Source organism: Microplitis demolitor, chromosome 5 (assembly GCF_026212275.2).
Source record: "Microplitis demolitor isolate Queensland-Clemson2020A chromosome 5, iyMicDemo2.1a, whole genome shotgun sequence".
In the NCBI taxonomy this organism is placed as follows: Eukaryota; Metazoa; Arthropoda; class Insecta; order Hymenoptera; family Braconidae; genus Microplitis; species Microplitis demolitor.
In genome coordinates, this window is record NC_068549.1 from 6,074,240 (window position 1) to 6,218,418 (window position 144,179).

Here is a 144,179-nt window from a genome sequence, read left to right on the forward strand (position 1 = left end):
AAAATAATTTATTGCAATTAAACAACAACAATTTTCCAATTCATACAATAGATTTTTTTTTCACATGCATGAATATAAAGAAGTGGGGGCAAGATGGGACCGTCAGAAATTTGATTTATTAAATGTTTTTTTATTAGAAAAAATTTAATTAACGATTTTTTAATTGTAATCAATATTTAATAGTATCAGTATTTGGGGTAAAATGAGATATTTAAAAATTAGTTTTTTTTATATATATGTGTAGTAAAAATATGACGTCAATTAAAATTTGATTTTTTAATTATTCTTAATTAATAATTTTTGAATTTTTTTTTAACAAATAAATGACAAAAAAAAAAACTAAAAATATGCACATGTAGAAAATTTAAAAAACTTCAGATGCAATTTTTTCAAATATTTTTTTTTTTTAATTTATCGTTAAAAAACAACCAAAAATTATTAGACGTCAGATAACTTATGAGATAAATATAGCAGATGAGAAAAATTTTAAATTACAAATAAACGAGTTAAACAACTAAAAATATAAATATAAAAAAATGCACATACTGATTTTTAAATTCTATATATGTGCATTTTTTTTACTTTGTTCGATTTACATTCAATTCACATATTTAAAATTTTTTTAAATTGACAATTGTCAATTACATTCATACTCATGACCAGTATCATAAAATTTTTGGGCCCCATTAAGTTTCAAAAATATTTTTTTAAAATCTAAACTAATTAAAAAAAAAAAACAAGTTCTTGTTTACTTGTCGCATCGTGCCTCGAACACTTCCATGTGTATTAAAATTTAAAAAAATACTCAAGGAATTGGAAAATTGCAACAATTTTTATTAGTAAAAAAAAAAAAAAAAAAAAAGAAAAATTGACTAGACCATGACTTATCGACTAGAAAAAAATGGTAAAAAACAAAACTATATTAATAATTAAATTATTAACTTTAAACTTATGATGGCAATTAATGGCACCAAAAAATACTAAAAATAAAATAATCATAATAATAATAATAGTAAGTAGTAGCAGTGACGATTATGTCAGACTTGTAAAGTAAGTCTTATATATATAAGTAAAATGAAAGAACAAAAGAAATAATCACGTAAAGACCTTATGAATAAATAATAAACAAACACTAAAAGTCTCGGTATGTTGTGATAATAATAATAAATAAAAAAAAAAAAGAAAAAGAAACGAAAGCACATAAAGTGTCTTACAAGGTACGGATATCGATCGTAATCGCGTGTTACATATATATATATTATCTTTTTGTTATAAAACCAGCAGTGACGTACTGACGGTACTGTAAGTTATATTAAAAATAAAAAATATTGTATATACTTATTACGGACAGATGTTTAAAAATATTTTTTTTTATTTATTTATTTAATTAATTAATTAAAATAATTCAACGAAATTCATTTACGAGAAGGGTAAATCCTCTTCTGGCGACTCGTCATGATATTCCTCGTGGTCGGACGTATGTCACAAAACGTCATTCGCTTGACGTGAAGTTAAACCGAGGCTCGGTGATAATTGATCTTCGTCAACACTTGGATTTTTTGGATCTTCGTCTTTCCATTTGTCCATGGATCGGCGTCTTGCGTTCATAAAGAAATTACCGACGGTCGTGGGTTCGAGACCCAACTGCCGCGCGATTGTCACTTGCATTTCTTTTGATGGCCTTTTTGTTTCCTGTAAATTATTTTATTTATGTATTATTATTCCATAACTTATATTGATTTTATATGAGAAAATAAAGTGGGGCAGAAATTTTTTTAAGAAAAAAAATTCGAATTCTTTATCATTCTGAAGTCAACCGACGTCTAATAATTTTTGGATTACTTTTCAAAGCAATAAATTACAAAAAAAAAAATTTTGAAAAATTGCACCGATAGTTTTTTAAATTTTCTACACGTGCATATTTTTAGTTTTTTTTTTTTGTCATTTATTTGTTGAAAAAAAAAAATCCGAAAATTACTAATTGTCTGCGGACTTCAGAATCATTATTTTTTTTATATAAAGTCTGGAAAAATATGGGGCAAGTTAGTCATTACGAGCGCAACTATTTTAGAATTTTGACAAAAAAATTTTTTTTTTTTTCCTTCCATTTAATCCGTCAGCTTTTCCTGATTTGTATTAAAAAAAAAAACTTTCATAATAAACGCGAAAATAAATTTGTTTAAATTTCGAAAGGTTCGTACTATTTGTAGTGACCAACTTATCCTGTATTTTTCTAAAAGACTAGATAAACATTTACAAAAAAAAAATTTCCTTGAGAAATTTATTTATTTTTTGTTGTTTTTTTACGGGGAATATTAATAATAATAATAGTAATTGTTATTATAATTATAATTATTATGATTATATTTATAAATAAAATGGATAGTGTCGTCATTGTTGAAGGGAGGACATTTCATTGGAACAATGCAGACATACAATTGCCAGCTGAAATGTTGGGTGTAGGTAAAAGCTACTCGCGAAATTATTCAACGACCGATCGATACTTGGACTTGTGCTCGACGTACTCAATTCACCTATCGAAAGCTTTGTTCTATTATTTTTTATAAATATTTTTTTTTTTATTTTTATTTATTACTTTTTTTTACCATCGGTATTTTAGATATAAATAAAAAAAAATTATATGAATGCAACAGATTTTTTTTTTTTTTTTTTTTTTTTTTATTTAGTAGAAGGACAGTAAGATGATATAAGAATAAGTATTTTTATTTAACGTTACTGTTAGTTAGTACTTGAGGGTAAAATTTAAACGGTGGCATTCATAGTTAGAGTTTATATTGATTTAAATGATATTATTTATAATAACTATAGTCTTGAAATTTATAAATGTTAGTTGGGTTTTCAATTGTCATGTATTTTTAATTTATCATTTTGTTTTTATTACACGTTAGTGTGGGATAATGCTTGGGTTTATAAATTATAGTGGCATAAATTAAACTGTAGTTTCAATTGGTAATGATGTTTAGATTTTTGTGACGGATAATAATTAGTTTATGTGATTTTTAATTTTTTGAGGCGTTAACGCAAAATTTAATGTTGAGTATAAAATTTAAAAAAAGTATAGGAATTGACAGAATAATAAAAAGAATTAATTAATGCATTTCAAATAATTTTTGAATGATCAAGTCACCAAAAAGTTCGACATGTAGAATTTCGAAATTTGAGACAGATTAGAACTTCAAGCTGAAGTTTTTTTGAATCTTTAGAATTTAAAAAGTGAAAGAAGTAGATTTGAAACTTTATGTGCAGTAGACGAATTTTTATTTAAATGAGAACGTTTTTGAAACATAATTTTGAAGATATTGACTACATTTTTCCCTTGTTCGGAAACAGTTTAAGTAGTCGATATATATCTTCAAAACTGTGAGTTCGAAAAAGTTCTCATTTGACTAAAAATTCGCCCATTGCACATAAAGTTCCAAATTTATCTTTTCCTTTACTTTACATTTCTAAAGGTTCAAAAAAACTTCAACTTGGAGTTTTTAAAATATCTTTCCAAATATTGTGTTATTCGAAAAATTATAAGATACCTTTTTTGTAGCGCTTTAAATTTTCTACAAAAAAGTTATCTTATACTTTTTTTGAAAACTTGATAGTTATTGAGATATTTTAAACTCTAAATTCTAAGACTTAGATGTAGAAATTTTGAGTCTCAAATTTTCTAAATCTTTCAAATGATGGTAAATAGTAACCTAATTAATAAATACGTGATTTCAAAAATACATTTACAGTTATGCCTTGATAATGTAGAGGTTAGAGTCGACGGTTCAATTCCCGCTCGCGGTAATTTTTTCTAAAATTCGTTCAAATTTCAAATAAAACTGTCAACTGCCAAAAAGTTACTTCGTAAAAACTGTCTCGTACATTAATAATTTTTTGAATTCCACTAGACAAAAATGATTAATTTTAAATTTATATTCATAATAAATTTATAGTTACATATTTTAAAAATATCTAAATAACTTTAACTGTAGAATTTATTCAACTAAATTATTTATTTAACAAAATCTACTTCAAATAATCCAATAATTGTTAATGCATAATGTTGACCAAGTGAATCAATTAATAATGAACTTTTATGGAACTTGTCTAATAACAGATTCATGTTATATATGTTTATAATTTATAAATTAACTTTTCTGACCTCTTTTATCGATTATTATCGTTATCATGGATTAATTTACTTCTCTGTTATTATTGATTCCATCTAATAACTGAGTTATATTAAAGATAAATGTTTCATTACAGTTTTGAATACTTGTTCTCCATAAATTTGTTATAAAACAGAATATAATGTCTTAGAAAATAATGAATAGTTAAAAACGAAGCATTCAAATATTCAATTTGAATAATTTGTTCAATTATTATAACATCAAATGTCGGTGTTACTTTTGGAAATACGCGACTGTCTTGATAGAAATCTTTGGAATAGTCCAAAAAAAAAAATGCGGTTTTTATAAAGAAGAAATATATTACTAAAGATTCAGTCAGATTTTACGAATCAAAAAATAAATTATATATATATATATATATATATATATATATATATATATATATATATATATATATATAGATCGTAAAATACACAATAGTCTCTTATCAGTATCACCAAAAAATCAAAAAATTCATTAAATCATCAGAAAATTTTGAGTTCGCGGTGTGATGTAATTTGGTGTGAAATTTTTCAACGCTGTCGGTGTGAAAGACCCAACGCACGGTGTTAAAATTTGGCCGTTTAAATTATAAAGATCACACCACCAATGGTGTGAAAATTACTTTGATAGATAAGACACACGACTAAACTAACACCCGCAGTGGTGAAAATTTTAACACCAAATCACTGACACCACACTGCGGAATTAAAATTTTTTAGTGAATGAGTTTCGTGGTAATCACACTGAATGGTGTAAAAGATAACACTCACACCGTGTTAAAAATACACCGCTTAATATTTCACACCTAGGACACCGTGTAAAGTCCTTGGACCATTTTAACACAAAAAATTTTTAATAGTATATATATAAAAATCATGAAATGAACTTCATTCACTTTCATTCTTGATTATTCGCGATTTTATTTGGACATTCAAGGTAAAAGACCTAGTACATGATCAGGGAACTAATATTCGATCACTCTATGTATTTGTATATCTATACTTGGTAGAATTCAGTAAATATATATATATATATATATATATATATATATATATATATATATATATATACAAATAAATGAGTGCTCGGGTACTAGTTCCCCATCGGGTATTGGATCTCTTACCTTATTTAAAAAATAAATGAATAAAATTAATTGAAAAAATAAATTTAAATACTTTATTAACAAGATAATAAAGTAAACACTAAATAATGATAAAATTATTTATCAATTTATATGAATGAGCTTAATGTAAAGACCGATGATATTATTAAATAATTATTCAAATTTATAAAATCGTCAGTTAAATATACACTAAATAAAATGAATTAAAAAATAAGTTGATTGCTTGCATGCACGAATAATCCACTTGAGCATTGTTTAGGAGTGTGCAACAGGTGAATGGAATTTCGAGACTTGCGCAAGATAAAAAAACTTTTTAAATCAATAAACTTTTTTTTATTATTCTGTCTTTCCTATCGGTTAATTAAACTTGAATAAATTTAATTATAACAGTCATGTGATAGTTGTAATTATAAATAATAATAATTAATAAAGAAAAATATATATATATATATATATATATATATATATATATGTATGTTTATATATACATATATTATTTACCTTAAAAATAGCCTGTAGAGTACGGCGCTGAAGGTCTGTGAAAACCAACCGCGGTTTCTTGGGTGCGGGCTGCTGATGTTCGGCCTGACTCGACATCTCGTCTTTCCTCTTGCATGCTGTAATTAATAAATTTATATATTACAGTAACAATTTATATGATAAATAAATATTTATAAAAGAAAATAAAAATATCCAAGTTGTGATCTTTACAAAATTACACTTAATTTATTCAATTGATAATTTTTTATCTAATTTACAAAGTTCGCTAAGATAGAGCACATTTTTATTTTTTTATTCAAATGACGTTCGTAAATTTTTTTTTTCTCGAATTTCGGGATGTCCTAAGACTATAGAATTTTTTTACCAAACGTCAGAGAAATATATTTAATTTTTAGCAAAAAGGATTCAGTAAAAGAGTTAATTTTTTTTTTTTTTTGAAAACTAAATAAAATTTTGAGTTTTTCAAAATTTCCTGGACTACTCGATTGTGCCCCATCTTCTTCCCGATATTTTTGGTTGCCAAAAAAACCCATTTTTTTTCATAAATTTTTTTTTTCTTACAATTAAATTCCAACATCTTATTCATATATTTATATATGTATATATATAAATATGAGATTTGAATTGCTGAAAAAATTCTGCGTTCAATGAGTACCAACATCGATATATTACTAAAAATTTATTATTAATTAACGTAATTGTTGATTAATTAATATGATAATTATTATAAATTTATATATTCAAATATATTGATGTGGGTACTCAAACTAAAGGGAATTTCGTCTACTCCAATTAAATCCGTCTTACGTAATTACTTATTATCACCACAATAATTACGTCACAGATCTATTAATTACTAGTATAATTATATTATTTATAATTTCCGATATCCTCTCAATTAAATTGATAGCATCAAATTTTCAGATAATAAACGATATTACTGCCAAATAAGCAATTTATCAATCAAATTTCATTTTGTCAGCCAATATTTCCACTTCCGTTAGTAATAAAAATAAAACGAAACGTTACAAAATTTACGACCGATTTATTAAACAAGAATTTATTGGACCCCCCCCCTCCCCTCCCCCACCCTAATAGATAAAAAAAATTTCAAATGCCCGAAGAAAAAAAAAATTTACAGCAATTATATTTTCGGAGTCAAAAAAATGATGAAAAAATAAATTATCGCAAATTACATATAAAACATACAAATATATATATATATATATATATATATATATATATAGATATATTCTAATTGAAAGTATACTCACTTCCTCGTTGTGGAATCTGTGCAGCTGAAAACAAAAAGAAAAGCTAAATTAATTTTATTATTTCTGACGATAATTTATTTGAATAATGAAAATAAATAAATAAATTAGTAATAATTAAATATATTGACATCGGGCATTATTTGCATTAATAAATACAGATACACATTTAGAACATAAACATTTACATTAATTATAAATAATTAGGTTGCATAAATTAATTCCCAACTTGAAACTACAGTCATTAACATTTCACTAATAATGTAAGGGGCTGCTAGCTGAAATAGTTTTTTTTATGTTTCTGTTGGGTTTTTATTTAAATGTTAATGTTTAATGTTTATTTGTTTTTGTTGTGTATGAAATATGTATATTTTTTTTCATGCACAGAAAGGAAAAGTTTTCTTCACGTAAAAAATTTTCACTCTCCCCAAGAAAATTTTTTGCATCATAAATTAAAAAAAAAAAAAAACATTTCTTGAGATGAGATAAATTTTTCCTGCTCTAAGAAATCCTTTTTTTCTATGTATTACTTATTCTAAAATTTTTTTTTCTCCAATTAAAAGTAAAATTTCGATTTATTTATTTATTTTTTTTTTTTTTTTCGATATCAAGTTCAATTTTTATCTGGCCGTCTATATTGTGTACAATATTCTCTATACGTAAATTGAGTGTCACACTGATTCACATTGTACGACGATTAGTGACTATAAAGCTTTTTATTATACTTTTTTTTCATTTATTCGTAACATAGATTCATTTCAATAAAATCGCTTGATAGTAAAAGAAAAAAAATCCGTACGCCATTTATCCGTTTTTATATTTGAAAAAAAAAAAAAAAAAAAAAAAAAAAATTACTTTTTTAAAATAAAAAATATAAAATTTATGAGATGTTACAAAGAGATAATCGCAACTGACGCGATCGATTTATTAAATGTCTTTAACTATAAATTTAAAATAAAAAACGAGTAACGTTTTTTTTTTATATATGAGAATTTAAAATTGGATTTTATTAAAATAAAATTTTAAAAGTAAGTTAAAGAAGGCGAGTAGAAAAAGATATCGAGCTTGTGGTATCACAAATTCTATATTGTATGGTACTTTGTTTAGAATAACTCAAAAACAATAGCGCGGTTTGTTGTCACGGGTTTCTACGGCGTCACGTGCTCACCATAACTATATATGGCTTCGTATATATTTTTTTTTAACTTTGTTTTACTTTACTTGTAAACCGTATGATTACAAAGTCAGATGTTATTCTGATGGAAAAAGAATAGTAATGGTTAAAAAATATAAGAATAAAAAAAAACTTCAAACATTTAAAAATAAATCTCTATATGCATGATAGTTTTTTTTTATTTGTAATACATTTTTTTAGATTACTTTAATTTTAAAAAATCTGCATTTATCTAATGGAATTTATAACAAAATCAAATAATACAAAATTTTGATTTTCAACTTTGACTTTTGCGACATTTCGTATGCAGAAGAAAAAAATATTTCTTGGCTCGATAAAAATTTTGAATTATAAAATGAAAACGAAAATTTCTTGCGGACGAAAAAGTTTCGTGAAGAAATTTTCTTCGTCCTATGAAAATTTCCTGAAGTTATCAGACAATTAAAAATTTTTAAATTTTTTTTTCAACAAATCGTTTGCCAGAAAAAAAAATGCACATATAGAAAATTTAAAAAACTATACGTGCAATTTTTTCAAATATTTTTTTTTTAATCATTTTTCGTTCCAAAAATAAATCCAAATTTATCAGACATCAGATAACTTCAGTATCATTTCAATTCATAATGCAGAAAATTTATTGGAGCAAGTAAAAATTTTCTTGGGGCGAGTAAAAATTTTTTTCATCAAGAAATACATTTTTTCTGTGTATGAATACCAAATTTTGACAAAACAAAAAAAGCTAAACCATTATATCTACCAAATATATAGAAAACATAAATCACCGAATTTTTGACGGCCATTTTACTCCGCGTCCATTATCGTTTTTTTATTTATTTAAAAATGACCTGTAATTTTTTTTAAAAAACCGAAAAAACTTAAACAAATATAAGTATCAATGCTATCGTTAATTACAAGTACAATTACAATTTATATAAAACGATATTTGTACATTAATAGTTGAACTCACCCTAACCTACTTTCTAGATTTAACTAAAAATTTAAAATATTTATCCGACTGCCTTCACTGACATTTAAAATCCTTCAATTTGATCCTCATATAATTTAAATAATAAATAACTATCTCAATTAAAAATTTAATAACTAAATTACTCCATAATAATATTATCGAAATATGATTTTAATTTTAACCACTTTAGTCTATCAACATAAATGTTAAATGTTGATATTTAATACATATTAATTATTTCAATTCTCTCACTATATAAATATTTAAATCTGTTTAATTACTTGTATTGTATCGAGTTTAAAAGTGTTAGTAAAATATTACTTGAGTTTTAAATGAGTAATCATATATATAGTGAAGTATATATGTAGTGAGATTTAATGATTGTTTATATTATTGTTTACATGCTTGTCATTACATAGGTATCGTCTAAAAGGTAAAGGGTTTCGTCTAATGGGACAGTTCTACCTGCATTACTGCCATATTTAATCGCTTATTAATATTATTATTTAAGTATTAACTATTAATATTATTATATATCATATCAAGGGTTTTAAATATGCGAGGTTTGTCTGCCAAGGTGTTTTATGTTTTTTTTTTTTTAATAATTATTATTACCAAAATTTAACCCTTAACGGTCACATGGAGTCCCAAAGGCCCAGACAATTTTAAACTCAAAATATCTCAACAGCTATCGCTTTTTTTTTAAAATGTCAAGATAACTTTTTTGTAGAGAATTTAAAGCGCTACAAAAAAGGTATTGTACAATTTTTTTGATAATTCAATATTTACGGAGATATTTTTAAAAAACCAACACTTTTTTATTTATAACAGGAAATTTTCCGGTTGATGTAAAAATATTAATTCATGTTTTTACAGCTGATCGAAAATTCTTGAGTTTTATAGAACCCTTGTTATCATCATAATTCACAATGGAAATGTGACAGTTGAGGGTTAATATTTTATTTATCGTACCAAGATGCTCACGTTCAATCAGCATTTTATTTGAAATTTTTTGTTCTAAAAATAAATATCTATTACATATATTTACTTTTAGTAAAAAAAAAAAAAAATATTTCTATCCTGTAACGATATTTTTGCTTGCACTATAATAATGATAAGTTCAAATATTTAGATCGCAAAAAAAATTTAACTTGAATCAAGAATGTTTTTTGCTTCAAAATTGACTTTTTGTTCCAAGTTATTCTGGTTTTTCAATTCGAAAACATGTTTGCTTTCATAAAAAACGATGAACTTCTTGGAGAACTATTTAAGAATTTAAATCTCAGTTTAAGAAAATTTATTCTCTAATCAAAAGTTATAACCCGCTCGGTATTGTATCATCTTTCTGACATTTATGACGAGCGGGGATGATTTGGACGAAATTATATAATTTTCTAACTAATAGCACTATATTATTGTCCCAAGTATTTCATTCTCTTGATTCAAGGCAGCACTATCATACTAATACGTACTATCTAGCTTCAATTAAAACAATGACTCAAAGTTACTCAATACTTATGTTCAAATTTAGTTTTTAAAAAACACTGACTTAAGACGGGATCGAACTCGCGTTTTTTGATTTACAACTCTTGTCTACGATCCACTCGGCTGATATACATCCGAGATACTAGAATATCTCTCTAAACTTGAATTAGTGAAAATAAGTTAATATTCACTAATTCAAAGTGCAAATCGAACCACTAATTCCAAAAAGTGGTTCGATTGGCTCCGAATAAGTGAATATTCACTTATTCATGTTTGGAGAGTGAAATTTGAACTATAAATACTTCGAAAACGGTATCGAGCTCTCTATTGTCCATGGTTGGAACAGTAAAATGGGGGTATTTGAAAACCAAGAGACTGACTTTCTTGAACTGAGTTCTTACCACTCTTGTTTTAAGTCGGTAATACAGTTGGAACAAGAATTTGAATTTCAATCAAATAAATTTTTACTTAAATCAATTTTCAAAAAATTTTTCTTCATACCAAAATTATTGGGTCAAGTAATTCTTCTTGATTCAAGTGACTTTTTTTGTGTATAAATATTTTAAAAACCCGTATTGTTTATAAAATATATCGTAGATCGGAAAGATTTATCGTTACAGGATATTCAAAAAATGTTTAATTTAGATGGGCCAGTTGATTTACGGCCATGCGTCTACTTGTTTTTAGCCCGGTGGCGTTTTATTGAGAAAAAAAAATAGTCTCTCCGGCCGTATATGCATGTCATCCCCCCCTCTTTTTGCTTTTAATCTCTCAACCGATTCCCAGTTTTCTTGTTCATTTATATATTTGTTTATATATTATAATTGATTTTTCCAACGTCTCATCCAGACAACAGCACAGCCGATGATTATTAACTCGTCGATGTATTTCAAATTTACTTAACCATAATTTTCCTTATTTTTTACTTCATTATTATTATAATTAGTCTATTAAATCTACTTAAAAAAAAAAAAAGAAAAAAAAAGTAAAGTAGATTGGAAAAATTATTTTTCTCACTGAAATTTTTTGGATGGCGATCGACAAACGAGGATGAGATCGATCTGAAAACTCGAGTTTTACACACACTTATATATTAATAATAACAAATTAATGTGATTGGTTTAAAAAAAAAAAATATTGTTTTTTTTTTTTTTATTTTCAAAATTTATTTTTCAAAAATAAAAAAATTATGAGAAATGATTTTTCTTGGGGTGTATATAAGCATGAAGGAGGTGGTTCGTACGACGACACGGAATTTATTCTTAGTTCGTTATTGATTTTCGAGAGCCGATGGCGAATCGAATGTGGGTCGACGTGGCGAGTTTCCACGAGAGGCAAGAAAAAGATAGAAGTACTAGTGATATAGACTGAGAAAGAACGAGTGAGAGAGATAGTCATATAGATATAGTTTAAGAGAGTGAATAAAAAGAGACAGAGAAAGAAAGAGAGAGAAAATAATGAGAGTAAGAGAGAGAGAAAGTGAGAAAGAGAATACATCAATGACGATATATAAAATCAAGTTGCTCTTGATAAAAGGTAGAGCCAAAGGTATACAAGGTGTTATGTATATATACATATATAGATATATATATATTTATTATATCTCTTTCTCTAGTCTCCTATCCGCTCTTTCTCTCTTTCCTCACGTTGGATGTTAACGCGAATGTTCACAAAGCGAACGACCCGGACGAATTTTCGGTTGGCTGCCTCCCTCAGGAGGCGCGAAAAAGAGGTGCCGACTGAGGACGCAAGAGTTCGCATGAAATACATCGACATTTTTTTTGTTCCTAATTTTTTTTAAAAAAACTCTTTGTCAGTACTCTGTCTGTCGAAACACATGACGTTAATCGTTGGTCTATTGGCCAATTTAAATATATAAAATATTTTTATAAATTTAAACGGGGACGATTAATCCTGGAACCTGGTGATACTGTTACTAGTCCGGATGCTCTGTAAAATTTACCGGATATGAAATCCTTGAAGTGAGTGTCGATTACAAGGGGGAAGTTTTATATGGTTTCTCCAGGGTTAATCGCACCATATGCGAGCCAGGACGATGACCCGGACATTTATTAATTTTTTTTAATTTTATTGATAATTTAGAAGACAGACAGAGGAGTCGAGCTCTTGCCCGGATGATCGGCTCGTTTTTTTTTTTAAATTATTTATTATTTTTTTTTATTTATAAGAACGTTCTGATTATTAGACTTGTTAATTATTTCCATGGAAATATATGAAATTTTTTTATTAATTAATTGCTTTTTTTTTGTAATTAAACTAATTATTTATTGACTTCGAAGTGATTTTAATAAACAGCATAAATAATTATATGATCCTGAAGTTAACAGGCAATTAAAAAAAAAAAACTAAAAATATGCACATGTAGAAAATTTCAAAAACTATATGTGCAATTTTTTAAAATATTTTTTTTTTATAATTTATCGTTTTGAAAAAAATCCAAAAATTATTAGACGTCGGCTAACTTCCGTATCATATAACTTTCGATAAAAAAATTAATCGTTTAATTGAAATTTTTTTCGAGTATTGAGAGTAAAATAAATTTATTGTTGTATAATTAATTTCATGTTTATATATTTCTATATTTTTAATGAACAATAATGATAATAATAACAATAGAACGTTCTTAATAATAAAATAGCCCGATAACTATGGACAGTTTCCGTTATCCGAGTTTCCAATTGTTTTGAATTTAGAGTGTCCCTTAGTATTAAAACGGTCCGGAGCTTAATCATTACTATAATAATTATTTTAATTATTCGTTAAAAATTTACACTGAGAAAAAAAATTTTATTTACAAAAAAAAAAAAATTATTCTTTTAAGCTAGTCAAATTTTTTTATTATTTAAAATTATATATATTTAATATATCCAAGTTTTTATACATTAAGAAAAATTCGTAATTTTTTTGAAATCTCCAAAAAAATTTTGATACAAAATTTAAAAAAAAAAAAATTGATTCGAATTAGTGCTAAAAAAAAAATAAGTCGAAAATTTTTGATAAAAAAATTTTTCAGCTAAAGAAAATAAAATTTTTTTTTTCAGTGTATGGCCTTATGATCGTTTACACAAAACATTAAAATTTAATAAAATATCAAAGATTTACAAAAATTTATCATCGGCAATAAAATTAAAAAAAAAAAAAGTAATAAAACTTCTCAATAAAATGCCTCCGTATTGATAATTAAAAATTATCAAAATACTCAATCAAAATTTAATAATCTCGATTTATTTATTTATTTATATATTTATATATTATTTTTACTTAAACGCATATATGAATCTAAAGGCTGTATGTAAGTAAAGCAGCAGCAAATAACTTTAATTACGTATATGCGAGTAAATTATACTAGTATACGAGCCATATACAAGGAATTTTTACAATGAACGTGCAGTAGGAATTAAAACGTCGCCGATTCGATTATAATTTTAATTAAAATTCATATATCGAAATTTAAATTTTTCTACAATGATTGGATTGGAGTTAAATTTTTTTTTTAAATTTAAAATTGTGATAATTACAAGTGCAGATGAATCAAGACCGAGGCCTGCAGTCATGATACATTTATAACAACAAGTAATAAAACAATTCAAAATATAAATATATAACAAGAGCATAATTAATATATCCGATTATAATACAGCGTACGTCTGTACTATACTTAGATATTTTTAATTATGTCTTAATTATCAACCCAATCATTTATTTCAACTTAATATCATAATAATAACAAATAGAAAATAAGCTGACACTCGATGCACTCGAATTAATAATTATCGAATCAACAAATCTGTTGAATTAATCGAATCTGCGGCGTTTCGTCGATTATCAGGTCTCTATATTTCAATATCGAAATAAATTATAATTAAAAATTGACTGACTAAATTATTGTTGATTATTGAGTAATTTTTTGTCTTATGACATTTGACCCAATTAATTTGTAATTTTATTGAATTGATGATAAATAGATGTGATTAATTGATAAGTTATTTTTACAAGACCTGAATCGACGGCGATTGGAAATTTAAATAATTTGATATACTGAGTAATTATATATTTAAGTAAATAATAAAGAGCAAAGAGAAATATTTAAGGTTTTATGAAAAATATATGGATGAGCGGGGGGAAAGCCACGAATTACATATATATATATATATATAGAGAACTCGGGGGTAAAGACACTGGGGCATAATACGGAATTTTGGAAAAAAAAAATTTTTTTCATTTGAAAATTCGAGTTTTAAAGATCTAGGGTATAATGGGGCAAGTCGGTCACTCTGACTCCAATTTTTTTTTGTTGGTTCGAGATCTGTTTCTAAATTGGGGAAAACCGAAATAATAATTCGGGATCAAATAAACCACAAAAAAATTTTCTTTACTCTAAAGTTTTGAAAATTAAAGGCGACTAATAATTTAATCAATCAATTATCAAATATTCATTTTTAAAAAGTTACATCTCATAAAAATTTCACAAAAAAAAATTTTTTTTTATTTTTAACACAAAAATTTTTATATTTTTTTGTTAATTCAAAACTTTTTTTTTGGCTCATTTTACCCCAGCTTATTTATTCCCGTTCCCCAATAAACGAAAAAGAATCTCAAAGAACTAACAGCAAAAAAATCGCACTACCAAGTGCCCAAGATACCCCAGCCTACACATAAATAAACATTTCAACAAAAAAAAATATTTTTTCTTCCAAAATAGTGTCTCATTTTCCCCCTACCGCTCTCTAAATATATAAATATATAATATATAAAATATATATAAATATATGCATAATTCAGCAAGAAAGCTGCGCTCGGGATTTGTTATTTAAAAATATATATATATTACCAGTCACAAATATATATAACGAATCAACATAATATGTACTTATTATATAATATGTATATATATAATAAAATTGTGTGGTAACGTCGTTAGATCGATCCATCCATCAGTAAGTTAATCAAACCATTATAATGAATCAAAATATACAATACAATATATATATATATATATAAATATAAATATAAATAGAAAAATGTTGTATGTTTGTTTGTTTGTTTAAATATTATATCAAAACTAATAAACAAAAACAATACAATATATGTATATACATGTCAATAAATATACACATATATCAAAATATTAAGTATGCAAAAATTTTAAAAATTTTTTTAAATACTAAAAAAAAAAATGATGTTTAGATATATGTGTAATTTTGCAATAAATGTATTATGATTCATTGTTTATGTATATATAAAATAAGTAGTAATAATAATAGAGTAATAATAATAATAATAATGTAATAAAAATATTGGTAGTACATGTGGATTATTATTTAACGAACACCGAAACTGAGAGACTCACAAGCAGGAAGAGGAGGGTGTTTTCCTTCTTTTAGAGTTGACTGATCTCACGTTAACATTTCGCATCTGGCAGTCTGCAATGCAAAACACATTGGAAGATTCAACAAACCGACGGCCTAGGGGGGATTATTTAAACGATATACAAATTTAAAACAATTATTATTACTATTTTTTATAAAATATTCATAATTTTTAACTTCAGTCAACCATAGTTATTTATTTTTAATATTTATATTTCTTCTGCTGGTTGCACTGATGTCCTTTTTAACTTTTGGCCTGAAATACTCTGTCCCAAATACAATATTAACATTTCTTTAAATTTTTTATTACTTTTTTTTTTGGACTAAGTTCAGGGATTTATATTAATAATTATATATTAATGTTCTGTCCATAAGTCCTGTTATATCATGATGCTCTTACCGGTTCAGCCAACTACGAGTCCACTCTAAATTCTAAACTAAATAATATATTTATTGAGCTGGAAAAATAAACTAAATATCACGATACCAAAATTATATATGTATATATATATATATATATTAGGAGTGTGCAAATAATGACCGAATCAAATCGCATAATTCTAATTATTCGTAACCGTTCGAATTACTCGATTTAAATCGAGAAAATTCAAATTAGCTTTCAATTTTATTTAACAGAGAGCTTAGTTTTTCAAAGTTACCAAAAGTACACAGAGAAATTATTTTTTTTTTAAATGCTATGGTGTCATAGTAGTACCGAACCATGCTGGCCACCTATTGTAAACTTGAATAAACACATGCAGAAATTACTGTGTCATAGTAAAATTTCCAAAGATTACAGAAATTTTTTATGTAGTCATCGTTGAAAATTTTACTACGGCCATAGTAATTTTTCCATGTGTTTATTTAAATTTCCGACAGATGGCTAACATGGTTCGGCATTACTATGACACTAGCATTTAAAACAAGAATAATTTCTACGAGTAATTATTTCATAGATCCGTGTCTCAGCTCTATTTATTTCTGACATAAATTTGAATGATTGAAAAAATATTAAAATTTTGAATCATTCAAAAATAAATTTTTGAATTACCCGCTCTACGAATTAATCGTAAACTTACGAATAATTCGTAAATTCGGACTAATCGCACACCCCTAATATATATATATATATATGCATCATATCACCAAGTTGTAATTAATTTTAAATTTTTATTTGGGGAAATTTATTGTTGCAATAATATATAGATATATATAAATATATTAAATATAAACATATATATGGTGATATTATTATTAATCAGCGTCATTGGGCAACGATGCATAATTTTCTATTTACCATATAAACAATAAATATATTATCTCGGATGATAAAATTCACAATATATTATAAATTATAAATTCAATCGAGCATCTATGTAATTAATAATTAATAAATTGGAAAAAAAAAAGAAAAAAAAAACCAATGAAAAAGTATTTTTAAGAGAAAATTTGAAAAATGAAATTAATTAAAATGTTATAATCAAGTTAATTGGTTTGATGAATAGACAATGATGAGTCATGAGTGGTGGGTGGGTGGGGTAGTGGGTCCTCGGCGGTATATTAAAGTTACGTGTCAATGCTCACTGAGAATGCTGTGATTGATTTATCACAAATGTGAGCCAATATTTTAATTATGCCCACCACTCCCTTCACCCCTTTTATCAACCATACTGTTCTCTCTTTCTCTTTTACTCCCTTGTCCCAACAATTAAATAGTCACACATAAATGCTCGATAGTTTCGTTATTCAGTTATCTTAAGCTGCAAAAAAAATGCGTTTTTATTTCTCAGCGTGCCTTTGTCCCTCTGTGCACATTATCTATTTTTGACAAGGAATTTATTTATTAGGATCAAAATGAGGATTCTCTATCAGGCTCGTCGTTAAATCAAAATATGCGGTAGTTTTTCGCAGTTCAAAACGCGAAACTGCTACTTCCTAAACAAAGCTAGAGACGATAGAAAAATTGAATTTTTTTTTTCTTGGGTAAAAATTATCCAGGTGATGATAAAAATTACTGTCATAGGTAACACTTTTTTGAGCTCTGTCATGTTAATTAAAAAGTAATATTTTAACTGGGGGAAAATATACACAGTTAGAACTTTAGTGTTAAATTAAACACAAATCGTGTGGGGCAAAGGGTCTACACAAATTTTAGTGTTAATTCAACACATGAAGTTTGTGTTGAATTAAAACAAATTTTATGTTGAATAATTGAACACAAAATCTGTTATTTTGACAGAAAATTTTGTAAATTTAACAGACTTTTCGTGTTAAAATTAACTAATAAATATGAGCACATGACCTAACCAACTCAAGTATACTGATCTACCCTTAGTACAACTTATGTCAGTTTAGCAAACAATTAGTTCGATTTTCGGTGATTTTTATAAAAAACGGAGCTACGAATTATCCTCCCGTAAAATGAGAATAAAAAATCATTGAACCTGATCATAAAAATATTAAAGTTATCTATGATTTTATTTAATTGTAAATCAATTATAATCCAAGTTTCCTTGCAGGCAATGCTGCTACAATGCTTTGCTTGGTTGTAGTAATGAAGAAACGCGCGGGAGTGTTTAGCTAAACAACACAAATTTTGTGTTAATTTTCGAATAACACAAGAAATTTGTTACATTACAGATTTTCTAATCATTTAACATAAAAAATCAGTTAAAGTAAAATATCACAAACGGTTTGTGTTGAATTAACAGACTTCTGTGTTGAAAATCAACACAAAAAATTTAACCAATTAATTTTTTAACACAAATACACAAAATTTCTAACTGTGCAATAATTATTTTACTAACTTTTATCGTAAAAAAATTTTTTCATAGATAGAAATTGTTTTTACTGATCACTATTAAAACTTTCAGTCTCATTTTTCGTGTCTTAATTTTATGATAAATTGATCGCACTAATGACAATTTTATAAAATGTCACTCTACCTCCTACTTTTTTTTCTAATTTTTAATCACCGGTAATTCGATTTTAATTTATTATTTTTTCACAAAAAAAAAAAAAAAAAAAAAAAAAAAAAAAAAAAATGGGCGAATCGTAAAAAATCTACTTGAATACTTTTTTTTTTTTTATAAATCTGTTTTTGCGGTATGACAATCGTTAGCCAATCAATTTCATATCATAAATATAAATTCAAATTAAAAAGCCATTAATTAAAAGTACTTTAAACAGTAGATCAAAAAAAAAAAAAAAACCTTAAATTGATACTCGAATGAACGCTTCAGAAGAATCGGAAGAGTAAACAAAATAAAAAAAAGGAAGAAGAAGAGAATTGAGAGCCGACTAGTTATGAGCCTTTGATCACGAATTAAAAGCCCAAAGTCGACATCCGTGGTGACGCCATTTCTTTTATAATAAAAGCTACCGGGTACTGATGTTGAGTCGGACGGTTCGTTAACCTGTCTACTGCATTTATTGGTCTAGCCAAAGGAGTATCGGTAACGTATCGAACAAACCCTTAACCATTTACTTGTTTTATTTTTAAATTTTCATTTGCTATTTACTTATCTCCCTTTTTTCCATCCATCTATTTATTCATTTTAGTTAACATTTTTATTTTAAAATCCCTTCAGTCTAATTTATCCAATATGAAAAGTCATCGGTTCTCTCGTATCCATCGACGTTGATATTGACTACTATCTATATCACCAATACTATATTACTTAAACCCATACTACTTCTACCACTGCAACTGCAACTATTTTAGCATCAGTGACTTGTATTTTGTCGGCGGGATTTTTAAGCACGAAAAAAGAATACAAGTAAAGAGTAAGAGAGATAAAATGACGAGATGCACTTGCTTTCATAAAAATATATATATATATATATATATATATATATATTTGAAAAAAAATAATGCCTCGCTCGGTACGAGCTAAAGCTTATAATAAATGTTTGAGAGGCGGCATTTAGATACAGCTTCTAGCCTCTTTCGTTGTTGGGTTCGATTTTGTCCAAATATAACGGTTAGCTATAGAGAAAGGGAGGGAAAGAGAGAGAAAGATTGAGAGATAGACAGACAAATGGAGGTAAAAGAGTAAATTTTGAGAAGGATAGAAAAGCTTTTGGGTAGAGACAAGTGAGAGGGAAATATTATCACGTGAGAGAGCAAGAGAAAGTTCGAATATTGGAAAATGCCGAGTCGGAGCACAAGAGACTCGGAGGTTCGATATGCATATAAACACAATACCTTCCCTCCCATCTCGTTGGACGTTACTGGTACTCATATATATATAGATAGAGGTAGAGGTAGAGGTGGGTATGTATATAATAGTAGAGTACAGAAAGGTATAGATATATATTAAATAAACGGACTGAACGTTCACTCTCTCATGGTATAAAGTGTAGTAGTGAGTGAGTTTCTCCTACACGGCTGTCGACTGAGTCTAGTCGGAATATCCAACCCCCTGACGGTGAATATTTTATATATGGAAGAGTCGAAGCTAATCCCCTGAACGTTTTCTATCGATGCATGTTACGAAAAAAGAAATATAAAAAAATATATATATATAAATAAAAATAAAAGCTAGTACACATATTAGACTACCGATTTATCCGCTGAATCATTGTCATTTTTTTTTCTTCTCAAAGTCCTAATGCTGACTTATTTTTTTTTTTAATCTTTAAAAAAAATATTTAAAAATAAATAAAAAAAAGGAATAATTTATAATTTAATATGGAATATGAGATGACGTTTATGGGGATCTGGGGATTGATGGATATTTAATTATAAAATAAAGATGCCGCGCCTTGCATCGGGCACGCGGCATTTCAATGCCTGTGGCAAAAACAAATAAACGTCCGTAGTATTTTATATATATATATATATATATACGTATGATGTGATGTGATGTGTGATATGATATGAGAGAACTTGTGATTATTATTCATTGTAATTGTATTATTAAATGGTGAGGATAATCTATGATAAAGAGTTTGCTCTGTATGACCAGAGTTTTTCTACTTTTTACGGCACTATTATTATTAAATGCCTGCATAATTTATTTTTTAAATGAGGGTCTTTTTTATGCGTTTTTAAATTACGCGCCTTTTAGATATAAATATTATCATCTTTTACCAAATCAATTACAAAAAGAAAAAAAAAAAACTAAAAATATGCACATGCAGAAAATTAAAAAAATTATATGTGCAATTTTTTTATTTTTCATAATTACGGTTTCTAAGAAAATCCAAAAATTATTAAGCGTTGGCTAAATGAGATCATGTAAACGTTAATTTTGATTCGAAGAATCGGTTTTAAGTTTAAAGTCATTTTATTTATAGATATAGTTATATATGTTGAGGTATATATGGTACATGGGTTAGGTAGAAGTATATAGTTGAATTAGTTATTATTTATGTGAAAGTAACATTTCGGTGTAAGTTAATGGTTGCAATGCAATCGATCGTTATTAAATTACATCGAGAGTATATGGGTCAGGTTGTACGTAGGTTATTTTAACTGAAACTGGTAAAAAAAAAATAAATGATGCCAATGGTGCGTTAAATGGGTAAATAAAATATAGATATGGATTAATTTATTAAAAGAAATTTTCAGATCTGGAAAATATCGATTTTTAATTTTAAATAAAATACGAAAGGGAATTTTTAATATTTTATATTTAAAAATTAAATATGTAAATGTATGAAGGTATTTATGAATAATTACTTTGTTCAATAATTGAAGATGGTCATGAGCTGCGCGAATAATCTAAAGTATTATTAATGGAGTTTGGATTTCGATTTGGAAATTTTTTTCGGTATCTCATTTTTAGAGTCGGATATTTTTTGATAAGACAGTGAAGTCATTATTTTACTGTGCATGTATATAGTAACTGGTAGTTGAAGTTTTCGGAGTCCCAACTTTCTAGAAAATTTCTATGGGTTTTTTATAAAATTTTTTAAACGATGATTTCGCTAAAATATCATGGCCTCGATTGACTTTCGTTTTAGCAGAGGCTTATGAGTCCCGATTTTCTAGAAAATTTCTTAAGATTTTCTATGAATTTTAATTGGACCCAAGTTTACCCTACATAATTTTTAAATTCCAATAATATCTACTAGGTATTTTTTATTAAATTTTTTCAAATCTTGCTATTGAGTTTTTTTATTTTTAAAACTTATTGATTGAAACACAAGCATATTTTCAGAGCAAATGTAATAAACTTCCACGACTACTTTATTTAAACTACTAAATTTTTTAGATGGGTCATCTTACCACTCATCTTACCACTTTCTAGATATCTATCATTATTATTGCCTCTTAGATTTTTATTCTCTATCAAATTTATTAATATATATAAATTTTGAAAACAAAGAAATTCTATTGAAAGAAAATCTTCAGACAATTTTCATATCTCCGAATTATATTTTCTACATATTTTCAAATCCTTCTTATTTTTGTCCTCTTTCATTTATTAAATTTTCTACCAATTTTCCGCACCTGCTTTAAGATTTTCCAAATGTGGATTAAAGCTATGATATTTAAAATTAAATGAGTGATATGTAATTTCGTCATAATTTTCGAATCATTTTCTATTCACTTACGACAACATCGACTCAAGTATATTAGCAAAGATTAGAAATATAAAAATTTTATTTCAAGAAATCGGTAATTAAACTTTCAGACTATTTAAAGTCTGAATTTTTTATCCGACGAACTCATGAGTAATTTGCTCGGAATAATTAAATGCTCTGCTAAGATAATTGATATTCTTCTTCATTATTAATAAATACAAGATAATATAAATTAAATGCAGATAATCTATGACTATTATTATTATGTGGAATTACAGAATCGATTTTCCGAGCATTTGGTTCATGTAACATCCCTTGTTTCCCTTCGTATCCCATATATGGGTCATTCCTCTATACACTATGGAATTCCATTGAATTATTCAACGTCAGCATTTGTAACGAATTTAAAATAAACATACATGTGTATACATATATCTTTATTATTTACCACGATAACAAGTCTTTCAATCGACTAACAACATTTTTTATTCGAAAATAATTTATTTTTAATAATTCGAAAAATTATCATAAAGAAATTTTATAATTTATCACACGTAATTAAAAAATTTAATATTCAAAATTTGAACCGAAAATTTATGAAAAATTCAAATTGTCAGTTTTCGAATTATGCGATTTTGATTCTAATATTCGGTTTGAATTTCAACTCATATGTGATAAACTATAAAAATATTTTTACTATAATTTATAAATAATTCGTACGTTCATATTAATCACCCCCTCCCCCTAATATGCACTAACGCAAAAAATTGAAGGAACAGAAAAATTTTATAAATTTTTAGTGATTTTTAGAAGGCTACTTGGTGCTCGATATCGGAAAGAATAATTATTTTCTTCCATTTTTATGTGCTAGCATGATTTTAGAAGCCTCGTCTATCGTTTCCATAGAAAATACAGACTCAATACAGACTCAATACAGACTTGGTGCTCAATATTGGGAAGAATAATTATTTTCGGTACATTCTTATCAAAATTTTTCAAAAGCTCCGACTACTGCGCAAATATCAGAAATACGGCAAGACAAAAATTTCTAAATTTTTTTTTTTCTGAAGAGCCCACGCACCGTGGAAAAGTTTTTTCAACTAAACCAATGCATAGGTCGTTTATAAAATTTATTTAGCTTCACTTTGGCTTTTTTTTTTAACTTCGTAAGACCATTTTTCGCAGAGATTATCAGCCTTCAAACAAAAAATTACAGTATACACTGTAAAAAAAAAACCGGGGAACAGGCGTCGTAGGTGTTAAAATTTTCGGTGTTAAATTTCAACACCGAAAGCAGTATTAAAAAAACACCGTCGAAGGCGTATATATTCTTTTCTGGTGTTAAAAAAATTTCACAGTGTTAAAAATATTTGACTTTGTCAATATTTTTACTTATTCGATCACTACAGTTAAAAAATATTTTCATTAATTAATTAGATTATTGGTGATTGAAATGCTGGGTGTAAAATTGTGTAATTTTTAAATAAATTACGTATGACATAAATAATTATTCAAATAAATCCATAACAAAATTTAAATTTCCTACAGATGATATTCATTAAATTTATATATTTTTTTTTCCATATAATGCATTTTTTCCTAATTTCTATACGTGGAATTTTTTTTACACCGATTTAACACCGCCAAATTACACCGCCTACACCAGAGTTATTACATTTCAACACCACGCGGTGTTAAATTGAGTCCATTTTTTACACTGCTCTTTTTACAGTGTAAATACACATAAAATTTACACTTGAGTAATGTTTAATAATAATAATAATTAAAAAAAAAAAAAAAACAAAGAGCCTTGTGTCTTACGTCATATCAATATTAAAAAAAAAACAATAATAATGATGATAAAAAGAAAAAAAAAATAACACAAGCCGATAGAAGGGTGAAATACACCTGTACTGTAGGACTCAGGGGATAGTAGAGAGGAAGAAGAGAAGCTTCAGCACGTGTGCGTCGTCGAAGCTGCACCCAGATCGTTGAGGGTATGTACAACCCCTAACCGTATGTGTATATTACATACGGATAGCTTACATACTCATGTACTTCAGTACATATATACTAGCTAGCTCTATGTATATATATACATATACATATATCTATCTATATGTATGTATGTGAAAGCATCGTGAGAGCTACACGAGAGATAGCAGAGGCAACAGAGCTTCAAGTGAAAGAGAATGAGATAGACAATGCAATGCAACAGAGAGCACGCACCAACACCCGCGTCTTTATACCACCATTCGAAAAGCCACAACGTGAAAATTAATAAAGCTACGATTAATAAAAATTTCACATTTTTCATATATCGGAAACGAGGTGCCGCCTCACACCCATCCAATTCACCCAAACGGTATTTTTTATGTGTAAAAAGAATATAGATACATAAAAAAAAAAAGTTGCATTTTTTTTTTTTTTCACTAGTTTCTTGTTGAGGGATAAAAATTATGAAATTCCGCGAATGAGAAGAATTTTGCGGGCTTTTTATATATTTTTGTTACTGCCGCTTAACCAAACGATCTATATATGTTTCATGTTGCATACTATGCATATATACATATATATGTGTGTATATACGTGAAAAATAATGTATATAGTGAGAGAAAATTGGGAAGTACACTTTAAACTCGCTTAAGCGTTGCAGCCCTTGTAAAAATACACTCCCTTTGTGTGACGTAGGTCTCTTGTTGGCTGTCCAGCGATACGTAAATGGCTCTAGAGGAGAAAGAGATCTATAGGTATAGATATAGATATATATATGTATGTATATATGTGCATCTATAGTCAGGGGCTGAGAGAGTGACAGGGTGTGACCACTTTCAGCCGAAAATTGAGTTACTGATGATATCGGTAGGGAGGTAAAGGGTTCTCACGTTCTCTAGTTACAGTACCCCATGCTCATATATATATGTATACGTACATATATATGTGTGATGTATAATGCCCACCTTTGTATCGTATTGTAAGTACTATAGGCTATCAAGTCTATGTCTATCTCGCGAAGTAGTGAATATCAACCGCGTAGCAGACTCTTGGTCTATACTAAAACGTCTTCATAAATTTCGATTATTTCAACGAGTTTTATTGCCGATTATTGAAGACTTTTCAGTAATGTCATTTGTCAATGGTACGATTATTCGAAGAAATAAAATTATTTAAAGTATTTCTTATATTGTAAATGATATTTTTTTTTGCGGTATTTATTGAGAAAATAAACCAAGATAAGATTTTAAGAAACTATTTTATGATATTATAATCCAAATTTTTCACGATTACAACTTAGACAGATTGAGTAATAGTACAGCAAAAAATTTTGAGCCCGCGATGTGGTGTAATTTGGTGTTAGACAATATTTGAGGTTTTAACACCGGAAAGTGTGAAAGAACACACTGATACTGTGTTGAAAATCAACCACTTAATATTTCACACCAAGAAAGTTCGTCACCGAAGAAATAAGAAAATTTAGGCTTTTGATTTCCCGAGTCAAAGGCTAGGGCTGCCATCATACTTTAAAATCGTGTTCTATTCCTTGTAACGCACAATATTTCCCATGATTTCCTGTATCGAAATTAGGGACTTTTAAGATCCAGAACCAATCAAAGTGAGATAATTCGATCAATAGCGTTTTTTAAATTAAACTGCCGATTTGAAAGCAAATTTTAAAAGGCGCAGTTTATAATCTTTCTTAAGAAGGTTTATTTTTTTTTCTCTTACACTCAAGTCCACGAACACTATCTTTGTCGCACTTGCGCAGTAAATGGTAACTCTGGCCGAGTTTTTCTCTGGAGCAACCGAATATTATCAAAAAATTAAAGCGCACTTCGCTAGATTAGACATTAGTGTATCAATGTGCAATCTATAGTTCATATTTACAGATTTTGTTTCCGAAAAAAACTCTGCCGAAAATATATATTTTTTAAAAATTTCAGTAATGAGCTGTCACATATTTTTGTACTCTCAGAGTTTGTTTTTACTATTGACACAATTTTTCAAATTTCATTTTTACATTTTCTACCCTAAAGATTAAATTGATTAACTGCCTAAATTGTATTGATCTGAAATCGGGTTGTTGAGATGAACTGCAGGCATCGAAACTTCTAATATCAATGCAAGTGATAACAAATGATATATTGCATACCTAGGGAGAAAAGTAGGACATCTTAGCCTACGCGTGTAATTGTCTACCCGAGCCGAAGACGAGGGTTGCAAACACGCGGATTGAACGTCTTATCATCGTCCTCGGTTCAAATTACTAACTACCATTTCTTCTAGAATATTTTATACCTACATTCAAAATATAGCTATAGTATATCATACCGATACTAAATTGCTTCGATCGTTATTAATTTTAAAACTACAATGAACTATTATTTTTTTTTAATTTAAAAAATTAATAATTTCCACGTATAAGTGTACTTTAAATAATATTTTAATTAATAACTTAAAATTGACGTTGCAATTAATCGGTATTCTTGTAATATATATTTATATATATAAAAAAAAATTAATAGCAATTTAAAGCGCGAGGCGCGATAACGGAAAAAAATATTCGCCTTGCCGGAGTTTCATTTTCGATTGCTTTGGAGGCTCTCGAATGGGTGAGGAAAAAAAAAAAATAATAAAAAAGAAAGCAACGCGACGAAACGCCCTGCGGAAACGGGGAATGAAACCGATGAACGAAGAGGGTAAGAGTGAGAGAGAAAGAGAATGAGTGTACTGGTATAGAGATCATATAGAAGAGAAGAGATCGGGAAATGGCGAAGAGGGACGAATGGATGGTTAAAAATATTGAAGCCCGATAGCCGCGGTTGCAGGAGGGCTATATCGAGAGAGAGGAAGATTGTAATAATAGTGAACTAGACTAGAGTAAAAGAATAAAGGGTAGATACGGGATAGAATAAAAAGAGGGGGTTGGTTGGTTTGGTCGGTCGGTCGGTTGGTTGGAAGGTTCACGTAATTCCGAGCTCTCTTCTCTTCTCTATATATAAATACATATATATATACCGTTCACGACTGCTACTGTACCTCTTACACCCCCTGACCAGCCGAACCCTTCATGCCGAACTGGTCTCGTCGTTGGAAAAAATTTAATTACAAAAAAGTTTTGGCATTCCATCAGTTTGGTTTAGCTGACGCTGTATCGTTCACGTTAAATCCCACTATACCTTATATTCGCGTATTTGTGGCTGGATATACACTCTGCCATAACCAACCCCCTCCCACTATTCCACCCCTGGCCCTGGTCCTCGCCATCACTAAACCACTTTGACCATTTTTGAACAGTGTAATAACTTTAATAAACTATCTACAGAGATTTTATAATAAATATTATTAAAATAAAAGGCACTGTACATATATATATTTTTTTTGATTACATTAAGTATTAAAGCTCCCGGTGATTTTAATATTTAGAATGTCATGAGAATCGGAAGCTCTTGCCACCCCTTTAGGAATATTTAAATCCGGTTTTGATTTATCGGTGAATGAATTGCCGGTACTTCAAACGAAATATACTCGCCTAACTTTTCTGTTCACTTTTTTATTTTATTTACCGATAGTATCACATTGCTGTGCGGATAAATAAACAGAACATTTCAACGATTTTTATTAAATTTATTAACGTTTATTCAAGGCTGTTGGAATGGAATGCAATATAAGATTAAATGATATCTTTTTTTTTTAAATAAATAAATATATATATATATATATATATATATATATATATATATATATGTATGTATGTATGTATGTATAGATTTAAAGGATTTTAAAAAATATTTTGTCTGCTGGAATTTTTAGAAAAATATTTAATTGATTTGTAAAAAAAAAAAAAAAATTTAATGGAAGAGTTTGCTTTTAATTTATGATTTTTAAATAAAATGAGCGAAGCCAATTATTCATAAAATTCTATCAATGTCTTGTGAGGTAAGAAAAAAAAATCAGAGAGAGAAAGAGAGTGGGAGGCAGAGGAGGAAGAAGAAAAAGACCAAGAAGGAGAGCATAAACTTTTTTTTAACGAGGGTAGATTCTAGTGGAACCACGAATGGCAAATAGAAAGGTCCGAATGAATGCATCGATGAGGAAAAAGAGGCCAGGAAACGTTGACAGGAGGCAGTGGATGATGGCAAAAGAGACAAGAGGCGATACAGAGAGCCAAACGAAAGAGAAAAGGCATTGAAGAAGAGACAGAAAACGAACTAGCGAGAAACAGCATTCAAGATAGAAATGAAAAAATAAAAAAAAAAAGAAAATATAAAAAAGGAAAATAGAAAAAAAGTAGAACTGTAAAGATTGGCGGTCTCTACTCCCTCAACTATCCCCTGACGTCTACCTTCCGACTGAGGACAAAAATCAATATCAACGTGTAGCCATTTCTTTTTAATCTATCGCGTATCTGTTATATTTATTATAAACTTTACCATAACTGTATAAATATTATGGAAAAATATGTATAGGAAAGTTCGGGGTGAAATGAGACGTGATTTTTAAGAAAAAGTTTTGTTGGGATCCAGAAGTGGGCAAGTTGACCAGGGCTTTGTTATTTGAATAGGGGGGGGGGCGGGGTGCTAATAGTTCCAACTTACGTATTCGTATCGAATCGAATCGAACTAGTCGATTTTGACTTCAAATCGAATAATTTGGAAGATCACTAATAATTCCGAAATTTCCTTTTGAACGGCTTGAAACTTTAATATTTTTTTCTATTTTTCCATTAAATAAAAATTGAATATTTGAAAACTGATCAAAATTTTCTAATTCGAACCCAATTCGCACAATCGTATACTTGAAAATTTTTTTAATTTTAAAAAAATGAAAAAAAATATGACACTGAGGTAAAATGGGTCACTATAATAATAAAAATACTATTTTCACTAAAAATTTATAATAAAGTAGATTGAAAATGTGTTGGTATAAATGATGATCTAAAATAAATTTTTACTTTATTTCTTTTATAATTTTCTTAATTTTTAATAATAAATAATTTTAATTAAAATATTCATGCACTACAATAATTTTTATTCGTATGTTCGCTAATTGATTAAATTTTCTAAATAGACTAATTTTTAGAAATTTAAAAAATTTTCCGAAAACTGTTTTTTTTTTATAGTGATCCATACTACCCCAAAATTTTTCTTTGCTTACATTGCTCATAATTTTAAAAAAAAATACAACTAGCACGAGAAAAATTTCACCTATTCCGTGCATGGTCAACTTGCCCCATCTTTTTTTGAATTTATAAATAAAAATTTTCTAAACATATTTCATATTATTTCGCATTAAGAACTCACTTCGTCTTAATTTATATAACTTAACTTAAAATTACGAAAATAAGCGAAAATTGGATTACTAAATAATAGTAAATTCAAGTTACTAAAATCATTATATTAAATAATATTTCTGAGGGTAAACTAGTCTGAGAGATTATTCAGCTGCAAAGACTGAATGACTCAATGAATCAAATCTCATTAATGGTCTATATATATATATATATATATATATATGTATATATATATATATATAAGTTTAAACGTTAGTGATATTAGTAAATGTCTTTATCCTGACGTAATTGCCAATATCGAATACTTGGGCGTTACCGGAAATCAGATAGATTTACTTATTGAATGAACAAAACTAACTCTGATTAATACAAAAACAATAAGAAAACAAAAAAAATTAATTTAATTATTTAATTACTGCAGTACTGATAAATTACATGAAAGGCAAATTAAATTTTGTTATCATTAAAATTTAAAATTGTGAACTACCAGCAGATTAATGATCCAGTAGACTAAATAATTAAACGAACAATTATTTTAAAAAATATTAATTTAATTTTACGCCTAATTTATTTATATTATTCATGGATAAATTTATATTTATAATTGAGATAAGAAGTATAATTAATTATGTAGCAGATTCAATAACAAGTTGATTGGATATAGATATAGAAAAGGAGAAGGAAAAAAAATGAAAATGAATATTTAAATAATGAAAATAATGCAGTGTAATAGATACATTATGAAGATAGCTGTTAAATTAACCGTTGCATCTCGAGATACCCAGCTGCGTTATTCAGGCAAGAGCTTACATAGTAGCCCGGTTGGTTATACGGACACCGGTTCACCCCTACGGTCCCGTTAGTACTACATATAGATTATTGATTAGGCAATAACTCAAGGACTACTCGTTGGGGGATTCACATTACCACCATAACCTAGGCTTTCTCGCCCTGACTACTCTACTGACCACTAGTATACTCATGGATCTTTGGATCTCAGTAATAATTATATGATAATTAATATCAAAATCTACTTTTGATCTTTATAAAAAATTTTAATATACCTGAAAATCGGAAAGTTCTTCGCTGAATAAAAACAAAATAAAGTTTTAGAGCTGATTAGATTTTAGAATCAATCTATCAAGTACATTACAAGTTATCCGATTGTGCTCAATTTCTTGAAAATTGTTGGAATTAATAAGCCGCTTCAAACGTCGCCTCAAAAAGCTAAATCGGTTCATCCGTTCAAAAGTTACAGAATATTTTTATACATACGCACATACACTTGGACATAATTTTTAAATTAATCAGGATAACTTCCTAGAATCTCGAAACCTCAAGATCTGTTAGAAATTCGAGTTGCGAAAATCGGATCGAAATCAATAATTCGCCTATTTTTGAAAATTTTCAATTTTCTTAGCGGGAAGTTCAAAATTAAATGAAAAGTAAAAAAATCTAATGGATGTAGATTTCTTAAATGTTTCACACGTTAGCCGAAAATTGCACCTCCAACTATTCCTTAAGCCACCTTTAGGCAGTCAAATCACATAAATTTTTTTCATTTTCGTTCCGTGAAAAATTTTCCAGATTTCAAGATTTATTACAGTTTCAAAAATCAGTCTCTCTACTTCGACACTGTAAAAATTACATTATTTCTGACGGAGTAATTTTAGAGTTTCATATAAGACTTTTTTCAGTTCTTCATAGCGCTTCAGTCATAATAAACTTCCATTCAACTAAAAATACATTAGAAGCCGTAAAGTTTGGTATCTATAATTACTTTATTACAAGAAATAGTCTCAATTATTACAGGGCTTAATTTTCTCACTGTTTTTTATTCCATGTTAAAAATTTTTCAACATATCTGCGCTAAAAGTTTAAATTCCTGCCCTGTTTAGCGGATAAAGTCATTCTTTTCTATAATGAGAAAAATAATAATAAAAATTAGCGCATGCGCCGTTTTTTTTACAACAAAAGGCAAAAATTTTAATTTTCATGTACAGATCTGGTGAAAAATTATACATGGGGGTTGAAATGCCCTATTTTTCTCCCTTGGTGTGTAATATACTATTTTTTTTTTTTTTTTACCAAACAAACTATAGTTATAAAAAATAAATAAATTTCACAGTCGCTGGTTACTTTTCATAAATTTAGATTCTCTAGTAAAAGTGTAGATATTTACTTATTTATTGTGATATATATTTTTGGTGATAATTTATTATTTTATTCTTGATTATATTTAATATTTTTATATATTATAAATATTAATTGAGAACATAAGCATTATGATTGGCAACTTAATCTGGTAAACTATTTATTTTAAAAAATTTTTTTAGTTTGATAAATGAAATAATGCAAGCTGACTTGCTGAACACATCCCATCACAGTAATGAAAAGTTAAAGCCAGTCTTTGTGTGTGAATATAAAACGTCCGGTGGGATCAATTTAGCAATGGGTGGAAAAGCTAAAATCGATTATCACCTTAGTGACTTAGATACAATTAATGTATCAAGTTTTACTGCTGTCAGATTCAAAAATTTTTTTTTTGTTTTTACATAGATTTTAATATACTTGACATTAAATTTTAAATTCATAAAAGATAGGACAAGTTGGACAAAAATGTTAAATTGGCCGACTTGAAATTTTTTTTCCAACTTCTTGATTATTTAATTATTACGAAATTAGGGAACCCAATCACTTCAAAAAATATAAATTTGAAAATAATTAAAGTACGGGAAAATTTACTAATCTGGATAATTTTCTGCCGAAACTTTTTTTTTATTATTCACATGGAGGAAAAAAATTTCTGTTGAAAATGAAAAGCAATTACGTATTGCACTTTGATTAGAATTTTATCACACGGTGAAAATTCTATGAAAAATAACTACAATTCTCTAAAAGCGAAAAAAAAAATTTTTTTTTTTTTTTTTACATTAACCAGAGAGTTTTATTAATTATTACCGTAAAATATACTTTTATATTTTTTATGAAAATGTCAATTGCGATAATTGATTGAATAGGATGAGAAAACGTCAGAGACTAAGAATCTGAGGCGATATAATGTTGTAGACTGGTGTTAGACTTTTCTTTACTGATAGAGAGACGAGCAACTCTGCCGAATCGTTGACCGCAATGTTGGGGACACAGCTGAGCCATTATTGGAAACTCGTTACATGCTCGATTCAACGTTACAGAGACCCGCAACAAGCCAAGTGTAACACAAGTGTTTTGGTGAACTGCAGCCACTAAATTGCATTCGTGTCCACCTCAGCCGGACGCAGGAAATACCTGCATCGTAGACTCTACCCTCTAATGAACGTGTCTATGAAAGAGAGTAACTAACTATATACATATATATATCTATACATATTCAACTATAGCGACATACATTTTACACTTTCTAACATTTTGCGATGATTAAACTTTTTAAGTAATTCGCTTGTTTATTGGATTTAAAAATTTTTTTTTACCGCTACTTTTAGACATCCCATGAAAAATGAATCATATATGGCCATATAACACCATATACGAAAATTCACCATATATTCTTCATATATAATCCAAATAGGTCCACACATATTTCATATATGATCCATTTATGCCTCATATATAGATATGATGCATATATGACCATATACAAAAATTTACCATATATAATCCTAATCGGTCTATATAAGCATATTTCATATATGATTCATATATGCCTCATATTATCCATATATGAATAATATATACCAATATATGATTCATATATCGATCATATATGATCCATCTAAGCTTCATATATAAATGATATGACACACACCTGAAGCATATGTGACCATATACAAACATTTACCATATATGCTCAACATATAATCCATGTATTCATATGATTTATATATGATCCATGTATGAAGCATATGTGTATTATATGATCCATAAACGTTCATATATAGAGCATAGATGCCCATATGTGAAGCATATATGAGCACACATGGCTAATTTTCATATATGCTCTATTTATGGGCGTATATGACTTTTTTTCTTGGGAATACCCTTGTCTCCCGTACTTTTTCGGAAATACTCAATGACGAACTATCATAATAATATTAAAATTTTATAAATTAATTAAAATTAACGTAAATATAAAAGCAACTACGAGAAATTTAATTGAATATTTGAATTGTTCAAACCTTTGCATGAACTCATGAAAATTTTCGAGATCAGTCGTCAATATAAAAATTACAAATTAAAATCATCTTTTTTATACAAATATTCAAGTAATCGAGATATAATTGCATCAATATAGATTGTCTAACTATTTAATTAACTGATTAAATGTATTTAATAGAAAAATAAGTTACGAGTAATTGTTAATAACGAAACAACTATATTTAATTAACAATAATAATTTTTGTGTGATGTTAAATTAATATAAATTGGACTTAAAATAACCTTTTATTCCGGTCACAGCGATCATTTTATTTTATCAGTTTCTTTAAATACGTAAAGAATATTAATTTCATTACATAGTTTTAATATTAAACACCGGAAAGAGTAAAGTGTCATTCAAATATATCAAAGTTACTGCACAACTATATTTAAATTTTACCTGTATATTAATTATTCATCGTTACATAAACCACAAATTGATATTTAGGGATTATAAATTCACTGAATTATTAAATTATGACATTTGATGTGACGGTATCACAAAAATAGATAAGAACTCAAATTATCATTCGTTTTTTGACACAATTTAATAAAAGTATTAATATATCTTCCTTAGTTCAAGTAATTGATGTTTATTTTTTGGTACCATGGGGTCGAAATTCAGTACAACAAAATTTGTTTCGTAATTAAATAATTATGGGGAATACGGGACACCGCGGGATATGTAACCAGCCAATAAATTCTTGTAAGTTGTGAGCATCAGATATAATTTGACGTTATATTTATTTCCAATAAACATCATTATTTTGATTTAAATATTCCTTTTAACTCAAAAATTTTTTCATTGGCTGATTTCATTTATTATTCATAATTTTATCCTATAGATATTTGACGAATTCATGATTATCAATCAAAACTGTTTATAAAATAAGTTATTTTTTCACGATGAGATGAAAAAAATTTTTTTTAAGGTAGACTTTAAACTGTATTATAAGAGTATCTGATAATATGAGTACTTGATATATTTCATTTCAATTGTCATCGATAATTGAAAATTATTTACGAAAATTAATACTGACGAACGAAAAATGCAAGTAACCGACATGATCTGAGTTCAGACTATCGGGTTATTTTTCTCAATTTATCTATAAACTGTTCATTGCGGTCTTTTTCTTATCCTTCTTAATCCCTTGCTATTCTTATTCTTTTTCCTTAATACAAGAATGTTAGAACGCTTCGCATATATATTCCCTTATGTGTGTGTGCATAGTCACATACTTTCCTGCTTTACAGCATTATTCAATACAGTTTCTATTGCACAACCCCATTGCGAAGCAATAAGATATGTTCTACTAACGCTAAAAAAATTCACAACTGATTGATCTTTTTTATTTTTTATTACATTAGAATTAACAAATAGAATAACTCTATCGAAAAGCACTATTCAAATCTTTTTAGTTAAACTATAATTAATAAAAATTTTAAACTGGCAATTAGTGAAAAAATTTAGCTGCCATTTTTTTTTAATACTTTGTTGTATATTTGAGCGCCATCTGTCGATCACTTTCTGAATGAACAAGTGAATTATGTGCGTCTGTATTTTCCAACTTTTTGACAGCCTAATCTTTTGCGTAATAATAATAATAATAATAATAATAATAATAATAATAATAATAATAATAATAATAATAATAATAATAATAATAATAATAATAATAATAATATAATAATAATAATAATAATAATAATAATAATAATAATAATAATAATAATATAATAATAATAATAATAATAATAATAATAATAATAATAATAATAATATAATAATAATAATAATAATAATAATAATAATAATAATAATAATAATAATAATAATAATAATAATAATAATAATTACGTAAATAAATAAGCTAAGACCGAGTAAGTGTTAGCAGAACACATCTTATTGCTTCGCAATTGAGTTATGCAATAATAATAATTATAACACGTAAAAGTATCAATAAAATAAGTTAATGAAAACCGGAAAGTTCCAGTTATCTGTACGTCATTATCTCAACCACAAGAAATAAATGAAACTTAATTGTTATCATTCTATCAAGCAATTATTTTCATCTTTACTGATGCAATAATTTCTGATTTGTTAATTTATTTGACTACTCAAATTTCATATACTTCTATTCACATATAAATATATTCAATCTGGATATCGATTATCGCAATACCGCACATTGAATGACAAAATCCGGTGGCTATTTATTCTTCATCTCACATATCAAAATAATATTAATTATTATTATTATTATCATTATGTTATAATACTTGTGATATTTATTAAATCCTATCAACTTTTAAAATATTTAATTTGGCATATTAAAAAATCTATGTCACTTTAAATACAATAAATTAAAATCCAAGGGATTATTTCAGAATTAAAAAAAGTTATACTCATTTATTGAAAATTCGATTATTTACCGTCTAGACAAAACCCACAGATACAAATTACTTATCTAAGGCATTAACGACTTGTAAAACATTTTAAAAGTATTTGGGTCGGTGTATATCTGATACAATTTATCCCTTTTACAACCGCGTACTATGGCCATTTTTTTTTTTTTTCGATACCATTTCAAATGTACTTTTAAGAGACTACATGACTTCATTATCGATAAATTGATCTTGTTAAATAGTGTTTTTATCCAGGATACTTAAAAACTTTTAAACCCTTATTGAATTTTCTTCACTTATCAACTAGACACCAATTTGAAATAAAAATAAAATAAAACCAATAAAAAGACAACTAATTCGCTAGTAAAATTTATAAACTTTTAGGGGAATCAAATTTTGAGTGATTTGGTTTCGTTTAAATATAACACGATTTTTTATTTAATTTCTTTGATGAATGATAGATTGGGGGTGGGTATCAAGGCCGGAGAACGACGAATAGAAAATAATGTTACATATATACTAATAAAGGTAACAGCTGAAAACTTAACTAACGCGACATCAAAGACTTCAAAGTAAAGTACCTATTAACTAACTGTGTTAGTCCATGAGTTAATTAGTCTTCTACACAGAGCATTCAACTACCCCGATGTATATATACATATATGTACTACCAAAAACACCCGTCATTTACTTGTTAAAGATTCATCAACTTATGTGTGTGCCGGCGATAAAATGTGTCACGGTGGACATTTTTTTATTCAATGCCTTCAATTCGATTTTTTTTTTTTTAAATAGTAATTATTTATTACCTTTTTTTGCGATTAGTGAATATTTTTTTCAACTTGGAAGGGGCAAAACGGACCCTTAGAAAAAAAATTTCAAGTGTTCTTTTTTTTATTAGTTTTCAGTACTTTATTCTGACTTAAAATCAGCCGGTATAGAAATGATCTAGTTACAAAAAAAAAATTGACGTAGGGGTAAAAGAGACCCTAAAAAATTAATTTCTTTAACTTTTAGTTGAGATTAAATTTAATCATTTTTTTTCAAAAAATTAAAATAATCTATATTAATAAATATAGTTTTTAAAAAATAAATTTATCGAACTGGAATCTATACTTTGGCTCAATTGTACCGATATGAAATTTATTTTTAATAATGAACTAAAAATTGTTATTTGGATTTTTAAACTTTTTTTGGACATTTTTGGGTGGCCCGAATTATCCGATTGTCTTTGTAAAATTAAAAAAAAGTTTAAAGTTCCATTGTGCCCTTTATAATTTGAATTTATAAAAAAATTTCCGAATCCGATTTTGTCCTATCCTCTTTTTTTTACAACTTTTTTGAACTCTGGTTTTATTCCAATTTTTTCATGACGATGTTACATATATTCCCGGGTCAAAAATAAAACTTGATTTAGAGTTGGTTTATCAAGTCGAAATTTGGAGTCGTTTTTCATAAGAAAAACTCAACTTTTTTTTACGGAGATATGAAATACAATGAGTTTTCGCTTTGGTTTAGACTTAACTGGTTTACTTAGTCACGATTTAAGGCAAAAAAGTCTAAATCAAGTCGAAATTGATTTGGTTTAGACTTATTCGACTTAAACTATGAGGCAAAAAAGTCAAAACTAAAGTGATATAATTTTTATATATTAAGGCGAATAAATAACTTTGTTTCGACTTGATTTAGCAGGTCAAAAGTAAGGTGAATGACTATCGTGCTCGAAGTAAAGATGAATAAGTTCAAACTAAGACCAAAAAATATAAATAAGTTGAAATAAGTTGAAACTAAGATGAAAAAAGTTGAAAAAGTTGAAAAAAATTTAATTCAAATTGAAAAAGTCGAGATGTTATCGAAAAATCGTCGGCAAATCGATAACTTCAAAAGCGAGCCTGAGTAAAGTTTTATTTTTGACCCGGGTTAATTAGAAATCTATTTTCTAATAAAGATCTATTGTGATGTTTCAAAAAATTTTAACTCCAATTAACATTATAATACAATGCTATATTTTTCCTAGACGACTATCTGCTATATTTATTTATATAGTTAATTTCCAATCTGATTTTTCGTAAATAGATTTAGATTTCCGTGTCTAATTTTACACTATTTCAAATGATAATACATTAATAATAATAGTAAAAATAAATGTTTCCAAAGATTAAACTTTTTAAATTATTTTGTTTTTTTTTTTCACATCTTTAAAATCAGGTCATCTCGTTGGAATAAAATTAGAAAATTTAATTTAATAACTCGATTGATAATTCAACAGAAGAAATGTACATTTCATATTTCTGTACCTTTATGATAAAAATAATACCATTAAACTCGATTATTTTTTTACAACTGGAATTTCGGTCAGTTATTTTACGTTTCAAATTACACTATTATTAAAATTAATATTTTACGATGTTCTCTCATACCTCGAAATATTTTTAGTATAATTATTTTATACATTTCAATGTCTTCATATTTTTAAAACCAAATATGATTGATACTTTGTGCAGATGACGTCTATTAAAAGACGCTGTCAAAAAAATTATGGAAGTTTTTTCTTGGAATATATTTTTGGAAATATTCATCAAATTTATAATTTAAATATCAGTAATTATCTTTTAACAAATTAAAAAAAAACTAACAGTAAATAGTTGCTGCTATATCCGTTTTTTACAAAAAAATTAGGGACGTAAAAAAAATTTTTTCTTTCAATTTCGCGCTAAAAATATTTGAATTTTTTTTTTTAAATTTTTGTAACAAATTTTTATAAGAATTTTATGATTTTATTTGAAACCTCATTAATTTCAGTCAATTTAAAAAAATGTAATAATTACCGTGTGAAATTTAAAAAAAACGCAGTTGCAAAAAAATATATTTATAGTTTTTGCAGCTCAATTAAAAATTTACTCAATTTACAAAAATTACTATCGATTCTAAGATAACGATCTTAAAAGTACGTACACTATACGATTTAGGTTTCATTAAAAAAAAAAAAGAAAAAAAAATTTACATACAGACCGAATCATCATGACTTGTTTTATTTTATCATAAAAAATAAATCTCATTTTTCACGTAATTACAGTAAAAAAATTTCACTTAAATAATTAAACTAAATATTAAAATATAATAAATACCGTAAGATGAACGGTGGAGTTTAAAGGTTCACCTATCATGGGAAATGCCTGCCCGGTTAGCGGATTTGGCAATCTTTCATGGTGATTATATCATATTATAATTGACTTCGGACGGATTGTCGTTGTCGATAACTTTGTATAGTCAATTAAAAGCTTCAATTTAACTAATAAAAAATATAAATTTTATTTTCAGCTGAAGAATTTTTAACGCGTTTTTCAAAATAATCTACATATTTTATTATATATTTCTCAGGTATTTTCCCAAGTAGTCAATAATTTTAATACCCGCAAGTATCTCAGTTGGATAAAAGTAAATTAATAACGGATGTAAAGGGACCGTAGACATGATTGGCGGTGATTTTATTTTTATATTCATTACGAATGTAAAAAAGCGAGCAAAAGTTATGCAGATGACTGGAGTAAGAGGGTAAGGGGTCGGGCAATAGAGACTAGGTCTGTAAAGACGAATACAAGTCCGAAGAAAAGCGACGTCATATATGAGGTACTTCGGGAATGAAAGTCCTCAGAATCTTGTAAGTCCTCGTAGTAAAGAGCGAGAGAGAGAGAGAGACTGGATAGTAGTCTAACACACGCGAATGGGCACGATACCAAGTTTAATTAGGTGCGCCTTCATTGGTATATACTCTGGTACACCCCGTCATCCCCCAATCGGGTCTCGTGTATACAAGCCGATATCCATTGCAGAGTATCGGATAGTAGAATGAGTGCCTGAGGAGGGTAGTAGGAGTACAGTAAGAGCATCAGCCAGGATGAGAGATAGGACACTGAGGAAGAGATGAAGCTGCTGGAGGATGAGATGCTTTTCTTCTCTCTCTATCTCTATTCGTACCCGTTTTTTCTGTCGTCTTTTTTTCTTTCGTTCTTCCTTTCTTTCTGGTCCCAGTGAGAGCAGTATAGTATAGATGAGTAGGGTTGAGTATTATATAGAGTCATCACAAACGTCGTGGCATTCGAGAGGGGGTAGTTTTAACAGATTATGGGATGAGGAAAGACTTTTGTACACTGCCCGGATTGAAATTTAGCGTGGGATTCTGAACTACCGAGATTACCTCTCTTCATGGAGACTTACTCGATACTGTGTTGGGATAACTTCGATTCTAAGCTCCAACTCTTGGCTTTATCATTCTCATTATTATATTCGACGAAATACTTTTGTAATTTTACGATACTAATTCTGTTATTTTTAATTATTTGCTATTGAGTAAACAAACATTACTATTTTTTTTTTTTTAATGAATAGAATTTTGGAAAAACTGAGGGAAATATAGAAGCTAATTTTGATTTTATTTTTAGTTTTAATGAAAATTTTAATTTTTATTAAAATTTATATATGAATAATTTTTGTCAAATTTTTGAAAAAAAAATTTATTGCTTTTTTTTAACTGTTGCCATTTTGCTCAGTTCTCCCCTTCAGAGTAAAAAAAAATTCAAAAATTATTGTCAGATTTTGAAACCGCGTAAAACTTCAAGCTGATGATTTTTAAAATTTTTTGAAATTGAAACTTTGCTTGATTTTTATTTAAATAAAATAATATTTTATTTTTGATAATGGGCTGAATTATGAATGGCGGGAATAATAAATTTTTTGAATGTTAATAAAATAATTATTTATTCGAACAATGAGGATACTTTCAAGTATATTATTTATTTAATTAAAGAATTCAATATCCGATAATTTAAATAAAATAACTTTTTGAAAATTATGAAAACTGAGTTAATTTAATTAATTATGAAAATTGAAATATTCAAATTTCATTCATGAAAAGTTTACTGTCATAAATTAATTATTTTGTTTAAAACTTTATTGAATGAACTACATAAAAAAAAAACTAAATAATTAAAACGGATATTGAATTTAATTGTAGTAATTACTCGTATTGACATTTTTTTTCTTTATAATTTTTTTGTGAAATATCATTTTGTACTTTGATTTTTAAAAATATCTGACGTTTTCTTATTACTCAAATTTAATTTCATACAAAATTGTTTTTTTTTTTTTTTTTTTTTTAAATCAGAAATGATGGCGGGAAAAAATCGGTCACCCAAAATTACAATAAAAAAATTTTATTTTACCGAAAATTGTTTTTGTTCTGTAACTTTTATTCCCAATTTGTAAATGAATCCTGCGTATTCAATTTTATTAAAAATATTTTTACCAGCCTCGATTTTCCCAAAAATAAAAAAAAAAAAATTTAATGACAATTTCATATTTTATTTAAATGCAAACTAAAGATCCAGGATATTCAGACTAAAAAAAAATTGACTACTCCTTCAATCATCCCCCCCCCCCACTCACTTTAGACATCAAAATTTTCAATTAAAAAAAAAAACATATTTACATAATTTATGATAATTACAAGGTAAAGTGCAGCAGAGGGTTTTCAATGGCCGCCTAGAAAAATATTTCTACATGCTATCAGAGCAGTAGTCAAATTCCTTGGAATCTACGGTTTCAGTAAAAAACAAAATAATAATAATAATAAATAAAACAGATCAGTGCTAAATTATTTTCTAATGCTCGTGAAGACGAAACTAAAAATAGGTTGTATTAAGTGCAAAATACCTAATTGCAAAAAAAAAAAGTTAATAATTTTTGTACAATTAAAAAAAATGGCGGATTGTCACGAAGATCACACTCGAGATTTTTTAAATTCTTTTAATTAAAAAAAAGTAATAGAAATTATTTGTTAATATTAATTAGTTAGTTAATTAATTAATTAATGAATTATTTATTATTGATTCCGTTAGATGTTAATGATTGAGATGTTGATATTACCATATGAGTTGTGAAACTGTTGATGATGAGTCTCGATTCCTGATCCTGGGTGGTGGATATCCAGCATTCCATCCGGGTCACCTCCGCTCTCAGAGCAGTTGCTCAGGGCTAAAACCAAACCGATAGACACACACCTTGCGTTTTCACTAATATTCATATTATTTATTTAAGACAACACGTTTTCCGTTTATTTATTATTTTTTTTTTTTTTTTATTAATCTATTAAATACTTTTACACACTAATTTTTTTATTTATTTATTTTTGCGATAAGTCATTTTCAAAAAAATAAATTAATTAAAACAAAAAAATAATAAAATATTAATTAATGACTTGCCGCTGATTTTTTACACTAATTAATTATTTGAACTCCGAATTTTTTATAATTAATAAAAAACAAAATTTGAACGAAATTTAGCGAATTATCGCTCTATTTCGTCAAAATTGAACTAAATATTGATAACATAAAAATAAATAAATAAAAATTATTAAGATAGTTAATATCTTAGAGTATGAAAAAATGAAAAATTAATTATAATTTATAGTATTTATTTTAAATTAAGTTTTAGTTAGGAAATAGTTAGGAAAATTAAAACGGAAAAAAGTGGAAATATTTTATTGCAAAGTAGATTTTTTTAAAAGGATAATAGAGAGCCTGTGAAATTAACTGAGGAAAACAAGAGAAACCAACAAAACCTATGTATATTTTTATTTGTTCAATCACAGCAATAGATAATTCAATTTTAGATTTTGAGAAGAGATTTTCCTTAATTTTTGACAATCTATCAAAAGGCTACAAAATGAAAAAAATTTTTTTAAATTCTTTGAACTGTTGAGTTGCCTTCCAAAATGCACATTATCAAATTTCTTGTGATATTTTAAAAAATTAACGTTTGAATTTGTCATGTACCTGAAGATCATGACGTTTTTCACGCAACGAAAATCAAAAAATTTGGTAATCATATAGAAGTGCGGCGGAAATTTTCGATGAAAAAGTGAAAAAACAAAAAGGTAACCAAAGTTTTTGAAGAAATATCAGTAATGATTGATAAATCCACTGAAAAGCTGAAAAAAATGGCACTGAAATGAACTACAATCTCACTTCTATATAATTCCAAAAATTTATGTAATTCGACTACTTAAGGAGTAGTTTTAGAAGTTGAGGGTGGCCTCAGATTTTCGGCTGACATGCCAACATCTATAAAAGAAACATTTCAGAAATCTAGTCATCCAGTAGATTTTTCAAATTTTCTTTTTCGTTGCGCGAAAAATTTTCCGATTTTCAGGTTCATAATTTGCCAACTAAAATTTTGAACACAAAATAAAAAAGTTTCTTAGCGCAAAAAATTTTTACTCACTCCAAGAAAATGTTTACTTCCATTATAAATTAAAACCAAAGATTTTATGAGAGCGAGAAAAACTTTTCTTGGAGCAAAAAATTTTTTCTGATCCTACAAAAATTTATATCTTCAATTCATAGTGCAAAATATTTCTTGCGTCCAAAAATTATTTTTTTTTGTAGATAAAATTATAAAAAAAAAATTTGAATCTGAATTTGAAATAAATTTCATTGATAATCTCTACGCACTTTCAAAAATTTCAGGCAAAACAACTAAACAGTAATTTTCAATATTTATATTCTTTAAAACATAAAAAAATTTATAAATACACAGCACTCGCTTAAACATTTCGAAAAAATTAAATATCAGGCAAAAAAAATTTCAAAAATTTGACCCTTCTCTATATTATTGACATCAAGATATTTTTAAAAATTAAAAACAAAGCTGACAATTTAAAAAACAAAATGAAATTTTAAATAACAGCAAAAATGCGGTGCTCATGTCTATCCATTTGGTTTTAATTTAAATCCCGAATTTTCAAATCAACCAACATACTAAATAAAATTAAAAAAACAAAAAAACAAAATTAAACAAACAACCGGGCAATTAACAGCATGTTGATAAAAATTTCTACCAATATCATTATTTTTTAATTATAAAAAATAGTTTTTACTCCTTAGGTCGACATCCACATATTTTGTGTAATCTTCCGTGTAGATATTGTTGGTTTCGCTATTTCATCTTCTAGGTCGCTGTATATATTAATGTATACATATATATTTTAATATATATACACATACATATACATATATATTATTATATTATTTAGTTGTCGTGCGCACAGAAGTTTATATTGTGATTTTTTTTATTTCTGTCCGTGAATAAATCCCGAGTTTCACGGTAAAGAGTAATAAAATATACCCTCGTCGAATGAAGGTATACAGAAATAAGTAGAGGGATAAGTTCCTATCAAATTGCTGTAAGGGGTTTGCGTGCGACAAAAGAACACGCAAATAACGCGAATAATAATCAGAGGGTTTACTGCAAAGAAAGACGCGAAAATGTTTTTTTTTTCAATTTATACTACGAAGAATAAATGAGAAAATTATGAAATGATGATGATGATGATGATGTTGTTGTTGTTGTTGTTGTTGTTAATGTTGGAGTAAATGTTGTACATGTGACAGTAAAAGGAATTTTTTTGCATTCAGGTATAGAGTAACGATGTAGATACACCCAATTGTTATTTTGTTGTACATACATATATATACATATATATTGTAATGCAATTTATCTATAGAAAAATACCTAACAAGTATCGTCTTGCATTTATCAGAGTTAGCAGTCGTTTAATTTGATCTGACTCGAGGTATGACAACAAAATATATAAGTATATGTATATTATGTGTCAGGTGTATCAGAAAAAATTTAAAGGTTTTTACACAGTTAGAACTTTAGTGTTAAATTAAACACAAATCGTGTGGGGCAAAGGGTCTACACAAATGTTAGGGTTAATTCAACACATGAAGTTTGTGTTGAATCAACACAAATTTTATGTTGAATAATTGAACACAAAATCTGTTATTTTGACAGAAAATTTTTGTAAATTTAACAGACTTTTCGTATTAAAATTAACTAATAAATATAAGTACATGACCTAACCAACTCAAGTATACTGATCTACCCTTAGTACAACTTATGTCAATTTAGCAAACAATTAGTTCGATTTTCGGTGATTTTTATAAAAAACGGAGCTACGAATTATCCTCCCGTAAAATGAGAATAAAAAATCATTGAACCTGATCATAAAAATATTAAAGTTATCTATGATTATATTTAATTGTAAATCAATTATAATCCAAATTTCCTTGCAGACAATGCTGCTACAATGCTTTGCTTGGTTATAGTAATGAAGAAACGCGCGGGAGTGTTTAGCTAAACAACACAAATTTTGTGTTAATTTTCGAATAACACAAGAAATTTGTTACATTACAGATTTTCTAATCATTTAACATAAAAAATCAGTTAAAGTAAAATATCACAAACGGTTTGTGTTGAATTAACAGACTTCTGTGTTGAAAATCAACACTAAAAATTTAACCAAATAATTTTTTAACACAAATACACAAAATTTCTAACTGTGTATAACATGAAATGTCGGATGGAAAATTTTTTTTTTTAAAAGATAAAATAATAAGAAGTAATTATTAGCCCGTAAAAAAGTTGCTGCTGAATATTTCAGTGACAGGTTTATTTTTTTAGTAGGATTAAAAAATAGTAAAAAAACAGGACATGAGTTGACTTGGACTTTTCAAGTACTTTGAAGTTGTTACGGTAACTTTACTTTGCTATTTTATTTTTGTTAAAAGACACTAAAGCAACTACCATCGGGGCTTTTATAAATCTCAGTATGGTATTTTGTAGTTCACTGAAGTTGGTTAATAATAAATTTAATTTAACGACTGACTATTCTATTAATTATTCATAGATATTTGGTCAGGACGTAAGTGAGATAAAGTGCAATCGTTTAGAAAATTTATTAAATTTTATGTAACGATTTTATTGAACAGAGATCGGGTCATGACGAGATGTAATTAAAAAAATTTACAATCATATTTTTTTTAATTTTCCGTTAATCCATTTTACCCCGCCTTCTTTGACTTTCAATAATCAGAAAATAAATTCAAAAATTCCAAATAAATTTTTTTTTTATGCCCATTATGCTGCTTGTATCCATAAATTTTGACCTTGACGATAAAAAAAATCTCGCGTATCCCATCATGCCCCAGTTTCTCTCAATAATAAATAAATAAAAAATTATAATTAAAAAAAAGTATTTTCTATCGGACATCACTTTACTCATTTTTCTGCCTTACCAGAAGACAAAAGACATGAAGTAAAAAATGAATGACTACAGCTGATTGCTTTCACCTGATTCTTTTTAAATTGAACATACATATGGTATATGGCATGAGAAACATAGACAGAGCAATAGTGTATATCAGAACTAAATTATTGAGGTACTGTACTGGCGAGGAAGACTGGTGCATTATACAATCTAACCTGTTTCTACGAAGACGGATGTTATAGCATTCAGCAATAGCACCTAGTAGTCGACTTGAGTTTTACCCCCTATCCTCTTACCCTCCTCATGCGATTGTCAAGCCTTTTCACCTCACAAAAGCCAAGGTAGCAGCAGTAGCAGTTGCAGTAGCAGCAGCAGTAGCAGTAGCAGTACCACCAGGAGAAACGAGAAGAGAAAGAGGAGTAGAAGTAGAGGTACAAGTGCTGGAGGATGACGTGGAGTTGGAGAATGAGGAGCTAGAGGAAGTGTAGAGGTGGAGGAGTTGTAGGTGGAGGTAAAGCACAACTTGGCTACAAACTCTTAACCGAGACAAAACAGGGTTCGTATTGATTTTTACGCCAGTCCTGTGCACGTAACGTCCATCGCTGACACAGGGTAGCACCAGGTTTAGTCATGCCAGTTGGAGACCATAAATGTCACTTTAGACACATTAACAATTGTATATATACATACATACATATATATATATATATATATATATATATATATATATATATATATATATATAACTACGGGCAAAAGTTTGATAAAACTTGTTGTTGAATTTTTTATGGTGATTCAGCAGCAACCGATTGCTTACCAAAGACCAAAAAATATATGACAGTAATTTTTGTCATGTGTTAAATTGAACATGATAATAGATAAGAAATGTTTAATGAATTAATATTTTAAAAGCTGTATGTATGTATGTGAGGTAAGACCACATGCAATAAGACCAGCGTTGTTTTCAAGCCTTGGGGAAAGTAAGAGTTGTCTAGTCCCTGACTTGCTAACTGGTGCATTCGACCCCTCGAGTCGATCAATACTATACTGCACACGCAACTACTTGACTGTTATATTCTATAACCAATATGTGTGAGTATGAGACACCTGATTACTTGTTAATTAATCTACGAACCCATAACTATTGCCATCTAAGCGCTGGACTAATAAATTGCAGAATCACGGGAGAGTGTAAATATAACAGTTGAGTAAAAATTAGTAATTAATAAGATGATACTTTGGATTGAGATTTGGTGAAAAAAAAAGCCGCGAATTATAGAGTAGAGGAATGACGAGTTTTTTGTTATCATTATATGGGGTAGGTTCGGAATACTTTAATCAGCGTAAACGACTGTGTCCTTCAATCCCCTCGTGATTTTTTCCCGCTCAGAAAAAAATCAACGCGGTACCCTGAGACTCTCGTATTGGAGCGGACTAACTAAAATGTCCTTGAGGAAAAAAAAAAAAAAAAATAATAATAATAATAATAATAATAATAATAATTATGCACTGTAAAAAAAAACTAGGGTAAGTCCAGGCGGTGTAGATGTTAAAATTTTCGGTGTTAAAATAACACCGACGAAGGTGTAAATATTCTTTATCGGTGTTAGCAAAATTTCACGGTGTTAAAATATTTTTCGGTGTTTAAAATATTTTACTTTGTGAATATTTTTACTTACTCGATCACTGCAGTTAAAAAGTGTTTGTATTAATTAATTAAATTAGCGGTTATTAAAATGCTGAGCGGAAAATTGTGTAATTTTTAAATAAATTACGTATGACATAAATAATTATTTGAATAAGTTCATAGCGAAATTGAATTATCCTCCAGATGATATTCATTAATTTTTTTTTTTTTTTTTTTCTAATTTCTATACGTGGAATTTTTTTCACACTCACAATATTTTAACACCATCTACACCAGTGTTATATCATTTTAACACCACGAGGTGTTAAATTGAGTCCATTTTTACCACATCTTTTTTTACAGTATGATAAAAAAAAATAATAATAATAAATTCAAAATAAATCAATGATATGATCCTGAAATTAACGAAAAATTAAAAATTTTTTGATTTTTTTTTTCAATAAATCAATTGCAAAAAAATAAAAACTAAAAATATGCACATATAGAAAATGTTAAAAACTATAAGTCCAATTTTTTCAAATATTTTTTTTTTATAATTTTCGATTTAAAAAAAAATCCAAAAATTATTACAGTAACATATCAATGATACTGACGTTGCCGATGTCTAATAACTTTTGAAATTTATTCAAACCGACAAATTATAAAAAAAAAGATATTTTAAAAAATTGCACTTATAGTTTATTTAATTCTCTACATGTGCATATTTTTAGTTTTTTTTTTTTTTTTAATTGATTTATTGAAAAAAAAATCCAAAAATTGTTAATTGTCTGCCAACTTCAAAATCATAATAAATAAAAAAATAAAACTCGACTACTTTAATATCTACTCTATAAATTATTAATGTGAATTCAAGTTGTTTCAAAACATAACTATTACATCAGTTATAAGTAATAACAATAATAATAATAATATAAATAATAATAATAATAATTATTATTATTATTATGATTATTATATAAATCTCAGAAAAGTTGTACTACAAAATACCCTTTTGAATTTATATATGTGACGTACAGTATATATACCTAGTGCAAGTAGTTATATGTATATATGTATATACATATATACATATAGATAAGGCTTAGACAGGTTTTGAGCAAGTGAGAAACCGGATGAGGGGATGACGGGTGGGTAAAAAGCAGCGTGGCGGCAGCATGGCGATGGCGTTGTCTATACGTAGAGGTCGCGCTTGCGTTTTAATCTAAAACACCACGTGACCGCGATCAATACTGCGTGAATATTGTTGGTTGTATTAACGTCCATGTGCATGTATAAGTGTTAGTACAAGTGTACATAAATGTGTGTGTGTATGAGCAATAGATAGATAGAACAGGGAGCAGAGAAGAGAAGGGGGTTGGCAAACCCGAAGGATGTTGAATTCGAAAAGTGTTATTCCGCGCGTCTATCTCTGAATGATATGGAGGAAGGGAACGCCTCTCCACGTGGGTACCACGTGTGCGCAAATGTTTTTCTCTATTTGTTTTTTATTTTTTTTATTTTACCGATACGTTCACTTTTATTTCTCAAGTCAACCAGCCCCAGAATTAAATCTATGCTCTGTAACTAATTCACAACAAACCCTCTTTACTTTTTCCTTCTCTCTACCTATCATACACCTGATAAATCAACATATTGCTCTATTCATTTACTTCAATACTTTTTTTTTTTAACGGCTCAAGTTTTCGTAATCAAGTCCGCATTTCACGTAATCGAGTCGAGCCTGATCGAGAATTTCGTGCGGGTGATTTATAAGTATAAATAAAAAAAAAAAAATATTCAAAAAGTAGAATAGGAAAAGCGACTAATGGGTGCGTGATATATTGCCATAAAAAAAAAAATAACAGAAAGATTTTATATTTTTTTTCTTACTATAGGTTTTGCGGAAAAGAAGAAATAGAGGGTGTATATTTAAATATTTAATATAATTTTTTTTTTTTTTTTTTTTTCATATATATTGAGGAAAAATATATGAGGGAACTCACCTGCGATTCGTAATGCAGACATTCTCTGAAACTCTGGTTCCTGCAACCACTTCCACATTCTTCGGAACGTTTCCCGTCCGCTTTTGAGTTTAGACCAGGGCTTTGGGTTACGGAGAAGGTCGCTGAGTGTGCCCTGGCTACGACACAGTACCCTTTGTGCAAAAATAGCCTGGGGTATGCTGTATCTCTTTAACTCGGCACTGATCCTTTGAGCGAGTTCCTTAGTGTTGATTTCTTCAACTTCACTAGCACCGTTCCCCGCCGACGATACGGTTTTCATAACAACTGACGTGTGCTGCACATGCTGAGTGTGTGATATCGTTTGTTGTATCGTTTGCTGCTGCTGTTGTTGCTGTTGCTGCTGCTGTTGCTGCTGCAATTGGGTTTGCAACGGAGGCGGTGAAGCTGCCGGTACCGTAAGCGTCGGAGGTGAATGATGTGAGGGTGCGAAACTGGTGGCCGCAGATACCGGTGGCGAGGGTGGACTGAGTGCCGCTGGACTCTGTTGTAATCTCGGCAAAAATGCCGGCTCGTAATGTGGACTTGCTGATTTATGAGGCGAATTAAGACCACTTTGACTGTAAGCACTTTGGGGTGAGAGCGGACTTGGCTGCAGACCAGCTCCTGGTGATGGATAATTGTGCGGCGGTGACATACCCATCGGTGGCAATTTGTCATATGTGTAGGGCGAACTTCCCATGCCCAAACCAATATTACCAAGACCATTGTTCTGCATAACAGCAAAACTACCCGAGACACCACTGGCGGCATGTCCGCCGTACACAAATTTATCACTCATTGTCGATATAGGCGGCAATGGTTGAAGCGGCGTCAACGTCGCGTAGGACGAACCAGGTGAAAAACCTGGCGGTGACATTCTCTCAGCAACCGACGTTAGTGTTTGATATGTCGGCTCTGGTTGCATTGATCTAAAATCCGTCGCGTCAATCATACTTGCAACAGATACACTTATACCGGAGGTTGGCGATAATTTACCCGGACTCAATAACTCCGAGTCAGCGTCACGTGAATCACAGTCCACGTCCTGCGGTGGCACAATCACCGACAGGGACTCCCTCGCGCTCGCCCTACCCGGTGGTTCCTGGGACGAAGACAAATCCTCAGCGCCGGCGAGGTCTCGTTCCTCCTTGACGCCGAGCGCGCCGGCCGCGAGTAATTCCAACGGGATGCTCGCGCACCCGATGTCGGGACTTTGTGATGCCGAGGACGACATACCCTCGCCGCCAGTATCGCCACCCCCACCACCGCGAATTGTATTGTTACCACCGCCGCCGCCACGAGTCGCCTCGTGGTGGTGGTGATTGTGCTGCTGCTGCTGTTGCTGGTGGTGTTGACTATGATGATGTTGACTGTGATGATTATGAGGATGATGATGATGATGATGATGCCTGTTTCTGGTGCTTCCACTCTCACCATCACCAATCCCACCGCAATTGCCATTCGAGCCTCCGCGCCCGTGAGTAGATAGTCCAGTCGGCGAGTCTACAGAGTCCAGCAATTGCTCGCTATGCGACCGATGATGATCGGCAATGTCCCCTATGCCTTCCATTTACGTACATTTAGTTCACTTTTTCTCTACCACTCTACCCCCACCTTATAACTACAAATATTTATCCAAATAAAATCCCGCGCTTTATTCTACCCCGGGTTTTAGTCACCAGCGCCGTCTTGTCACTGTTATCCCAACCAGCAGCCTCAGATCGTGCCGCCACCGTCCAACCCCCGGCACCCTTTTTTACCTCAACCCTTTTAGTAATAACAACAACAACAACCACCACCACCACTACCACCAGCACTATCACCACGCGACTTCTGTTTATTATAAAACAGTTTTTTACCCAATAACTCAACCACAAATTACCGATAAACAAATTAACACCCACACCCGCCACTGTCAACAAACTTCCCGCACACTTAATAAATATCCGTAATTATAATTATAAAAAAAATACTCAATGTTACTATCAACTAAAAAAAAAGAGCGACACTGTTCGTCACTTGTAAGACTGTCTCTGTGAAACGATGCTCGGGTATTAAGTGCGCGAATGATAGTATCAGGTCGGATCGGCATAGAGATCCGACACCGCAGCGGTGTCCAACGTGCGCCCATGACACACGCGATACGAGTGAATACCACACGTTTCGGGTATCACACACACACTACCCGATAAGTATACAGATGAAGCACACACACAGGCACAGACAAAGTTTAATACAATGAAAGAAAAAAAGAGAGAGAGAGGAGAGACAAGGCGGGGAGTACAAAGGGGAGCAGACGATAGTGGTGATGGTAATTTACAACAACAATAACAATACACACATACGCACACAATGGTAAGGTTCAAGTTAAAGCTGTTGCGACACCCGAGCTGACGTGAGAGTCAGAGCCCGGCGTTTTCTGTTTTCTCGTTGCCCTTAACCCCTCTTTCACTGGCCAGTCTTCCTGCTGCTGCTGCTACTTCCCTCCGCCCTCCTCCATTTCTGTCGCCACCACCACTACCATCCGGAACCGTCGCACACCTCCACCCTTAAAAGGCACCCCTACAAACAACGTGGGACGCGTGCGGCTGGTCCAGGTGTTCTTCCTACTATTGTTTCTTCTTTCTTTATATATTCGAAGTCTTTTCTCATTCTCAGTACGCGTACTATTCTACCGACAACTACCCCTTCATACATATAAATACATACATATATATATATATATATATATATATGAATTTTACGGAGCAACCTCGTCCGCGCACTTTTCTCTTTCTAATTTTGTTTTTTTTTTCTTTTACTTAAACTTTTTTTACTCAGTCCTCAATTGACGACCGTTGCCAAGGGAATAAACTAAATGTTGCACAACTTATTTTATTAACGTCAAAATGTCACTGAATAAAATTTTAAAAAATTTAAATTTTGTCCATTGATACAAACGATGGATAAAAAAAATAAAAAAATAAATTTTTAAATCCGTATTTTTAAATTATCCATCAATTAAATCTCTAGTACTTAAATATTATTGGCATTTTATTTTACACCCACCACGAGCTTCTCCACCTTCACCACCACCACCGCGTCAGTCAGGTTTCTATCGATTTTCCGATACCTCGTGACCACTAGCTCGATGCGCCGATATTCTCTAACCATATAAACACCGATCTTACAACACCTATATAATTAATTTATTATCATTATCATCATCTATTTTTATCACTAAAATTATCATCAATTAATTTCTTCTTGTCAAAAAAATTAACTGTTACTTGTCACTAAAACTCAAAAAGTTCAGCAAACTGCGTAATTGTCTGTTTACTTGACCAGAAAATTTAAAAAAATTGAAGACAATTTGTCAGCAATTTGTTGTTATTTAAATTTAAATACCACGTGGATTTAACCGGCTTACGATAATAATCGAACGTCAATGAAGAATCAATGAAGTCGCGAGCACTCACGTCACGTCGCCATTATTGACATTGTAGCGCTGCCAACTACCAAGACTTTCATCCCTTATATCAATTAATCAATAATAATATCCACTCATATTTATTATATTTATTTATATCATCATCAATAATAATTATTATTAATTGTTAATTAAATTCACAGTCCGCGGATGAGTAAAATTAATTAATCACTTGTTAAATGAAAAAAAAAATATAAATATATATGTATATATATATATACAGTCACAGCAAGAGGGTTGATGGTAACTGACTTGTCGACGGAATCAGCAAATCAATGGTTTTAAAGTACTGAGTAATGGAATACTATACGCGAAGTATCAACTCGAAGCGTCAATAAATAAAATCAATGGCTGCTTGGCGCTGCGTCACTTCCAATACCGCGACAATTAAGGATACGGTCCAGCCGTTATTTATTACTGTCATTGATAAATACTTGTAGGGATGAAGATTAAATAAATTAGGGATTACACGTTTTTTTTAATTATATTAAACACAGTTTTATTTTAAATTGAGAGATTCACGGTCACTATGAAAATGAAGAGAAGACGAATCCGTATAGCGCGAAAAGGAATTTACCCTGCGCCAAGTCTTACTCTCTTCTCTGCACGCGCGACGCTTTACACCCCTCTATCCATTTTACCTATTACTTGTATATATATTTATATGTATGTATATGTATTATGTATGTGTATACATGAGTACAAGATAGTGTGGGTTATTCTTCTGTCTTCCTTCCGTTGTCTGTGCGTGGCGCAATCAACGAGCGCACGCGCCCGTGTTCAAAGTAAAACTAAATTTTTCCCGGCAATTTAATTACGTGGAATTATATTTTTTTTTTGAAAATTATTTGCAAAAAACGAGGGATTTTTGAGAGGAAATTATTGAGTAACTGAGGGATGTTTGTTATATTTTATTTGCTTGAGAAAAATTCGGGTGATAAATTTTTTAAGTTGACGCGTTTCTGGTATCAAGATATGACGGAGTTGCGCAAATCGCACCGACGTTGCGATGACGTTGGTAGAAAGAGAGAGTACGAGTAGGAGCTAGGGGGGTTGGTTAGTCCAGGGGAGGTAGGGATGGCGATCTTGCAACGGGGATCTGTAACGAACTCAATATACAGGGGGTTAGAGGGACAAGGTGGTGGGGTGGGACACGAGGGGTGGAAATTTATATGAAACTAGGGGCTGAATCAGGAGCGAATGTATACTTACAGAACCCGTTTCTCAAAATTATATTTTATTATTTACAAAAAATTTCATATGAAATTATTAATATAAATAAATTATCTCTCATATTTTTTTTTTATTTTTAAATATTCCCGCGGCAAAAAATATAAAAATACTTCAGCAAAATATCTATATGTAATTTAAAATTAATATTTGTCGCTAATTTAAATCGAATTCAAATTCTAGACTCGACTAAAAAAAAATATAAAAATTATTTAAAAAAAAAAAAAAAATTCTCAATTAATAACTGGGTATGAAGACTAAATATCACATATATGTCATATGTTTATTTTACATTACTCTGGTGTAGTGGCTGATAATATTTAGACATTTAATGAGTAATTAAAATTAATAAAAAACAAATAAATAAATAAAATGAAGTGAAATATATATTACATAAATATGTAGGTTTTTTTTTAAAAATTATTTAAGTTGATATGATGATGTAGCATCGATATATCGTTCTATACTTTAGGTAAAATATTATGGAGTGAAGAGGGGGGTGAAACATGAAATAGGGGAAAATTTAATATGAGCAAAATAATCGATAGTACGACCGATATGTATGTACTTACTACTTACGACGGACATATACTACATACATTTATATATATGTATGTATGTAAGTTGTATATATATGTAAGATGAATTAAATGTGCGCATGACGACGCGTCGAGACGATATGCGCGTACATACAAATCTACATTACATATATATTTGTATATATATTATTACATACTGCATACACATATGATCTATATGATGTACTGTAAGTGTAAAAGCTTTAAAAATATGAATATAATATACTGGTTTCTGTATATATGTTCTCTATACATTTAATATAAAGCGAATTTAATTTTTTTTTCTCTTTCATAATTCATTACATTTTATTCAACTTATGATAATGAGATATATTACAATACAATTTAATTTTAATACTTCATCCTAGTTACTATCACTAGTAATTTTATATTAATTTTGTTTGAGTAAAAGTTAGTGTTTTAATAATTATATTAAACTTTTAACTATTTTCTCAAGTTGATAATTATTTCATATTAATTCGCTAAACGATATGATTATTAGATTATTTAACTGCATTGGGTGCCATATTTAATCTCTTTTGATACTGGAAGTTAATTATTTAAATTTGATAATTAAAAATCGATATTTATTATTTTTATTATTTATTTTAGTTAATATTTCAAAGCGGTTCCTTTTGTTTAAAAAAAAATTATTCTAATATATGATAGATAAAAAATTTTATATTTTTAAAATTAAAAATATCAAATTTATTTATTTCGATCAAATTTATTGCGAAACTGAAATTAACCAACGTCTAATAATTTTTGATTTTTTTTAAAATGATAAATAATAAAAAAAAATTATTTTAAGAAATTACACTTGTAGTTTTTTTAATTTCCTACATGTGCATTTTTTTTTTTTTTTTTTTTTTATTGATTCGGTAAAAAAACATTCCAAACATTGTTAATTGGTTGTCAATTTCAGAATCATAATTTATTTATGATCCCAAAGCTTTTGGATTTTTCTCAATAACTCAAATTTAAAAAAAAAAAAAATCAAAAAAATACACGTGTAGAGAATTAAAAAGACTATCAGTAAAATTTTTTAAAATATTTTTCTTTTATAATTTACCGCCTTAAAAATTCCAAAATATAAGACGTATTTTATTTTCAAAATAATGATTCACTTATTATTTTTTTTAATAACAAATTTCTATTATAAAATTAAAGTAACATGAAAATTTCTTAATTATTTTTTAATCCAAATAAAAAAAAATTAATATATTAATATATGACGCAATGAAGAATTATAAAAAATAATTTAAAAAAATTCAAACTAGAATATATTTTACTTCCATTCGCTTCGTCCCCTACTTCATAAAATATTAAAATATAATGTAATTATTTAATATTTTAAACAGAATGCATAATGCACAAAGTGCATGTGTACATATATAGACACATATTATAACTATACCCCCAGCCGACTCAACTGCTCGGTAAAATCAATATCCATAATTATGTCTTAGCACGTGGTTTCAAAATAGGTCTCTCCCGCCATGGCTTGATCTAAATCCTTTAATAAAATCAATAAAAATAAAAATAAACCATTCACAAAATAAAATGCTTCAACACCCGATACGACATGTTACCCAAAAAAAGATATATATCTCGATCTAGAACTTAAAATAGAATAAAAGTACTCAGAAATAATAAATAAAGAAAGGATTAAGTAGCCGTAAATTGGATTATTTAAAGTCCTAATTGACATCGCTTTTATTAAATACCACAGCAACACAAATACCAGGTAAAATATATATATATATATATATATATATATATATATATATGTACAATATTGAACATATGATTGAACACATGACATGGTAAAGAAAGAGACACGAAGAAATGAACGGAACTTTTTTAGGGAGTTAAGAAGACGAAGGGGCAATATAACTCCCTGGGAGCTCACCTGCCGCCAGGTGTCAGGGAAAAGGACCATCTGCGTGAGGGGCCCGTGCCATGGAACCGTTTCCTCTTCATGGTATCCAAGATCCGCCCGTATATATATATACGTGTCTTTGACACTGTATATATTTATAACATAGAGATGTAGGTGTAAATATATATATAGAGTCGACATATATGTATATGCTATTATATACTAACTAAATATATGTATATGTGTATGTATATGTAGGGTTTAGATATCGAAGCCGGGTGAACCACATATATGTATATATATATATTCTTCCCTCTGTCACCTCAATATCCTTGTCAGTGCCCTTCTGGCCTCTTGCTTTATATTATACACTATACATACACGTTAGGCACGTGACATAATTAGGGACGTTGGGACGTACGCGTCATTGCCAATAGATAGACGATCCTTCCTGTTTTCAAGAAATATTATATTCCATATGAATATTACTATTAATAAAATGAAAATTCATTTTTAAAATAAAATTTATCATTTATTATCATTGTCATTCAAATATACAGTTTATATATATATATAAATAGTTAGAAATTTAGTGTTAAATTAAACACAAATTGTGTGGGGCAAAGGGTCTACACAAATTTTAGTGTTAATTCAACACATGAAGTTTGTGTTGAATTAAAACAAATTTTATGTTGAATAATTGAACACAAAATCTGTTATTTTGACAGAAAATTTTGTAAATTTAACAGACTTTTCGTGTTAAAATTAACTAATAAATATGAGCACATGACCTAATCAACTCAAGTATACTGATCTACCCTTAGTACAACTTATGTCATTTAGCAAACAATTAGTTCGATTTTCGGTGATTTTTATAAAAAACGGAGCTACGAATTATCCTCCCGTAAAATGAGAATAAAAAATCATTGAACCTGATCATAAAAATATTAAAGTTATCTATGATTATATTTAATTGTAAATCAATTATAATCCAAGTTTCCTTGCAGGCAATGCTGCTACAATGCTTTGCTTGGTTATAGTAATGAAGAAACGCGCGGGAGTGTTTAGCTAAACAACACAAATTTTGTGTTAATTTTCGAATCACACAAGAAATTTGTTACATTACAGATTTTCTAATCATTTAACATAAAAAATCAGTTAAAGTAAAATAACACAAACGGTTTGTGTTGAATTAACCGACTTCTGTGTTGAAAATCAACACAAAAAATTTAACCAATTAATTTTTTAACACAAATACACAAAATTTCTAACTGTGTATTCATATATATTTTTTTTTCGTTGGGTTTTTTTTTTTAAAGATTGCGTGAATGAATGCGGGTCATTAAAATTAAAAACAGATAAATTAAAAATAATAATAATAATAAATTTTTTTTTATTGTGAGCAGGATTTTAATCATACTCGGCACCTATTGTTATACTGAGGTCTGTGGAAATTATTTTTGTTTGGTGATACCAACGATTTGTATCCAGTATTACTGCAATAGATAATAATTTTTTTTTAAAATTTAAATAATAATATGACAATTTATATATATTTTATATACTCACTTATTTCTCCGGGTTCAACAACGACTTGTAATTTTTTACATGAGTAATAACATTCGCGGGGAGGCTCAAGAATCCAGAGTTTCGATCCCTTTAACTGCGCTTGCCATGAGGGATGATCGACGTCATCGACCTTGAAAAAATTAAATAATAATAATAATAATTTATGAAATGGTTAATTTTGAGTACCGGGTGTTGGATATGGAACTTGACATTTGGGTTTTTCAGTGGAAATTGTATTGTTAAAGTATATTATATGTTAGAGGGGAGGGATAGTTCACACTCACGTGCATCGGCGCACCATATCCGGGACTTCCCATAAATATCCAATCTGTTTTTTCACTTTCTGCTGTTGTAGGTAGGAAATAAGGTCTACTGTAGTGTTGCCGTAAAATCGAACCGATGTTTTCATCGCAGTTACTCCTGTTTTTTAAAAATTAATCACTTTTAGTAAATACGACAGAAATTTATCAATAAACTTAAAGAATTCGGGATAAATTTGTCACGAAATTTTGCTCAGTGTCCGGGGTAAAATGAGAAACCATTATTTAAACATAAATTTTTAGTTACGATTTTTAAATAATAATGGGGCAAGTCGATCAACGAGAGAGCGCGGGAAATTTAAAATTATTAAAAAAAAAAAAAAAAACTTTTTCAAGTTTTTGTAATCAGAAATATTTTGTGGAAAATTAGAAAAATCAAATCTGAGGTAAAATGGGCCACTAATTTGAAAAAAATTTTTTTAATTGACCATCAAATTATAGCTGATCAACTTGCCCCAAATTTAACATTTAAAAAAAAATTTTGTGGTAAAAATGGTGTCTCATTTTACCCCGGATTCTCACGATATTAATTTTCTATGACTATTTTTAAAAATGCAGTCTATTTATGACATTTGACGTTCAATTATCGAAATTTTACATTTTTTAAATTTGCAAAATAAATTTTTTTGGTTTCTCAAGTAAATTTTAAATACTACAAATCATACTTCACAATATATAACAAAAAAAAAAAATACTTACCAACCAACGTACCAGGGTTCGGAGCCAGGTTTTAATGAAATTCTATCTTCACTCATATTGAAAACATCTTGGAGACTTTTGAATCCGGTCTTGTATGGAAAAAATTGGCAATTGGCCTCGCGGCCATGATACAGCGATTTGAAAAATGAAAATGAAAATAATTTCGATGCTGACCAATCTACAGTCGCGTCCGTTATTACCACTGGTTCTCCCGAATACGCATAACTATTTATAAAAATAATTACTTACATTTAATTAATTACAAAGAAAAAAATAATTTTTTGTTGCAAGAAATTTTTCCTCGCTCCAAAAATTTTTGGCGCCAAAAAATCCTTTTTTTCTGCTTAATTTAAAACCAAGAGTGATTTAAAAAAAATTTTTTTGAATTTTTTAAAAAAATTCGGTCTTTTCCCTCTTTCTTTTTTTAATTCAATTAATAAAAATAATAATAATAATAATAATTACTTTACCGTTGTTCGAAGTAATCAGGATCAATATTTGCGAGTTTTTCAACCTGTTGAATATTCTGACACATGGAACAATCTTCCGCGGGACGAAAAATTTTTTGAAATAAATCCGGTGGCTCAATTAAACACTGACTCAAATAAATAAATAAATAATTTATTAGAATTATTAAAATTATTATAAACAAAAATTTTACCTTTTTGTACTGAATACCGTTGATGTAATTTTTAACAAAATAATAAGAAACCCACGACAAAAGAAAAATAAATCCAACGTGTTTACGTTTAACATGAAACTTTGTCACAGTACCCCGTAATTGTTTGTAAATATTCCAGGATTTAGCAGCCCGCGTTGTTAATTTAAGACCGTCGATTTTTTTAATTATTGTCATCAATTCTTTTTTAGCAGAATCGACGGGTTTTTTAAAATGGTCATTATGGTTCGCCATGGTGGTTACCGATGTGGTTGATGGTACACTGTGACTCTTTTAGCCGCTCTCAACAAATATCGTATAACTTTACCAGATGCTGTGCGCAAGAGTGGATTATATATTGGAAAAAAGTTAACCCAAGTGCGAAACAAGAAATTGATGATAAAGAAGTCCATGATTGCTTTCTGGATTCAAATGATTACTTTTACACTCCACTTACACGGGTTATATATTTTTATTTTATCGTGGGTGTAAAAAAGTTTTATTTAACTATGAGGAACTTGAATTAATTTTTTTTTCTATTATTAGTACGCGCCTTCAATGTTTACAAAAAAAAGTTAATGACGAAAACAAATTAAAATTATAAATATATAAATAATAAAAATTCTTTAATTTTTTTATGGGGGTCCATTTTGCACCACATTCTAAGTTTTTATCTTTCTATGGCTTAGTCATATTGACATTAAAAAATTACTGGGAGCTTAAAAAAAAAAGTAGGGAGAGAAAAAAAATTCCACACTTTCATATTTTTAAGGAGGTCAATTTACCCCGTTTCCTTTTTTATCTGATGGTAATTTTTTATAAAAAAAAAAAAATTATTAAATTTTTCTGTGTCATATAATATATATAACATATTTTTTTTTTGACGCGACTATATTCATATATATGTCGACATATATGTGAACATATAAACAAAATTTATTGAACATATATATTTTTACATACGTATATATAATATATGATATATAATATTCCACATAAATAGACTTAAATTTCGAGCAGCATATTTTTAAAAAATTAAAATTTATCACTGAATTCTGAAAAAAAATGGACACCGTCATCGAAAATTTGACTTAAACCTAAACGAATGTTGAAAAAAAATAAAGCACACCTGTATCGTTTCCTATTAAAAGTGTGGAAGATAAAAAATATATGAAAAGATAAATGGAGATAAGAAAGAAAAACTAATGAAATAAAATAGACAATATTGAAGTAAATCTTAGATGATTGGAGTATGAACAAGCATATGTGGGAGCTCAGCTAAAGGACATCGCTTTGTAGGTGACGTGCGTTATCTTCTAGCGCAGCTGGCTCTGCTCAGTGAACTACTACAATTCATGAAGGACAATCATATCACTTCACTGATCCACACTAAATACAATGTCTCAAACTCATATCAAGTGTACATTGAGTACGTCGAGTACGTTTGAGATAGACGTTGTAATTAAATATTTTTTGTTCCCTATTATGTTGATATATATCTCAAACACTTTGTTTCAGTTTTCTCCCATAGGAAAATATATAAGTATAATTCAAATTTATTTTATTAGTGATTGTCAAATAAATTATTTTGTGAAAAATTTTCATTGTAAAAAAATCCAAAGAGAAGATTATTTTTGTAATTTAACTCCTGTTCAGAGTGAATGCGGATTTAAATAAAATCTAGTTAACTCCAAAATTACTCCACTTAAAAACGAGCTCGCTATTTATTCCGTCTGCAGAGTGATTTTTGATCAAACTCCTTAACTCCAAGTGACGAAGTAAATTGAAATTTAAGAACAATCCGTAATCACTGCGAATTCACTCTCGATTTCTAACAGCGCACTGTAAAAATTTTCAGAGTAAACGCGAAGCGAATGATTTTGTATTTAATGTAGATTTCGATCCCCCGAATTGAAATCAGGCGTAGTATGAACTAAGATTCCATAAGAAAGCCACCCAAAGGGTCCCTAGGTGGTCAAAAAGGCCAAAAATTGCGATTCCGGCCACTAAAATTGACCTAAAAAATCTAATTATTGCTCTAGCGAGCTAAAAATTGGTTTGGAAATAGATTTCGATACTCTGAATAGAAATCAGGCGTATTATGAACTAAGATTCCACAAGAAGGCCATCCAAAAGGTTTCTAGTGGGTCGAAATGGGTAAAAATCGTGATTTTGGCCACTAAAATCGACATAGACAATCTAATTGTGGCTTTCGAAGCCTGAAAATGGTTCCAGGTGTAGATTTTGATCTATTGATCAATTTTTGAAAAAGTTTAACAAAAAAAAAATCAAAACGACGCTCATTTAAATTAACAAAAGTCATTTTGAACATTTCCAAAACCATTTAAAATGTAAATTTTTTTTTTTACAAAATTTCGAGGGTACTTTTCATTTCTAGCCAACCTCCTTTTGCCCCCCCCTCCCCCTTCCTCTATATAATTTTCGTTGATAAAAATAATGCAAAATATTGGTGAGTTTGCAGTAGAGACTAATTCAAATAATGATAGAAATGCATTATTATTGGGTTGTAATACTAAATAGAATAATAGCAATGTACTACTAGGGTAAATGGTAATGAAGAGGTCGAATCGATGACTCAATTTGTACTACGACACGAGTTTATTCTCAGTTAAATTTACGTTCGAATGAAAATAAATTAAAGATAGATTGACTTTGACAGTGTCGAACTGAATTGTAATACATTTTACGTTTGTAGATTGCCAATTTCTCTAATAACCTCGTTTGCATTTATATTTTTCTTATTTTCAATCATTTCCGAAAAAAATTTTTTTATTTTCATTTAAAATTCCATAGCTATATTTTTATTTTTCTACCAATGTAAAAAAAAAAAAATCATAAAGTGCGAGATGATAGAGTATAAGTCTCCAACATTGATCTCTGAATTTATTTATAGACTAATTTTGTCTAATTATTCTATCAAATTTTTATCCTCTTTCCTTTAAATATAATTTTTTATTTATTAAAAAAAAAAAGACGTGTAAGAAATTTTGTTTTTTTTCTACACACTGCGTTATCATGTGATAAAATATTAATTATCGCTCTTCCATAAATACTTTTAATAGAAATAAATTTGATGATTATTACGCAACAATTTTATTGCGAGTTATCAACTCAAATTTTACGATTTTTTTTTTTAATAGTCGAACTCGGTAATTAACCAACACACTAATGATTAATTTTTTTTTAATGTATCACTGATGAGTTAATTAGTCGAAAACTCCAATCAAACATCGTGTAGATATCATACTTTTTTCTGTTTGGACAAGTGGAATGTATACATATATATGTGTATTGATATAGGACTTTTTTTTTTATAACCCAAGTAAATTATTCTAGAGTTTAAAAAAATTAAAAGTATCAGCAGTCAACTTAAAAATTTTGAGTAAAAACAAATAAATTAACACTAGTTTCGTACCAAAGTTACTCAGGTGAATGTTAAAATGGCCTGGTCACGTCCTCAAGGTGATTTAAAAATTTGGGATACTTTTGAAACTAATAATTTAGCGGGAAAAAAGTTGCGATTTGTTATCCAAGAAATACCAGAGAATCGATACGAAGAAGCTTTAGATCATTTATGTACCAATTATCTGAGGTACGAAGATATGCGAATGAGTCTCAGTAAGTTTGGTTTTAAATAACATACATTGTTAATTACATATGCATAAAATATCAAGTATCGAAGGTGTGCCTTGAAATCCGACATGTAAATTATAGGGTCGAATTTCATTAACTCGGGCAATTAGTCTCCGGAGGGGCGGAAATTTCTTGAAATTTCTGAGTTAACGGATGCCCCTTCTCCCTGAAAAAGTAAATTTAGCGCATGCGCATGCGTTGTTATATGACATTAATGATGTACACATGAATGTATAGCATCGGGTGGGGGACCCGTAGCTCGTAGTGGGGGTCAAGTTTTAGGGGGAATTCCGAGATAATGGACTTATAGGGACAAGATGGGTAAACAGGCGGGATAAGGAAATAATGGACTTTAAGGCATTTGAATATTCTTGTTTTGACTCATGTTTGAAGTTAGTAAACCAAATTCTCAGTTGCTATAAAAAAAAAAAATTTTCCCAGATCACACCACAAAATTAGTAAAAATTAGTTTTCTTTAAGAAAAAATTTCAGAGCACTCAAAATTGTACAAAATAGTAATAAGGGTCGTTAATGAAGATAGTCAAATTTTTTACCACATTTTTGGAGTAGTCCATCTTGCCCTCCGGTCCCGTTTTACCCGCCCTTCCTTTACGTGATTTTTAAACTAATTAAAAATATATTTATAGAAAATTTTTTTCATAATTTGGATACAAAATGTAAAAAATCTCTTTTTCTGATCATCGGCAAAATAATTCTATCAAAATTTTGATATTCCAAAGAATACATTTTATAGCAGTTTAATGGATAGATTTTAAGCCTAATCTTTACATAATTATTATTTTATACAGATGTAGTACATGATCCAGATTCAGTAGCTTATAATCGTGGATTTTGGAAAGCAGCTCTCAATCAAAGGATTTCAATTGGCGCATTTGAAGTTAATGATAATAATCAAGTATCTATACTTGCAGGATTAAATGTACTGAGAGTCATCGATAAAGATTCCAGTAAAATAAAGAGGCCTATTACTGTTAGCTACTTTTTTTCTTTATTTTCATCCGAAAAAAACATTACAGCATTTATTTAATAACAATTTTTCGTTTTTCATTCAGAGTAATATGATAGCAACCCAAAAAATTATTAATTTTGTACAAAACGCTGCCGCGGAAGTGGATCCTTGTAACAGATATGGAGTCGACTATTTTTTAACCGGCACTGGGTTGGATATAAATCCACATTACAGTCGTCTAGGATTAGGTACTCGGCTTTTATTAACCAGGTATTCAAAATATTTCTAAACTTTGACAGTTCTCGTAGGTCACATGCTTGTGAATTATATATTTTTTTTTTTTTTTTTTTTTTTTTTTTTTTTTTTGATCAAATTGCTCTGTCTTAGAGAAAAAGTTGGTAGGGCGTACAATATACCAGTAACTTCAACAATGTTTTCTTCACTGTTGGCACAAAAAACCGCTGAAAAAGCTGGTTTTGTTGATATTTTAGAACGAGGGTGGGACGAAGTTACTGACGACCACGGAGAATTATTATTTCCTGGACTCAAAGGCCTTCGTTGGAAAATAATGGATAAAAAATTGTTGTAAAAAAAATTCTTACAATTGTCAAATGCCAATTTATTACAATCGATTATTATTATTAATCAATGAATAAATTGGTCCATCAACTAATTTTTATTTTAATCCTTTGATTTATTAAATAAAGAAAAAAAATTCCGAGTGCTATAATTTTTATAAAAAAATTCTCATTGAAAATAAAGTTGACATCTTTTAATTGTCGCAAGTAGTGATGTAAAATTACCATCATTTTAATGTTCAGCCGGGTCAGTTCACGAGAAATCGACTATCAATTGCTCGTTAATTGACGTCAAAAAAGATTCGATCTATTTAGATGTGAATTGACATTAAAAAATTTTCTGATCGATTTATTAAAAAATAGTTTTCTAGACAAATCAAATTTTCGCGGCAATTGACATGAAATTTAAATAACGACGGTCAATTTTATGCTGATAAATTGACGTCAAGTTTTTAAAAATTGACGTCAATTTTTTAAAAATTGTCCAGGCAATTTTTCTGCCTGACATTTCTAGTCTCAAACCAAATAACGACAAGTTGAATTTAAGCGGCATTAAATTCCAATGCGCACTAACCTACGACGCAGTAAAAGCGCTACCTTTCAAATAGTTGCTATCGAAATTGTACTTTTTGAACTTACTTAGCATCGAATGATATCCAATCGACTGCTAACAAAGTAACTATTTCATTCAACAAATAAGGAAAATAACAAAAAATAAAAAAATAAATAAAATAAAAACAGTCTGTCATTCTACGTCACATACTTTTTTTAGTGCAACAGCTGGATCAAAGTCCACTTGAAAGTGTCTAGTTTACAATACACAACACTTATACAGCATTTAAAATTACTATTTTATTTCAGTCATATTCTGACTTGCAACGAGTATATATCTATTTTTAATATCATATATTTTTTATAATAAATATATTGCGACATAATTTTCAGTGCCAAATTATTATAAATATAAAACGTAACAATGTTAAATGTGTCAAGAATTATTTCACAGGCTCCAAAACAATTTCATAAATTTGTTCAATTGAATACAAGGTTTGTTTATTTATTTTAAAAAATTTTTCATTTTTAATCAAAAAAAATTGTTTTTCTTTTCTTAATTAGGAATAATAAATATGATTAATAATTAACTAAGTTGATGGTTTTTTTATTTAAATTAGATGTTTAGCAACACAAGCAGCTTCAAAATTAGAAAAACCCGAAACAAAGGAAAAAAAAGAATCACAATCATTCACTATGAATATGTTTCGAGGTCAATTACAATTAGATCAAGTTATTCCATTTCCAAAACCATTAAGTCAAGATCAATCGGAAACATTGAAAATGCTGATTGATCCTTTTTCTAATTTTTTCATGGTAATTATTATTATTATTATTATTATTATTATTATTATTATTATTATTATTATTATTATTATTATTATTATTATTATTATTATTATTATTATTATTATTATTAATTTTGTGATTATCTATACTATTAAAAGAATAAGGAAAATTTTGTTCCAGTCTTATCTATATGATAGAATTTAATGTTATTGAATTTGATATCGTTAGAAAGGTCTTAATTTGAATTTGTGCCTTTCCATGGTTCAAATTCTTCTTTATTGCCAAGTATCGATATAAATAAATTTATCTATATCATTAGAATTGCATTCAAATTACGCGGTAAAAATAACTTATATTTATTTCCTTCAAATAAATAAATATTTTAATTATTCTATCACTGAATATAGCTAAATATCACTGATTATACATCTAATATCTGTATAATTAAGAGAAAATAAGAAAAATTTAGTCCATGTCATGTCTACATGATAATCATAGTTGATGATTTGAATTTAGGAAGTTAATGATCCTGTTAAAAATGACGATACAGCTAAAGTTGATGAAAAAACATTGCAAGTATTATGGGAATTAGGAGCATTTGCTATTCAAATACCAGAACAATACGGCGGTATTGGTTTAAATAATACTCAATATGGAAGATTAGTTGAAATAGTGGGCCAAAATGATTTAGGTCTTGGAATAGTATTAGGCGCACACCAAAGTATTGGATTCAAAGTAAGTAACACTCATTTCAAATTCAAAAACCAACTTTCTTATCTTTATATTTAAATTTTAATCAAATTAATTGTTTACTTTTGTTAATAATTTATTTGCATAAAAGTGGAATTTGATCTTGAAAAATACTTAGTATTTTTTTTTTTTTACAGTCATGATAAAATTTTAAATTTAAATAAGCTAATGAATAATTACTAGTATTATTTTTGTTGTTAAATATTTAATAACAGATTATAAATAAAATTTAATTATGCAATATAAATATACTATTTTTTTTTTCATTTTTAATAAAAATGTGAGTGATTACAAAGTGAAACGTCATTATATATTGATATTGATATTGAATGATTGTTTACCATCGTTATATTTATTTTATTTCATATATTTATAATTTTCATTAAATTTAATGACAAAAAAAAATTCAATTGAGGGCATATTGACTTCTATATCTTAATCATTTTTACTGACAGTATTAATTTACAAAATATGATGTTCACAAAAAAATATTTTTAAAAATTCCACCTGTAGTTTTTTAAATTTTCTTCATGTGCAAATTTTTAGTTTTTTTTTTTTTTTTGGTAATACATATAGTGAAAAAAAAAAATCAAAAAATGTTTGATTGTGTGTTAACTTCTGGATCATACATTAACCTGATCATTTATATAAATTATCATTTAATTAATTAATATATGATTAATAAAAAAAATTTACTTAAATTAATAGGGAATTTTACTGTATGGAACACCGGAGCAAAAAGAAAAATATTTAACCCGTGTTTCTAATGGCGAGTACGCAGCATTTGCATTAACGGAACCAAGTTTAGGATCTGATGCATCGGCCGTTAAAACCCGCGCTGTCAAATCTGCTGACGGTACTCACTACGTAATGAACGGCAGTAAAATTTGGATTTCTAATGGCGGTATAGCAAACATTTTTACTGTTTTTGCAAAAGTCCCGATAAAGGATCCAATAACTGGGGAAACTAGTGAAAAAATGACGGCTTTTATTGTCGATCGTAATTTTGGTGGTGTGACAAGTGGCCCACCTGAAAATAAAATGGGTATTAAATGCAGTAACACAGCTGAAGTTTACTTTGAAGATGTTAAAGTACCAGCAGAAAATGTACTGGTCGGTGAAGGTCAAGGTTTCAAAGTTGCAATGAACATTTTGAATAATGGCAGGTTTGGTATGGCGGCAGCATTGTCTGGTACAATGCAGGCGTGCATTAAAAAAGCTGTTGAACATGCCAATCAACGTGTACAATTTGGTAAAACAATAAACCAATTTGGTGCAATACAAGAAAAAATAGCGCGAATGTCAATGCTTCAATATGTTACGCAATCATTGGCGTACATGGTTTCGGGTAACATGGATTTAGGCAGTCAGGAATATCAATTAGAAGCCGCTATTTCAAAGGTTGATATTTTATTTTCAAAAATATATTCTTGATCTTAGAATTTAATCTATTGAAAATTTTCAATAATAGTTTCTTTTTTTTTTACTGAAAAAATTACAATTTTTGACTTTCCGCTATAAAAACTTAAAATTTAAAAAAAACGGGAAGTTATTGGTTTCAGTTCGATTTTTGACCCGGCTCAAAAAGTTCTTTCGATTGCCACAAATTAAGTTCAAAAGTCCAAGCCTTTTTCGAGCTCGAAAAGCTCAAAAATTTACAGACAGTGAAGTTTTCGAGCTCTGAGCAAACAGAGGGAGTAGCGGGGTCGGCCTACGAAGCCAACCGTTTTTCAAATTTTTTGTTGTAATTCTTTGTAAAAAAAAAAAATTAGCGTACTACAAAATAAAATGTTTTTGAAAATAATTTTTCGATCAAAATAAAAATTTTTTTTGACGAAAAACTTTTGATGTTAATAATAAAATTTTTCATAGAATTTCTTAAATTTTTTTTTTCACAAAAAATTACTAAAAAAAATTTAGTAATTCTTTCAGTAAAAAATAACTTCATTGCAAATTTGCAATAAATTAATTTCTTTGATCAAGAATATACTTTTTCTTCAATATAAATTAATTTAAAAATATATAGGTGTTTGCTTCTGAATCAGCGTGGTTTGTATGCGATGAAGCTATTCAAATTCTTGGAGGAATGGGATACATGAAAAGCACCGGATTGGAACGTGTAATGCGCGACATACGTATTTTCCGAATTTTTGAAGGAACAAACGATATTTTACGATTATTCATAGCACTCACTGGTATACAGTACGCGGGAGGGCATTTACAAGAATTACAAAAGGCTTTCAAAAATCCTGCTGCTAATTTAGGGTTAATTTTCGAAGAAGCTGCTAAACGCGCTACCAAAGCTGTAGGGTTGGGATCAACTCCTAATTTTGCTCATTTATTGCATCCTTCTCTTGCTGAAAGTGCTAATTTAACCGGCAAAGTAAATATATATTCATTTTTTTTTACTGTGAGGTAAAAGACCTAGTACCTGGTCAGTATATGTATTTGTATATCTATATTTAGTAAATATATACAAATACATGAGTGATCGGGTACTGGGTCTCTTACCTTATACATGGTAAAGAAACTCGGGTCGAAAAATTTGATCTGATTTGTCTGCAAAAGAAGACAATATATTATGAAAAAAAAAAAAAAAAAAATTTGGTTTTGATCTAGAGACGACCAACCAGACTAAAAATGATTGAAAACACGTCTAAAAATAATCTAAGCAAAGAATAGTACTATGAGAAAAAAATCGATTAAATTTAACATGTTAATTACATTCAAATAAAAAGTAAAATTGAATAGACTTAACTTAAAATTTTTATTTGATTTAAAACAAATTAAATTTTTCGACCCGGTAATAATTGAGATCCAACGCAATCTAAGAATGACAATCTCATTAATATCAATAGATCTAATGAGTTTAATATCGATCTCTTAGAATAAAATTTTTTTTTGTTTATTAATTAATCTAGAGCATTGAATCATTTGGACAAACTGTTGAAGGACTTCTAATAAAATACGGACGTGGAATTGTTAATGAACAATTTGTATTGAATAGACTAGCACAAGCAGCTATTGATACGTACACATCAGTTGTGGTATTGAGTCGAGCTAGTAAATCATTGAATGACAAAATACCAAGTGCTGAACATGAATCAATAATGGCTAAAGTTTGGTGCACTGAGGTAATAATTATTTATTTTTAACTAACTAAATATTCCTATTAAAAATGCTCACATTTTTTCAAGTCATACATAGGGCCGTTCATAAAATACTTTCGCACTTATGGGGCAAAAGGGGGTGTCGCTTACTGTGACATAACGTGCGTGACGTGAATGGCCCAAATTTATTATTTACGATTACAAGTTAGAATTTACCAAAATATTTAGCTTGTAAGTGCACTGTCTGTAAAAGAAAGTCTAAGTAATTGAGCAACTGAATAGGAATATTTAAAAAATAATAAATTAAACTAAATATACATAATTAATGAATTTTATTATTATTACTTAGGCGGCAAGTCGTACAGCGTACAACTTAAAAGTTGTTAAATCCGATAAATATTTGGATACATTCAATAAATTGAAACATATATCAAGAAATGTATGTGAGAGTGGTGAATGCGCACAAAATACACCATTGGGTTTTTAAAATATTTAAATAATTACATTATTTATTATTATTATTTTTCATAAATTATCGAAAAATAAAATATGTTAATTATATAAAGTTGAGAAAAGACTAAAGAGATTAAATACGACGTTAAAAATTGTTTAAAAATGTGCCTGTTGATGCCTTCCAAAATTTTAATTATTTTTTTAGACAAATTTTATTCACAGAAAAAAAAAATCTTTGCGCAAAAAAAAATTTTGTTTTCAATTCATAATTCAAAATTTTTTTCGCGCCAAAAGAATATTTTTTCTGTGTATTTAAATAAAATGTTATTGGTATTAATAAACAATGCAATTTTTATTATATATTAAAATGAATATCGAATTATTGTATATATATAAATGAAAATTTGGTATAGTAAAAAAATAAATTTTCTACTTAAATTTTACAGCCATTTATTATTTTACTCACATAATAAAATAATTTATTTATCAATCGGACTGTACATCATCTTCGAAAGACTTAAACATAAAATATCTGATTTTTTATATTTATTAAGTTTTGTTTTTATAAATATTATGACTAATTATTATAAGAAAGTAATTAGTAATTATTAATTAATTAATTATTGATTAAAAACTCACTCATTTAGATTTAAAATTGTAACAAATTTTTTTTTTTATCTAATCTCAAAGTAATTTATTTCATTGCAACTAAATAATTAAGCAATTTATGATTTTTTAAATTTATTTGCTGAGTAAATTTTATTTTTAAGTAAAATTTATTTGTTAAGATAAATTATCTTTGATTATGGTTATTATTTTTAAAATAATTATAAATGGAAGCACATGACTAAAATTACTTCAATAAATTTATTATCTTATTAATTTTTAAAAAAATTATTAATAGCAATTTTATTTTTAAATTATTTGATAAGGATTCAAGTTTTTTTTTAATTTTACGTCAACATTAAACTGTTGTACTGAAAAATAAATTAACGAGAAGCAGAATTATAAAATAAAATTTATAATTAGTGGAAATTATTAAATTGTTGCGAAAAAATATTTAAAAATTTATAGTAATTTTATCAGCTGAATATTTAACTTTTAATTTAAAAGTTTTCATTAAGTTATTAGAAGAGTTTTTAATTACTGAGAGTGATTTAGTTATTTAGGAGTCAAAATTAATTATTAAATAGTTTAATAATTAATTACGATTGGGGAAACTTTCGGTCGAAAGGTCAACAAAAAATAATTTATGAAAATCACAAAATAATTAAATTTAAGTTTTGATTTTGAAAATTTTTTTTAATAAAAATTAATACTTCCTAAAATTTTGTTCTTTTAATTAAAGAACAGAATTGCCTGCACTGATTTATATTTATGATTAAAAATCAATAAAAAAGAAATTCTTGTGGAAACATCAAGTGGATCAATAAGTTATTAATTAAAAAATGAAAAAAATTAATCTAGCAGTGATTCTAAAACAGGAAATTATATTTTTTATTTACAAACGTCACAAAAACAATTTACCCCAGAAAAAGGTCAGCAAGACAGAAAAAAATTATAAATCAAATTTACTTTAAATATTTTACGTATTTACAGAACTTTTTTTTCTTTTTTCTCATTGATAATTTGAAAAAATTCAGTGCTACAAAAAAATTAAAAAATCTGTAAATTACTCAAATTTTTATAATTATTAGAAAAAATATTTCAAGAAAAACTTTTTAACTTTTATGGAAAAAAAAAAATCATGGCATAAAAAAAAAACTTTAACCAAAAAATTCATTAACAGACAAATTAATAACATACATATTCATAAATGAAAGGAAAAAAAAATGATTTAAAATATTCAGCTGATGTAATATTCGAAAAATAATTAAACTCATTAATAAAAGTTACAATTAATTAATAAATATTTTTTAATGCTAAATTTAAATCGTATTAGTTTTATTTAACAAGAATAAAATAGTGTTGGCAGACAGCTCGTGTAATCTTTGGTGCATTACAATAAAAAATATGCATGTGCTAATTCGTTGATAAATTGATTTTTTTTAGTTTTACTTTTAATTTAATAATCCATTGACTAATAATTTAATTTACTCATTAGTGAAACTGATTGATTTGGCTGGACAATTTTTGAGCGACTGCGCACTTTTCTTTCATCATAATAAATTATTCAATATATATATATATTTATATTAATCAAAATTATTTACCTACATAATAAAAACTTGCGCATTAATGATTGACAAGTTAAGTTTATGTACTAAATAAAAAACAGTCTTAGCACATCGAAAAATACAATTGATAGTTTATGAGATGATTATTTTTAGACACTGCGATTATATTCGACGTACAATTTTTTTTTTTATTCAGAAAAATATATCATTTCTTCTTTTTTCATTTATTTAATATATATGTTACTCCAGGTATTTAGTTTTTAAATACTTTTAACAGCAAAATATACATATTTTTATTCAAATTTTAGTTTTACTTATACTTTTTTTTTTTTTTTTAGCGACTAGGTTCAAGGATAAGCATTTCAGACAACGTTCAAACATTTAACTTGTTGTTACAGATAAGTATGTATTACATTGAGTATTTTATCTGGTAGCGTAACATAAAATTAATTTTTTTTTTTATTTGTGGCTTCGTTCATTTTTGGCCATAAATTTTTTTTTAGATTATTTTTATACGCCAAAAAAAATTACTGCGTGTATGTGAGGGGGAGAAATTTTTCAAATAATTACGGGGAGAAAAATATTATGTAAAAACATTTTTTTGAAAGCTGAGTCATAGAATTGTGTTGCAAAAATAATTTTTAATTAAAAAGTTATTTAACACAGCAAATTAATTTATTATACGACAAAGAATTTAACGAAAAGCGTTGAAAATTTTCTACATAAAAAATTTTTCGATTTTGAAAATAATAACTTTATTGTAATTAAAAATTGTTGGCAAAAAATAAGCGGGGAATTAAATATTTTATTTTTAATTATTGATCCAAGCCAAAATTTTATGATTTTGAGATAAATATTTAGTTGTTTTTTTTTTACGTTGAGTAAATCCACGACCCTGATTATCCATTTTATGAAGTTTAAGTCTCATGATTGATTTATACTTATTTTTATTCATTTTCAATGAATTTCTTATCTTATGCGCGAATTTTTAAGTAAACAGAATGATAATTTTTTTTTTTATGACTAAGAAAGTTGGTAGTTAAATAATCAGTTTAAAGACTTGATAAATCGCAGTCGAGCTATTTAGTGAAGTTTAGTTTAATTTATGAAAATACTTTTAGTAGTACGATAAAAATTTTTTTAAAAATCTATCAATAATTAATGAGCTATCAAGCAATAAATTAATTATAAAATTGTTATCCATTAGATTTTAAAAAAATAATAAAGAATCTTAACTTAAAAGGCCGATTGTTAGAAGTAATTAAAAATTTATTGTTATAACAATTTCCTACTGCGAATTAACGCGCTCGAGAATAGATTTTTTAAATTTTATTTTATTTAATTAATTTCAATTTTTATTTTAAATTCATTATTTTAATTTTCTGTAATTACTTTTACAAAAAAAAAATTTATTAAAAATATTGACGAGTTTATAAATATCTATATTGTTAATTGTTTTTACTTTCTGTTACTCTGATTGTTAAATATTTTAAAAGTTTTATAAAATTTAAACCGAGTAAGAAAGAAAAATAAAATCGATTCAATGTAAAAAAAAAAAAAATAAAAATTTTAACGTTAATAAAACAATTAAATATAAAAAAAAATGACATTTATACTAACAATTATTTTTTAAATACAGCTCACAGTCGCCTTTAAGTGTAAAATTTTATTTTATAACAATTCTAAATAAAAAAAAAAATTTTTTTTTAATTGAGAAAACAAAAAAAAACCTATTTTATAATTATAAAAACCTTTTTCTCATCTTAACCGAGAATAATTATTTAAAATACTTTTAAATATAAATATTTATCCACTGGAATCACTATAAAATCACAGAAAAAAATCCATTCCGAGGTATAAGTAGTACAAAGATTAAACTATATCAAGAATCAAAAATATCTACACAAAAAAAAAGGATTTCTTGACGCAAAAAATTATCACTCGCCTTACAAAAATTTTTACTTGCCCGCCAAAATATTTTGCATACGAATTGAAAATAAAAATTTCCTGAGAACAAGACGTTTTTGATGATATTGAAGTTAGACGACGACTATTAATTTTCGGATTTGTTTTTTATCAATAAATTGTACAAAAAAAATATTTAAAAAAATTGCACCTATAGTTTTTTAAATTTTCTACATGTGCATATTTTTAATTTTTGTTTTATTGCAATTGATCTGTTGAAAAAAAAATCCAAAAATTTTGAATTGTCCATTAACTTCAGAATTATAATTTTTTCTAGTCCTAAGAAAATTTTGCTTTCATCTCTCAATAAAAAAATTATCTTGCACCAAGAAATCCTTTTTTTCTGTGTAATAATAATAATAACAATTATTATCATATAATTACCAATTAAAAACTTTAATTGTCAGTATTGATAATTAATTTAAGTTTATCTATGATATTAATTTTTCAATAATTGATCAGTCTAAATAAACTTTATCATTTTTTTTATTTATCCTCTCGGGAAAATTCAACGAGTTTATTTATCATTTTTTTTTATCACGATGACAACAATAAAAGCTTACGAAATAATTTTTCACGTACCTGACAATGAAAATTATTTCATTACATCCTTTTATATTTATTATTTTTTTTCTTTTCTTTTTTCATTTACCTGGAGTAACGTTGCGGCGTATTATCATTATAATTATTATTATTATTAATTAATTATCTAATTAATTAATAATATACTTTTAAGTTATAGCCATAATTAAACTTGGGCTATTGCAATACTTTTGAACATCGGTCCATTCCAGGCAATAGCAATACAATAGTGTTGCAATAATTGTGTCAATAATTCTCTCTCGTCTAACATTTCAATTCGTTCGATTCTCATTCTCTCAGATTCTGGTAGTGAATCATAAATTTCTACCATTGTCCATGCGCTCGACCCTTCCCATCCGTTTATGGTAAAACTAGAAATTTTTCATTTATTTTATTATTTAATTTCAATTAATTAATAAGATAACAGACCCAATATCCTAATTTAAAATCTATGTTGATAAATTTTTATATATGTCACATATTTATATTTATTCGAATTGTACAGATCAGAGAGGGCAAAAATATTTCTATTCTACATTTTTTTTAAATTACTTTGATCCTTGATAGTGAAAAGATCATGAAATTTCAATTATTTAGATACTAATGATTGTTGTAATTAAAGTTAAGAATTCTTTGAAAATTAGAGATCGTGATCTTTTAATTTTTTTTTTTTTAATTAATTTTAAATTATCAAAAAAAAATTGTGATTCTGAAGTTAGCAGACAATTAAAAATTTTGGGATTTCCTTTTTTAACAAATCAATTACAGAAAAAAAAAAAAATCTAAAAATATGCACATGTAGAAAATTAAAAAAACTAACAGTGCAATTTTTTACAATATTTTTTTTTTTTATAATTTATTGTTTTGAATAAATTCAAAAAATTATTAGACGCCAGCTAACTTCAGTATCATAAAAAATTAATAAATATTTTAATTTTAAAATGAATTTTTTATTTTTTCACACTGTGAAGTGTTCAGTCAGATTCACTTAGAAAAAAAAAGTTACAATTACAAAAAAATTATTAATTTTTCCCACTCACTTCTAGTTTCATGGATTCTATGTTTTTTTTTCCTTCAAAATTTGATTATTATCAATATTATTAAATTAACTTTTAAATATGTACGTACTATAAGTATATACAATAACTTAATAACAACAAAATTACTATTATTTCTCATATAATTTTTTACTACTCGGTACTTAAGTCCTTAATAAATTCGTAAAAAAAAAAAAAAAATAAATAAATAAAAATTAATTATTTTTAAGTTATCTTATCACTTTAATGAAAAGTAATTGAGTGTTGGGTCTGTTATTTTATTATATAAATAATTTATAAAATAAATAATTAAATAAACTCACCGTCTCTGTTGAGTTTCTAATGACTCGCAGTCTTCAACGCCAGCTAATAAACAACCACGGCATCGTAAATTAGATAGCATAACTTGGCCAAATTTATCACGCATATTGACTTGCTCATAATTAACAAATAGACTATTAGGGAACTTTTGAGCCAACCACTTAATAAGGACAGAGGCTGCATTACTATCTATATAAACGAGAACACATTCAGACAGAAATAATGTTGGACTATTAAAGTCAACTTCTGCTTGTGTTAATTTGTTTGATAACTCTGTTATATGTCTCAGATCTGTTCCAATGAGATGATAATCTGCAGCATGGAGGTCTGTTGTGGAAAATTTTATTTCTCCATCTGTGAAATTACCGTTTATTTATTTACTAATTTATTAGTTAGTTAATTAAATTTAATTTCAAGATATAAATAAATACCTTCAGTATTGAGCCTGTCTATTAATTGTTTATGTTTTTTAATATGATAACATTTCTTAGCAGTAACACTGGGAAAGTCGAGCTCTACAAAATTTTGAGGACTATTTCTTGCATCTTTTAATCTCCAGTAAAGTGTATCAAATCCAGCTCCCAAGTTTATTATTTGTCCTTTACCACCAGATAACTTAAAAAAAAATATTATTATTTTTAATTAGTCTATTAGATAAATTTATTAATTATTAGGAGAGGGAGAGGGACAAAATCAGGTAGGGGTGGAGTAAATTATTGTAAGGATTATTTTGAATTTTTTTAGTTAAACTTTTTAAAAAATCTTAAACTTCCTAAAAACTATTAAAATTTTTTTTTCTTCCTTAGCATTCAATAAATATATGAAATGTCATTTATTTAAATGTTAATTACTCATAAGAATTTTTTTTTTCACTATTTTTAGGCTGCCTATTTTGCCTGCAAAAAATGAAAATTGTTTTTTCTAACATCAGATGAAAATTTTTAATGATATTGCAGTTAGCCAACGTCTTTTAATTTTTGGATATTTTTTTCAAAACAATGATTCATAAAAAAAAATATTTGAAAAAATTGCACTTATAGTTTTTTGAATTTTCTACACGTGCATATTTTTAGTTTTTTTTTTTGTATTTAATTTATAAAAAAAAAATCCGAAAACTTTTGATTTTCTGTCAGTTTCAAGAACATAATTTTTTTTATTTTTTTGTTTTGAGTATCATTAAAAAAAAAGATTTAACGTATTTGAGTTTGAAAACTTATTAATTCCTTAACTAACCCCCTCCCCACTCTTTTATATATACAATAATTTTTAAAAAATCATCACAAATTATTTTTACTGTCTGTAAAAAATTAAGTCCTTTAATAATTTATTGTACTTGGTCAGTAAAAACAAAAAAAACAATATTTTTAATTAAAAAAAAAATAAATTTATCAAAGTGTAATAAAATTCAATAATAAAAACACATAATTTAGCATTAACAAAAGTAAAGTTAATTACTAAAAAAAATTAAACAGATTAATTTGAAGAGTTGCAATTTAAATTGTTCTAATTATTTTGTCTGAGTAATTTTTCCCGGGGATTATACAAGTGACCTAGACGGTATTTGGTATCTGGTAAAATTATTCAACCATTTAACTCTTAATTAGTAGAGCCTTTTTTTTTTTAATGGACATTTTTTAAATTATACGGCAAATAAACTTTCAGACGTTTCCATAATTAAGTTAACTTATAAAAAAAAGAATTTTTAGTTTTATTCGAGATAATTTCTTTGGTCATTAAAAAATTAACTAGAATTTAAAAAAAATTGTCAAGATAAGTTTCATGTGCAGTAAATTTTTCTGTAATGTCTTTAAAAAAAAGGTATATTGACTTTAATTATCACAGATTGATAATAGCGATCATGGACTACACTCTAGTTGACTTTTAATTAATTGAGTTTTTCTATTGATTTTATAGATTAATGCATAGATCGGGTGTGTACCTTTCAAGGATAATTCAATTACATTTTTATGATAAGAAATTTGATTAAAAAAAATTTAAATATAATAACATTACTTGTATATTTAAATTTTTAATAATAATTGATATAAAAAAAATTGAAATTTTTATCTTTATTTGTAAAAAATATTGTTTTAAATAAAATTTATGATTTATTGAATAGTTCAATATTTTTAGAAGTTAAAAAAAAAAAATAAAATATTTTATAAAAGCGTGAATATAAAGTTTGACCGTGATCCAAAAGTAATATTTGTTTGATTTCATTATACATTTTTGCAAAACTAATAGAGATAATAAAGAAAAGAAAAAAGTGTTAAAAATATAGTAAGAGTTATATTTTATGCAGTCATTGAAAATAAAAAAAAATAAAAAACATTATAAATTCCTTACACTTCACAAACTAAAATCTTTTGATCTTTGGCAAAAATATATAAATCAAATTAGTTATACTCCAGGGAATTTATATATTTTTTTAACCTAGATATCAAAATACCAATTTTGAATTACGAGAAAAGTGTACCGGAAGTAATAGATGATAATAATACACAGAAAAAAAGATTTCTTGACGCTAAAAATTTTTAATTACCCCAAGAAAATTTTAAATTACCCTAAAAAATTTTTGTATTATGAATTAAAAATAAAAATTTTCTTGGGGTGAAAACATAATTCTTGCGCCCTGACATTTTTCTTGTCCTAAGAAAATTTTTGTCTTCAATTCAAAATGCAAAATATTTTGTACGCCAAGAATTTTTTTTTTCTATGTACAATTAATTTAAATAAATTTAAAATATATCTGAAGATCGGAATGTTTTTTGCGGAACGAAAATAAAAAAACGACATGAAAAGTAAAAAAACTACTGTATTTTAATTTCTGAAATCTTTTATACGTCAGCCGAAAATTGCAACCACCCCCAACTACCCCTCAAGTCACCTTTAACGTCAAATTAAAAAAATTTTTATTATTTTCAACGTTCTGATCTTCAGGTACATAGTTTTAATTAAAAATTTCAAAATTTAATCTTTAGTTCAAAATTTAGATAAATTTGAAAATTTAAAAATTTAATTTCTATCAATTATTAAAACTGATTATCAATTAAAAAAAAATCATTATAATTAATAATTAAATTTATTTAATGTATCTTTTATTTCATAATAAAAATAAAAATATTAAAAAATTTATTTCAGCAGCTGCATTTAAGTAAATTCTTAAACAAAACAAAAGATTGAAAAGAAAAAAATAATAATAATAATAACAATAACTGTCAACAATAAAAAATATAAGAACTCTAATTGTTATATTATATTTTTTCTTCTATTATTACGTCCTCGAACTTTAAATAAAAAAACTTTACACCAAATAATCAGAGATAAAAAACGTAATATTAATATGAAATATAACCACCCTGCTGAAAGTAATAAAATAACTAAAAGTGAAAAGTAAAAACAAGGATATTATTTTAAAAATATAAAAGTACAATATAATACTCATATATCTATTACTGTAAGCTCAAACGTCTTTGAAACAAATAATAAAAATATTTTATTATAAAAAATGAAATCCCCGGCTCATTGATTTTACATTGACCTATATATATGTCTGTACATCTGTCTGTGTGTATATGATTCGCAATAAAAGGTGAGATCCTGGTACAGTTTAAAATTAGGCCAGGGCCTCGGTCAGGTCAAGGTTTCCATCACTATTCAGTATCATCCCCTCTACGTTATTCATCAGCTGTACGTCTGCATTCACCGGAGCATCCAGTATATACAATACAATATATATATATTTGTATACATATAAGTTTTAACAACCAGAGGTTATCCATATATCTATTTACTATTTTATTATTATTATATTTTTTTTATAAGCGATCAGTTACAATTTAAAAAAACTTTTTTTATTTAATTATTTAAAAAAAAAGACAATAAATTCAAATTTATAATATATATATGTCAATTTTTTTTTATTCATTAAATACAAAACTACAGTCTGTCTAACGACGATAAATAATTGCGATGTCCTGATTTTTTTTTTTCAATTTAATAATAAAAAAAAAAAATGATGGCAATTAACTGAAACTTGAAATCTAAAGATGACGAGACTTCACTAAAAGAAGAAAAATTTTAAATGTCATTAAAAAAAGTCATCAGCAAAAGTTTTTTTAAAATGTTATTTAATGGCCACTCTTTTAAAAAATAGTAATTAATAACTGAAAATAAATAGTAATTCAATGTATAGCTGTCATAATTAATATATAATTAAAATCATATTTAAATATTTATAAGAATGTAAATACACTGAGCAGAAAAAGGACTATTACACTTTATATAATTTATTGAGCCAAGAATAATCTTAAATACTTTTAATTATTATTTAAATTAAAACTAATTTACGGTTACAAAAAATGCATTCTATTTTTACTCATAAATAAATTGTTATTTTTATTTGACAATTTTTAGTACAAAGTAAATTTTTTAAATAACAACAATATATTCTTGAAACAATAAAATATTTTATCGACAATAAACTCAGCAGAGTTAAAAAAATTTAATTCCCAATAAACAAATGAAATACTAAAATTTTTTTTAAATCCCTACGCAGAAATTTTTCAAATATTTTTTCTGTGTATAATTTTTATTTTGCTGCGTAAAAATTTACGACTGATAATTTTTTTAATTCTTTCCAAAGCAATAAATTATAAAAAAAAATATTTTAAAAAATTGTACCTATAGTTTTTAAAATTTTCCACACGTGCACATTTTTTTTTTTTAATTTCTTGTTTTTAAAAAAAAAATAAAAAAATTTTCTGTCAGTTTCAAGTCATAAAAATAAAAATAAAAAACATGACAGTAAAATTGGCGGATATCTGACAATTTTAAAACCTTTAAAACAATAAAGTAAAATTTCATTGATAAAAAAATAAAAAAATAGACTTTTTTTTTAAATTTTATCAATTTAATTGTTTAATTTTTTTTGTATGTAATTTAAAAATTGTCTTATGCCTGCTTTATGAACACTGATAAAAATCAACATACCTTTAAAAATCTATCAATAAAATATTCAGTCCCTTTAACTCTTGCATAATAACCGCGATTTATTTCTGGCGGTTTGCGTATTGTTTGACGAACAAAAAAATTAATAAAAGGATCAGTCCAGTATCCAAGTTGTACCGCGTGTCTTTTGCACTCACTCGCGTCATCATTTGTGGCCTGAGTTGCCTCATCGTCTACCATATCTTTAATCATTTCACAGTTCAAAAAATATATCCTCTTATTATTATAACTATTGATCTTTGATATATTATATTTATCAACACTTGTTACTGTTACTGTTGCGATTTGTTTGTATGATTGTTGTTATTGACGAACCATCTTAGGCTAGAACTGTAACTGGTACTGGTACTAGTGAACTAGTATTGGTAGAGAGTCCTGAGTCCTGGTGAATTTCAAATATCTTGGCGGTTTTTATATTTAATTTATAAATTTAAAATATTTATAGGTATTTGGTATTGTTTGTTGGTAATTAAGTTGTATGTCAAAAGTCATACGGTCACATCACACTGCGACTTACGACCAGTGATTAAGTTGCGACTAGCGACCTAGCGAGAAGTGGCCATACTGCGAGCTGAGCATATTCAGGGTCGTATCCACGAGACGTCTTGTGCCCTTGATTATCTGCGGATGCGCGGTATGTTCATTTTATACCTGGTTTCTTACTTTTTTTTATTTTATTAATATTATAAATTCTAATACTAATTCTAATTTTTTTTTTTAAATTTGTGTTCACTTTAATCATTGGTGTGAATGTAGCAGATGTGAGACAATTTATAAAATTTAAATAAATAAATATATAAATTTAAATAATGAAATTTTTAAAAAATGCGCGTATGGATTTTGTGTTTTTCTAAATATGCATTTTTAAAATTTTTACTGTACTTACATTTCATTCTTTGCTTTTAAAATTTTTAAAATTGCCCAATTGACAGCTACATTCACACTCATTCTTTTACGATCCTGAAGTTAACAGACAATTAAAAAATAAAAAATAAAAGTTAACAATATGCACATGTAGAAAATTTTAAAAACTACAAGTGCAATTTTTTTTTAATATTTTTTTTTTCATAATTTATCGTTTTGAAAAAAATTAAAAAATTATTAGACGTTGGCTAACTGCAGTATCATTATTCACTTTAATCATGAGTGTAAATGTGGGAAACATATGACAATTTTTGAATTCTATGTAAAAAAAATTAAAGAATTAAAATAATAAAATTTAAAATAATGCATTTACTGAATTTTGAATTGTCTCAATATCCATTTTTTTATTTTTATTTTATAAACATTTTAATTTATTATTTCAAATTTTTTTTAATTGTCAGGTGACCGCTAACTTTACTATCATGTGAATGAAGCAGATATCAGACAATTTATAAATTTTAAATAAATTAATTCAAATAATTAGATGAGTGTGAATGTAACTGACAAGTGAGAATAAAAATCATAAAATGCGTATTTAGATAAATGAAAAATCAATACGCGCATTCTTTTAAATTTTATTATTTTAATTCATTTATTTTTTTATTTATTTATCAAAGTTAGCCGACATAATAATTTTTAGATTTTTTTAAAAACGATTATTTATAAAAAAAAATATCTAAAAAATTAACGAGTGTGAATGTAGCAGACATCAGATAAATTTAAAATTATAAATAAATAGAGTAAATAATTAAAAAAATATTATTCATAACAAATGCATTTATTAATTTTGAAATTTCTTAAGCGTGTATTTTTTAAAAATTTTATTTTATTAATTATTTACTCTATTAATCAATTATTTTAAATTTGTCTGATGTCTGCTACATTCATACTCATAAAATTTGTCCCTATAACTTTTTTAATTTTTTACATGAGCATATTTTTAGTTTCTTTTTTTTTGTAATTTATTTGGGAAAAAAAAAATCCGAAAATTGTTAATTGTCAATTAACTTTAGGGTAATAATAAAATCTAATTAATATAATTGAAGAATATATCTAATAAAAATATTATTATTATAAATTTTATAAATGAAAATGATTTTTTATTAATCAACGATAAAAGAAAAGAGATAACTTTATTAATCGATTATTCGCAGTATAGAGAAAAATTTATTGTATATAAATGTGATTAATTTGTATGATAAAAGAATTTTACTCTCTGAAAAATATCCGATTTAGAAGAATAAATTTTATTTGACCCAGAAAATAATTCTTTTGAGAACAAATTATTTAAAATTTTAAAGAAAGTAATCTATCAGTTCGCGATTAATTTTTTTAAATACTTTTTTAACTCAGCTGCATAATTTCCTACTCAGAATAATTACCAGTCAGTTTGTAATCATTACTAATTATGTATATTTTGATTATATATATATTTGTTACTGATTAAATTATTTGAAATAAATTTTCATATTTTCAATAATTATCAGTTAATATAATTAGTCTAATTAATAGTAATAATAATAATTATTATAATAATAATAATTAGTATTATTATTATTGTAATTAATTACCAATTTAATATAAATCGGAATCATGAAAACGGTTAAAATAAAAAAATATAAAACATAATTTAATTTTTAATATAACTCTTTATTTGTTATTAAATTAAAAAATAACTTCAATCACTATATTATGATTTAATTAATTATAATTATTATTAATCATTATAGCAATTATTGATACTTAATTTAAATAATTAAACCAGTTTTCATATCTGCGAAAAAATTTATGTGCGTATTGTAAATAGACTAGGCTGTTAATAAGTAATTAAAAGTATGACAAAAACAAACACATGATCAATAAAAAATAATTAATAATTATAATTTAAAATACATATGTATTTGCGGTTAAATTATAAATATATCGAGTCACAATTATCAAAGTTGATTGTATAATTCAAAGCAAATGCTAAATGAAAAATCGATTATTAAATTAATGCAGGAGTTAAAGTAAATTGTATAATATATATGAAATTTTCATGATCTTTTTTCTGTTTCTCTTACGTAATTTTAATTATTTGTTTCAAAATATTAATTTATATAAATATCACGGAAAAAAATAGCGGGAAAATTACGGCTTCAAAATCAGCAAAGTCCCTCTACTCCGAAATTGTGAAAATTATACCATTTCTGAGACACAGTAATTATTACAATTTTATATAAGACTTTTTTTAATCTTGAATAGCAAACAGGTTTTCTTTAAGTTTCCTTCAACTAAAAATATATAAAAAACTGTAAAATTTGGTATCAATAATTGTAATTACTTTACTACAAGTAGCCTCAACCCAGGTCACAAATAAAACTTGATTTAGACAGTTTTGTTAAGTCGAAATTTAGAGACGTTTTTCACAAGACAAACTCGAATTTTTTTTACGGAGATATGAAATGTATCGAATTTCCGCCTTGGTTTATAAGGCGAAAAAGTCGAAATCTTATCGGAAAATCGTCGGCAAATCGATAACTTGAAAAGAAAATAAAGTGAAACAAACCTGAATCAAGTTTTAGTTTTGACCCGGGAATTATTACAGCGCAAACTATAATACTTGAATTTCTTATACGAAAACCTTGTTTTTGCACTAAAAACTGTAATTTTTCCACTACTCTTTTTTTCATGTAATTATTATCAAAAAAATGTTTTTAAAAATACTTATTTTCTAAGCATTATTACTCTGATTTAAAATTTCGCCTTATAAAGATTTCAACTGGTCAAATGATAACCGATTAATTCGTCAATAAGACGCAATTAATTAATTGATTAATGGTATACACGTGTAATAAATAAATAATTAAAAGACGAAGTATTAAATCCATATCTAAATATTTAAAAAAATATTTATGATACTTCAATGAGTGCAACTATTAATCATTAAATACTAAATTTCCAAAATTTATTTGACTTCAACTCCGTTACAAAACAATTAATGATTAGTGTTAAAAAAAATAGTGTGTTTATGGAAGAGCGCGAGTATGTGAAGAAAATAAAAGTAAACAATCTTAAATATTACACGATATAAATTTTTTTCTGCTTGATAAAAGTCAGTCTAAATTTTAAATAATCATTAATATTATTATCTTATTATCCATTAAAAAACAAACATAAATAGTAAGTATTAAACCATTGACTAGTTAAAAAATCCTCCATAAAAATTAATTCCGTAAACTCTTACAGTACAAATTTAAAAAAAAAAAAACCTTAGAATAAAATCTATAAACAAATTTATGATTTAGTCGGTGGCTCTTGCTCTGTTTTTTTGGAGGATTTAGTAGTCGCAGGCTTAAGTTTTCGCTTGGGTGGTACAGGCATCTGAGAAGTAGCCGGTGGTGGTGTATCAGGAACAGACGTATCAGGATCTAAACTTTGGACTGATTTAGTCGTCTTCTTAACAACTTTGATAACCTTCTTTGGTTTATCTCCAGTAGTACTGCTGCCACTTTCTGCTGTATCGTCGGACGGATCTTTAATTTTCTTAACCACCTTCTTTACAACTTTTTTCGTAACTTTTTTACCATCGTCTGTTTCACCTCCTTCTGATTTTTCTTCCGAACTCTTTTTAATTATTTTTTTAACAACTTTCTTTTCACTCTTCTCCGCCTTTTCTTTTTCTGGTTTTTCAACTTTGATAGCTTCTGATAAACTTGCAGTCACATCAAGAGGTGGACTTGTTGGTGGAGTTGCTTCAATTACTGTTGGAGTACCCGGAATTATTAATTCCTTCGGTTGAGATTTTTCTGATACTTTAGATGATTCAGCCACTTGTTCATCTTTCGATGCAGCCACAGTTTCTTCTTTTCCAGTAATTATTTCTTCAACTCTTTCAGGCACAGTGGGTTCAGTTTCTTTAGCTTCTGAAAGTAATTCAGTTTTATCTCTAGATACTACTGGTTTTATTTTAGATTCAGGTTTAACTTCTTCTGAAGTTTTAGGCACTTCTTCAGGTACATTGTCTTCAGTAGTTTTAAGGGTTGTATCACTTTTTGATTCGGATATCGTTTTAGAAGTAAGTTGGCAGCTATCTGATTTTACAGCAGCTTCAGTCTCATGAGAACTTGAAGTTCCAACTTGAATACTTTCAGTTTCTTTTACTTTTTTTTCTTCTTCCAATTCAGTTTTTGAAATTTCTTTACTTGCTGATACTGCAGGTGTTAATTCTGCTGTGGGAATTGGTACCGATTGAGATGAAAAGCCTGTTGATGACAATGGTGTAGATATAGGTGTAGGTACAGATACTGGTGTTGGTACTGATGTTGGTACTGGTGTTGGTACTGGTGTTGGTACTGATGTTGGTACTGGTGTTAGTGCTGGTGTAGATACTGGTGCTGATGATCTAGTAGGTATGTTATTGATAGTTCGTAAATCAAAGTCTAAAGCATTGCCATTTGGTTGCATTATTGGTGAATCTTCAACAGAAGGTGATTGTGCAGGTGGGGATGGTTCAAGTGGCGCCTGAACGACAGTTGAAATAGATTCTTGAATTGGTGCTGAAATAGACGATATAGCTTCTTCAGTTACTGGTTTAATATCCTCAGAAACAGATTCTTTAATATCAGCCTCTAAAACTGACTCTGCAACTTGAATCGGAACAGGACTTTCGGGAATTGTTCTAGCACATGATTCTTTTAAAGAAGTATCTAATTTCGATTCCGTAGATTCATCTTTACAAGTTGGATCATCTGACGCTCTTGTAAATCCTGATGGGATTGTGGGTTTTTCTTCTTGTTTGGATGTTTCTGGTGTAGATGTTAATTCTTTTTTTGAAACCTCTTCCCCAGATTCTTTGATACACAGTTGTGGAGGTGCAGAAATAATGGATAAGACAACATTTGATGATTTTTCTCGGATATCTTTTTCGGTTAAGTCGTTTGCATTTTTATTTTCTTCAGGGCTTATTCTTAGATGGTATTCCGACGCTACACCTTGTTTAATTTCTTTTGCTGTTAAATAATACAATAAATGTTATAGTTATCAATAATTTGGTATTGGATAAGTAGTTATATTTTTATTATTAACAATTAATATTATTCATGCTCATTTCTTATTCATTAATTTTTTTTTATAAATGTAAGGTAAAGGCCCTAATTATTGACGCTGTATAAAAATTTGTGGACAGTATATAATTTCAAACACTATTCGCATACCACTAATAAATATGTCTAATCACATGTTTTGATAATCATAATTTGTCTTGTTTACGACTCGATATGTAAGTAAATGTATAAATATATCAATATGTATGTTATACATTAATGACTTTTAACGATTTTGAAAAAAATTTTAATAAAATCGTGTTAATAATCTGTACTCTGTAAATAATTGGCTCTTCTACCCTACGTATTTTTTTTTGTTTTTGTTTTAAACAAAATTTCACCGGTTGAATTAATTCAGTGACAGTGATTTTTTAATGATAAATAATGATGGTTACTTTAAATTATTGATTTAATTTAAATATTAAACGAATTTTCACATCAACTATATTCATTTTTATTATAATGTAGTAAAAATTTTTCTTTAGTGATATTTTTAAATATAGTTAGTATTAAATGATATATTGTGAGACAAGGGATGACTCGAGACGATTTCAGAGCAGGATGAAGTTGGTTAGCAAATCACACGAGGTCTGAAATCGTGTTTTATCTCGTGTAACGCATTATTTTTTTCATAATTACGCACTTGCATGTAAGCTCGTAATTCAAATGCAGATGATATGAAAATAAAATATTCAAATTTATATTAATATTGTTTAATGACTGAATTATTATCAAAGCAGCTGAAGCACACAAATAGCAGGATAATGCATGATTCAATTTATTAATTTTTTTAAACAAAATAATGACACGAAAACCATTTAATGTCGTGATATGACAATAAAAATTAATATTATGGTCACAATTAATGATTTTTTTTTCTTTTGTTTTTTTTTTTTTTGATAAAAAATTATGCTACATAAATTATAAAAGCCAAATTATAAATAACAGAAAATACTTTCGTTATTTACTATTGACTTCTTAATCACAAGAAATTAGTGATAAGCCTTAAAAATATTTACCCCAGTCAAGCAAAACGATAATACAAGATGTAGCAATAATATGACGCCATATTCTGTTAGTCGCTCTCCTCCTTTCCTGTTTTCAAACACTCAACTTTTAATTAAAAAAATACTTATAAATCGAATAATTAAAATTTTACCGTTAAAAAAATAAACTTTAAATTATTTATTAAAAAAAAAAAGTGGTCAACTTCTTGTTGATTCAAACGACCCATGCTTTTACTAAAAAATAAAAATAAATAAAATCCAAACGTAATTAATGCATTTTCCACGTTAATATATTAAGTTGCATTAAGAGCGATAGCATTTAATAATAAATTAAATACTTTTTTCGTTTTTACTTCACTTTTCAAATCCCCTGTTATAATAATGTATTTTAATTACTTTATTAAATAGTTTTAATATTTTTTTTTACACAATTTCATTTTATTGTTATAATTTCGCGTACCCTTTTTTACATTTCATTTATTAAATAAATAAATATATATAATTAATTAGACAATGTCACTCACCCGGTGTGTTTTCCGTTTCTGGAGTTTTTGTAGCAACTGATGGAGATGCTTTAGACTTTTCTTTTACTTCTTCTTCGACCTTTTCCTGAAAAGTTAAAAAATATCGGTTATGTCATTTCTTAATCATAAGAATACTTGTCATTATTTTTTTTACCCATCCTACGGTATTTTTTGTATTTTTTACAGAAATTCATTTTTTTAAGCTAGAGAATTATAATTAGCGACCAAATATTCGTATTATTTATCAATTTTCGAACTATTCGTCAGTTTTTGAATATTAGATACATTTTTTATATTCAAAGTTCGGACCGAATTACCAATTACGGGTTTTATTTAAACTCGAATTTACTTTGTCACTAGAAATTCCGGAATTTGATAAAAAAGAGAACTGGATTTTATTCCAAAAATTTTTTACAGTGTAACGAACAGTTCGAATGCTTCGCACTTTTCAAATAATTCAAAATTTTACAATAAACTTTAAAATTGACGAATTATTTTAAAACTAACGAATATTTTTAATTCTTCGAAAACTGAAAAATTTTGTGGCAATAGACCGCTTCGCTTTTGAGGTGTGCAATAATTCAAATTACCCGATTTGATTCTCACATTATTTCCACATCCTTAATGTTAATCGGCTAAGAAAATAGTTCCGAGAATTTGATAAATTTCTTAAATATTCTAGAAGAATTTATAATATATTCCTGGTTGTTAATAGTAATAATAATCATCATTATTAAAATCTTACTTTTGGTTTGGGTTTTTCAGTTTCCGGCACAATAAAAACAGTTGAACATATTTTTTTCCAAATATTATCAAAACTGTCACGTCCCATATAGTCGATTTGCCCTTCTTCCCAGCTCTGTTTCCTCATATGTTCTTCGAAAGCCACTTGTTCTGGACTCCTGGCTTCACCTAGAGTTATTTTAGACAACGCTCCAGCAATACCAGCCTACCAAATCAAATTCAAATCATATATTACACTTCTTATCTCAAAATAATGTTCATATAAATCATAATATTAAATTTAATATTCTGTCAGCCGTTAATTAGCTAATAGCTATAGGGTTTTATAATTAATTACATCAATAGACGATAATTATTACTTACACGGTTGGCTTCAACTTGCCCAGTGCCATGTATTTCAGACTCATTTGAAATACTTTTAAATTCTGTGTAGGATTCGGGAAAGGATTTACTGTCTACATTATTTTTATTGCTTTTAAAAGCAGCATGATCGTGATAGTCATCATGTTTTTTATGATTTAAATTCAGTCTGCCGTCAGTTGGAAAATTATTATTAATTTTTCTTACATTATTTGAGTCGTCGATATTTTTTCCAACTTTAGATTCTGTATTTTCCGGGGAATTATTATAATTATATGTATTATTAAACTCTAATCGTGCTTGTAAATTATTTTCAATTGTAAATTCATTTATTTTCTGTAAATTTGCAATATTTGCATCAAAATTACTATTCATATTTTTAGTTAGAAATTGGTAATTTATAAATCCCCTATTATTGTCAGTCGTGTCAAAATTACTATCGCTTTTTTGATCATTATAATTATTGGTTACGTTTATTGTATCATGTAATCTATGCTCTGTATCTCGATGATCAAATGTAATGTCATTATTTTTGAATGGAATTTCAGGCTGATTATGTTCATTATAGTGTTCATTATTATGTTCATTATTATTATTGTCATTATTAGTAGCATTAGTTGCTTCTACATAATGATCCCATGGATCTTTGAATTCAGTCAAATAATTATTTGATACACTGTCAGCTTTGTCGTACGTAAAGTCTGTCGGTGTATGACAAACATGACGATTTGATCTTGAAGAAACTGTATTTCTAGATGGTGTAGAAGAAATTGTAACAAATAAATTGTGCTCACGACGTGCCAAAGTGCTGGTGATCTATAAGCCAAGCATAGGTCATGCCAAAAACAGAAAAAATATAAATGCATACTAAATTTTGTTAGCTGATAAATAAATTCATTATTAATTAATTATTTTTTTTTTAATACTAAAATTGTTTAATCTATTAATTATAAACTAATAATTATAGTCGAAATTTTTTTGGTAAGAATATTTGGATATCAAAAAAACACAAGATATAATAAACTACAGTGCAATGCTATTAGTTTTGAGGAGGTCACTATTTTTTGAAATTATGAAAGAATCAATTTATATTTTCTAATTTTGATTTTTTTTTTATCTTAGAAAATTTTTTTAGCAAAAATTAATTTATGATTGCCGGTAGATAACGACCCCCTTAATTAGCTAAATAATCATTTTTATATTTTATAAGGGAACAGTATATTTGAACATGTATATGTATAAATTCAAATATCGCGTGTACTTAAATGTATATAAATTTTTGGTAATTACGTAATTATTGTCAAAATCTTGGATAATATTTTTGAATTACAATTCAAAAAAAAATGAATGCATAATATTAAGTTTGATTTATTTTGAAAATTTTGAATAAAGAAAAAGTTAATAAATAAATTTCTAGTACAGTAATATATATTTATATATAATAATAATAATCTTTATTGCATATACTGTACAACTTGCGTTTTTTACAGTATATATATAAATTTGTGTGAGTGTATTTTTAGAATAAATATATTCTTGCCAATTTTTCACACCTTGTGAATTGTAATTCAATATTATATTTCAAATTTTGTATGAAACTCTAATATTTTATCATTGCGTAATATTATTTATTATTGCAACTTAAAAAAAACTTAAGTAAATAATGCAATATATATTATTTATATATATATTAAAAAATAAGTATCTTACCTCGCTAAAATGCGGATCCCTGTGTTCTTTGCTTAGCTTGCGGAATCAGTAAAAGGTAGTAAGCATTATAATAATCACGCAAAAATAATAAGAGTAGTTAAAAAACAACATATATTATTAACTCATTATTAAAATTCAAAAAAGTAAATATATAGATTTTTATCGATTATAGTTTAGAGAAAAAAAATTAATGTGATAGATATATATTAATTTCACACTTTCAAAAATATAGATTAGTTATTAAGATTATTTTGATTACATTCACTTTGCTTTGGATTCAATATTATTTTTGGTTGTTTTTTTTTTTTCATAGTTGGTTTTAGAAAATACCTACCATGGCTGGAGATAATTGGGAGTGGACATCACGGCAAAAAATATTCCACCAATGCTGAAGAAGAGATTGAACATGATTTGAATCCGGTGACGGATGAACTATTCCAGTTTGGGTGTCGAAATATTGTAACCATGGTTTTGTACTTCCGATGAAATGAATAATTCTCACTTCTTCTCCAAATCTAGAAGGTAAAACCACCGAATAATTTTTTTTAACCCACTATTGATAAATAGTACGCGTAGAAAACAATGTTGAAATTTTAATAGACTATAGTATATTATTTGCTTCAAATTAGTCTTGTATACTAATTTTGAACAAAGGCTACAATTTATTTAAAAAGAAAAAAGTAGTAAGCATTTATACCAAAATCCAAAATATATGAAGAAACTAAATTTATAATTTGATGTTTAAATTTTAAAATAATCACTCATTTCATTCGCATAAATAATCAATTAAGTTCCGTTAATTAATAGATTATACTTTACATTAAGTATTAAAAGGACAGAATAAAATTTACGAAATAAAAATTAAAAATTTTGATATTCTTACTACAGAAAAATAAGTACATGGGATAATAATCATTGATAATGCCCATGTAAAAATAGATCGTTCTAAAAATTTTGCAAAAAGATCATACAAGTGAACTTTCAAACAAGACAGTTCGAAACTTACACTGATAGAAGGATTTCTTAGCACTTAAAAAGATTTCTTAGTATTTAATAAATCATTTCTTAAACATAATTTAAAATTAATTTATTCTGTTTCTTCCGAGTAATAAATAATAATAATTAATTAAAAAAATCAAAATCTTACTGTTTGTATGCTGGAAGATAAGAATAAGTAGCAGTTGAGCACATGTTGTAGATAAAAGGTAAATGTTTAGAAATATCTTTATGAGCCCAATCGCTGAAGTAAAGATTTAATAGACCCTGGTCACCGCCATCAAACGAACCCTTTGAAGCTGCGAATGCTGTTAATGATGCAAATGTTTGTTGCGATGGTTTGAATACAAAAACACCGGAATTGAAACAATCAGGCCAGCCTACATCTGGCGCTGCCGATAATTCTTCGCGTTCAAAAAGTTCATCACAGTTACGAATTACCTGTTCATAAATAAATGTTTATTTGATTACATTTAATTTATATTTTACTCTAGTATATTTTTAATATTTTATTTATAATTATAAACCTACAAGAGTATCAGCATCAACAAAGACACATTTTTCGTACTGTGTCAATCTCCAGCAATGTAATTTTGTAAATGTTATTCCTAATTCCGGTCTTGCTAGCAATGCGAGATTTGATTCATCTCGAGAATCAAGAACATTTACTTCTTGAACTAATGTAAAAACTGATGACAATTTTTCCCTTTAAATAATTCATTGTTAATTAATTAATTTACTCGTTTTATTACGAAACTCAATCTTATATTTATGATTGGGAGACAAATCAACAAACCAAAATATTTTTTTAAAAATTCAAATCTCAAAATCATGAAAACTAGATTTTTTTTTTGTCACCAACACAGGTAATTTTGAGTTTCGAAGAAATAAAGAGTAATTTCATATTAACTATAATATAAAAAATGTCTACTTAAGTCAATAAACTCCTTGATTACAGAATCATATGGTCCATTAAAATCGATCTATTTAAATTTACTCATTCATCAGAAATTTGTTATCAAGAATATTTTGACAAAATTGTTTTTAATTCGAATCGATAACAATATCTCGTTATTTTATAATAATTTCTAAATTGTCTTTTTTAACTGAAATTATCATTATTAGGGGATTGTTTTATCAGAATATGTGATTATTTTTTTAAATAATTTTCAGTGAATAGATCGTTTTATATCAAATTTATAAATTTTTGAAAGCTAATAAAAATCAACAATAAATCAATTTTCATTTTGATATCCAAAATATTTAGTTGCGTGTCAATAAAATTATCGATGTAAAATTTAAGTATGTGTAGACCTAAATTTTTTTTCCTTATGGAAATCCAAAAATTTTGATTATTAAATTTTTTTTTCTATTATCGACATTTTTACTCTCAAATTGTATTGTAAATCAAAGTCTTTACTTAAATATATTCATAAAATTTATGTGAAATTTTTTTTGTCGTTTTTGGGAATTCCTCATTCTTAAAAAAAAAAAAAAAAAAAATTGATCTACTTATTAAAAATTCATAAATTTTTTTTTTTTTTAAATATCACCATACAGTAAAGTATCCAGAGTATTTAAACAAAAAAAAATATAATTTTTTTTGGTCTCAATATTGCCCAGTTCGACTCAAAATATTATATATTCACTAATAAAAAAATATAAAAAATATTGACTGCTTTAAGCTACAAGTTGAAGGTTTCAAAGTTTGAGGTCAAATACACGTTTAAATTCTTGGCAGTAATTTCGGGCGTTATTAAATTTAGCCATAAACTTTAAACTTGAACTTAAAATTAGTCATTTAATTATTTTAATAAATTAATTGAATTAAATTCAATACTACTATCATTTATTATTTAATTAATTACCTCATAGCGCCTGTAACACCCGGAGTGATAAGAACAGCAAGATCATGTTTTGTTCCCGCTCGTTTTAATGAATGCGCTAAAACGAGAGCTCCAAGAGAGTACGAGTCATTGGTAACCATCGTTACCCAAGCAAACCCTGGAAAAAAATTAATTATAAATAATTAATATTTACAATCAATAATAATAATTTATAAAAATTTTGAATAATTATTTGATGTCAATGTCCATCAAATGAACTTTAGTTCCGCGTGTAATTTAGTGAACACCAAAATAACCGATAAAAGAGTTCAGTGTCTTATCAAAAAAAAAAAAAAAAAAAAAAAAAAAAAAAAATAGTTGTGTAACTATTCGCGATTCAATTTTATCAATGTTTATTATTTCATTAAAAGGCTGTTTGATTAAAAAATATTTTTAATGTATTTCTTTGAAACTTAAATTAAATTAATGCACAAGCATAAAGACGGAATGTGTCTCGATGTGCCAGAAAGAAAGATGAAGAATAAAATTGGGCTTAATGCCAAGTCTTGATATATATTTAGGTGTCTTTATGTTTAATTTGCGTCGTACGATGTGTGTATTGTAACTTTTGAAATATTATCATATTTAATCATTTTTTTTTCTTTTATTACATAAATTTTTCATTGAAAAAAAAATTTAACGCGATTCATTAAATAATTTATAATGAAAAAAAATTTTAATTTAATTTAATACTGACTGACCCTGTGGGCCAACCCCGAAACTGCCCAGAGAGCTCGGAAATTTTATTATTAGTAAATTTTTGAGCTCTTCGAGATCAAAAACCGATTGGACCTAAAAAAGATACGTTTCGTTGAAAATATTCATTTTTGTCCAACGTTATTTTTTAAACAAATCGACCGCTTTTCACGTGATCTGCGGCAATAGAAAAAACTTGTTTAGACTAAAATTTGATAAAGTTTAGATCGATTCACGAGTTGGACAACAGAAGCTTGAAAAATCTTTTTTGAATTTTTATTTTTCATATAAATTGTAAACTACTCGAGTGATCGACTCCAAAATCTTATCAGTTCTAAGGCTTAGTGACACACACACGCACGGCAGGACGTTTATCCGGAACCAGTCAAAATAGATTCCTAAGACTTTAAAACGTCGAGATCTGATATGATAAAAACTCGATTTTCCAAAATCGAACCGAAACCAATAACTTCCTTTTTTTTTTAAATTTTCAATTTTTATAGCGGGAAGTTAAAAAAAATATAATGGATGAATCAAATTGTAAGATTTTTTTTATACGAAATTTTTTTTAGTTGATAAGAATTTAATCTATTGTATGATATTTTAACGTTATCAAAATAAAATATTGATTGCATTAGTTTATTATACGCAGTTGATATTAAGATGTCAATTTATAAGTGTGAATCATTTGAATATAATTATATGTATACATATATTTATTTTGTGGACATCTATATAAAATAAAATTTTTTGGCACTTGCATCTTGTATCTGCATCAATTGCGTTTGTTAACACGTGTCAACTTATATATTTCACAATTACATAGTAAACGTGTTTTTTCCGGCTTTAAAATAATTTTGCAACTAAAAAATTATAAATAAAAAAACTTGTAAATTAAAAAATAAATATTAAATAATTCAAAAAAAAATTTTTTCATTAATAAAATTCTGCTGTGATTTAAATTTAATGAGACGTTGAACTCAAAACATAAATAAATTTATTTTTTACGTTCTGTTTTATAATAGAATTTTTTTTTTAAACTGACATTTTAATAGCTCTCAAGCAAAGCTGAGAATGATAGTAATGGTAATAATTTATTTTGATACATTTACGTTTTTTATTTTTGCACTAAATTCATTTATAAGCTGTTATATAATATATATTATTCAATACATTGAATATTTTTTTTTTAAATTCAAATTTTTAAATTATATATTTTTATGAAATAGTAAAATTTAAATTCCTTATCAAATTATAAGTTATCATTTATAAGTTATAACATTCGAAAATTTGAAGAATAAAGAAATTAGGAGTGAACTTTTATCCGAGTTAATTACCTCATTTGGAGTTATGGAGTTAAAAAAAATTACTCGTAAAAAATAAAGAGAGTTTTCGTTAGCAGTTCAGTTTTAATTATTTTTTATTGACTTCAATTTGTTACATTCGATTCTACAAAATGTAATTTGAACAAAATTATTTGCAAAAACTTGTTCCCGTTCACTAAATATTTATCTTGTAGAAAAGATTTTTCATTTTAGTTAACAGCTTAAATAAAACCCATAAGCATAAGCCCGACAAACGATAGAGGTATATAGAGCTGAGCTACATCAGTTCAACTGTGTGGTGTCATTTGTCACACGTCATCTTCAACCTCATCAACTGGGCCAGAAGTCCCTGTCATCTGTGAGGGTCAGTTCTACACGAACCACGTGACGGGGTGCAATTGACGTCAGAGCCAAACTATTCAACAGCCTTATTCGAAGTAAAATAGACGCTTCTCATATGTATTTTTTCAAAATTTATATGAAATGTAACTTATTCCAGTCAATATTAATTTTATTTGAAATACATAAAAATAAATAAGAACTTATGAATTTATTTTAATATTCACCCACGAATTTTCTTAAAATAAATATTATAAATAGAAAATAACGTTTGAAAAAATTTTAATACTGTCAGTTACTTGAACTATTTCACTGGCTCAACTCAAAATCCAGGAGGACCATATCCTTATTTTGTAGCAAAAATTTTTCAGTTAAAATTACCCTAAAAATTTGGTATCGTAGAACATCTGGTAAATATATAAATGTATACCACGTGCTAACTAAAGATAGCACTTAACATACAGTACTAATGAATACTATATTTAATAATGCATCACAGTAAAAAATTTTTTGAATAATTTTCACTGAAGAATTTCTGCGTCAAGTTATTTTAAATTTTCTAATAACAGTATCGTGTTATTTTAATCGTTTAATTTATTGTTTTAATTTAATTTAATTTTTCAGTTAGTAAATTATCACTTGGTTACTTGCCAAATTAATTGCTACTATTATTTGCTTGCTGATAATTAATTTAAATTTATTGAGTTCAGTATCAAATTTATTTTCAGGTAATTAACAAGTAATAAATTATGTATTGAATAATGTATTCATGTTATTTGTTAAGATATTTGTAATAATTACGATTAAAAAATTGTAGCAATAGTTTTTTGTAATGTATGACTTGAAAAAAATGATGTAATTTTTAAATAATATTTATTTATGAATTGCCTGTGTAAAAATAAAAAGTTCAAAATTTCGAAATTTCGTAATATCTCAATATTAATAGAAATATAATTATAGGATCGAATTTAAATTCTACAAGGCCATTTCCTGAAAATTCGGTCATTTCTTACTAAATTTCTCAAATGTAAAAAAGTTACTGAACAAATGATCATAATTTTTGAATTTCAATAAATTTTTTCATGGCTAATAGTATGAAAGTTAGAAATTTTCAGTTTTTTCGAACTTTTTGAAATTGAAAAATAAATTGAATTTGAGCCGCGAAAATAACCAAAATTTACTATTTTTCAATAGTTTTTATCGATATGAAAGTTAGATTTTTTCGAACTTTTTTTCAAACTTTCAAATTCATGGGAACTACTAGAATATCGTAAATTTTGATTATTCCGCAACTCAAAATTTGATATTTTTCTATTTCGATATTGTTAAAAAAATCAGAAATTCCAAACTTTTATACGATTTAGTAAAGAACTATTCTCTTGAAAAATTTTAATTCCGTTTCTCTAGAAATGAAGTTTTACAAAAGTTCAAATTGTCTCAATTTTTGAAGTTCGACTTCGAATTTTTTTTTATACGGGTAATTTATTAATCACTCTATGAAGATGTTAATCAAAACAAAAAAAAAGTTTAATTGATATATTAAATAGAAATTTTTTTTCACATACTACATTGATGATTGGCTCTTAAAAAAAAAAAAGCGAATAGAAGAACAAGACTCAAGTGTTTAAATTCACTCAAATTATTCTACGATGAAGAGATGTGGCCGGAGAAAGAGGAAACCTAGCAGATCTGGATTTAAATGTAATAATGTTTCATTGAAGAGAACAATAAAAACTCTGGGCATTAGATAGTGTAGTAGTAAACTTGTTGCCATCTCCAGTATTAAATTACATATGTATGTTTCTTATTTGTACGGACATAGAGCAGCTGTAACTGAGTATTAAAAGTCGTCTGTAGTGTCTCTAAAACCTTGATAAGTTCAGATTAGCGAGGTCAAATTGATTATCATGTAGCTCAGTACCTTGTATTCTATGGCCAAATTAAATATCGCGTTTATCATAAAAATTATTTATTTTTTACTTCAGATATAAAAGTGTCGGATTTTATTTAATTGAATAATTGAATAATATGGGTAAATATCCGGTTATTTTAAAGTCCAGTAGCTGGACATGTTATACAAAGTAAAGTGGAAACTTGAGATTTAGTAACGTCGCGACGACGTTAAACCGTTGGCTACCATACGCTTATATTTACGCACAAGACGTACATTCTCTCACTTAATTTTATTTTTTTACGTTTTTTTATTCACGACTAGGTGTCTCATAATAGCACGGGTTCGCGAGGAATCTACACATTTTTATTATATTTTTTATACATTTTAAATCATATATAATATATGTAATATTACATAAATATTATATCAATTTTCACAATATTTATTTTTAAAAACAATTTAATGAATTTATGTTATATACAGATTATTGTTTAATATATATATGACTACTATGGATTATAATTTGAATAATCCAGATTATAAAATATGTTACGTGTCGTTCATTATCAACTTTGATACTTAACATTGAATTGAAATTTTTTTAATATAATAATTTAATTGAAAAAAAAAAGTATATTGTTTATTAGTTTAAAAATATTTTACGATTTTTCACTTTAAGGTGATGAAAAAAATATGAGTTAAAAGGATGACAAAAGGGCTAAGTGTGTTTCTAAAATAGTAAGAGATAAATCTGGGATGTCTGGAGACGTGAGGGCTCTAGATGTTTAAAATTATTTCTGACTACAGTACTAAAAATATATATATATACATATACATGTGTACAAATTTTATTATAAAATTATTCTTTATAGATTTTGAATTTAGGTTTATTATAATAGTCATTTATTTAATTTGTAAAATTGAACTTTTTAAAAATTTTAATTTTTAATTTTATTTGAAAATTTTTCAAAATAAATGCATGTGCTTGTATCAATAAAAGATATATATAGCAATAAAATTGATTAATTACATTTTTGCACAGGAAAAATAATTTCTTGGCATGAGAAAAATTTGAATTTTCAAGTGAAAGCAAAAATTTTTGTAGGAAAGAGGGGAGTAAAAATTTCGGGCCAAAAATTTTCTTTATTTTATGCCTGCTCGCTGATATGATTTTTTATAAAAGTTTAAATTTCGAAAGTCAAAATTTCGTTTTCCTAAAGGTCATAACATCGGACACCATTTTAATTATTTATTACTAGAGTAAATAAAAATTAGAAGTTATATTTGCATGTACATATATATTTTTATATAAATTCGTTAAGTTAGCAAAAATATGTAATGTACAATAATGACCGCAATGATTTAAATTTTAATTCTTAAGAGGGAAGGGTTAATAGCGCAAGCGCTGTATCATTTTTATTAGTGAGCGGGAAATGAGGCGAAGCTGTAATAAATTGATTTGTAATTGATGGTATTGGTGATAGAAAATTGATTGAATTTAATCAATTGATTGTTGCTGCGTAATTTTATTGATCGGGCAAAGTAATACTGTTTGGTAAGGTGAAAAAAGTTAACTGATAATACGTTTTGTCTTTTGAGTGGAAAGTCGATAATATGAAGAAAAAATGAAATCGATACGCAAAATTTTCAAATAATTGACTTTGTATTTGAAGGTCATTTTCTCAAGACCGGTTGCTGGCGACGTTTGCGCACTATATATCTAAAGAAGAATTTAATCTTGAAACATTCCAGTCTAAGTAGAAAATTTATTATCGAAAACTTATAAATAGATGAGACAAAGTAGATAAAATAATATTTGAATTAACTTACCGCCCATTTTTTATGGATTATTAATTGTATTGTAGATAATATAAATAGTACACTAGTCACAAATAATATCAAAAGTTACAAAAGTAAACGATAGTTAACGTGCGTCTTCTATCGTTGTCGTTACACGAGTGGCGACTGGGCGAAACGTGAAATCCGGGATCATCTCATATATATTTTTTTGGGAAGTCAACTTACATAGGATTTAAACTTATCGATCGTTTGATGTCGGTAAAACAGGGCTGGGCTGTATTTTTTGTAAATAAAGTAGTTTACATTGTTCAGCCGACGAAAATAACGAAGTCAAGTTTAGGGCTTACGTTATCCTAAAAGATCAGAAAAAACCAAATGAAATAATTACTATCAGTTCATGACAATAAGGAGTTACGGAATTTGAAAATAGATGGGAGCACAAGCTATTAGAAATTGGTGGTTTATGTCATTTTTAAATTGGCGGCAGATAATGAACACATTCAGATTTATATTCCGACCACATAATCGTAGAAAAAAATATCAAAAAATGAAGTTATAGGGCGACAGATGCTTATTCACGTTTAGAGCGACCCCCTGCATAAGAAAAATAATAACACCTTTGGAGAAAAGCCTCAGAATCTTAGCAGGAGAGCTATTGGCCTCAAAAATAAGGGAAAATAACCAAAAATTACGATTCTGGACACTTATTCGTAGAAAAAAAGTAAAAATTATAAAATTAGAGCGACAACTGTTCAGACGAAAAGAGTAAAAATTATAAAGTTTTAGGGCAACAACTGCTCAGTCGCGTCAAATACGACCTCCTGCACTGGTAGAATTATAATAGCAATTAAGGTAAGATGTAGAGTCTTAGCAGAAGGGCTATTAGCCTCAAAAACTGGCAAAAATAGGCGAAAATGGTGATTTCGACAGTTGTCGCCCTATAACTTCATATTTAGTATTCTATTTCTTACGATTATGTGGTCGGAATCACCATCTTTGCCTATTTTCGAAGGCAATAGCTCTACTGCTTAGACTCCATGGCCATCTTTACTTGCTGATATAAATTTTCTAGTGTAGCAGGCCATATTTAACTCTCCTCAGTAGTTGTTGCTTTGTAATTTCAATTTCAATACTGTCATCCGACTTAATAGTCACTAGTCACCGAAATTAGTCACTTGCTCTGAAGTTAGATGATGTTGTTGTAACAAATATCGTCTGATTGTAATAAATCGACTACTCAACTACGACACAATATTATTTCCAATTATAATAGTTCCATTTGGTACCGCAAGTTTAGCATGTTTGTCACTATAAAGAAATTGTTCGTTATCCTGTCTTTGGTTATAAGGACAAAACTCTGTTTGTCCGTGTAAATAGAAATTTTCGAAGTTTATTTTTTTCTGTGCATAAATTCCGAAAAAAAAAATATATTTTTTTCATAATTATACAAAAATTCATACCTAATAAATTTTAAATTAAATGAAATCCTTCTTTTCCATTTCTAAATGATTAATCTTATATATTTCCAAATCTTATCTTGAGTAGAAGTATATTCTGAATAAATATGTCCAGTAAGTTTATCGATTCAAAACAGTCGCTAGTATATTGCAATCTTGATGTTTCTTTTCAACTGATACCGGACTACCTGCGACCCTTCCTGTGCAATGCATTCAACTCGTAGCGTATTAATAATTAATAGCTAATGTCGTCAACAAAGTCAGTTGGAGCTATTACGCAATTTGATGCTATTACAGAAAATAACTTAATGACAGCAAATTATTTCAATGACAAAATTAGTTTTGAATAATTAAAAATTTTACAACGAATATGCTAAATATATTTTTCATCCGGACAGTAAGTTTAATCGTAGACATACTGGCGTCTGGAATACTTATCATAACATAAATTAAATGGCCATTTTAGAAAGAAACATTTTCATTTTAACTTTGGTCGGGGTATGGAAACCTGAGCATTGGAAAGGTTTCAAAGCTGCTCTTTATTACTTTTACATTTGCTTGGTGACAATCGTCAATCACTCATTTCTTCTTTCTGGTGTTTTGGATTTTGAGTTACGAAATATCGACGTCGTTGTAATCATTGATAATCTGTCATTATTAAGTTGTTTATTCACAGTTCGTTATAAAATTGTCACAATACTTTATTATCGTAAATTAATTGAAGAATTTGTAAATCGTTTTCAACGATATCCATTTAAAGCACAAGACGATGAAGAAGAAAAGATTTATGTAAAATTTGATAAGCTTACAAAGTAAGTCATTAATACTTTATTTTATCAATTTATTAATTTTTTAAATATTTTGAGGTAAAAAATTTATTTTATTTCGATAGGATGATTTCAATGTTGTATCCAGGTCTGTTTACTGTAGCGGTATCGTGGTATTCCGTAGGTCATATATTTCGAATGAGTCCGCCTAATGTGATGCCTTATCAAGGATGGTTTCCTTACAACTATACAATATACAAATATTATTGGCCAACAGCTATTTATCAACTCTACGCAATATGCAGCGCTGCATGTGTTAATTTAGCTTATGACTCAATATTTTGTTCTATATTGTACTATATATGTGCGCAGACACATATTCTCAAGTATCGATTTTCTGTACTGGTGGAAAATTTACAAAAAATCAATGAGGGAAATGACGCTAGTGTAAATGTCAGAGAAATTGAACGAAAAATGATTGGCGACTGGGTCGATTATCACAACGACATACTTGAGTACGATATCTTAAATAATTTTTCAAAGGGGTAAAAATCTCTAGCGGATCGAATAATCAACTGTTAAATTTTTTTTGCTGTGTACGGAGAAATAAATTCAGGTTCCGCCCAACATAATAGAAAATTAGAAAATCCGAAGAATTGCAATTTTTTGGCTTCATTTTTGAATGATACAAAATTTATCCAAATTGATTAATTTTTTTAGTCGATGTTGGTTGAAAAAAAAAACAGTTATTTAGTCGAGTAGTTGCTAAAAGATGAAATTTTTTTTTTTATGTTATTTAAAAAAAAAACACAACTATTCCTTATTTGAATAGTTTTAAAAATCATTGATACCTCAATTTTAATCAACATTTTCGATTTATTATACGATCCACTGAAAGGTTGTACCGTCTGAATTTAAAAAAGTCATTATAGTAATTTGTATTTATTTTTTATTTAATTTTATAGCTTGGTAAAATTTGTGAAATCTTTATTCTCAACGGCCATATTCGTGCAGTATGCAGCAAGTTCACTTTTGATTTGCAGTATTGCGTATACATTATCACACACAGAGACGCGATCAATGAATTTCGCTGGTGATTTTTTTTATCTCACAGCTATGACGATCCAAATATTTTTTCAGTGTATTGCTGCTGATCGAGTAACAGTAGAGGTAAAATTATTTTAATTCAAAACAAGTAACTATACTTTCATTTATTAAAAATTCAAAAAAATTTGAATAGACCAAAAGTTCCTATTCAATTGTAGATCCAACCAATTTACGTATTTTAATTCTTCTAAATAATTGTTTTCAGTTCGCTGATATTACTGACGCACTTTACAGCACAAACTGGTATAACTCGAGTAACAATGTACGAAAAGCGATGACAATCATACTCGCAGAACCTTTGAAACCCACTTTAATAAATAGTGGATATTTCGTTATATTATCTTTGGAATCATTTACAAAAGTAAGTTATTATAAATACAATTTGTCATACTTCGATAATGCAATTCATTGTTTAATACCATTTTTATCAACAGGTTATCAAATTATCATATACTATTTATAACGTACTTGAATAATGCAATCGTAATCTGCCAAAGTTGCGACTAGTATTCTAACTATTCAGGTTATAGATTAGTTACATTTAATTGAAGAAGCGTGAAAATATTAGATTAGTATATCGCACGCTGTAAAGAAATGTAGGACGTCCCAATCTGATTATTGGTAACTCTCATCTTCAACTCGGGTAGGCAATTACACACGGGGTTTCAAATATCCATTTTTCACCATACCTGCGCCGAAAGTCCAAAGTCTTGCTCTGTTTAGAGGACAGAAAGCAGTTTTTTTTTCATACGAAAAAACAAATGATAAAAATTAGCGCGTGCGCAATTCTTTCCATGAACCAAGACGAGAATTTGAACCTTAAGGAACAGATCCGGTGAAAAAATGTATGCACACCACAAAGGAAGGTAGGGTGTCCTAATTCGTGTGGTTGTTACCATCAGCTTTGGATGGAGTAGGCAATTATACACGCAAATCGAATGTCCTACTTTCCTCCCTTGGTGTGCAATAAAGTATTTTTTTGTTTTTTGGTGTGTAGCCTACTATATCATCATACTTGCGTAGAAGGTTCCAGTTAGGAAAACCAATGGCATAAATGTGCACATACACGAACCTTTTAATCAATGAGAGAAATTTGAATTTCCCGTTGCTGGTGGGGTCGAAAATAGTATGCACACCATGTAAAAATAAGGACATCGCTTTTCGCGTGTTCGCTACTGCCGCCTGCGGTTTGGGCATTAGGGGCATGAGTTAAACACACGCGGGGGTTGAAAGGTCCTATCTTTTTTAATAAAGAAGTAATTAATACAATAAACCGTCTATAAATAGAGAAATGTTTATTGTGATTTAATTTATAATTGTACTTTTTTTATATCAAGAACTTTTTCAATATAGTAATAATAAAATTATTTACAATGAAACAATTTTTTTGAAATTCTAGTAAAAAAAGGACAAAATAATATTTTTTTTCGCATTTACACCCTTGGTATATTCAAACTATAAGTTTTGTCTTCGATAAAATTTAAGAATACGAACACAAGAAAAATATGTCAGGATCTAAACTAAGACAGAGTTAAAAAATCTTGGTTTCTTTCTAATCCGCATCTATTCTGGTTACAGAATATAAAACATAATATTTGAAGAAAACAAATTAGTATATATTGTCAACTTTTGACTTTTTTACGGTATATCTTTCATATATTTAAAAAAAACTTTTAATACGAATAATAAGAAGAGTTAGTACCTGATTCATCGTGATAAATTTTGATCCTTTTTCTTAACTGCATTTTTTTTTTATGTTTATACTTTTTTGAAATCTTAGTTGAAATAATAATATATTTTAAAGAAAATGTTAAGTACACATAAGCATATTGATTCAAAATAGTCACTAGGATATTGTAATCTGGATGTTTCTTTTCAACTAATACCGGACTACCTACGACCCTTCCTGCGCAGTGTATTAAACTCTGTGCGTATTAATAATTAATAGCTAATGTCATCAGCAAAGTCAGTTGGAGCTATTACGCAATTTAATGCTATTACAGACAATAACATAATCACAGCAAATTATTTTAATGACAAAATCAGTTTTAAATAATTAAAAATTTTACAACGAATATGCTAAATATATTTTTCATCCGGACAGTAAGTTTAATCGTAGACATACTGGCGTCTGGAATACTTATCATAACATAAATTAAATGGCCATTTTAGAAAGAAACATTTTCATTTTAACTTTGGTCGGCGTATGGAAACCTGAGCATTGGAAAGGCTTCAAAGCTGCTCTTTATTACTTTTACATTTGCTTGGTGACAATCGTCAATCACTCATTTCTTCTGTCTGGTGTTTTGGATTTTGAGTTACGAAATATCGACGTCGTTGTAATCATTGATAATCTATCATTATTGATTTGTGTATTCACAATCCGTTATAAAATCATCACAGTACTATATTATCGTAAATTTATTGAAGAATTCGTAAATTGTTTTCAACGAGATCCATTTAAAGCAAAAGACAAAGAAGAAGAAAAAATTTATATAAAATTCGATAAGTTTACAAAGTAAGTCATGAATGTTTGATTTTATCAGTTTTTTAAAAATTTTGAGGTGAAAAATTTTTTTTATACCGATAGGACGATTTCAATATTGTACGCGGGTCTTTTTACTGTAGCGGTATCGTGGTATTCAGTAGGTCATATATTGCGAATGAGTCCGCCTCATGTAATGCCTTATCAAGGATGGTTTCCTTACAACTATACAATATACAAATATTATTGGCCAACGGTACTTTATCAACTTTACGCAGTCTGCAGTGGTGCATGGGTTAATTTAGCTTATGATTCAATATTTTGTTCTATACTGTACTATATATGTGCGCAGACACACATTCTTAAGCATCGATTTTCTGTACTAGCGGAAAATTTACAGAAAATTAATGAGAACAATGATGGAAGTGTTAATATCAGAGGATTTGAACGGAAAATGATTGGTGACTGGGTTGATTATCATATTAACATACTCGAGTGCGATATTTTGAATATTTTTTAAGGAAGTATATATTTCTAGCGGATCGAAAAATTGACTGTCTAAAAGTTTTTGTTATATATCAGGCCGAAAGTAAAAAACTGATTGAAGATACAACAACTTCAATTTTGTCTGTGAAAAAACTTATTAATTATTCCCATTTAATTGCTTTTAAAATTCCCACTTACTTAAATATTATGGGAAATTTATCTACTTATTTTTCGATCCCCTAAATATGGATACCACCTAAATTTTAAAAAACTCATTAGAGTAATTTTTTTTTTGTAATATAGTTTAGTCAAATTTGTGAAATCTTTATTTTCAACGGCAATATTTGTGCAGTATGCAGCAAGTTCACTTTTGATTTGCAGTATTGCGTATACGTTATCACACACAGAAACGCGATCAATGAATTTTGCTGGTAATTTTTTTTATCTCATAGCTATGACGATCCAAATATTTTTTCAGTGCATTGCTGCTAATCAAGTGACAGTTGAGGTAAAATTATTTTAATTCAAAACAAGTAACTATACTTTCATTTATTAGAAAACCAAAAAAATTTGAATAGATAGAAGGTTTTGATTCACTTGTAGATCTATAGATCTACACGGAAAAAAATTTCTTGTAGCTACAACAGGAGGCAGTCATGTTGGCGCAACAGGAAAAAATCCTGTTGCAACTACAGGAAAATCCTGTTGTAGCAACAGGATTAAAACTGTTGTTGCGACTTAATAGTAAAAAATTTTTCGTCATTGCGTCGAAAAACTTAGCGTTAAAATTTTATGTGCTAAAAATGTAATTGTTTTATGTGTATATTTAACATTTATTCAGTTAAATCAACACAAAAAAGTGTTAAATATTTAACCCAACAATTTTTAACACTAAGTTTTTCAACGCAATGACGCAAAATTTTTTACTGTATAACTATATATTTTACTATTAATTCGTAACAAGAGTATTAATCCTGTTGCTACAACAGGATTTTTTCCTGTTGCTGCAACATGCCTGCCTCCTGTTGCAGCAACAAGAAATTTTTTTCCGTGTATAGATGCTATAGCAAATTTTCGAATTTTAATCCTTCTAAATAATTATTTTCAGTTCGCTGACATGACTAATGCACTTTACAATACAAACTGGTATAATTTGAGTAATAATGGTCAAAAAGCGATGACAATCATACTTACAGAACCTTTGAAACCCACGTTAATAAATAGTGGATACTTTGTTATATTATCTTTGGAATCATTTACAAAAGTAAGTTATTATAAATACAGTTTATTATTTTTTGGTAATGAATTTCAGTCTAATCTCATTTTTATTGACAGGTTATTAAATTATCGTATACTATTTATAACGTACTTGAATAATGTAATTGTAATTTGCCAAAGTCGCGTTTAATAATCTAACTATTAAGATTATAAATGAGTTAAGTTTACTTGAAGAAGCTTTGAATAATTATTTATAAATCAGTAAAATCAGTTTATGGGATGATAAATCAAATGACTAATAATATTATTGATTCTTGTAACTTCACGATATTTAAAAACGTGAAAATATTCGAATAATATGCTACACAACGCACAAACAAGACGTTCCAATTCGTGTTTCACACTCCCGCCTGTGCCTAGAGTCAGGTTATTATTCACATGAATTGGAATGTCCTTCATTCTCAAAAAAAAAAAAAAAAAGAAACCATTAATAAAGTAAGCAAGTTTATTAATTAAGAAACGTATACTATGATAAAGTATTTAAGTATAAATAATTTTTATACGTGATAGTATTGAAATAAATTACAATGAAATAATAAAGAACATTTATCTATCATTACTTATAAATCACGAGAGTCGAAAAATAGAACCTCATTGAAGCTACAAGCAAATTTGAGCTTCATCTGAACTTTCCTGTCCTCATATTGTTCCTAGTTTTCGTCTGCAGAACGATAAAAATTTATAAAAAATTGACAAGTGTTAGAAGCACGAATTGAACTTTCTCTTAAGCTTGGCTATCAAGCAAACATATGCCAATTAGCGTAAAAACTTTCTATATAAGTACTCGTAAGTGTATCGATTGAAAATAGTCGCTAGGACTTTACAGAATTGATGTTTTTTGACAACTGATACTGGACAGCCTTCGACCATTCCTGCGCAGTACATTCAACTCGTAGCGTATTAATAATTAATAGCGAATGTCATCAACCAAGTCAGCTGGAACTATTAAGCAATTTAATGCTATTATAGAAAATAACATAATGTTAGCAAATTATTTTAATGACTAAATTAGTTTTAAATAATCAAAAACTTTACGACGAATATGCTAAAGGTATTTTTCATCTGGACAATAAGTTTAATCGTAGACATACTGGCGTCTGGAATACTTATCATAACATAAATTAAATGGCCATTTTAGAAAGAAACATTTTCATTTTAACTTTGGTCGGGGTATGGAAACCTGAGCATTGGAAAGGCTTCAAAGCTGCTCTTTATTACTTTTACATTTGCTTGGTGACAATCGTCAATCACTCATTTCTTCTGTCTGGTGTTTTGGATTTTGAGTTACGAAATATCGACGTCGTTGTAATCATTGATAATCTATCATTATTGATTTGTGTATTCACAATCCGTTATAAAATCATCACAGTACTATATTATCGTAAATCAATTGAAGAATTTATAACTCGTTTTGAACGAGATCCATTCAAAGCAAAAGACAAAGAAGAAGAAAAGATTTATATAAAATTTGGCAAGTTTACAAAGTAAGTCATGAATACGTGATTCTATCAATTTTTTAAATATTTTGAGGTGAAAAATTTATTTTCTTTCAATAGAACGACGTCAATATTGTATGCGGGACTATTTACTTCAGTGGTATCGTGGTACTCAGTAGGTCGTATATTTCGAATGAGTCCTCCTGATACGATGCCTTATCAAGGATGGTTTCCTTATAACTATACAATATACAAATATTATTGGCCAACGGCTATTTACCAACTTTACGCAATCTGCAGTGGTGCATGGGTCAATTTAGCTTATGACTCAATATTTTGTTCTATATTGTACTATTTATGTGCGCAGACACACATTCTTAAGCATCGATTTTCTGTACTAGTGGAAAATTTACAGAAAATTAATAACGGAAACAATGGTAGCGTAAATATCAGAGAAATTGAACGGAAAATGATTGGTGATTGGGTTGGTTATCATAACAACATTCTCAAGTACGATATTCCAAATATTTCTTAAGGAAGTCGGGTTGGAAGGGGGGAGGGGTATTTAAAGAAATACTAAGGTTTCAAGGACGCAAATACGGTTTATCCTTTTTTTTTTTGACGATATTCATAGTTGGTTTTTAAATTCATACTTTAATGTATTGAAAATTTTCCAATTCATTATTCGAACCTCTAATACCCTATCAAAAAAATCCATTTGGGAATCTAGACATCCATGATTTCCTACCTAGGTTTTTTTTATAAATCCTTACACTCCTATATTAATTCTCGTAGATTCTTACATGAATCTATACTTTCCTAAATGGATTTCTATGAGCCCCCATGCAATCCCACATGGATTTCATTGATAGAGTATAGATACTGCCTTAAGTTATAATAAATTAATTGCAATAATTTGTTTATTAATATTTTTTCATTTTATAGTTTAGTAGAATTTGTGAAATTTTCATTCTCAACGGCAATATTTGTACAATACGCAGGGAGTTCTCTTCTACTTTGCAGTATTGCGTATACGTTATCACACACAGAAACTCGGTCAATAGATTTTGTTAGTAGTTTTTTTTATCTCACAGCTATGACGATCCAAATATTTTTTCAGTGCATTGCTGCTAATCAAGTGACAGTTGAGGTAAAATTATTTGTTTCAAAACAAGTAACTATACTTTAATTAATTATAAAACAAAATAAAATTTGAATAGACCAAAGGTTTTGATTAACTTGTAGATCTAGCAAATTTTTGAATTTTAATCCTTCTAAATAATTATTTTCAGTTCGCTGACATTACTAATGCACTTCACAACACAAACTGGTATAACTTGAGTAATAATGTACGAAAAGCGATGACAATCATACTCGCAAAACTTTTAAAACCCATTTTAATAAATAGTGGATACTTCGTTATACTATCGCTAGAGTCATTTACAAAAGTAAGTTACTATAAATAGGTTTGTCGTCGACTGATCCCAACAATTTTACACCACGACCAGTGATCCCTACAAATTGATCCCACCCACATCTGATCCCATCAACATTCGGTTAAAAATGATGATAATAAAGGCTTTGAAGACGATGATAATGAAAGTTATGAAAATTTGGATGAAATTAATAAATTAGAAGATCAGTTGTCGGTTGGACTAGTTATCAGTGGATTCTAGTCTGTGGGATCAATTTTCGGGGATCAGTTGTCATGGAACCTTATAAATACAATTTATTAAACTTTGGTAGTGAATTTCATTTTTTGATATCATTTTTATTAACAGGTTATTAAATTATCGTATACTATTTATAACGTACTTGAATAATGCCATTGTAATTTGCCAAAGTTGTGTTTAATAATCTAACTATTAAGATTATAAATGAGTTAAGTTTACTTGAAGAAGCTTTGAATAATTATTTATAAATCAGTAAAATCAGTTTATGGGATGATAAATCAAATGACTAATAATATTGTTGATTCTTGTAACTTCACGATATTTAAAAACGTGAAAATATTCGAATAATATATTACACACCTCACAAGTAAGCAGGATGTTCTAATTCACGTGTTTGACACTCCCTGCGGCTCGGGTTTAAGGCAATTTCACACGTGGATTGAAATGCCCTTCATTTTCGAAGAAAATAAAAACAGTAATAAGGTAATAACGCCTATAAATAAGAAGAAAATAAAAACAGTAATAAGGTAATAACGCCTATAAATTAAGAAACATTTATTATAATAAAATGAACAAGTTCAAGGATTTACCGGAGGGATGTCCGAATACACTTACAAATGGCAACCTTGATCGATAATTACGAAGATGGCCGCTAGAAGATTTAATTATCACCAATAAACAAATTTCATATGATACGACTCAGGATAACGAATCTTTATTGTTTTTTTAACAATGCGTATATTTAAGATTGCAAGAATGAATGTCATCGTCACAAAAACTACCTATGCTAAAAAATTAAAATAGAAACGTCGATGAAATTATTTAAACTATTAGATATAAAGAGGACATTTGTTTTTATTTACAGAGAGATATAAATTATCGTGGCATTGACAGATAGATTTGCTGCAGACTGAATTTTCAGAGGCGCAATCTACATCTTTGGAACAATTCGATCCTATAAATCTACGACAATAATTTGCTATTAAAGTATAATTTTTAAGACAAACGCATTTGTGGTCTGTAGAACAGTAAATCGACGGAGTTTTTTTTTTTTTATAAAGTTTCAAGATATACAATCACAAGAAAAATATTTCAATCTAGCTAAAATGGAATCCGAATATTTTTTTAAATCATCAATCCCATCTATTCCGGTTGCTGAATACGAAGAATAAAATTTAAAAAAAAATCAATTTGAATATTTCTTGTCAACCTTTAATTTTTTTGTGGAATATCTTTCATATATTTAATAAAAATTTTTTATTAAAAATTGTGAAGAGTTCGTACCTGATTCATTTTCATCAATTTTAATTCTTTTTCCTGATTGCTTAATTTTTTTAGGTTTACACTTATTATAAATATTATTTCAAGAAGGAACATTCTTTAAAAAAAATTTTTAGTAGATGTAAGCGTATCGATTGAAAATAGTCGCTAGGACTTTACAGACTTGATGTTTTTTGACAACTGATACTGGACAACTTACGACCTTTCCTGCGCAGTGCATTAAACTCTGTGCGTATCAATAATTAATAGCTAATGTCATCAGCAAAGTCAGTTGGAGCTATTACGCAATTTAATGCTATTACAGACAATAACATAATGTTAGCAAATTATTTTAATGACTAAATTAGTTTTAAATAATTAAAAACTTTACGACGAATATGCTAAAGATAGTTTTCATCCGAACCATGAGTTAGCTCGTAATACTGGCGTCTGAGGAACACTTATCTTGATATAAATTAAATGGCCATTTTAGAAAGAAACATTTTTTTTTTAACTTTGGTCGGGTTGTGGAAACCTGAACATTGGAAAGGTTTTAAAGCTGCTCTGTATTACTTTTACATTGGCTTGTTGACAATCGTCAATCACTCATTTCTTCTGTCTGGTGTTTTGGATTTTGAGTTACGAAATATCGACGCTGTTGTGATCTTTGATAATCTGTCATTATTGAGTTGTTTAATCACAGTTCGTTATAAAATTGTCACAGTGCTATATTATCGTAAATCAATTGAAGAATTTGTAAATCGTTTTGAACGAGATCCATTTAAAGCAAAAGACGATGAAGAAGAAAAGATTTATATAAAATTTGGCAAGTTTACAAAGTAAGTCATGAATACGTGATTCTATCAATTTTTTAAATATTTTGAGGTGAAAAATTTATTTTCTTTCAATAGAACGATTTCAATATTGTACACGGGGCTATGCACTGTAGGGGCATCGTGGTACTCATTAGGTCGTATATTGCGAATGACTCCTCCTGATGTGATGCCTTATCAAGGGTGGTTTCCTTATAACTATACAACATACAAATATTATTGGCCAACGGCTATTTACCAACTTTATGCAGTTTGCAGCGCAGCTTGTGTTAATTTTGCTTATGACACAATATTTTGTTCTATATTGTACTATTTGTGTGCGCAGACACATATTCTCAAGTATAGATTTTCTGTATTGGTGGAAAATTTACAGAAAATCAATGAAGGAAATGACGGTAGCGTCAATGTCAGAGAAATTGAACGGAAAATGATCGGTAACTGGGTCGATTATCACAACGACGTACTCAGGTACGATATCTGAAATATTTCTTAAGACAGTAGGGCCGGACAGGGGGGGGGGGGATATTTGAAGAAATACTAGGTTTTCGGGGACTCAAATACGTTATATTTTTGTTACATATAGAAAAATTACATTTAACAAAATTATTGAATGTAATGCAAGGAACAAAAAATTTTAATACACGCTGAAAAAAAAAATGCTAACTATCACCACCTTGCCATAGGGAATGATTATCATCTGTATATGATAATCATTATAATACTCTTATGTTAAGCTATAACTATTAACGATGGTAAGCCTTCTTATGTAGATGGCAACCATTCTTATCCGGGATGGTAATCATTACCCCCCTAAACGTTTTGCCCTGACCGCCCCAACATGTTTTTAGTAAATCCAAAAATTAACTGTATAAATGTTTTTGTTATATATTAGGAGGCAAATTTAGACGCTACCTATCACAATAGGTAATCAAAAATTTTATTTAGTTGTATGTTTTTTCGATCCTTTTCGATTGCAAAAATATTTATTTTATTCAATCAATTTTTTTAGTCAATACTTTTAGGAAAAAATTAGAGCATAAGTTGAGTAGTTATCGAAGGATTGAAAAAAAACGAAATTTTTAATTTTATCTTCGAAAATACTTATCAATTATTTTCATTCAATTGGTGTTAAAATTGACTCATACTTAAATATTATTGAAAATTTTTCTTATTTTTTGAACCCTAAATATGGATACCGCCTTAATTTCACAAAATGCATTATAATAATTTGTTTATTTATATTGTTTTGATTTCATAGTCTAGTAGAATTTGTGAAGTCTTTATTTTCAACGGCAATATTTGTACAGTACGCAGCGAGTTCACTTCTAATTTGCAGTATTACGTATACGTTATCACACACAGAAACTCGGTCAATAAATTTTGTCGGTACTTCAATGTATGTCACAGCTATGACGATCCAAATATTTTTTCAGTGCATTGCTGCTAATCAAGTGACAGTTGAGGTAAAATTGTTTTACTTCAAAACAAATAACTATACTTTCATTTATTATAAAACTAAAAAAATTAGAGTAGACCAAAAACTTTTGATTCACTTGTAGATCCAACCAATTTACGTATTTTAATTCTTCTTAATAATTATTTTCAGTTCGCTGACATTACTAATGCTCTTTACAGCACGAACTGGTATAATTTGAGTAATAATGTTCAAAAATCGATGACAATCATACTCGCAGAACCTTTGAAACCCACTTTAATAAGTAGTGGATACTTTGTTATATTATCTTTAGAATCATTTACAAAAGTAAGTTATTATAAATACAGTTTACTATCGTTTGGTAATACGTTTCATTGTTCAATATCATTTTTGTCAACAGGTTATTAAATTATCATATACTATTTATAATGTGATTGAATAATGTAATTGTAATTTGCCAAAATTGTATTTAATAATCAAATTATTATAGTTATAACTTCCCGCTGTTTTTAACTTCAAAGAGCTCAAAAACATTATTGTGGATACATTTTCAAGCTCGTCGAACTCGGAAATACTCTTCAATGCAATTTTTTTTTTCATGAGCTTCTTAAGCGTTAACGAGTTACGTTATATGTTCAAATTTGAAAATTCAAGAATCGAAAATAATCAGTAAATAAACGTTTTTAAAAGTTTTATTCACGATTATGTTCAATAAATTAAATGTATTTAGGCAGAAATCAATGTAAGTCACCAAAATGAGGATTCCAAAGAGCTTTGGTTCAGATCAGAGCATTAATGTATAAACATTCGCGAAAAAATAATAAAAACAGTGTTTTTCCATTTTTTTGAATGAATTAATCAATCGATTTTGACGCTTAATGTTGCAGGCAGCGCGCTATATTGAGTTCTAGAACTGACTAGATATAGAAGTAGATCAGATAAATCACTTTAAAAATAATTGAAAAAGAAAAAAACTTTTCTTAACCATTTCTTTCGCCAACAATATCTCTCGGACGAATGAACCGGTTAAGGCGGTAATCAACGTGTTTCATTGAGTTCCAGAGCTGAAAAGATTTGGAAATCGATTGATCAAGCCATTTCTGAGAAATTAAAAGAAAAAAATTGTTTTCAGCCTAAAAATTGGAAGTTCAAATGAGGTATAATTTTTCGACTCGGGTATATTTATTTTTTTCGACATTCTATAAAAAAAGGATGAAAAAAGTATTTTTTCTTGCATTTACACGTATATCCTTCACATATCGAATCTTTTATTCCACAGTCAGAATTTTTGAAGCAACATGTACCAAGATAATGAAGACAGCTTCCGTTTATATTTATATAGTTTGTTGAACAGGTGCAGTGATAATCTAAATCGCAGGACGAATGTTCGATGCTTCTGCAATACTCATTATCTATACAAGAATCTCCTAGATCTAAAGAAAAAATTATTTATAAACCTATAGAACAGTGATTAGAGATATTAACGATAAAAATAATTACATCGGTTTACTGGAATGCACTTATGGTAATCATCAAAGACAAAATTATCGCGGCACGAGCAGCGATTTGACGAACATTGATAAAAACTATCGCAATCTGTGTCATTGAAGCAGCTCGCATTGAAAACTCCAAGACATTGTCCAGCGATTTCTTTGTATGGAGTAAAACAAGTACAGTTTTTATCAACCGAACAAAACGAATTCTTTATTTTGCGGCAGCCTTCATTGTCTTCACAATAATCAGTAAGATCTGAAATAAAATTATATGGATTTTGTACAATTTGGTAAGTACTGTTAGGCAATTTATCATGCACTCAGTGATTTAAAATTACTTTCAGCGTATTTGAAACAGTTGTCATTATTGATAGACGGATAGTAGTCAACAGAGCATTGACAAATATTTGAATTGCATCGGGAATTTTCTACCTTGCAATCAGAATCTTCAAAACAGTATTCATCAATAAGTCCACGACAATTTCCATCTTCTTTGACATAATTTGGTAAACAGGTACATTGTTTATTTTCAGAGCAATATGTAAATTTAATATCACGACAACTTTTATCAGTTTCACAAAAATCCTTCAATTCTGAAATTTTTTTAACAAAAAGTAATACTCCTATTTGATTAGTATATTACACTGCAAGGGAGGAAAGTAAGACATTTCAATTCGCGTGTGTAATTGCTAATTTTTCATCAGATCTATACAAAAGTAAACTTTTGCCTCAGTTTGTGGGAAGAACTGCGCACGCGATAATTTTTATCATTTCTTTTCTCATAAAAGAAGAGAACGACTTTCTTCCCTCTGAACAGGACAGGAATTTAAACTTTCAGGTGCAGGTCTGGTGAAGAATTGTATACACACTTCAGCAGAGGGTAAGATGTCTCGATCTGCATGTTTACTGACATCGGCTCGGGTAGACAATTATACACGCAGGTTGGAATGTCCTATTTTCTTAGGCGGGTAATGTACTATTGTTTCGACCGATTAAACAGTCATCGGAGCTAGTTTGTATGCAGGTTAAATGAAGAAATCATGAAAACTCACGTATAGCATACGGGATGCATTGTTGTTGGCTTGAAGAAAAATAAAAATTATCAGGACACTGGCATACATTCGATTTGCATACTAAGTAATCAACTAGACAATCTAAATTTTCAGAACAATTAGATCCAATAAAACCTCGACAATAACCGCCTGCTTCAGTATAGTTTAGCAGGCAAATACACTTATTTTTTTTAGAACAGTGTGCGTATTTTAAATTGCGACACCCATTATCAGTTTCGCAAAAATCATTCAATTCTGAAATTAACTGTATTAGATTGAATTTTACATTTATTTGACAGGAATAATTACGTTTTGCAAATTGATGGCATTTTCCTTTGTTCGCAGACAGATAAAAATCATCGGGACATTGACAACTATTCGATTCATCGCATATTGAATTGTTTAGTGCGCAATCTGCATCTTTGGAGCACTTTACATTGATAAGTCCTCGGCAACGGTCGTTAACTTGAATATAATTTGGTAAACAAATGCATTTGTTGTTTTTTGAACAGTATGTATACTTAAGATTGCGACAACCAACATCATCTTCGCAAAAATTATCTATGCCTAGAAATTAATATAAAAACGGGGATGTAATTATTGAAATTATTAAATACATTAGATAACTAACGTTCTGCGTAAAGGTGACATTTGGTTTTGTTTGCAGAAAGATAGAAATTATCGTGGCATTGACAGATAGATTTGCTGCAGACTGAATTTTCAAGGGCGCAATCTAGATCTTTAGAACAGTGCGATCCCATAAATCCCCGACAATAATTTTCTATTAAAGTATAATTTTTAAGACAAACACATTTGTGGTTTTTAGAACAGTAAGTATTGTTAAGGTTACGGCAGCTACTGTTGCTTTCACAAAAATCATTAACTCCTGAAATTTTTGACAATTAGTTCTGAAAAATTTCTGTGGATTCATAGTTTTTGAGTTGAAACTGAGAACTTACGATTAGCATACAGCTGACATTTATTCTTGCTTACGGATAGGTAGGAATCCATACGACATTTGCAAATGTTTGAATCACATATTGAATTTTCTATTGCGCAATCTGAATCATTGAAACATTTCGCATCAATGACACCGAGGCAATCACCATGCAATTTTTTATAGGTTGGTAAACAAGTACATTTTTTATTTTCTGAACAGTATGTGAATTTAACATCACGACAACTATTATTATTTTCACAGGAATCATCCATCTCTGAAAATTAAATTTGGAATATAAAATCATCGTTCATGATATGATATGTAAACGTACTTTCGGCATAATGATTGCAGTTGTCGTTGTTTGAAGACAGGTAAGAATTTTCAGGACATTGGCAAGTGTTTGATTCATCACAAATTGAATTATTAACAGCACAATCCGACTCTTTGGAACATGTGGCGTTAATTGGGCCCCGACAATGGCCGTCAATTGTAATGTAGTTTTGTAAACAGACACATTTATAGTCTCCAGAACAGTAAGTGTATTTGAGATTACGACAAGCAATATCGGTTTCACAGAAATCGGTTTGTTCTGGAATTAATTTGAAGAATTTGACATGATTTTAAGGATTTATACTTTTGCTTTAAATAGAGTTTATAAGATTTACTTTTTGCATATGGATAACACTCCTGTTTGTTGACAGATAGGTAAAAGTCAACAGGACATTGACAGGTTTTTGATTCATCACAGATTGCATTGTCTGCTGCGCAATCTGAACTTTTGAAACATATCGAGCCAATTAGTCCACTGCAATATCCATCATCATTTATATAGCCACGTAAACAAGTACATTTATTATCTTCGGAACAATATGAGAATTTTAGATCACGACACCCAACATCAGTTTCGCAGAAGTCATTTATGTCTGAAAATAAAAGTAAATAAATTTCTATATTCTTTATTGTCACTTACAATTTGAAATGCGATTATTCACGTTTAGCGAATGAATGACACTGGTTTTCGTCTGCAGAAAGATAAAAATTGATAGGACATTGACAAGTGTTAGAAGCGCAAATTGAATTTTCTATAGAGCAATCGGAGTTTACAAAGCATTTTGCATTTATAAGTCCACGGCAATGCCCATCTACTATAATATAATTCGGCCAGCAAGTACACACGTTTTCAAAGCAGTGAGTGCGATCAAGCTTTTGGCAACCAATATCAGTTTCGCAAAAATCATTAACTTCTACAAAGTAATATAACATTAATTAATATTTATCATCATTATTCATGTAAAACTATATCTTAGGACCTTACGTGAAGCAAAGGGATAACATTTATCTTTGTTAGTAGATAGATAAAAATCAAGCTGGCAGTGGCAAGTATTATCATCATCGCATGATGAATTTTCCACTACACAATCTAAATCACCTGAACAATTTGCTCCAATCAATCCCCGACAATATTTACTTACTTCTATATAGTTGGCCTCGCAAATACATCGATTATCTTTGGAGCAGTGACTATACTTAAGATCTTGACAGCCAACATCGTCTTCACAGAATTCATTTAATTCTAAAGGGTAAAATAGTAAATACATTATTTGATTTCTATTTTTATGCGTTTAATATCTTGAGCATGATAACGTACGTTTTGCATACGGGAAACATTTTTCTTTCTCTGTAGACGAATAATAGTTACTAGGACATTGACAAAGGTTCAATTTGCAAATTGACTTGTCTACCGCACAGTCGAAATCTTCAGAACAATTTGAACCAATGTCAGCCCTACAATGTCCTTCAATATTGGTATAGTTCCGTAAGCAAACACACTCGTTCTTTTCAGAACAGACAGCATATTTTAGATCACTACAACCGATTTTGTTTTCGCAAAATTCGTTGAGTTCTACAAATAAGATTTTACTACATTCACCCTTCTAATAATTAATATCATCATCATTTTTCATTGTGCTAAGAAACTTACGTTTAGCGTGAGCGTAACATTTTTCCTGGTTTTCAGATAAATAAAAACCATAGCGGCATTGACAAATATTCGATTCACAAATTGATTCGTATACTCCACAGTCTAAATTATCAGAACAATTCGCACCAATTAAACCCAGGCAATATCCTTCTATCACCGCGTAATTAGAAGAACATGTACACTGGTTACTGTTCGAACAAACTGTATGTTTGAGATCGATACAACCAATATCGCTTTCGCAAAAATCCTTCAATTCTATAAAAAAAAAAATAAACAAAGACATAATTTTACATTTTCATACTTTAACACGTTGCTTTTTATCAAGTTCGAGAGACTCACGTTTAGCATATGGATAACATTTTTTTTTATTGATTGATAAATAAAAATTACTAGGGCACTGGCAAGTTTCGGATTTGCAAATCGAGTTTTCTACAGCGCAATCCAAATCATCATAACAATATGCGTTAATTAATCCGCGACAGTTGCCATCAACTACCGTATAATTTTCTAAACAAGTACATCTGCTATCATAAGAACAATGTGTGTACTTGAACTCACGACAGCTAATATCAGTTTCACAAAAAGTATTGAGTTCTGTAATTCAGTACACGATATTAAATATTTCTCTCTTTTTTCCATACTAAAATTCAAAACTTACCTTTCGCATATTGATAACACTGGTTACCAGTTTCAGATAAATAGAAATCATTCGGGCACGTACAAGTGCTCGATTGGCAGATCGATCTCTCTATTGCACAATCAGAATTTTTCGAACAATTCATGCCTATAAATCCACGACAATACCCGTCTACTTCGATATAATTTTCAGAACAAATACAACTATTGTCTTCAGAGCAGTACGTGTATTTTAAATCACGGCAGCTGTTACTACTTTCGCAGAAGTCATTCAATTCTGATGATTAAAATTAATTAGAGTATAACTTATTTGACTTGTAATGATCCCATTGTAAAAATCGTAGAACTTACGTTTGGCGAATGCGTAGCATTTTCTTTCATCTACAGATAAGTAGCTGTCAACAGAACACTGACAAGTGTTTGATGTATCACAAATTGAATTTTCTACCGCACAATCGAAATCATCTGAACACTTTGCATCAATAAGTCCGCGACAATATCCGTTAACTACAGTATAATTTTCAAAACAAGAACATTTGTAGTCTTCAGAACAGTTCGTAAAGTTCAAATGTCGACAACCAACATCTGTTTCGCACTCATCATTTAGTTCTGCAATATCGGTTAGAATACTTCAAACATATATCATTTCTTGAATCTAACTTTCAAGAAATATTATCGTAAGTGTGTAAGAAAAACTTACTTTTAGCATATTGATGACATTTCTCTTTATTCAAAGATGGATAACAATCAACAGAACATTGGCATGTATTTGTTTGGTCACATACTGAATTTTCAGCGGCACATTCTAAATGGTCAGAACACGCTGAGCCAATCAAACCAAGACAAGATTCATTATTACTCATATAATTAATTGAACATGCACATTTCCTGTCAAAGCAATAAGTGAATTTGAGATCGCGACAACTCATATCATTTTCACAGAAATCATGCAGATCTAGAATTTAAAAGAGGATAACTTTGATAAATAATCAAATCTTTGTAAACGTTTTTTACTAGACATAAACACTTACGTTTAGCATACGGGTGACATTTATCTTCATCCACAGACAAGTAACTATCAATAGAACACTGACAAGTATCTGAGTCATCGCAAATCGAATTGTCTATTGCACAGTCAGAATCATCAGAGCAGTTTGCATCAATCAATCCGAGGCAGTATCCATTTAATATTGTATAATTTTCTATACAAGTACATCTGTTATCTTCAGAACAGTATGTATATTTTAGGTCGCGGCATCCAGTATCAGTTTCACAAGAATCATTAATTCCTGAAATTGGTACGATTGTTATCAAGTTATTTTATGCAATCTTCATTTTGTAACCAGTCTTTTGGTATGAAATGGAATAAATGTCAATTTACTTTTAGCGAGCAAGTGGCATTGGCCGTCATCGGTTGAAAAATATGAATCTACAGAACACTGACAGATGTTTGATAGACATATAGAATTATTCGAGGCACAATCTGAGCTTCCAGAACAATGAGAACCTATGAAACCACGACAATATCCGTTTACTGCTGTATAGTTTGGTGAACAAACACATCTATTGCTGTCAGAACAGTGAGTATATTTGAGATCCCGACATCCTACGTCGGTCTCGCAAAAATCAGTAAGTTCTGAAAATTAAAGTATCGAATATTATGACGCATTACTAAACATAAACTTTGATGTATAAAATATGAAACATTACGCTTAGCGAATGGATAGCACTTGTCTTTGTTTAAAGAAGGATAAAAGTCAATGCGGCATTGGCAAATATTTGATTCACAAACTGAATTGTTTGCTGCACATTCTGAGTCTTTTGAACAAAATGCGTCGATAAGGGCATGACAATCTCCAGCTATTTCTTCATAGTTTGATAAACAAGTACATTTTTTGTCAGCAGAGCAAAAGGTAAATTGCACATTGCGACAGCTACTGTCATTATCACAGAAATCATGTATTTCTATAATTCGAAATAGAAAAAGATTAATTTATAGTTGAAAGAAATAAAATGTTGGATTTTATTTTGAAACAAACATACTTTCGGCATAACGGTTGCAGGTTTCGTTGTTTGAAGACAGGTAAAAACTGTCAGGACATTGACAAGTGTTTGATTCATCACAAATTGAATTGTTTACTGCACAATCCGACTCTTCGGAACATGTGGCGTTAATTGGGCCCCGACAATGGCCGTCAATTGTAATGTAGTTTTGTAAACAGACACATTTATAGTCTCCAGAACAGTAAGTGTATTTGAGATTACGACAAGTAACATCAGTTTCACAGAAATCGGTTTGTTCTGGAATTAATTTGAAGAATTTGACATGATTTTAAGGATTTATACTTTTGCTTTAAATAGAGTTTATAAGACTACTTTTTGCATATGGATAACACTCCTGTTTGTTGACAGATAGGTAAAAGTCAACAGGACATTGACAGGTTTTTGATTCATCACAGATTGCATTGTCTGCTGCGCAATCTGAACTTTTGAAACATATCGAGCCAATTAGTCCACTGCAATATCCATCATCATTTATATAGCCACGTAAACAAGTACATTTTTTATCCTCGGAACAATATGAGAATTTTAGATCACGACACCCAACATCAGTTTCGCAGAAGTCATTTATGTCTGAAAATAAAAGTAAATAAATTTCTATATTCTTTATTGTCATTTACAACTTGAAATGCGATTATTTACGTTTAGCGAATGAATGACACTGGTTTTCGTCTGCAGAAAGATAAAAATTGATAGGACATTGACAAGTGTTAGAAGCGCAAATTGAATTTTCTATGGAGCAATCGGAGTTTACAAAACATTTTGCATTTATAAGTCCACGGCAATGCCCATCTACTATAATATAATTCGGCCAGCAAGTACACACGTTTTCAAAGCAGTGAGTGCGATCAAGTTTTTGACAACCACAATCAGTTTCACAAAAGTCATTAACTTCTACAAAGTAATATAACATTGATTAGTGTTTATCATTATCATTCCTACTAAACAATATGCTAGGGCCTTACGTGACGCAAAGGGATAACATCTATCTTTGTTAGTAGATAAATAAAAATCAACATCGCATTGGCACACGGTAGCTTCACATTTAGAATTATCAACTGCACAATCATCGTCATCTGAACATTTTTCGCCGACAAGCCCTGTGCAACTTCCGTCTACTTCAATATAATTCGCCAAGCAACTACACTTGTTGTTTACCGTGCAGTACGTGTATTTAATATTGTTACAATCATCATCAGTTTCACAGTAATCATTCAGATCTAAAACGTTGAACAAAATATTTTATAACAAATTGAATTATCTCGTACTCAAAAATTTGGCAAGTTAATTAGTTACGCCTGCTATATGACGCACTTGTCCACAAAAGGATTAATTTATGCTGCTTTCTCGACAATTCAAGTAGGATAACTTACGTTTGCTATGAGCATAGCATTTTTGATTGCTGAAAGAAAACCGAAAACCCTCAAGACATTGACAAACATTCAATTCACATTTTGAATTTTCTGTTGCACAATCTAAAGCTTCTGAACAATTCGTTCCTATAAGTCCGCGACATTTGTCGTTTGTTACTGTATAGTTCATCAAACAAGTACATTGTCTATTTACAGAGCAATATGTAAACTTAACATCACGACAAGCCTCATCCGTTTCGCAGAAATCGTTTAGTTCTGAATGTGTAAAAAGTATTGCATAAGTACTTCATTCTTTAATTTAAGGAGCAATGCATCCAGAAACTTACTCTTTGCATACTGAAAACAATTGCTTTTGTCATTAGATGAATAATAATCTCCTGGACACGTACAAGAGTTCGATTTGCACGTTGAATATTTTACTCCGCAATCTGAATCTACAGAACAATCCTCTCCGATAAGTCCGCGGCACTTATTGTCTATCAAAAGGTAATTGGGTTTACAAGTACACTCATTACTTTTTGAGCAATATGAGTACTCGACATATGTACAACTTTTGTCGCTTTCGCAAGGTTCATTTGGTTCTGAAATTTTATATTTCTAACATTAATTAAATTTTCCTGAGTCACAAAAGACTAAGGCTTCAATGTTCTGGTTTTCTTATTCATTAAACGGAAAGTAATGATAGTTAATATATAAATTTATAAAATTGAGCTTGAAATTGAATTGATCTTATCTAATAATTTTAACAAATTCCCAACATTTTCGTACAAGTGAAATTACGGAAACAGTTTTTCTGCTGTAAAAACATTATTGTAAAAACTTACTTGTAGCATATTCAATACATTCCTGTTTATTTATAGACGAATAAAATCCATGAGAACATATGCATTCATTTGAATCACATTGAGAATTATTAGCTCCACACTCTGAATCTTCTGTGCAATTCGTACCAATAAATGCTTTGCACTCGTTATCTTTTTCAAAATATTTTATTTTACAAACACATTGATCGTTTTCGGAACACTTTGAATTTTTAACTTTTGTACAATCATCATTGTCCTCGCAGAGATCATTCACATCTAAATGGAAAAATTATCGGTTTTATCAGAATGAAAGAAACTAATTTTATCAATATTTACGATTAGCATATTTTCTGCACTCCCGTCTGTCCGTTGATGGATGAAAATTTTCAAAACATTTGCATCTATTCGAAACACACAAAGATTTATTGGCTATACAATCCGAATTTTCAGAACACTCTGCGTCAATGAGGCTTTTACATTTGTTGTTATCTTCAAAATAGTTTTCAACACAAGCACATTTTTTCTCTATGCACTTTGTGTTTTTGACACGTGCGCATCTTTTGTCGTCTTCGCATGAGCTTCCGATACCTTGTTGTTCAAATAATATAGACTAAAGTAAATATTAATAAAAACAAGTGCTATAAAATCATTATAACCTACTTTTGGCATAGCTACTACATTTTGTATTATTAGACGATAAATATCTATTTAGTGAACAAACACATTTGTTGTTTCTACACACTGAATATTTTGGCTGCTGACAGTCTACTTTTGCTTCACAGTAATCTAATGATCTACATTTTCCGTCTTTCTCGATAAATTTTAACATGCATTGACACTTATTATTCGAACATTCTGTATTTTCTATTTCTTTACAGCTCTCATCGCTTTCACAATAATCATATAAAGCTAAAAAAAATTCGATATATACATTTCCCAAAATCTACATTCATGTAAAAAATATATAGTAATTACATGTAGTCTAAAACTAATTAACGTACATTTGGCATTTGCAATACACAAAGATTTATTTTTTGATGCATAAAAATTCATCGCACATTTACATCTGTCATTTTGACAAAATGAATTATTCACATGACATTCTTCAGATTCTTTACAGTTTCCATCAATACCTGACACACAGATATAATTTTTTTCAAAATGATTTACATCGCAAACACATTTTCCTTTTGAACAAACTATGTTTTTTGTAGTGTCACAATTTGAATCTTCTGTACATCTTCGACCTAGCACTAGAACAAAATTTTGAAGTTTATACACTACTTAAAGAATAAACGGAACAAACTTGAAATTACGTAACTTCTATTTGAACTGAAAAAAAAATTGATCTATAAGTGGATGCTAAGCTTTAAAAACTTACAAAATTCGCATTTTTTTGTTGCCACATTCAAAGGAAAATTTTCATCACATTGACATATTCTCGATTTACATTTTGTATTATCTATTTTACGGCAGCCTTTATCTTCTATGCATCGTTCGTTTGGTTCTAAAATAACATATCTCTAAGATAATTTTATTTTGAAAATTTCACACTTTTAAATCTTACGTTTTGCATAACGGGTGCAATTTCCAGTCTTTTCAGATACATAGAAATTTCTGATACATTTACAAGCCCTTGACTGACAAGTAGTGTGTTTGACGTCATTACAATCAGTATTACTCAAACACGGGTCATTTGGTTCTACGATAGATTAAAATATAGTAATGGAAATAAACTAATGGGATTTTTCAAAGCATTGAAAAAAGTAGGTTTACTTTTTGCGGGTCTATAAAGCGTTCGGCTTTGTGTATGCAAAAATACATCGTCTTTACTGCAATTACCTCTTGATTCTAAAACATACAACAAGAAATCACAATTTATTTGAATGAATCTAATACAATGTCAGACATACATCGTTATACTTACTATCAAATTCGCATTTATCATTAAGTGTATAGTAATAATTAACTTTGCATTTACATATTCCATAAGGATTGCAATATGAATTTTCAAGTAAACATTTTTTATTGACTAAGCATGGCTTATTGATACCTACAAACCATTATTTGTAATTAATATTCTAAGTCAACATTTGTAAACAAAACATTCGAATATTTAAATTTTTATATTTACCGCCCATACTATTTTGGCACATTAATGTATCGAGAGTGAATTGGGTTCCATTTGGACATTTACATTCTTTGTTAATGCACTTAAGATTTGAATGATGATCTTCTGAGCATTGGATATCATTATTGCATGGCTCACCGTAATTTGTGTCTAAAAAAGTAACCTTGTTAATTCTTTGATTTTATTCAAATTAAATTTATTGTACAAAAAAATTTCATATTTGAATGTGATTTATCTCACTTGATATAATCTGACACCCAGATTTGGTTGAATAATTTCTTTTCAAATAGAATATTCCATTGAAATCATAATAATCCATGAGTTCATCAACTAAACGATCATTCATTGAAGTCCGTAAACAAATAGTTTCATTGTACGCAACCGATTGTTTTCTACAAACACACCGTCCATTTTCCGAACATTTCGCTCCAATTATTGCTTCGCAGTCGAATGATTTTTTACAGGGACTATTCAATACGCCTATCAAATTATCAGAATTATCTCTTAATGTTTTACTGGCGATTTGAGATACAATAAATACCTTTTTTAAGACATATATAATCAGAAGTATAAAGTTGATCACGTATTTTATTAACACATATTCTGGTTGGATTGCAGCAAGGATCTTGAAGATTTGGATTGCACTATTACAGATAAACAAATTGTATTTGTTATCGATAAGAATACCAAGTATTATTAGCTAAGAAAAACTGACAACTTACTTTATGCTTTAATTCAGCGCATTTTGTAATCGAGTCATTGATCCCATTCATAGGAATAGTATTGGCCAAGAAAATATTCAACATTTCGATGAAAATTGATAATACTATAATTGTCATTTTATTGTGGCGTGATAGAGATCTATATTCCTAAAAATACTATCAATAGGTATTAGTATTTCCTATAGTCAAGAGAATATTTATTTTCTTATATTGTTTATTTTCTGCTTAATTTAATAGAAACCTGAGTTAAGTATACAGTGAGTAGCTCATACACAGAAAAATAGAATTAAAAGTGAGAATTGAAAGCGAGGTAATCCTCTTTTTTTGTATAAAAATTACAGTAGTTTTTAAATTTCCCGCGTACCTTCATCTACCCTTGCAAGCGTATTTTAACTTTTTTGGCGCGAACTTGACCGAATTACTAGATATTCGTTTAGTATAAATATAAATATAATTTTATCAGTTATTCATACTTACTATTTAAGTGATTAATCAGCGATAAAACTATAATTGATGTGTTAATTTAATTTTTTACTAAAAGAAAATAGATTAAAAAACCAATATGCTTAATTTGAACAGTAACTCACGAATTGTTTCACTTTATCTCGAGGTTTTAATTTTTTTATTTATTTTTAAACTGTAACACTTAATTGAATGTCACTATTGTCATACCAATGCTTAAAAATGTATTTTATCAAAATCTAAAATTCGAAAAAACGAGCCAATAATTTTAAATTGTAAACCACTCAAATTTTTATGGAATGTTTCGAAAAGGTTTAAATGTAAATGGATGGCATAATTTATGCCTGTAAATATGGCTGTTTGAAGTCAATATACCACTGCAGTATATAAATGCAAAGTTGTTGCGTACGCATCTATATAAGTATGAACTTGTACTTGGCGCGAGTCTCTACTATATCGTAAGATTGTGATCAATAGTAAGTTTATGTCCATGGCGATCTAGGTTGTTATATTGGTAATCTAGGTTGAATTAAAATATTTAAGAATGTACGTTGTTCTGATATTAAGGAAATTAACAATTATTTATGGTGCATTATAAAATATTCTTGATGCATCTGGAAAAAAATAAAAATGCAAGAGAAACTCTAGAAAGCTCCTTAAAGCCTAAAAGGGCATATAAAAATGTAAAACCTTTCGGAATTAAGAACGCGATATGATGGTTAAACTCTTCTTTCCAAAATAATAATCTTAATAATTCAACTTTTCGATCTTAAATTGTTGTTTAAACAAATCTCATTTATATTAACGCAATCATGAATAATTTATAATTCATAATTCACACATATTATTTTATTCACGCGCCTCGACTTATCAGTGAAGTGAATTCCTCTATTGAATAAATCGACGCTCTTTTATTGATGAGGAAAAGTTTATAACGATAAAAAACTCGGGGATTCCTAAATCTCCCGCTACACGACCTTCAGCTACCAAGAAATAAAATATCTTTTTTTCTTTATCTCTTCTTATCAGTATTAAATAATTGTCTCGGGAACCCCAGTCGACTTGCTACTACACAATACTATTAATAAAATTCTTTTCGTTAACTTTCAGCTTATTTTTTTTTTAAGATTAACTGATGATTTATTTATGGAATGGTCAACAATAGAGGATTTGGCGTCATATATATAAAGGCGAAAAGGAGTATTGAATCAGTTACCAATCACGCTTCATATGAAACTTGAGTAACTTGAAAAACGAAAAAAGTGTTGATCGTATTATTTTTTTCACCATGGCCAAGTTATTGATCTTAGTACTTTTGGTTGCAATTGCTGCAGCAGTCTTGTCTGCTCCAACTGAAGGTGAATATAATTAAATCAATATTAATCTATATAAGAAATCATTGGATGAAAAATTTCTGAAAAAAATAGTTTTTATATTTTGTAGACTTATGTACATCTTGGATCTAAAATTTACCAAAACTTTTTTTTAAGCAGATGATAAAATAATTTTCCGAGTGACAATTTTGAAATTATGCAGTTTAATAAATTTGTTTTCCGGCTTTAGTCTTCATAGATCTGCATAGAAGTACATTACGAAAAATTGAATTTATGTAGATGACAATTTTTTTTCTATAGTAAATTGATTTAATTTAGGTTCAGTTTTCATATAAAACAAGTGGTAAATTTATTTGACATAATTGTTGTTACAGATGACTATTCTCATCATCCTGAGAAATATGGATCTCAACCGGAATCCGGAAACGTTAGATTATCTCGAGCTACTTGTGATCTTCTCTCAGGCTTAGGTGGCAATGATTCTCTTTGCGCACTCCATTGCTTGGCTAAAAAGTTCAAAGGAGGTTGGTGCGAAAAAGGAGTTTGTCATTGCCGCCGCTAATGACATATTTAAGTTATACTGATTCATGTTGAAAGTACTGTTTGAATCGTAATTTTTCAATTTTATACTGTAATGTAGCATTCACTTGTCTACTTGATTTGAATTTATCGAACAAAATAAAAACAACTTCATTTAATTACATCAACGTTTAATTTATAAATTAAAGTATGTATATTTTCAAAATATATATTTCGTAACAAATATATGCAAACGTGTGAAAGTAGATTGAATGACTTTGTCTACTGAAATTTGAAAAAATAACGTTTGTTGAACTATGGGAATGAGATATTTTGAAGAAAAGTCTTACTACACTGTTTTACATTTACTGTCTTCAAAATTTTGTAGTTATTTTTTATTGACGGTAAGAATTTCGTTTGAGATTGCACTCATCATAAGGGTGTTAAAATTGGTTTTCATAGTCGCGCCTTACTACTTAATGAACTTGTTATTGTCATTTAGCATAAGCAAGGTGATCTTAAGCCGTAAGCATGGAAAGTACTTTAAACTAAATAATGGTAGCACTGGACTATGAATACTACCTCAAATCTGACAATTTTTTTTCAGTCATTAATATTTTTATACAATATAAAAAAAGCAACTTTCCAACTCTTGATGATCTGTCAATAATTCTGATAACAAAGGTTTCTCGTTAGCTTGCTAGGGAATCAAAGAGCCTCATATAATACAAATCGAATTTAAATTACATAGTCGAGACTAGTTTAATTCGAGGCTCATTGAGGCACTGAGGATCTTTGAGCATTATTTGAGGCTTTTTGAACATCATTTGTGGCTCAAATTGCTTTTTTTACTCAGTTAGGCTGAATTGAGGCTATATTATGACTCGGGATTTCTTTCAAGAATAATAATCTTTATAAATCTAACTTTTCTATTATAAAGTTGTAATTTACGTAAAATTGTTGATATTGATGAAGCCATAAATAATCATCATATAAGCTATTAAAAGGTTATCACTTGGCTTCAATGTATCTAATGAACATGTATGTGATTGAACTTGATCTATCAGTGACACTGTTAAGCAAGACATTGTTTGTGAATGTCTTCATAAATATAACTGAACACTTTTCATATATCAGTATATTTTTTTCATGATTAACTGATAATCGATTTGTATAATGGTTGAGAACCCAGGTTTTGGCGTTCAATATATATCAAGCCGAGAAGGAATTTTTGAATCAGTTACCAATCACGCTTCTTAAGAAACTTGATTAACTTGTAAAACGGAAAAACAGTTTTCATAATATATTTTTTTTCACTATGGCCAAGTTACTGATCTTGTTACTTTTGATTGCAACTGCTATAGCAGTCTTGTCCGCTCCAAGTCAAGGTAAATATAATTAAATCTAACTTTTTTTTTTTTCAAATAATTCTATTTATCTTGAAGTCTAGTTTTTAGTAAAAAAAAAAAGTTGTAAATTTATTTAAAAATTTTTTTTATTTATATATTTATTGCTATAGACGAGAATTCTCCTCATCATCTTGATAATGGATCTCAACTGGACAATGAAAAATTTCATTTTCCTCTACTAACGTGTGGTACTTCCAACGGCAACAGTTTCGCTACTATTGTTTGCATGGCTTTTTGTCAAACTGTGAACCAAACCTCAGGCAATTGCGATAACGGCGAATGTTTATGTATTTAACAATACCATTTTGAAGATACATCGATTCCTGTGTAAACACTTTTGGAATTATCATTATCGAATACAGAAATTAAATTTTTGATACTTTATATTGTAATGTAGTGTTTATTAGTATGCTTGTTTTGAATTAATTGAATAAAGTATATACAACTTCATGACATTAATGTTCAATTTATAAATTAGAGTATATGTGCTTTCTTACTATAAATTTGCTTGAACTACCAGGGAAGTTGCGGTAGTACACTGTCGATATATTACCGTCAACTTGAATATCAGGGTACAATAAAATCCGATTGTCGATAGTGAAGAAATCTCATGTCATAAACATTATCACACTTTCCTGATAGTTTCTACAGAAGAAAAGTTCTCTTATGAAATTAATATAGGAAATGTTTATAACTACGCTAATTTCGCATATTATCATACAATCCGAAATAATTAAGTTTTGATTTTATCAGCTAGTCATAAATCAATTAATTGTCCGTATATTATTCTGAAAACTTAGGTGAAAGAAGGTACCGGCGGGTAATAAGGCCTAGTGAAGGAAGATTTTGAATAGAATCGAAAATACTGCATTTAATTATCGAAATGTATCATTAATATTTATTTCAATAGATTAGCCATAAAATGTAATGAAGTAATAATAATTTTTACTATAAACAAACAAAAAATTATGCTTTTACAATAACCATACGAATAGGCCTTATTTTACTACGGTAGGGTAATAAGGTCTACGGGTTAAACAAACTGGAATACTTTAACTATACTTAATAAAATTGGTATTAGAGACGAATCATCACTTAAATTTAGCAACAATACTTTTCAAGAGTCAGAAGACTAGATTGTTTTTTATAATTTCTTCTACGCTACGACAACATATGACGGATGATGAAATATAGAAGACAAAGAACGTGGTATCGGAACTCTATAAATTTGTCGTAACATCTCGATGCAAGACCCTTCTACTAGAGGAGCCTTTAGCGGAGGCAGTTATTTTAAATATCATTTCTGTCATTTAGGCCTTATGACCCCCGGGTACCTTACTTTATAAATAAAACCTATTTTCATATGATTTTCTTCATTATTAATAGTAATCTTATTATTGCATTTAAAGACAAATTTTTTTCAAATTTTGTATTCTAAAATCGTTGAAAAATATATCTTCCATTTAAAAGTGAGCGGAAACTATCATCTTCTGTCACACTCACGAAAATAAATGACCATTTTTGCTTCTCATACAATATATAAAGATTCAGAGCAATAGTCCTCGGAAGCAAATGTTAATTTTTGAAAATACGAAAATTTTTCTTTTCTAAGATTCAAAATAAAAAAAAAGTAATAAATTTTCCACCAATTTAAAATCTCTTTCAAGTAGTCATTCATTTCAAAATGACTTAGCTTCCATACTTACAAATTCAAGACATTAAATAAATTAATGAATTAATACGCTCATAAACAAATTATATCTACACCAAATCATTTAATGACTTTGAAAGCATCAAAAATTTCACACAGAAAAAATTCATCAAATCAATTTGATATCAACTCATAATTAAATCTATACAGTGACATTGGGTTTGGAGCTGCGAAAATGTTAGTCATTAAGAAAGACCCACTATTAAAAAGTATCCTTTTTTTTTTCTATCATTTTTCTCATCCAACCTTTCATCTACTGGTACTTGATTGAAAAGGAACATACGTATATATGAATATATATATACATACCTATATACGCATCCAAAAGAAACAAAAAGAACGTGGGTCCGGCTTTGTTAATTCAAGGTGATAATTCTAGCCTGTGAAACTTTTTTTCTTGCCCTACTCATCGAACGTAGACGATAGACAGTCATAATAATAAAAAAAAATTTATATATATATATATATATATATATTAATAAACGAAAACTAAAGACGCAGTATTCATAATTATAGATCAGTAGTCTTAACTATTCAATTTTCAATTTAATAAATACCTTTGTAGTTGAATAAATAATTTGTTATTTTATTTTCAATACTTAAAAATTTTAACGATTAAAAAATACTTGAATCCATGAGCACCGACTATTACTTTTTTAACTTGAGAGATCGTTTTTTGCGATTTCATACTAAAAACTCCATATGCTGTGGGCTTTCTCGATCCTCGCATTTGGGATTCCAGATTGAGAGATATCATTCTCTCTCTACACTACACTTTATATATATATATATATATATATATATATATATATATATATATATATATATATATATATATATATATATACATACATACCAAATATCCCAAATAAATCGATAGGTTTTTGAGAGTTAAGTCTCCTGGGTTGTTTCTCTGCTTCCAGTTTAACATTCGGCCTATGGAAAAACACCTCCGACTTAATTGCCAGCAGCAGTTGTTGATACTAAATAAAAGATAAAAATGTGTAAAGAAATTTTGAAAAATAAAAAAAAATTGAGATAAAAAATTATTCAGTATAATTTCATTAAATTAATTTTTGAGTCCCGAAATTACTTTAGTAATTGAGATAAAGTAATATATGTGCTTTTGAAAAAAAAAAAAAAACAATATCAAATAGTTGTTGACAAATAAATAATTAACTTTGAATTAATTAGCACATACTGCTTATAGTCGGTTATGAAAAATATTCAGGTATAATGCAGAAGTATGAAAAGTATGTGGTAAGCTAATTAGTAATGATTCTTCTAAAAAGGGGTCAGGCACCTGCACTCCCTTGAAGGGAAGGTGCCTTGAAACAACTTCCAATAGGTGTTAGATTTTTTAAATATCTATACAACAGCTGCGAGTACCAAAATTATTATTTTATTTTAATTTCGCAAATAGTATCCATATTAAATAATTAATTTGAATTAAAATGGATTCTTTTTCAATAGTAAGAAATTTTATAAAATTTTTTAATTATTTTCTGAAAATAAGAGTGAATTTTTTATTAAATCGGTTTCTGAAAAAAAGATCGAGGTAAAAATGAACTTCGTCGAAATTTTCCATTGGGAAATTATTTCACCTCCCCTTCTCTCAAAAACTAATAAAATATAAACTAGACCTCTAGTTTTATTAATGGAAAAAAAATTAATTAATTTATAAACAAAAAAAAAATTGTTAAATAAAAATCATGATAATTACATCTGTTTATTCATTTTTTATATTAAATTGATTTGGTCTTGCCTATTAAATTACTATTTCGGTTTCAGTGTACAAAAGATGCGGAGAAAATTGTAACGTTTCTACATAAGTGTATATAGTACAGTATAAATTTAAAAGAACTCCCGGTAGTTTCACACAGAACGAATGGACAACCCGTGGACAGAACACACATGATTCCCATCCAATGTCTTGATGGGGTCTCTCTAAACTACATGCAGAATCGTAATATTTTGTTATGTTGCCCCCCAATGGAGTTAAATACACATGTATCGCGAGTTCTACTCGATTCAATCGTGAACCACGAATTTATTTGACACTTTGAAGCCTTGTTCTCTCTTTCTCTCTATATATACACGCTGGTAAAAAGCTTCATATATACACAGAAAAAAAAAAATCTTGACTCGAGAAAATTTTTCTTCAACCAAGAAATTTTTCAGCGGGTGGAATGAAAACCGGAAATTTCTTGAACGAAGTGAAATAATTTCTTGAATTTTAAATCATGAATTAAGAAAAAAAGTTCTTAAGCCAATACATATTTCATACTTGGTCCAATAATAGAATTACTTGTTTTAAAAACTTGCTTTTCTTATTATAATAAATATTTTTCTTAACCTAAGTATGTTACTTACTTAAACCAAGAAATAAAAATATTTAGTTCAAGCAAGTTATACACTTAATTAGAGAACTATGATGTTTTGAAACAATAAACGGTACGAACTCGAACTAAAAATAAAGGGAGTTGGTTTAAAAAATTTAAACTCTTGGTTTGAGTATAGTGTACTTTCTTTGACCAATCACACGAAAAATCTCAAACCAAGATTACTAGAGTCTCAAGCCAAGAAAGTTTCTCTTGGATTCACTCGTAGGTGCTCCCTCCTTCGCACCCCAAGGAATGAATACTCCCCACTCTCTCTCTTTCTCACACTAGCACAGCAAATGGATTTTGAGTCCACATTTTTATTTTAAATAAATTAAAAATTAAATAGCTAAATTATATTATTATAATAAATTAATTAATTAATGTAATTAAACAATATCGAATAATTTCTCAATTTTTTTTTTTTTTTAAACTTTTTCATTTTAATATTGAAATTCATTTATGAACGATTCATACGATCCGTTCAGTATTTCGGTAAAATGTCGGAACTAACATTTCTCTAAATTATTGGCGATAATATTTGTAATATTAATTCTGTGTTTAGGATTTAAAAATGTGACTGACCATAAGGCCAGTGTGGCTCAGTATATGTGGGCAAAGTCAACGTAACCTGTCAAAGGCTGAGATGGCTTAGTTGGTAAAGCTCTCGCGTGACGCCGAATCGATCTGGGTTCGATTCCGTCGTTAAGCGATAATTGTTTTTTCTCAATTTGGTTTAAGTATTTAACTCATTGCGAAACTTGCCTATCCCTTATAAATGCTTTTGATAAAGTATTTATTTGCTTCACGGCATTGTTTGTAATATTTAAACAAAAAAAAATTGTTCAATAAAAAAATAAAAAAAAAAAAATAAAATTTTTTTAGCTCGATAAATTTATTTGCTCAATTAAAGAAATTAATTTCTTAGCTGAAAAAATTTTTTTTTGTTTGCGACAAAAAAAAATTTCTTGGCCCAAGAAAGTTTGTCCTTGGTTTAAAAATTTTTTTTTTGTTGGTACAAAAACTTTCTTCTTTTAGTTCAAGACATTGTACCTTGACTCGATAAGGTAACAGTCTTTGGATAAGAAAAAAATGTCTCGAGTTAAAATCAAACTTTCTTGGCCCAAGAAAGTTTGTTCTTGGTTTAAAACATTATTTTTCGTGGCTTAAAAACTTTTTCGTTTTAGCTCAAGATATATTTTTTTGACTCAAAAACGTAACAATCTTTAGCCAAGAAAAAAATTTGTTGAATTGAAAAAAAAATCTTCTTGAACTAAAAAAAAAATTTTTGGGACCAAGAAAGTTTTTTCTTGGTTTAAGGAATTTATGTTTCAGACTAAGAAAATTATGTCTTCCGCGAAGGAAATAATTTCTTGATCCAAATAATTTTTTACTCCAGTAAAGTAAGAAATTTCGGTTTGGTTCAAGAAAAAAATTTCGAAGACATTTTATTTCTTGGTTTAAGTTTTCCTTTTTTTCTGTGTACAAGTGAGTTATGAGAAATCCATGGTATCGTCATCAAACCCTCATGACTTATTTTCACAGCAATTGCTCCATAGGGTGTTTTTTGGGCGTTTCCTTACTATAAATCAGAGGTTGCAGTAACGAGCGCGCATTCGATATTCTGTAGGTCTTATTGCCATAGGGGAGCCTGGGGCACGAAGGCCCCCTTAAGCCGGTTTTTTCTTTTTGTGGCTTTTAACCATAAAATTCACTTATTTTCCGTCGATATCGAAAGAATAAGTAGAAATTTTGCAAAAAATCGAAAAAAAAATTTGTTTTTTTTCTGGGGCACGAAGGCCTCCTCTCCAAAAAATTATCAACAAAAATTTTTTTTTTATTTGCCGTTAAGTTATGACCTTTATAATGTTTTTATGACGTTTTAGGCCAGTATGTGATGTATGAGGTAAAATGGACCATTAAAAAAAAAATTGTCACGAAAAAATTAACTTGACGGAAAATAAAAAAAAAATAATTTTTTCTTTATAATTTTTTTTTCGAGTTGTCCGTTTTGCCCCTCATATCACGTATTGACTTAAAATATACTAAAAACATTATGAAGGTCATACTTTGACGGAAAATAAAAAAAAAAAAAATTTTACCTAATTTTTGAAGAGGGCCTTTATGCCCCAGGGGGGCCTTCGTGCCCCAGGCTCCCCTATACATATTATATACAAAAGTCTATTATAATTATTTGTATGATGATTTCTGTTATAAATTTGTATAGTAAATCAACTAGTTGATTCTTATTTCTCAAAAAAATTTCATACATGAGCATATTATTATTAATCATTTAAAATATACAAATTATTATCCGCAAAAAATTTTTCAGCATTTTTTTATGTTATTTTTGAATAAGAAAAAAAAAATAAAAATGTATACATAATATATCATGATAACTAATATCAGATACTTCTCACTCTTTTTAAACTAAAATTCGCAGATTTGAATTTTTGTAGATCGAAGGTCTATTAAATATATGACAAGATCGATATAATATATATATTGAATTGAAACAAAGTGTTTAAAATGAAACATTAATTTCAATACCGCAAACAAAGAAAATCAAAAATATAAAATCTATGTATGTAAAAATAAAAATTATTCATACAATTTTGTGTATAAAATTGAAATAAATTCAAAGATTGCATTAATTCAAGTGTAAGACAGGAACACGCTATTAGAGAGATAGGAAAATACTCGAATGTTGAACCAAATGGAAGTCTTTAATTGCAATGGCAACTCTTACATTTATCTAAATGGAGATCGTGAAGGGTTCAAGTGCGCATTAATGTTTTTCACGGCGCAAGATTTTGATAATAATTACGATATATATTATTTTTTTTATTTTATCTTCAATTACACTTTATTTACCTTACACACATTCTTTGTTTTAGCTTTCATGTGTCGGTATTTAATTCAGATATCAAAAAACCATTGCGGCATATCTTAGATAAAAAAAAAACTCAGCTCCAGAAACAAAGAATTCATTTTTATACATTTTTGGTATCAATAATTTCGACTCAAATTTTGACTCCTGAAGAAAACTTATATGTATTTAAATTTTTCAATGTCTATCCTCTCTACTTACTTAAACATATAAATATATGTATATATATCCAAAGTACATACTAAATTTAAATATATTTATACAAAAGTATAGATGTATATCATATACTCTTCCGTAAAAATACTACTTGAGATTGCAGTAATTAAAATAAAATAAAACGATTGTTTTATCTTCAAGACAATTAATTATAAAGTTAAATCACTGTAACGAGAAATTCATTCTTTTGTTTTATAATTATTTTCAAAAATAATTTCATCAATTTAAATTTTAATTTTAATTATTATTGCCATCAATTATCGGCAGTAAAATTTTTTTTTAAATTATTTGCACACAAATGAATTTCTTAATCAACAATACAAATATGAAGTGAAAAAAAAAAAATAAATATACAATACACTTTGAATATCTGAATAAAATTTAATTTCCTTCAAAAGGTAATCGAGTGTTGAAAAAAAAGTGATTTTAAAAGTAAAAGAATTTCTTTTTCTCACGGCACTTCCTCTGGATCCTCATCAGAAACCTTTTCGGTTCAACATGCGCCTGGCCATCGAAAACGATTTTTATTTTACTTTTATTTTCGAAACCAATGACGGTTTTATCCCTCGTCGGTATTCGGCTGTCCGCGACGACCATTGAGATCATGAAGATACGCACACGCCGTGGACCAGTGACTAGAGTCACCAGCAACCATCAGAGACCAAAGTGAGACTGAAAGCATATACTTGTGAACCTGTTTCTTTCTCATGTTAACAACTAAAACTCATAAAGACATTTCATTTAAGTGGTTAGTGTATATTCGACCAAGAAGATTTCTTTTTGATTGTATCCTGTTTTAAAATAGCTTAACAACTTACACAGGATTCAATTCATGTTCTATAAATTTTTTTATTATTATACTGCCCAACCCATACGATTATCATTTTAATCATTTAGCGAAACTCGATCGTCAAATGTGAATTGATACTCACAATACGAGATTATCGAAATAAATTTAACCTTTATTCTGTTTTCAACTACACAGAGAAACTGTTCTCGTTTAAAATTCTATGGTGTCATGGCAATGCTGGTTCATGTTAGTAACTTGCAGAAACTCAAATGACCACATGGCCGTAGTAAAATTTGCAACGGTGATATCATAAATTACGGTAACCATTGGAAATTTTACCGGGCAGTAATTTTTCTGTGTTTATTTTAATGTCCGTTAGGTGGCCAACATAGTCCGGCTTTACTGTGACACTAAACGAGAATAATTTTTCTGTGTACTTATGAATGAAATATATACATATATATATTTAATTTTCTGTTATCTAAAAAATTCAACCGAGAATCTGAAAAATTATTTTAATAAAATCTGAAAAAAAGAAGAATTTTTTTTCGGTGAGATCAAACGTTTGAAAACACACAGATACGAGATTTAGTGTCATTCGTTTTTCGTGACAGCTTCACTATCCACAACGTTTCGTAAAACATTTTCTCTCTTTCCTTAACTAATTCTATATATTTTATCTACTGAATATAACGTAACATTCTTAAACACAACATTAGTTTAGTCGAAAATATATATGTTACCAAAACTTGGTATAAAGTACGGTGTTGTTCAGGAAGCAGGTTTCATCTCGTCTTAATCAATTTTAAATACCACAGACTCAACAATAATAACTTCTCAAAAGATCATAGATATCTTATGAATCTACATCGTGTTTTGATCATCTCTTTATAAATTTTTTTTTCTGTTCTCTCTGTTATGAATAATAAATACTAATTAAAAATACATAAATAAATAAATTTGAATTTTTATTTTTAAAATATAAATGTAATTGAGGAACTCGAGGCAAAATGACACATTTTCCTGACAAAAAAAAATCTGCTTAAAAAAGTCTAGTAAGAGCATGGAAAAATACGGGGCAAATTGGTTAGAAGACCATACAGTTAATTTTTGCATTTTTCAATATATTTTTTTTAGAATCATGCGGTCCATTTTACAAAAAATCGTAACTACGTATTTTTAAATAAAAAAAAAATTTTCTTTAAAAAGTGGTGTCCCATTTTACCTCAAATAGGTTTATAAATATTAAATTTAAAAAAAAAATGGGCATGAAAATTAATTTTCATGAAAAATGTATAAACGTTAGCTAATTGGTGATTAGGCGACAAGATAGCTGTCGGAATAAGATGGCACATGCTCGTGAGATACCGGAGACAAGCTCTCAAGAAGCCGGTAGCTATATATTATATATTATAAAAATAATAATAATCAGTGTCCATAATGCGCGTCGCATGCATACAACATTGTAAAGAACATCGTGTGTATATTGCACGCGAATCTTATCGCCCATGCATGCACATATGCGAGTACAGAGTAGAGAGTATAGAGTACAGACAGCATTCTCGTTACATTTTCTGCTACTATTTGTAAACTCAATGCTTGTGTGAGTTTGCGAGTAGTTTTGGTTCGGTGTGTACGCTTTTGTATAGTTCAGTATAGCATGCATTGCACTGCATGGCATGGAGTTCAGCACGCGTGAGACCAACAAGACCTACCCTATCGTTACGGAACACCTACTTCAAGTGTGTGAGCACACGCACGAGTCTCGCGTGATCTATATAATCGTCGAGGTACCTTCGACATTTTTCCCACCGACCTCAAGTGAATTCTTTCAATGGGAGCCACTTTTGTGAATATCATGAGCATCAATGGGATCATATACTATACATATATGATTTTATATCTTTACTACACTCTATGATGATAAAGTCGCTGTGAAAATTTATATACTCTGAGATCTAGTGAAAACGTTCATTAATTCGTCATTACGGCTTAATTGTTTTCGATAATCTTCTCTAAAGATACTCTACAGTTCAACCCCCTGAAAACCATAAAATTTTATTTTCATATTAATAATTATTTAGCAGTTAGCCGACAAAGTTGAAATTGTCAACAATTAGTTGCCTGAAAAATAAAATTAAAATGTGGTAAAATTTTCATGAAAAGGGTTTTTCAGTAACGGTAAACATTTTCGCTTGACCATAAACGTCAAAGGTGCGCATTTTTGGGTTTCCCAAATTATCTGTAAATTTTATGCATTTTTTATGTTAAATATTTCTTGTAAATAAAAACTTGAGATAATTTTTAAGTTATAATTACATAGCAATTTTCAGATACATCTTGACGGAAATTTAGGGTGGACGTGCGTGCTCATGTGTCGTAAGCTTGATAGGCATTATATTAAAAGTTAAGCATCAAGTGTAACTTGTCTGTTATGAGTCGCGATCCGTAGCACTGCGGGTGTATATAATACATATAAGTGCATATAAATTGTAAGTATGTAAGTATGTATATATATACGTTATAATGTCTTTCTTATTATTATTATCAGCATGCACACACGATACCCGACGAAGAAATGCGGCAGGTGAGTACTGGAAGTCATTGGCGCCGGATGTCTATTTGTTACAAAAAGATAAAAGGAAGAGTAACAAAGATAAATAATAAATAATAAATGAAAACGTAATAAATATACAAGTAAATAAATATTTTTCATATAAATAATAACGAAAAAAAGATATGATAGCAAGGGGATTTGCGTAATTTTATTTTACCAAATGATCTATGAGTTTTGTTTCCGGTTTTGGTATCAGTATAGCAATAATTGTACACTGTAGAAAGAGCGATGTTAAAAATGGATTCAATTTAACACCACGTGGTGCTAAAATAAAATAACACCGGTGTAGACGGTGTAATTTGGCGGTGTTATCATTTTAACACTATTTTCGCTGTCGTAATAAAATATGATTGACCTGTCCTTCTATTATCTTATATTTTTTTTTAAGTCATAAAATTTTATTGGAGGACACAATTATTATTTTTAAATACATATATTTATATGTCAATAAATAAAAAAAAAAAGTAACATCTGTTATTGTCAATAAATTCGATGAATTATTTATTTAACAATTTATTTTGCTCACTATGTACTTATTTTCTGTTATGAG

The 144,179-nt window shown here is 28.2% G+C and overlaps 12 protein-coding genes across 16 annotated transcripts; 7 read left to right on the top strand and 5 right to left on the bottom strand.

Moving 5' to 3' along the window:
- Window positions 1-1,448: 1,448 nt before the first annotated feature.
- On the bottom strand, window positions 1,449-51,819 carry LOC103574465 (hepatocyte nuclear factor 6). Its single transcript, XM_008553915.2, has 5 exons — window positions 50,250-51,819; window positions 42,434-42,541; window positions 7,071-7,094; window positions 5,797-5,912; window positions 1,449-1,692 (listed from the first exon to the last, which is right to left on the bottom strand). Exons 1-5 carry the CDS (start codon window positions 51,817-51,819, stop codon window positions 1,483-1,485), a joined length of 2,028 nt encoding a protein of 675 aa, XP_008552137.2. The 3' UTR covers window positions 1,449-1,482.
- A 6,999-nt stretch (window positions 51,820-58,818) lies between these two features.
- LOC103574491 (uncharacterized) lies at window positions 58,819-60,909 on the bottom strand. The gene is made up of 6 exons (XM_053739320.1): window positions 60,658-60,909; window positions 60,467-60,591; window positions 59,997-60,221; window positions 59,262-59,397; window positions 58,978-59,107; window positions 58,819-58,904 (listed from the first exon to the last, which is right to left on the bottom strand). Exons 1-6 carry the CDS (start codon window positions 60,907-60,909, stop codon window positions 58,819-58,821), a joined length of 954 nt encoding a protein of 317 aa, XP_053595295.1.
- Window positions 60,910-64,089: 3,180 nt separating this feature from the next.
- LOC103574492 (uncharacterized) lies at window positions 64,090-65,867 on the top strand. Its single transcript, XM_008553953.1, has 4 exons — window positions 64,090-64,293; window positions 65,118-65,299; window positions 65,382-65,548; window positions 65,666-65,867. The coding sequence occupies exons 1-4, from the start codon at window positions 64,116-64,118 to the stop codon at window positions 65,865-65,867; spliced, it is 729 nt and encodes a 242-aa protein (XP_008552175.1). The 5' UTR covers window positions 64,090-64,115.
- Window positions 65,868-66,616: 749 nt separating this feature from the next.
- Window positions 66,617-71,868, top strand: LOC103574466 (very long-chain specific acyl-CoA dehydrogenase, mitochondrial). Of its 2 annotated transcripts, XM_008553917.3 has the most exons (8): window positions 66,617-66,738; window positions 66,802-66,903; window positions 67,029-67,224; window positions 67,714-67,932; window positions 68,656-69,348; window positions 69,974-70,330; window positions 70,869-71,081; window positions 71,407-71,868. In XM_008553917.3, the coding sequence occupies exons 2-8, from the start codon at window positions 66,833-66,835 to the stop codon at window positions 71,542-71,544; spliced, it is 1,887 nt and encodes a 628-aa protein (XP_008552139.1). In that variant the 5' UTR covers window positions 66,617-66,738; window positions 66,802-66,832; the 3' UTR covers window positions 71,545-71,868. The 2 variants fall into 2 exon arrangements, with proteins under 2 accessions (XP_008552139.1, XP_008552138.1); XM_008553916.3 differs by having other exon boundaries at window positions 66,617-66,903.
- Window positions 71,869-72,215: 347 nt separating this feature from the next.
- Window positions 72,216-83,144, bottom strand: LOC103574468 (leucine carboxyl methyltransferase 1). The gene is made up of 4 exons (XM_008553921.2): window positions 82,585-83,144; window positions 78,024-78,207; window positions 77,595-77,946; window positions 72,216-76,605 (listed from the first exon to the last, which is right to left on the bottom strand). The coding sequence occupies exons 1-4, from the start codon at window positions 82,792-82,794 to the stop codon at window positions 76,401-76,403; spliced, it is 951 nt and encodes a 316-aa protein (XP_008552143.1). The 5' UTR covers window positions 82,795-83,144; the 3' UTR covers window positions 72,216-76,400.
- A 2,168-nt stretch (window positions 83,145-85,312) lies between these two features.
- Window positions 85,313-102,049, bottom strand: LOC103574467 (cell surface glycoprotein 1). 4 transcript variants are annotated; one of them, XR_008403675.1, is made up of 11 exons: window positions 101,922-102,049; window positions 95,820-95,955; window positions 94,483-94,657; window positions 94,103-94,392; window positions 93,290-93,470; window positions 92,956-92,991; window positions 91,249-92,061; window positions 90,887-91,090; window positions 90,142-90,226; window positions 89,630-89,705; window positions 88,428-88,517 (listed from the first exon to the last, which is right to left on the bottom strand). XR_008403675.1 is itself a non-coding variant. In XM_053738967.1 (10 exons), the coding sequence occupies exons 1-10, from the start codon at window positions 101,926-101,928 to the stop codon at window positions 86,803-86,805; spliced, it is 3,642 nt and encodes a 1,213-aa protein (XP_053594942.1). In that variant the 5' UTR covers window positions 101,929-102,049; the 3' UTR covers window positions 85,313-86,802. The 4 variants fall into 4 exon arrangements, 3 of the variants coding, with proteins under 3 accessions (XP_053594942.1, XP_008552140.1, XP_008552141.1); XM_053738967.1 differs by lacking the exon at window positions 89,630-89,705 and having other exon boundaries at window positions 85,313-88,517; XM_008553918.2 differs by lacking the exons at window positions 89,630-89,705; window positions 92,956-92,991 and having other exon boundaries at window positions 85,314-88,517; window positions 91,249-91,581.
- Window positions 102,050-103,801: 1,752 nt separating this feature from the next.
- On the top strand, window positions 103,802-105,698 carry LOC106693545 (odorant receptor 2a-like). The gene is made up of 5 exons (XM_014441645.2): window positions 103,802-104,160; window positions 104,241-104,630; window positions 105,081-105,285; window positions 105,428-105,583; window positions 105,657-105,698. Exons 1-5 carry the CDS (start codon window positions 103,802-103,804, stop codon window positions 105,696-105,698), a joined length of 1,152 nt encoding a protein of 383 aa, XP_014297131.2.
- Window positions 105,699-107,322: 1,624 nt separating this feature from the next.
- On the top strand, window positions 107,323-109,570 carry LOC106693572 (odorant receptor 94b-like). Its single transcript, XM_014441818.2, has 5 exons — window positions 107,323-107,740; window positions 107,813-108,202; window positions 108,497-108,701; window positions 109,302-109,457; window positions 109,529-109,570. The coding sequence occupies exons 1-5, from the start codon at window positions 107,382-107,384 to the stop codon at window positions 109,568-109,570; spliced, it is 1,152 nt and encodes a 383-aa protein (XP_014297304.1). The 5' UTR covers window positions 107,323-107,381.
- An 827-nt stretch (window positions 109,571-110,397) lies between these two features.
- Window positions 110,398-112,730, top strand: LOC106693571 (odorant receptor 94a-like). The gene is made up of 5 exons (XM_014441817.1): window positions 110,398-110,955; window positions 111,028-111,417; window positions 111,853-112,057; window positions 112,200-112,355; window positions 112,689-112,730. Exons 1-5 carry the CDS (start codon window positions 110,597-110,599, stop codon window positions 112,728-112,730), a joined length of 1,152 nt encoding a protein of 383 aa, XP_014297303.1. The 5' UTR covers window positions 110,398-110,596.
- Window positions 112,731-114,320: 1,590 nt separating this feature from the next.
- On the top strand, window positions 114,321-116,721 carry LOC106693569 (odorant receptor 94a-like). Its single transcript, XM_053739353.1, has 5 exons — window positions 114,321-114,679; window positions 114,752-115,141; window positions 115,932-116,136; window positions 116,280-116,435; window positions 116,509-116,721. Exons 1-5 carry the CDS (start codon window positions 114,321-114,323, stop codon window positions 116,548-116,550), a joined length of 1,152 nt encoding a protein of 383 aa, XP_053595328.1. The 3' UTR covers window positions 116,551-116,721.
- Window positions 116,722-120,428: 3,707 nt separating this feature from the next.
- Window positions 120,429-129,421, bottom strand: LOC103574494 (fibrillin-1-like). The gene is made up of 29 exons (XM_014441826.2): window positions 129,301-129,421; window positions 129,120-129,222; window positions 128,819-129,058; window positions 128,582-128,728; window positions 128,375-128,500; window positions 128,224-128,298; window positions 128,015-128,149; window positions 127,829-127,954; window positions 127,449-127,700; window positions 127,108-127,356; window positions 126,784-127,035; window positions 126,469-126,723; window positions 125,971-126,225; window positions 125,645-125,899; window positions 125,237-125,491; window positions 124,914-125,165; window positions 124,587-124,844; window positions 124,254-124,511; window positions 123,921-124,175; window positions 123,592-123,846; window positions 123,242-123,499; window positions 122,911-123,165; window positions 122,562-122,819; window positions 122,233-122,487; window positions 121,914-122,168; window positions 121,575-121,829; window positions 121,242-121,496; window positions 121,066-121,166; window positions 120,429-120,516 (listed from the first exon to the last, which is right to left on the bottom strand). Exons 1-29 carry the CDS (start codon window positions 129,415-129,417, stop codon window positions 120,511-120,513), a joined length of 6,018 nt encoding a protein of 2,005 aa, XP_014297312.1. The 5' UTR covers window positions 129,418-129,421; the 3' UTR covers window positions 120,429-120,510.
- A 1,535-nt stretch (window positions 129,422-130,956) lies between these two features.
- Window positions 130,957-133,477, top strand: LOC103574469 (defensin coprisin). The gene is made up of 3 exons (XM_008553922.2): window positions 130,957-131,120; window positions 131,471-133,003; window positions 133,135-133,477. The coding sequence occupies exons 1-2, from the start codon at window positions 131,051-131,053 to the stop codon at window positions 131,656-131,658; spliced, it is 258 nt and encodes an 85-aa protein (XP_008552144.1). The 5' UTR covers window positions 130,957-131,050; the 3' UTR covers window positions 131,659-133,003; window positions 133,135-133,477.
- Window positions 133,478-144,179: the final 10,702 nt, after the last annotated feature.

Bases quoted from the DNA above. Each gene is read 5' to 3' on its own strand.
- LOC103574465 (XM_008553915.2), bottom strand. From the start codon at position 51,819: ATGGAAGGCATAGGGGACATTGCCGATCATCATCGGTCGCATAGCGAG. The intron at 42,542-50,249 runs GTGAGTTCCCTC...GTTTGGTTTTAG, and splicing joins GTCTGCATTACGAATCGCAG to CCCTGAGCAACTGCTCTGAG. The intron at 1,693-5,796 runs GTAAATAATATA...AATAATTTACAG, and splicing joins CTCTACAGGCTATTTTTAAG to GAAACAAAAAGGCCATCAAA.
- LOC103574491 (XM_053739320.1), bottom strand. From the start codon at position 60,909: ATGGCGAACCATAATGACCATTTTAAAAAACCCGTCGATTCTGCTAAA. The intron at 60,592-60,657 runs GTAAAATTTTTG...TATTTGAGTCAG, and splicing joins ACGGTATTCAGTACAAAAAG to TGTTTAATTGAGCCACCGGA. The intron at 60,222-60,466 runs GTAAAGTAATTA...TTTTATAAATAG, and splicing joins CCTGATTACTTCGAACAACG to TTATGCGTATTCGGGAGAAC.
- LOC103574492 (XM_008553953.1), top strand. From the start codon at position 64,116: ATGGCCTGGTCACGTCCTCAAGGTGATTTAAAAATTTGGGATACTTTT. The intron at 65,300-65,381 runs GTTAGCTACTTT...TTTTTCATTCAG, and splicing joins AAATAAAGAGGCCTATTACT to AGTAATATGATAGCAACCCA. The intron at 65,549-65,665 runs GTATTCAAAATA...GCTCTGTCTTAG, and splicing joins ACTCGGCTTTTATTAACCAG to AGAAAAAGTTGGTAGGGCGT.
- LOC103574466 (XM_008553916.3), top strand. From the start codon at position 66,833: ATGTTAAATGTGTCAAGAATTATTTCACAGGCTCCAAAACAATTTCAT. The intron at 67,225-67,713 runs GTAATTATTATT...ATTTGAATTTAG, and splicing joins CTTTTTCTAATTTTTTCATG to GAAGTTAATGATCCTGTTAA. The intron at 70,331-70,868 runs GTAAATATATAT...TAATTAATCTAG, and splicing joins GTGCTAATTTAACCGGCAAA to AGCATTGAATCATTTGGACA.
- LOC103574468 (XM_008553921.2), bottom strand. From the start codon at position 82,794: ATGATTAAAGATATGGTAGACGATGAGGCAACTCAGGCCACAAATGAT. The intron at 77,947-78,023 runs GTATTTATTTAT...GTAATTTCACAG, and splicing joins AGACAGGCTCAATACTGAAG to ATGGAGAAATAAAATTTTCC. The intron at 76,606-77,594 runs GTGAGTTTATTT...AAAAATTTCTAG, and splicing joins TTAGAAACTCAACAGAGACG to TTTTACCATAAACGGATGGG.
- LOC103574467 (XM_053738967.1), bottom strand. The intron at 93,471-94,102 runs GTAAGATTTTGA...TTTACCTTCTAG, and splicing joins TATCTTCCAGCATACAAACA to ATTTGGAGAAGAAGTGAGAA. The intron at 92,992-93,289 runs GTAGGTATTTTC...TGATTCCGCAAG, and splicing joins CCCAATTATCTCCAGCCATG to CTAAGCAAAGAACACAGGGA.
- LOC106693545 (XM_014441645.2), top strand. From the start codon at position 103,802: ATGGCCATTTTAGAAAGAAACATTTTCATTTTAACTTTGGTCGGGGTA. The intron at 104,631-105,080 runs GTACGATATCTT...TTAATTTTATAG, and splicing joins TATCACAACGACATACTTGA to CTTGGTAAAATTTGTGAAAT. The intron at 105,286-105,427 runs GTAAAATTATTT...AATTGTTTTCAG, and splicing joins CTGATCGAGTAACAGTAGAG to TTCGCTGATATTACTGACGC.
- LOC106693572 (XM_014441818.2), top strand. From the start codon at position 107,382: ATGGCCATTTTAGAAAGAAACATTTTCATTTTAACTTTGGTCGGCGTA. The intron at 107,741-107,812 runs GTAAGTCATGAA...TTATACCGATAG, and splicing joins AAATTCGATAAGTTTACAAA to GACGATTTCAATATTGTACG. The intron at 108,203-108,496 runs GTGCGATATTTT...TTTGTAATATAG, and splicing joins TATCATATTAACATACTCGA to TTTAGTCAAATTTGTGAAAT.
- LOC106693571 (XM_014441817.1), top strand. From the start codon at position 110,597: ATGGCCATTTTAGAAAGAAACATTTTCATTTTAACTTTGGTCGGGGTA. The intron at 110,956-111,027 runs GTAAGTCATGAA...TTCTTTCAATAG, and splicing joins AAATTTGGCAAGTTTACAAA to AACGACGTCAATATTGTATG. The intron at 111,418-111,852 runs GTACGATATTCC...TTCATTTTATAG, and splicing joins TATCATAACAACATTCTCAA to TTTAGTAGAATTTGTGAAAT.
- LOC106693569 (XM_053739353.1), top strand. From the start codon at position 114,321: ATGGCCATTTTAGAAAGAAACATTTTTTTTTTAACTTTGGTCGGGTTG. The intron at 114,680-114,751 runs GTAAGTCATGAA...TTCTTTCAATAG, and splicing joins AAATTTGGCAAGTTTACAAA to AACGATTTCAATATTGTACA. The intron at 115,142-115,931 runs GTACGATATCTG...TTGATTTCATAG, and splicing joins TATCACAACGACGTACTCAG to TCTAGTAGAATTTGTGAAGT.
- LOC103574494 (XM_014441826.2), bottom strand. From the start codon at position 129,417: ATGACAATTATAGTATTATCAATTTTCATCGAAATGTTGAATATTTTC. The intron at 123,166-123,241 runs GTAAGTGTTTAT...TTTAAATTCTAG, and splicing joins ATGTCACCCGTATGCTAAAC to ATCTGCATGATTTCTGTGAA. The intron at 121,167-121,241 runs GTACGTTATCAT...TTTACCCTTTAG, and splicing joins ATGTTTCCCGTATGCAAAAC to AATTAAATGAATTCTGTGAA.
- LOC103574469 (XM_008553922.2), top strand. From the start codon at position 131,051: ATGGCCAAGTTATTGATCTTAGTACTTTTGGTTGCAATTGCTGCAGCA. The intron at 131,121-131,470 runs GTGAATATAATT...TTGTTGTTACAG, and splicing joins CTTGTCTGCTCCAACTGAAG to ATGACTATTCTCATCATCCT.